We start from the raw sequence: 144,179 nt of genomic DNA on the forward strand, positions 1-144,179 counted from the left end.
GATGCCATGTGCACGTGTGCACTAAATGCAGTGTGGCATCATGGAGTACACTTCAGATCACTACAGCGTTTACAGCTGTGTGGAGGTTTCTCCTGGTTGTTGGATTTGGTTCAGTTTACCAATGAAAGAGTTGCCTCAGTAACAGTTTGTTGTATTTTTCTCTAACAGTGAACTGTGTTCTGTACCGTGTTTATTTTTAAGCGTCATTAAAATGACAAAAAAACGTGTTAGTTTTCTTTTCTTTTCTTTTTTGTGAGAAAGTTTCGCTTCCTGTGGGATCAGTTCCTGCATGGCTGCCAAACTCTCAGGGCCCACACAAAAGAAAGACATCCAAATGAGACCTCCGGTCAGCTCACGCTGAAAGGTTAATAGAGTCAAATGCTTCTCAAGTTGAAAGACTTCAGCTTATCTGCCTGGGAACAGTGTTGAATCACACTCAGTAAAACAGACAGACATTCACTGAACAGGTGGTTACGACATTTAATCTAAATTCAAGTGAACATTTCTGACAAATAATTTCTAGTGGTATAATAACTAAAACTCATTTCCTGTTACACCACCTTCAATTCCAAGAAGTGGTTATTCAGTGTTTTCACAGAAGAGATACACAGTGTTAGTAATGTTCTGTTGTTATATTCCTTAAAATGGTCCATGAGTGACTGGCCAGCCCGGCCCAAAGGCAATGCTAATGCTAAACATATTTAGCTTGTCATTGCAAATTCATTATGATAATAGTTTTCTTTATGGTTTTCTCTTTGTGGTAGTGTTTGTGTATGTCTGGTGGGTTTGAATGGAGCCCTGAGGACATGCTGCTTTCAAATCTTGTAAGCTCTCCAGAATTACCAACCCTGGCTTTAACTTCATGGACAGTTAAGCTACATTGACTGGACCAATGACAAAGTTAATGCACCTTTGCAAGACTTGAGGTAAATAATGGAAAGTTGTTGACATATCCGACAAGTCTTTGGCTTTGCTAGATCAGTTTCAATAAAGCTTGAACCTGGTGATTATTCAATGCAATTGCACCGTTGCACTCTTGAAGCTGATTGGTTACTAAGCAATTAGTAGCTGGTGTTACAGACAGGTTTCTATTTAAACGTGCATTCATGGGTGTTCTGTCACCTTTTAAGGTCTCTACAACCACTAACATTAGCTACAAAAGCTCAAGCTCAAAGGACTCTGAAATGTGACGGCTTTGTAACACCACTGTGTCATCTGGTGAATTGATACAGTTCTCATGTGTATTTGTTCAGTATGTGTTTGTTTTATTTTGCCTACTTTCAAGAAGTTGTAGTTTGGTTGATTTTCTCAGCCTTTAAAGATTCATTAAAGATCGATATGCATTTTTGCTATTTTATGGACAGTGGAGAATAATAGTCAGGGGAACAGAGATTGAGTGACACACTGACAAGAACAACACACTTTAAAAAGCAGCAGCTGTTTTTGTCCAAGCATCAGAAGTGATCTGCCACAGAGCTTCGCTGGCTGAAGGCCGATGACTGGCTGCACGTTATCTTAGTGAGAAGGTCACTTCCTCATTACACTGAAAACACCGAAGTGTGGAGAGACAACTGGTTCAACAGCCAGAGCCTAATGCACGTCACAACGATTCTGCAGGTGAGCACACAACAAAATTATTACATTTTTTGTTCAAACAGCATTACATTTCAAAGCTTCAAACATTCCTCTGTGATTTCAAGTAGTAGCCCTCACTGCAGCTGGGATATTTGGAGACAATACATCCCTTATTAGGACTGCAGTGTCATCTCTTGAGCTTTTCTTTGAAATGTAACATGAGATTATCCTATCATCTGTTCTGGCCTCCATGTGTGCAGACGTGCAGATACACACGGAGGTGTTGCTTCTTTGAAAATGTACAAAGCAAGACAAAAGCACATCTCTGCGGGTTTAAGAAAAGATAATATAAGATAAGATAAAACTTTATTAATCCCGAAGGAAATTCTTGTGCCAGAGGTATCAAGTTACATTAAATGCAGTTAAGTACAGAGTATCAGAGTATAAGTGTCACTATAATCCAAAATAAGAGTACAGTACGCAGTATGAGCACAATATATGATACATGGATACAAATATGGAGATGTAAGGTGCTGCGTAAACATAAATATAGACCAGTGGAGGGAATGACAGTGATGCCTGACATGATTATCTAGCGCTTCTCCCTACAGAAAGGGGAGGAGTTATGCAGTCTGATGGCCACTGGCAGGAAGGACCTCCTGTGGCATTCTGTGCTGCTCCTCGGTAGTCTCAGTCTACCGCTGAATGTGCTCCTGTAGGACAGCAGTGTGTCGTGCAGGGGGTAAGACGTGTTGTTACGAATACTGAGGAGTTTCCTCAGTATCCTCCTCTCTGTCACCTCCACCACAGACTCCAGCTCCACTCCCAGCACCAAGCCAGCCTTGCTAATGAGCTTGTTGAGTCTGTTGGTGTTGGCCGTCTTCATCCTGCTGCCCCAGCACACTACAGCGTAGAAGATGACGCTGGAGACCACCGAGTGGTAAAACATCTGCAGCATGGTCTGGCAGACGTTAAAGGACCTGAGTCTCCTCAGTAGATACAGGCGACTCTGTCCCTTCCTGTATATTGCCTCTGCGTTTGTGGACCATGTGGACACCCAGGTATTTGTAGCTGTCCACAATGTCCACGTTGGTACCCTTGATGCTGACCGGGTCTGGGAGTGTCTGGTGCTTCCTGAAGTCCACCACCAGCTCTTTTGTCTTTGTGACATTCAGCTGCAGGTGGTTCTGTCCGCACCACTCCACAAAGCTGTCCACCACACTCATATACACTGCCTCCCGACCTCTGCTGGTACAGCCCACAATGGCAGAGTCATCCGAGAACTTCTGCAGGTGGCAGGACTGTGAGCAGTGTCTGAAGTCCGATGTATAGAGTGTGAACAGGAATGGAGACAGTACTGTGCCCTGGGGTGCCCCCGTGCTGCTCACTATCATGTCCGAGACGGTGTTCCTCAGCCTCACAAATTGTGGTCGACCTGTAAGATAGTTAGTGATCCAGGTGACCAGTGGGGTCTCTACCTGCATGTCCAGGAGCTTCCCTTCAAAAGGGCAGGCTGCACGGTGTTAAACGCACTGGAAAAATCAAAGAACATGATTCTAACAGTGTTACCTGCCTCCTCCAAGTAGGTGTGTGCTCTGTGCAGCAGGTAGATGATGGCGTCCTCCACTCCAATACGGGGCTGGTAAGCAAACTGCAGGGGGTCCAGCGATGGTTCCACAACAGCACGCAGGTGTTTCAGGACCAGCCTCTCCAGAGACTTCATCACATGTGAAGTCAGAGCAACTGGTCTGTAGTCGCTGTGTGTGCTTGGATGTTTGGTCTTGGGCACAGGAACAAGGCATGTTGTCTTCCACAGGGCAGGGACAGTCATCAGGCTCAGACTCAGGGAGAAGATGTGCTGGAAGACCCCACACAGCTGTGTGGTGCAGTCCCTGAGTACTCTGGGGCTGAGTCCATCCGGATGCATCCATTCTGTGGTGATGGTAACTGTGGACACAGAAGAGCAGAGAGAGAGATCTGATGGGGGAGGGGGGCAGGGAGGCTGGGGGGTTGTTAATGGAAGGTGGGTGATGTTATTGATGGGGGGGTGAGACTGGTTAGTGTGGTTAGGGGGAGGAGGAGGAGGTACATTGTTGTTATAGACAGGTGTTAATGGTGCATCACAGGGAGGGGGAGGGGGGGTGGTCAGGGAGTGGACTATCAAACCTGTCAAACCTGTTGAAAAACAGGTTCAGCTGGTTGGCCTCCTGCAGATCTCCATCCATCAGCTGGTCAGAGATCCTATTGTGGCCGGTGATGGTTCGCATACCACTCCATACCTCCCTCAAGTTGTTCCGGGCAAGTTGGCTCTCCAGCTTCCTCCTGTAGCTCTCCTTGCCCTCTCCAATCTTCTCCTTCACCTCTGCCTGGGCCCTCCTCATCTCCTCTCTGTCTCCACTCAAGAAGGCTGTCTTCTTTCTGTTGAGTGATGCCTTGATGTCCTTTGTCACCCATGGTTTATTGTTTGGAAAGCAGCATATTGACCTGGTGGGGATTAGAGAATCTGTACAAAAATTAACATATTCTGTGATACAGTCTGTGAGTGTGTCTACATCCTCACCGTGGGTGTCACAGAACACATCCCAGTCAGTCACCTCAAAACATCCCTGCAGGGTCTCCAGGGCTTCCGGTGTCCACCTCCGTACAGTTTTGGTGGTCACCGGCTGCCGCTGTACTGCTGGTATATACTGGGGTTTGAGGTGGACTAGGCTATGGTCTGATCTGCCCAAGGGAGGGAGAGCTATGGAGCTGTATGCCTCTTTAACATTAGCAGTTTAATTCAACACTACCCAATGAACCTTTCAGGCTAACAGGACTGTCTTTGACACTGCCTGCATTATTATCTGCCTTCATTCCACTATCAGGGTCCAGACAACTGCAGGTCTTTGAGGCTTCCTGGAATGTTAACATGTGACTGCTGCACTGTTTCTGTTAGTCTGATAGGCGAAGTGCGCACGTGTCTGCTTGCATTGCGTGCAGTATGCATATAAAAAGATGCCTTCGGGATACATGAGGTGCTCAACTACAGCACGCACAAAATAAAAATGCAGCAGTCATGGTGTGCTCAAGTATAAGAATGTATTGCAAACTGCTGCATCAGTTTCCACTGTGTGAGGCACTTTCTAAACTTAAATACAATAGATTTATGCATAAAGTTTCATACCACCCTGTTGGAAACAGGCCTAAATGTGCTATCCTCACCTTTGAATCTAATCTGTGCTTTTTAAAGAAATACAACATATACAGTATTTATTTGGTCAACATATGTATGTCAGGTAACAACCCTGACAATCCTCACTCAATTTGTACACAACAGTAGATGTTTGCATTTTGGCTTCCTAGAGCATTAGATCAGAAAATTAATAGGTTGCGAAACAATGCTCATCCTTAGTGCATTGTGTCAGTACTGTCATTTTTAAAATGCTTGTCTATCTGGGAGGAGGCCCATGGACACACTGGAGGTTTTTATATCTCCATCTCATCAAAGGGACCCAGGTTTGACCCACAAACATCATTTTAGCAATTTATTTTGTCAGGTTTAGAAATAAAATGTACATACCCGGATGGGTTTAGAAAATAGATGATAGATTCTTTGATCTCCAGGGGAAAGGAGACGCCACATAGATAGATAGATAGATAGATAGATAGATAGTATAAAATTTAGCAACGGGCCACATTTCTACAACTAAATCCTATTGACATTATTAAGGCAAAGCGCCATTAGACCTGAAGGATAGGCCAAAGAGCACACGGTGTTTGTTGCCACATGATGATAGACACAGTCTGGCCAGTTTCCAGCCTCACCAGATGGACATTCCTCTCCCTCTTTGGCCGTTCAGGTCCACTGACCTTGATTAGGTCCTCCTCCACAGACACACAAGGCTGTGTTCAAGATAATACAGATAACAAAATCAAATTTCCTTTATTAGTAGCCATAACTGGTCTTTATTAGTAGTAGTAGAAGTGTTATTTATGCAATGACCTTGGATATTATCAGAAGCAATTGTAGTTTTCTTGGGAAAAAAAGTGATCCATTATCTTGTGTATTTGTTTGATCACGCACTGCCTGTTGCAACCTTCGCTCTAGAAAAAAAAAAAGCTGAATTTGACTTTGTCCTGGCTCGCCTTGGACCCAGACCAGGAACAAGGATGTGTAAAGGTAACATGCCACCCATAAATATCACACTGTCCATCAGAGGTTGTTTTACCGGATTGCAGCAGTTTCCTTCTCAGACTTTCCCTGTTCATTTCCAGACATGAGAACAAAACAAGTTAAATCAGAAATGTTGAAAAAAAAACTGCAAAAAAGTATTTTTTTTTTATTTTCCTTGTTCAACCACAGTAAAGTATGAGCAGACAGCCATTGTAACTTGTGGTATTTGTTTTCATCTATTGCACATTAGCTTTAAATAAGAAACTTTTGTTGTCTATGCTATATGCTCTTTGCGTGACACTGGAGGCTGATGGGCAGATAACAACCACAGCAGCAGACTCTTGCATGAAGTCATTCCTTTTCCTCCCTGTAGGCCAAGCAACACACCATACTTCCTATTTTGATAAATAGGCCTGCTGGGAAAAAGAGCAATTAAACAAGCCTGTCACGCAACTTAAGCCTTTAAAACCTGGTCAAACAACAGGAGAATGTTACGCTGTGTGAATTTAAGATCTATTTTCAAAAGCCCTTTCAGGAGTTTGTTACGTACTCTATAATCATAATCAGATTTTTTTAACACGTTCTGGTGAAGGAGTATCAGGTCTCATAAATAGGGCCAAAATTTTTTTATTTTACTGTTAGTTTAAGTTGGGTGTGTTCATTTAATGAGAGGAACAAAAACACAAATGTCAGCGGGGAGTTTATCTCCGTCATTTCTCCACACTGTCTGCCAAGTTCACATGCAAAAACCTAAAGGAAATACACACTGTTGCATAAGTACAACTTTAAGATTCCCTTTAATTCCTGATCTGAGAACTGTTATTACATAAGAATGAAAGGCAGGGCACTCGTGACAGAGGTGAATGCACAGGGCACAGTGGTTGAACCAACAAGACACCTTCACTCTGCCCTGAATAAACCTGCAGCTGCCATAAAGCAACACAGCACAGCTTAATGTAATTTACAAGTTAATAGACTATTTGTGCACATCCGTTAAACAAAGAAACTTGCATGTCTACAAGTGTACAGTATACTTCCTTTTTCGTTTTTGCACTGGACCATAAAGAGTGTTGTGACAGACAACACAACAGTGTATGCAATCACATGCAGTTCAGTGAATTCACATTTCCTCATTCATACACTGTGTTTCGGTTTGGCCTCTAAAAATAACCCACTCCTCTGAGCATTTTTGTGCTGGTGCCTTTAGGCTGTGGAACAATACAGGCAGAATTCCTTCTGGTGCTCCAAAAGTTAACAGACATTAAGGTGTGCCTTTGAGCAGCAGTGGCTCAGTGGTAGAGCAGGGTTGTGCAATAACCAGAAGGTTGGTGGTTCAATCCCAACGCAACCCTAGTCATTGTTGTGTGTCCTTGGGCAAGGCACTTTACCTGCATTGCCTCCAGTGCACTCACTGGTGTGTAGCACTATTTGTTGGCAGCCTTAAGCAGTTTCCCTTCTGGGATTACATAGAGAGAGAGACTTGTAGAGTTTTCTTGAAGAAGTTTCGCCGCTTATCCAAGCAGCTTCATCAGTTCTAACTATTTGGTGGTGAAACATGGTTTATATGTGGTAGCACTCCACCTCCGGCAGTTTCATAGTCGTTAGCCAGACCAGACGGGTGGGTCTGGTCATGGTCTGGTATGATGACCTGGATGACTGAGAATCTTCAAAAAAACTAGAATTAAAATAATCCAATCTCTGTTAATTCAATTTCCTCTTTATGGTTCTCAGGAATAGACAAATGTCAGTAAGCTGCCCGTATTACAACATCCCTGCATATGCTGAATATGCATCCTTATAAGGGCACAGCAACAGATCCATCATCTGAGTCTGCTCTTCTCTAACTCATAATAGATTTTCATGTAATGTGTGGAAAACAAAATCCACAATTATTTTTGTTCCTGGATTTTTGTTTCTTATACTTTAACCCATTAAAATATATAAAGTGTATTGAAAGATAGATTCAATCTTCATACAGCTTTATCTTCTAGTTTCTGTCTTACTGAGGAATAACGGGATAAATAAATACAGCAGCAATGCAGCTAGCTTGGAGCATGGATCATAGTTTTTAATAATCTTTTACATCATTAAATTTAAAACAAATTTGCAGATTGAAGACATTGGTCTACAGATGGATCTACAGGAACATTGCCTGAGTTAAACTATATTTCCTCATGCCTCCAGTGTTTGTTGTGTTAAGCTTCAGTGTGGCTTCCTCACTGATAAGCATCAATTGATAAGTTGGAAATGAGTATGTGGCAAAGGAAAGTTGAAGATACATAAAATCATGTGAATCCAGGGAAATTGGGGAGGACTGGGAGATGAATTATTGCACACTTAAATGATTAAGGATTACTTATTGAGAAAACGAACACGTCACTGTAAAGGAAGTTGTGTGTGAACAAAGCCCAAGTTATTTTTAGTATATATATACTCCCTGCTTCCATTGAAAAAAGTTGCACATTGATAGTTGTGTGTGTTTGTGTGTAAGTCTGAATATTTACAACTTTGTAAAAAGGAATATCTGTGTGTGTGTGTGTCCGGGTGTGCCCTTTTACAACTCCTGATTACAAGTCTTATGTGGTGGTTTAAAGCATTCCAGCTCATTCATGTGTTTCTCTTCCTCCTTCCTTCTACTGGAAACACAAGCAGCTTCTTATCTTATTAAACAAGTTTGTGACTCTTGTTATTTAAATTCTTTCAAGGACAATACGCATTAAAAATAATGTTAAAAATAACAGTTTGTTATTTGCAGGAAAAGTAATTTTATTCTAAAAACAGAAACATTTAGTGAAAACAGTAGAAAAACACAGTCCCCTCATTATGGTGAGTAAGGCTACACAACTATTGAGTGAAGAGGGTGAATTACAGCAGCATTTGTGGTATGAATTGTTAACTGTGTGACAAAGCGACCTTAGAGCTACAGCAGCCCACAGGGGATTTGGTTAATAAACGGGTTTGTGAACAATGTCAACACAGAGGGTAACACCTTGAATGAGTCGTATTCAGCATTTGTCTATGCAGACTATATTTAAACATTCTATCTGCTTAAAATGTATGTTGCCCTGTGCTACAATAATTCAATTTATGTCATTTTTGTATCCAGTCAGGCAGAAAACCTGTTATAAAACAAAGTGGTACACCTTAGGTGTGATCTGGCCTATATTCAGTGAGGTTACCCACTACGTGGTGACGACATGCTGTAGCCTACATATTGAATGCACAAGGCTGGATTACTAACCAGGCAACGTAGAAAAGTGGCCCATTGACACACAGATTCTAATCTGTACTAGTATGTATCAAGTATTAATTTACATGACGAAGGACCTTCAGAGGGCTCTCATACTTTATTATGTCCATTCCACAGGTTTTAACACTTGCAGTGAAATGTATTATGGAGACAAATGAATAAAACATTGTTATTGATAGCCTGAACACATGTGAATTTTATTATTGTTGTAGGTCAAAAGGACAGAAATGCATGTGAGGGCTCGTTTCTGTGGCTTATTTCTGCTGGACTTATGTTGCCCTTTTGTAGGTAGAAAATCGTGTCAGAATATAATTCATAGCACTGTATGTGTTACAATACAAAGTATTCATATCACTTACTCAATACCACACTTTATGAACGTAAGCTTTTGTCCAAGAGGGAACATAGCTGGGTCAGATTTTTTTAACTGCTTTAATCTTTACCGTGTTATACAAGATATATTTCATAAATGTTTACCAGTTGTGTGTAAAGATACAGGCTACAGCAAAAGGCTTTAAGGACTTGTTGCTGAAATTTAGTAAAGCTTTGGTGCATCCTTACTGACACCTAGTGGCAACAGTAGATCACTACATAGTGTGCCCTAAAAGCTTTTTACGTTCATTATTATCAATATGAATAATTGACTCCTGTCAAATCTATAACATTGTATCGGTTTAATTACATTTACAATATATGGCTGTCATTGTTTGATTTAATTCTGTGTATTTAATTATACACAAAATTAATTATCTTTTTATTATTTTAATTTTCTTCCTAAGTTAATGTTTAAAAATGTTGTTTTTATTCTGTGATTTTTGTATATGATATAAAGCACTCCGAATTGCCCTGTGTATGTATGGTGCTGTATAACTAAACGTTGCCTTTCTTTGCCTTTTTTGGATGCGTTATGCCGACAGAAACGTCCGTAACAGTGCTACTTCCCCTTTAAGAGCTCTGAGCAGACGCTCAGCGCCCAATCGCGGCGCGTAAACTGAACTTTGTTGTTGTCAGCAACTACCAGCTAGCTAGCGTTAGCCTACCTGTGAGCTAACAGGACCATCTCACGTATCTCACTCGTCTTTTACAATAGTACAGAGTGCGGTTAAATTATTACTGTAACGGTTACAACAGCAGCAAGTCGTTCCTGCCGGGCGTTTGTCTCTCAGCTCAGGAAAAATGACTTCTTCACTGGTGAGTTTAGCTGCAATTCTCTTGTTACGTTAGCCGCTCAGAGGAAGTACGTTTCTTAGTGGTAGTGTCACATTGCTTCAAGTGAAAGTTAATGTATCTATTTATTTGTAGTAGTATATGATTGGTTTAGATGTATAGGAAGTTATTCTTGTGTATAAGTTTTCCTTGGCCTCATTTAATTCAGTCATATGGTTAAATAGACCCTGCTGCCACAATGAAATGCACGTAAAGATGTTCGAGGCTGTGTGATGAGAGTAATCAGTCACTCATGTCCCATCCATGGATTACTGGGAAAAATGCCACAATGTCAAAAAATGTATTTCAGAAAAAGGTTGATACTGTAAATGCACTTCTTTTTTTTAACTTTACACAAAACTAAGCTCAAAAACTTGCTCATCCAAAAGATTTAAACCCCTGACAGGTGAGGGGGAAAAACATATTCATTCTGTTTTTACAGTATTAAGTTGTTAGGAGGTGGGATGTATCAGCAATTAAACAGTTAGTCCAAATAGTTGGTGTGTTAAATTAAAAGAAATGACCAAGCATCTGAGTGCCTTTGACAAGGTCTAAGTTAGAGAGCATCTCCAAAACAGCAGGTCTTCAGGGGTGTTACTGCAACACCTTAAAAAAGGGGTCCAATGTTTCAGGGTCATTAATGGCTCTGGAAAAAAACCTTGGGTTGTGGCCACATATATATTTATAGGTTCATAAATTTAAAGCAAATCCTGGATACACACAAGGTGGCTCTATAGGTTAACTTCCAGTGTGAATGAACAACTAACACTACATTATTATTTTTAACTAGCATTTGTTGAGAATTGTGCTAAAACAATGTAGTCAAACATGTTTAAATAATCTTTTGTAGCATAACTACTAGTTACCAAGGGTTGCATAAGTACAACAAGAGGAGCACAGTGTTTCTCCTCATTCATTTGTATATGGGTCTAAATTCAAACCGTTTTTTTTTAACTCATTTTGTGCCTCTTATTAAGTATAACTCTCAATCAATATAGGTAATAAAAAGAGGGAAGTAGAAATTATAACTTAACATTATTATAGTGATGAAAATATTGCATTAAATCAGGAATAAATGTGAATGTATATTCGCTGACACATCAATAAGAAACCAACTTCATTAAGACGATAGTTTATTTACATTACAGATATTATCTCTGTGTAAAAACATACGAAATGTATAAAACAATATACAAAGCGTTACTAAAAACAAGTGATCACAAGGCCGACGTCTGCAAAATAAACAGCCACCTTACAACTTTCTAAAGTTATCTCAGCTGTCGACGCCATATTTGTCAAAGTGCCTCATAATAACGCCCAGCTCCAGCTCCACACTCCCCATGGCTTCAGTACGCAGTCTGTATCTGTCCGCCCCGCTGTATATGAGATCTGGATTACGGAGCTGGGGACCTCCGCCGACAAACATTTGTGCTAGCTTCTCCTGCCAGGAGCCGAGCGGCCTCCATGTCACACAGTTTATCCTGTGATGCCCCGGGCTGGAGGGGACGTGGCAGTACCCGTATCCATACAGCTGGCAGCGTCCGAAAGAGTCCTGATGCCACACTTGGAGGTGAAGTTTCGGCCAACCTTGGAGTCCCTTGGTCGTGAAGTGCAGATCAATCGGGTGACTCCAGTACGCCATGTCTCCGGTTTGAGGAATATCCACCTGGGTCTGTCCCTCCTTGAGCCCGGACAGAAGACGCCATGCTCCTCCTGTATGAACCCCCCATTTGCAAAACAGGCTGTTTTCCGGGAAACCACTGGCCCCAACGATCTGTCCAATTAGGTGAAGCTCCGCCATAATACAGTTATTCTCTTCAACCAGAACATGCGGCACCGAAAGTCCTCGGCTAATCTAACCGTTAATGGCAGCTAGCGACACAGCCCACGTCTCCTTGGTAACTCTGTATAGTGGGCTCAGGTACCCTAAGTCTGGCCTTGCAGGCAGCACGTGGTTTCCTCCTCTGCTCTCCATTTGAGCTTAAATTAAGAGACACGACTTTTACTAATTTAATCTTAACGTCCAATTTATGCAGAAACCAGGATGACAGTTTTAAAGTAAGAGATCGTTAAATATATTTAAGGATTTACACCTGACAGGCCGAGCACAGGGAAAAACTTCCGCGCAAAAACGCATTTCCTTTTCCGGTGTTGTGCCAAAAAGGGATCGTCTGCCAAAAACTGATTTTAACAGTTTGTTATGATCGTAGGATTTTGTTTGTAGGATTTCTGAGGCTGCTTTAAAAAAATAGAAATGCCGTTAAAGGGCCAAGATTACTGCCCAAGTGTGCTCCTGAGGTTTGCTCTGTCTCTAAATGACTTGAATTCAATCTTGGTTATCACATATAATAAATTATAATTCAACTTTCAACTCTATACCCATGAAGACCCATTTAAAAGGCCAATAAACCTCAAAAAGTTGGTGTTTTACATCTGCCAAAAGTGATTCTGGCCCCCACAGTATGCCCAGTGGTTAATTCCTGCCTCAAAAGGACTCCATTCTTATAAAGGTTTCATTCTTGCCTGTGATATTTAACAGATTATCACCCAACCTGTACATGTTAACCTACATATAAAGAGTCAATACACCTCATACACTGTATTTTCCACCTGCCAAAATGGATTAAGACCTCTACAGAGTGTCTGAGTGTTTTTCAGCCTCAAAACTTCTTGATTTCATTCTTGTCTATTATATGACAGATTATAATCAAATGTCATTACGGGGTGTAATGTTACCTTTTCCGTTAGAATAGTGTTTGTGACAACTGTCTAGGAGTTGTTCTCCATTGGTTAGTTCAGTGTATTGTGGAAAGCTTTTCCAGCACAGTGGAAGCAGTTATGGTAACATGATAATATGATGGATGGATGCCATCATAATGACCCTGAAACTGCAACAGAGAATTTGTCATAGAGTTTATCCTTCAACATTTTATTAGAAAAAAATGTGTGTTTTACGAGTTTTTTCATGCACAATATGGATTAGAGTGAAACATGTTAGATATAAAACTCCTCACTCACAGAAAACTCCTCACTCACAGAAATTGCAGAAATTCATTTTTTTTTGTTCAGTAGCAACATAATATAATTATGGGCTTGTTTGCTCATGTTGTCAGAGTGCTGCCAGTCATATCACACACCCACACAGCTTTGATGAAGCTTATTAGCAATTTTCAGTGTTAAGCTCTTCATAAATGATACAAAAGGGTGCTTTGTTTTCACATATTAACTCTGATTGTTGCTTAGACAAGATTGAAAATGATTGTTCAATACCATGTCTGTCCACAGTCTGATCCAACGCTAGAGAGACATTTCAAGGGTCACAGGGACACTGTAACAAGTGTGGACTTCGGCTGCAACATGAAACAGATTGGTAACTGCATTTGCTTTTTTCTGTGTTTGTCCAACTCCCTTTTTTTTAAATCCTTGTAAATACTCAATATTGTTACCACTCTCTGCTGCGTGCTCTCTCAGCTACAGGCTCTATGGACTCCTGTGTTATGATCTGGAACATGAAACCTCAGATGCGAGCATATCGTTTTGATGGGCACAAAGACGCTGTCCTTTCTGTTCAGTTTTCACCCTCTGGTCACCTGGTCGCCTCAGCATCCAGGGACAAGACTGTACGTCTGTGGGTGCCCAGCATGTAGGTTTTGAAGTCACACTTTATTAACCGTATTCCACTTCAAATACACCACAGTGACTAAAAAAAGGCAGCGAAAGAAAGTCTACTGAATATATTTATCTCTTTCTCCTACGGGCACACGTTGCTGAGCATCTGTTGGGCCTGTTTGTTTTCTTTGAGCTGTTTTCTTGTGTGTGTATACAGGAAGGCTGAGTCAACAGTGTTCAGAGCTCACACTGCCACCGTGCGCAGTGTTAACTTTTCTGGTGATGGACAGACTCTGGTCACAGCCTCTGACGACAAGTCCATGAAACTGTGGACTGTCCACAGGCAAAAGTTCCTCTTCTCGTTCAACCAGCACGTCAACTGGGTCCGCTGTGCCAAGTATGAGACAAAGAGTACAATTTAATTACACAGTGTTTGTTTGTTGTTTTGTTTTTTGTTTTTTACAACATTTCTGATTTACAAGTTCCACTGTTTTTTTTTCTTTTTTTGCAGGTTTTCTCCAGACGATCGTTTGATTGTGTCCTCCAGTGATGATAAAACTATAAAGCTGTGGGACAAGAACAGCAGAGAGTGTATTCATTCCTTCTATGAACATGCAGGGTGAGCACATAGGATGAAGACAGAGATTGATGAATCATGGGGAAAATAGGAAATGATGAGTGTGGGAGGGACAAGCTGCATTTATATTGTCAGATTTCCTGTTTGTAATCTTCTAACGTCAGAAAAATGTCTTACATGTCAACCCAGTTATTACTTGTATGAGTCTTAAGAGTCAAAATAGATTTCTATGTATCACATCTCGTGTTTATTTTTCTTTCCAAGTTATGCAAACCATGTGGACTTTCATCCCAGTGGAACATGTATTGCTGCAGCCAGTACTGACAACTCTGTTAAGGTGTGGGACATCCGATCCCATAAGATGCTACAGCACTACCAAGGTAAACACAAATTAGAAACCTTTATCCTAATCCTGGTACTTTAGTAACAAGTAATGTGTTATTGTTACTAAACAAAAACCCTATGTGCATTCAAACAGTGTAAATTCTGAGCCACAAGTGTGAAGTTAAGCAGACGATCGTTTGTTGTGATTCACAGAGGCGGGTAGAGAATCCCTTACTTTTATATAAATTTAGAAATGTATTATTAAACATCACCGGAAGGCTTTTAAGCTTGTATTATTTTCTTAATCACCACCTAAAAATACACTAGCTAGTTGTGATCTTTTCCTGATTCCAGTATAAGGCTTCCATCCACAGAATGTGTTCAGAAAAAAGCTGAAAATAAATCACCTTTAAATATAGACGAGCTTTACGACAAATAACAGAAATAACACTAAAATAGAATAAAGCATCAAAGCACATGATTAGAGTGGTAATGAAAATGAATGATTTCTCGCATATTCAATAAAGCAAATGTTGAAGCCTTTTTGTCAGTCTGCCACTCACGCTGATTGTTCTAATCAGCCCTCCTAAATGGATTTCAGTTGTGAGATCTAATAATGGATAATCAGATCTGTCTGAAGAGATTGGACATGAAGATAAAAGCCTCTCCTCCTCCTCTTCTTGCTCCTCTTCTCTTGTACTCTGCTTCACTCTACATAGTGTAGATATTAAACCAGTTTTGCCAGACCTAAGTGTAAAATTGCAGTAAAATATGGATTGTATTGACTGTTATATACACTCACTGACAGGTCATGATAGAATGGTTTAGGCTGCCTAAATAGAAAACATGTCTTTGTGGTGCAGTTAGGAGCCATCTCTGCCTGTTTTTTAGATTCTCTTGTGCTGTTTGCAGCTTTTATTTACAGTTTTTTACATTTAGATGTGGTAACAGATCTTGGTGTCATAGCATCTGTAAGCCAGCAGAGGGACTCATCGCTTGTTAAATGTCCTCTGTCTTTTGTCTGGAGCTCACCTCAGGAAAAAAAAATCTAGTGAGGAGAAGTTGTGATTTGTAGCTACTGTGATGTAATCGTGTGTGATGAGATAATATAAATATCTTATGTATGATGTATTTTTCGCTACAAGGTAGCAGCAGCTTATTAAAATTCAGCAGCATTGCGTATTTGAGCAAGCATAATGCCCTGCTGAAACATCTTTGATCAAGACGCTGAACTCTAAACATTTCCTGAGTTGTTGTGAAATAACTGACTTGCTCCTTTGACATCCTGTAAAGAAACAGTTCCACAATGAAGTGTGAAACTAGTTAGCAGGTATATGCACGATATTACTTTACTTTACTGTTACTGATGATGGTGTGTTTGATTGAAAGAAAACTGCTTATTATTTTGAGAACACCTATTGACTCACCACCATCCTGTCAGTGAGAGCCTTCAGTAGGAATGATGGTGCACCTTTAGCATTGTCTATATGCAGGAAGTTTGGGTGCACAAAACTCTTTTTTTGTCTGCGTATGTGTCTGTGTCAAATGATGTGTAGAAATGTTTTTAAAGGTATTACCTTCTTCAAAGGTTTTCAGGTCTTTTATAGTACTACACAATGGTGGACCACAATGGACCACACAATAATAACAAGATAGGATTACTGAATTAAAGAAACAAAATGTATGTTTGTTTTGTAATTTTAACCCTCTGTGTTTGTGTGCTGTGTGTTTTCCAGTCCACAGTGGTGTGGTGAACAGTTTGTCTTTCCATCCAGCTGGTAATTTCCTAATCACTTCATCCAGTGATTCCACATTGAAAATCCTGGACCTTGTAGAGGGCAAGCTACTGTATACGCTACATGGACACCAGGTACACACACACATAAATACTGTTCAGATACCCTACAGGCCTAACTATTCGGCTTACCCAGTGATGATCATCATAGGGTCCTTCTGTTGTTTCCTTTGCCTTTCCTGTGTGTGTGGAGACCTTTGTGTGGACAGTAACAGTTTGTGTTAAAGTGTTTGACTTCTCCTTTGTGCATGTTTGATTCTCTGAGGTGTGTGCGTGTGTGAGTGTGTGTGTGTGTATGATGCCTTTTTTGTATGTGGTATATTTTAGTACTTGCTTGGTGCACGGGCAGCCCACTCATGATGACTCATCCCAGGATTGTTGGAAGGAAGCAGAACTGTGTCTCTGCCTCCGTTCCTACTCTTCTTTTCTTTCTTCTCAGATTTCAATCTGCTCTTTTTCTGAGACCTCAGAATACCCCTCTCTCTCTCTCTCTCTCTCTCTCTCTCTACCACCGTCATAATCGTCCCCATTTTTTTCTCCTTTTCTTCCTGTATTGGCTCCTCCTTCCTCAGTTCCTCCTACATCTGATGTACTCAGACCGGCTGGCTGGACGGATCACTGACTGTATCTGTTTGTTTGAACAGCTGATGGACTGGCTTGCTGGCTAGTTGTGGAAATCGGTGGCTTGCCAGTACCACATGTGGTCCATCTGTTTATCTATCCCCCTGCACACGTTGCCTGTCTCTCATTCTGTGTCTTTTGTCTGTCACCTGTGTTTCTCTCCAGCTGCTTGCCAAGACTCTTTCTTTGTTAGGATTAAGAAAAACACCCTTTTCCCTTCTCTCACCTCCAAATTTGTCATCTTCTATACTGTGTCTCACTTTCTGTTGTTCTTTTTGGCCTAGTGGTGACTCCACCAATCTGTTGGTGCTGGGAGCACTCGGAGTGCTAATTGCCTCTTCAGTCGCATAGCTAGAGATGGGAGAGACCCCCATCTGTTCTCAGTGGGTGTGCAGGTTTAAGTGTTTGCTTGCATTTGCTGTGATGTGTATATGTGCAGACCCATGTGCATAGATAAAAACATGTCAGTGTTTTGCTTTTGGATCAGACAAAGTGTTGTTTACCAAGCCTCAGGAGGACTTTATATCTGGCTGGATTGTGCTAATTTAGGTTAATTTGTCTCCACTGTCTGACAACTGACTTTTACAGTGCTCCAAAACTTTTTAAGAGCCAATCTTCAACTAAAACTCTGCTCTATATTATGTGAAAAACCAACAGAGGAATAAAAATGCTTACATATTATGCATAGAATTTGTGCCAATTTCCAATCAGACCATTGAAAACACAAATCAATTGTCTGTTCAACAGCAATGGCCACTAATGAACAATGATCTTTATTCCAAGTGAAAACTTGAAATCCACACTTTAAAAGAGGAAACTGCACCTTTAATTTCAGAGAAACTACATGTACTTCCTTTACTGTTGAGTTATCTTGACATGTGCTGTGCGTTTGTCAATATTTTGACTAACTAGTGCAATTAGACAAAAAGGAAGAACCTAGAACTAGTTCTTATTATTATGATTAAAGCATTTCTTCCACAACTAAACTAAAACAAACTTAAATGACAGACTGTCTATCAGTTGTATGTGTGTGTCTGTGATTTTATGTTATTCCACTAAAAAGCAGTTGGTTGGGGGTAACATGGTAACGTCTGAGTCATGATTTCAGATGTCAGGCATTATTCTGTATTAGAGCCAGCACTGTACAGATAATGTTAGTGATGCCTTGATGCAAGCTGACTACACTGTTGCTAATGCTAGTTAAACCCTGTGGGGTACATCATTTTTGTAAGCATCCTATGGAATCTTACCATGCTGCTGGATACACTACACGAGTATACTGTTTTGACAGGATGAGAAATTAAACATTTTGATGAAGAACCTCATAAAATAGTCAGATTACATAAGAGTGTGGCTATCACCCGTTTGTTTTTAACAATTTGACATGTAAACACTGAGCATTGGCTGATGCTGGTTTTTTGTTGTCATTTATTTAAATGTAGTTGTATCTCCAACCTTTATAAGTGCAGTTGAAGAAATTTGCACATGTTCAAAGCTAACATACACACATACAGTGAGATTTTAGAAAAGGGTTCCAAAACCTTAACCCTTAAATGTTATTAATCATTTCACCTGTACGGAGAGCACTATTTTCTGTGACTTCCATACAATTATCAAGACTTAAAATATGTCAGTTAGGTTCACTGCCAGATGAGACGTGTGCATGTGTGTGTGTCTGGCCATAGCAAGTGCCAGCCTGGCAGCAGGCATTAGTCAGAGCAGAGACAGAACATGCTGTCTGTCAGGCCGTCGCGTTGCCATAGTGACACTGTCTGCTTCTCTCAGGTGCTTCTGGGAAACCATTCCTCACCCAAACCAGCCTGTCTGGGTGCCAGCCACAGGACACAGCCCCTTTTTTTTTCTTCACAGCAGCCTCCCTGTCCGTTTCTTTTCCAGTCTATTGTTTGTTCTTTCCCTCGTCCTCTCTTTGAACACAGTCAGAGGGCTTAGGTTGTAATCATCAACCATTCCGCACTGTGAGGTGGAAACAAGAATAAACTAAGAGAGTGTGATCCCGGTTCACACCTACAGGCAGGCACACACACACACACAAACACAGACACGGAATGCCAAAGTCCTGACATCCTCAGGTGATGCATTTTGGCTCCACCATGTGTGACCTCACCCCACTTGAGCCTCTGCTTTTTTTTTGTTATCGATTGCTCTGCTGCATCCCCACACACCCACTCCCCTTCCTCCACATACGCCCACACACACACACCCACACATACACAAAATCAGGCACTCCTGATCTGAGCAGAGAGGGTTCTGTTTCCCTGAATCATTTAAAAACGTGTAATGATGTTTGGACACACATTAAAAAAAACTTCACTGTGTCTATCTGTTCTTGTATGTTATATATAACTTTAGCAATGTGTTTGTGAGATATATTTTCATTATTTTTTTTCTGTATTGTGGTAAATTAAATGTGTTTCCTCCCACCCCATGTTTATGTTAACACCTCCACTGTCAGTGCAGCTACATTTCTTGGCAGGAGAGAAATATTTAATTATTCATATCATTCAAAGGCACTATGTGTAAGGTTTGGAAGTGAATGAATGGGGGTGAATGCAACACTTCATTTTTCCATTGATTAAACTGCGGATGAGGAATAAACTCAATGAATCATTTAATCAGTTGCGGTTAGCAGTTTGTATGTATTTTAATTGCATGTATTTTTCTGAGCTTTATTGTCTGGGATAAACAGAAACTCAAGAAATGCTCACAATTAAAAACATGATCTAGCTAATGTTAGCTTGTCAAAATATGTCATTCTGAAATTCGATGCCGATTACAAATTGTTTGTCTGATTTTGTTTTTTGTTGTTTTCTTTGTTTCGACAGTTTGATGACTCTTTTGTTAAGAAAAAGATCAAGAAACAATGGGAATTTGATTTTATGGTGTTACTACCTCAATTTTTCATCCATCTTTCCCTTTCCCTCCTTCCAGGGTCCGGTCACCTGTGTGGCCTTCTCTCAGACAGGGGAGTACTTTGCCTCTGGAGGCTCTGATGAACAGGTGATTGTCTAACACTCAAACAGATATAATTTTGCTGATGGGCCTTGTAAGATGAAGGTCCATCATGTGCTGTTTTCACCTTGGTATATTATTTTTAAATCAATTTGCATTTGATCTACAGGTAATGGTGTGGAAAACCAACTTTGACAGTGCTGAATACAGCAGTGATGTCAGACTGCAACATAAAGCTGTGTCCAGCCAGCAGGCACCACCAGGCAGCTCCATGGCTCACTTCCCCGTTAACTCACATCCATCTGTGCTCCGCGGCCAGGTAAGTTCAGACCACAAGGGACACACAATTTAAATCTGGAATTAAGCGCATCCCATCAGTACAGTGGTGCTTGTTAGATTAATGGTTGTAGGTGGCTGTTTCCCTTATAATAAACTACCCACCTGTACACAGGCTGTACTTCACATCTCACTCAATATCAGGTGGGATATAGTATAGCTAATGTACAACACAACAGTGATTTTGATATTTTTAGCTACTTCTGCTCAAGCAAAGCTTTCATGATAAAAGGGTTATCTTATAGCTGTGTGCACGCTGCACAAACGTGCTGACATTAGTGCTATATAAAACTAGTGTATTGCGTGCCTGTGTGCTGACTGGCTAGAAAATAAACACAAGGAGAAGTATACATGTGTGCTGATGCCCCTCAGCGTATTTTCTTCATTCCTATCTTTTCCTTTGAAGTCTGCAGTGTGGCCCAGAGCTACATTCAGACCTCACAGGCAGGGCAAGAAATGCCTGCTCACTCACACATTTACACTGATATGGATGGATCTTACTCCTGACTGGTGTTTTTATGGTATTGTTATATATTCCTGTGTTTTATCAAATTTATATTTATTTTTATTTTATTTTATTAGTAATTTATTCTACATTTGATAGGCTGTGTACAGCACTTTGGCTGACCTTGTTGTTTTTAAAAGTGCTCTATAAATAAAGATGGATTGGAATGGATTGGAAGTGTTTTTCTCCATCTTTAAATATACTTGACGTAGAGAACAAAAAAAACAAATAAGGTTTTTTTTGTAATGATGTGTGTTTGTTTTGAATTAGTATATGAGACAATCTCTTAACTAAAAGGAAAGACATTAACTGGAAGTCAAAGTGCTTATTATGGTAAGAGTGGCTTTTAGTTATGTGTATTGTTTTTCTTGTTTATCCATCTTGTTCATGACATTTGTTATTTAATAATACATTATTATCTGTAATGTTGTTATAGTACATGAGACGCTCCAGTATCCTGGTTCCTTCTGATTTCATTTATTTTGACAACTAAGAGGTTTTGGACAATATCTTCAGAGTCAATCAATGTCAAAGCCAGTTATATTATTAAAAAAAATAGATGAAAGTCAAGCCTTCCATTTTGCCACAGCATCCTCTCCAGTTTCATGACAGTAATTTAATAGAACATTATCCTCTTTTTTGTCTCTACCACATCCTGTCTGAGAGATGTGTGTTCAAGAAGAAACTATAGTTAACACACAACCAGAATCTGTGGCGCAGCTTTAAAAGAAACTTAAACAATATATTGTAATCATAGTAATCATCCAGTGCTGCAATTAAAAAAGAAAAAAAAACCAGCTGCTCAGGCTGATGTCTTATGCGGAAACGGTGGCAACAAAGGTGTATTCATCATGAGCTTCCATTACTAGTACATGCACACAGCTGGCAGAGATTCCATTACTTATTTTGAAAGTGACTAATGTGCATGTCATAGGTTTTAATTACTAAATGCATAGGTCACATGTCTGAGGCAGTAATTAAACCGGTATCTGATCACAGGTCATAGTAAAAGATGGGTTTTCTTAGCACTGATTGTCATTGTTGTAACTCATTAGTACATTGATTGTGTGTTTTTACAGTATATACAGATTAATATAGAAATAATACTGAGATTACTTTCATTATCAACTAATGTTAAAAATGTGAAAATAATAAAAACTTTTAATACTTAATTAATAATACTGGTTAGACACGTTTAAGGCTTAATATTTAAACTCTAAACTCATGTTTTGTCACTTACGACACTATAGAAATTAGTCATTTATTTCACCTTGATCAGCTCAGAGCAAAATAAGTCAAAACTTAAATAAAAAAAGACTTTAACTAAAAAATAAATGAGTGAGAGAGTAGTGCTGCCATTAGTGATGTTTAAATATTAAAAGGTGTTGGTGTGTCACACATACCCAAAGAGGAGACAGGGTGTCACAGATTCGCTGAGTTAACCAGCGAACAGTGTAGATTTCAACCCCTTTGACTCCTACAGTGTTACTTACATCAACAAGGGCAAAGCCAAGGTCTTCTCTCCCTCACTCACACACTCAAACATCATAGTCTCTCCTTTCTCCTATTGATTAATCTGCTGGAAGTTTCCATCAGCACACAGTCATGCCCTTTTATACCCCTGGATAGGTTTTTTTTTCTTTCAGCATTTCTTTATAATGTAGTTAATGTTCGTCACAGGGTGATGATGGCTTGGGCCTTTTAAAACTATCTGCATCACTGCTGCACAGGTTGTGACAGGATCAATCATATCAATCATCAATCATAACCAGGAATGATTGCAAATCAGAGTTTGCCCTTGTTTGACAGTGAGGTTGCTGACAGTGGAATCTTTAAGGCGGGAACTTGCTGGCAGAATTTGCGACATCATAAAGAGCCAGTCGAGGTTCAACATTTCTGTGATGTTTTATATCCCTTATATAAAAATATGCATTGTGAAGTACGTTGTTTTAAAAATGTTTAACAGGCTAATTGAGCTTTATTGAAAACCTTATCAGTATTTTATACATCTACATGCATGGCTGAAGGGGATTTTGAAACGAAGATGTTCCATCAATCAGCTTATGCTCGATTAGGGTGAAAAGTATTTTAAAGCAGTGTTTAAGCATCAGCTATGTAAAGGTGATTATTTCTAACATTTCCCCAAATTGGCTTTTAATGTCCTGCCTGCCTTCTTAATGCCATCCATTGACCCTTCTGGGCTCTTTTTCTGGTTCTCTCGCTGACTCCGTCTGTTTCTCTCTGCGCTGTGAGAACAGGATTGTAAATGGATTTTAATAGCCCTTTCACTTGACAGCCGTTATTACAGATGTCCCTGAAAGGGTGATTAAAAATGGGCAGCTGGGCCGCATGGAGAGAGATGATTAGTGTGATGTATGAAACATATTCTCTTCTTCTGAGAACTCTGCTTCTTGTACAACCCCACTGAACCCTTTTTTGATGGGGAAAATGGCTTTTCAAATAAAGCTGTCTGCTTCAGCACCAATGGAAAAACAATCCTTCATCAGCTTGATTAGGAAACAACTGCAGTTAGACTCTAGTGTTAGTGTTGGATCTCAGTCTTCTAATGAAACTTGCATTCACAAGACTTGTTTAAATGATGGTAGATGTATTTATACGGTATTTTACTTTTTTTCTTTTCTTTAGCCAGTCAGCCAAACAGTTGCAGTCTATGTTTTGGCAGCTGCAGATTCTAAATCTAAAATTGTTAGAGCCACCCAGAGAGCTTTGGCTTCTATTTTATCAGCTCCTCACTACAGTACATTATCATTACCATACCTGAAAAAGGAAAACCAAGACAACACCTAATGTTAAGAAGGCTGCAGCAAATTAATGGAACATCAATCATGCATTTATGTAGACATAGTTTACATGTAATGATCAAGCATAATCATTATTTAAAGGTAGGGTAGGAGATTTTGAAAACTCAGTATGAGTCAGCCAGATTTCGAAAGTAAACACACGCCCCTTTCTCTCGGAGCTCACCCTGAAGCCACGCCTCCCAATCACATGGATGCGCATTACCTGAAGACGAGCTGCGGTCTGTGACTTCGGCCATTATGCACGTACCTCTCTGGTGCACGCAGAGCAGGAAGAGAGTGACAACCAGCCAATACTCCGTGCAGGGTCCACGAGGAGGATTGGCTGATGTTTTTAGCGTTTTATAGCTTCCACAGATGATTAATATTCTTCGTTTTAAAGCAGAACTGCCGAACTAATTGGTTGCTATCGGATTGTAAAGAGAAGTTACACTAATTTAGCAAAAAGTGCATCAGAATGAAATCTCCTACCCTACCTTTTAAAGCTTTATTCAGTACATGTGTCCTAGTTTATGGATAGAAATGGGTCATTTGCTAGCAACATTGGCTGTTTGTTGTGTGGTAATATACAATGAATGCAAACTCCAATTTACTATTACATAATCATGAGGTGAGAATGGCTTGGTAAAATTTGTGCTAACACCCGTGGTGATGATGATGATGATGATGATGATGGTGGTGATGGTGAATACATGGCTTAAGTTCATAAAAAAATCATTTTAAGCTTGTGTGTATTTAAAAGTCAATATAAAGTCTAATATCTCTTTCCAGTTGATATCCATCCAGTTTCTGCAATAGATGAGGTTGTAATGATTATATTGGCTACAACCAGAAGCACACAAATTGATGTTGACCATCTGGTTTCTAGCTTTTTTTGATGTTCCTTAAAGACTTATAGTGTATATTTAAATGAAGCATTAAGCCATTTAAAAAACAGTATGCTGGGTGTTGCTTTTCTTTCTAGAATGCACATTTTATTTGATTCCACACACCATTAATGTGCTGATTTCTAATAACATTTTTACTTCAGCGTTCTCCTCTACCCTCTCTCTCTTCCTCTCTCTCCCTCTCTCTGCCTCTCTCTCTCACACACACACACACCTCATTTTCCCATGTTAGTTCCTGGCAGTGACATTTCTTTCATCATGATTTATGGATTGTCATTTGCCAGTTGTTATAGTCAAAGTAATGCTGGGAGGTGTACCTGGAAGTGCTAGCTTCCTTGATTTTCCTTTTCATGTATAATTTATCCATTCACAATTTATTATTAATACAACCCCTTTTATCTCTCATACACGGCTGCAAGTCTCACATGTGTCGCCTGAGAGGAGCGAAAAAAAAAAAGTGTCACCTGCTCGTCTAAATGTGATCATTTGCCTCTCTCTCGGAGAGCCAGATTCAAAGGGAGAAGAGAAACAGATAGAGGTATACTCTAATATAAAAAGAGCATCTACTTTGCTTTTTTAAATTGGCTTCTTTTCAGAGGAGCTAGTTTATAGTAAACAGGATGTTCTTTGGCTGAAGGCAGCCATGACAGAAGTTGTGGAATAGTATACTGCCAGTCATGCCTCCAAATACCCGCCTGCAGTCTAATTAAAGAGACTAAATAAATAAATAAATGTATTAACAGCCTATTTGCATTCGATTTTAGAAAACTGGAGTGTTGCAATTACAAATCAGAAAGTTGTATTAGTAAAATGGATCTGAAATACATCTGTGGGGTACCAGCAAATGTAAAATCAGTATATCTGCACTAAATTCTGATTTAGATCGCACAGCTGACAGCAGTTAAAGGACCAGTACATATGATTTAGAATGCAACCTAATGAATTTCTCCCTCCCTTTCTTAAGCATGTAAACTACTTCAGTGTAAAACAGTACAAGCTCTGTTCTAACCCAGTGTTTGTACCTGTTTTGGGTTTTACTGTTGAAACACGATGGCACAAAACAGTGGATGAAGAACAATAACACGTGTGACATGTGATTTTTGCCTTAAATCCCACACAATGTTCCTTTAATGTTACTCTAACTAGCACTCGTGCTGCATTTTTATGCACATTTAATTTAGTACATGGTCAGAAAGCATCAGCTTTATGTCTTTGCGATTGGTGTTTTAAATTGTCCGATGTCATGTAGGTGTTAACACCATTGCTTCTTGTTCTTCTAATCATGCAGTATTACACAATACTGCCTTTGGCTATAATTCATTTCACCAGGAAGAAATTGACTAATGAGACAGTAATGCTGTGTCTATTCATACAGAGGCAAAGGCCATCCATGTTCGCTACCCTCTTTGAATCAAATCCACAGGGATTTCATAAGCAGCTAATTTGATATGCTTATCCTTTAATGTACTTGAATGGGAAGCTCCTTAATAATTTGCCAATGATGGGCAATGAAGGCTTGTTTGTTAATCAGCCAGTTTTAAAATGAGGTCTTCCCAGCTAAACACTGGGAGTGTGATGCTACTCTGCTCAACACAGCTGAGCAAATCTTAATTTGCTTCTGTTTTGTTTTGTGAGCATAGATGTTTGTGTGTGCGTGCGTGTGTTTGTGTGCAAGTGCCAACCATTGCTGACAGGCAGATCAGCTCTCTCTGATCACATCCACCCTAATCCTTCCATCCACCACCCCCCCCCGCCTCCCTCCTTTCTCTCTCTAGCTTCACATCTGGGTCTTTCTCCCACTCACGTGTGCATACAGACGAGCTGCACACTCACAGCAGGCTTTCCTTCACAGCTCAGCACACACACAAACTCCTGCACTGCTAGGCTTTAGGATGCAGAGTAGAAAGAGAGAGAGGGGAAGGGGAGGGGCAGTTCTAAGACTGCAGGAGCCGTGTGAACTTTTATCACCATTATTTTATTCTTAATAAACACTCAACAGCAGCGTGATCAGTAAACATCCACAAATCACACATGTTTTGGATACATGTGGTAATTGTTTGTGTGCATCTTCATACTGCTGGCGTGGTAAGGCAGGTGGCATTGTTCTGACAGCAGGAGTTGAATGCATTTGACAGCAGGGGATAGAGGAAGAGGCAGGGGATGTGACATAGCAGTGAAGTTAAAGAGACCCTAATGGTCTAGTGGAGCAAGAGAGCATCACTGAAGAGCAGGGAGAGTGAAAGGTAGGGAAAAGCAGGGTGAGCACATGAGCGAGCTAGACATCATGAGCACACAGGAGAAAAGAATAAGACAATATCAAAGCAAGGGAACATTTGAGTGTTATTAACAAACACCTGTTTGAGCTTCCTACATGAAATAGAAGGATGGGAAGAAAATGGCAGCAGACAAAAGGAAGAAAGAGTGAGAGAGAGAAAATGGAAAAATGAGTGAGAATCACCCTCCCCCGTTGAATCTGTAAACTATAGTGAAGTCCAGAAACATAAGTCAGAGCTGAGTCACGCCACAGACTTCATTCATCAAAAAGCGTCAGTAGCAGTTTGTAATAAAATGTTCGCTCCACTCTGGGGTGTCAGCAGCTGATGACAATGTTTGTCTCACTCTTTTATTATTGCACAAACACACACCTAACCTTAGATTAAAGGGTAAATGTTATCCAACAGAAAGAGTATGGAAACTAAGGCCCTGTTCACACTGGAGAAAGTCAATCCAGCTAGAGTAGGATTGAATCCGGATAGCCTTTAAGCTGGATACGTTCAGACCTATTTTCAAATATGGCTATCGCACACGCGTGTCCATGCTCAATCCAGCTTAATCCTGCTTGTGTGTTGTCCTCTAAACCACTAGGTGGCACCTCGTAATATACAGAGTCCGTTCAGGCCGCCGTAGGACCACGTGTGCGCATGCGTTTTTTTTATCCCACGTTGCTTGTTTTTTCGGTTCAAACAGCAGTTTATTACTTTGTAGCCCTGTCGAAAATTAACTCAGGGCAAAGCTGTCGTAGTTCGACGGTTGTTCACATATGGCTTTTGTACACGACCCGGACACCATGAACCGGAAGTATCACGTCGCTAGCGGGATTCGCTAGATGCATTTGCTTTCAGACCTGAGCCACAGGTCAGCCACCTCCGAGAGGTGGATCAAGGTCTATCCGGATATATCCGGATTCACGTTGTTCAGACAACGGCCCGAATTCCGCTCTAGCCGGATTGATTTCCCCAGTGTGAACGGGGCCTAACTTTAGTATTAGGTGAGATGTTTTGATTTTTAAAGGCACCAGTGTAATGTATAATATGAATTTCATTACGTGTACAGTGAGGCAGCATTCCAAGCAGCAGAGAGCGCCTTGGCACCGCTGCAGCTGCATGAAATACAGCCATCATTAAGGTTATTAGTTACACCTGTGTCCACCGTTAGAGAAGTCTGTAGTCCATTATCTACAGCTGAACACATATACATTGCGTAAATGGCATGACTCAAACTTTTTCTCTACTGGAAAATCTTACCATTTCAGCCTCCCTGAAACTCAGCTGTAAGTCATACTGGGCCAGACAACAATGAAAGTGTTCAGGGTAGTTTCAGGAAGTCTGGCAGGTGCTTGGTGATACTAAGCAGGTTTATTTATCTGTCTTTATCTTTTATCTTTCAATAATAAGCAGCAGACTGAAATATACTACAAAACAAACATCTGAATTTTTAGGTGATTTAGCTGAATTTTTTTTAATCAACTTTGCTATTTTTGACCCAGCTTTGTATCATTAGAAAATAGGTAGTATGTGTAATTGAAGTAAAAGTAAAAGGCCATCACTGTTGAAGCTGGTGGAAAGAGTGATGTAGAGATGCCTCATACCAGGCGTGGATAGTTGGAGTTGCTCTCTGCTGCGATAATGCATCTGATCACTTTTTCTTACTAGCGGTGAGCTAAAAATATAGTGAGCACTCTCAAAGCTTTTGCATAAGGGAGCCACAGAGTCTGTTTTCTCTGTTTTCACTGCTTCTTTATTCACATTTCTATACACACAAGTCCATCTTTTCAGCACCAAGAAACTTCTCATTGTTGCTATAACTTAACCTAACCTATAAACTCACAGTCTCCTTTTTGGATTGAACATGATTTCAAGAATCTTGATGTGGTTTTTAAATGAGAGCAGTTGTTGTGGTGAAAAGAGACCAGACAACTTGAACCATCAGTAAAGAAGTGATCATCCTGTTAGTCCTGTGCTGTAAGAACATAGCAGTCTTTTTTTTACATCAGTGTACCTAGTGGTTTGTTCAGCTTTTAGTTTTTTCCTGAGAGTTGACACCATTGAAGCCTTTTCTGTTGTAATACACAAAAACTACATTTGTGTTTCTTGTCGATCACTCACATATTCCTGTCTCTCAGGAGTCAAAGTCATTTTCTCTCACAGTTAGCACTTCTCAGTTCATCTTTTTAAGTTGATCATCTGTGACAGCTGGATGACAGATTTTCTTTTCTGGTTCATTTTCTGCAGTAGGAGACACTACTTGACTTTGAATCTTTTTTTCCCCATCTGTGGCTGCAAAGCACGTTACACAAGCTCTAAACTCTCCCAAGCTAATGAAACACTGTTAAGGCTGACTTACTCTGCTAAAAGTGCAGAGTGCTTTCTTGCACTGTCTACAAACAACAACCCACAATGCAACACAATCTGTACAAGACCGTGGTCGAGACTTTTGGGTATTTAAAGACAACTATTGACTTTTAAGCTATTTTTAATCAGGTTTTTATTATTTTTCTCTTTTAACTTATTAGGAGTAAAATGCATGACCGAACCAGCTACTGATGCAGAAGGAAGACATTTGAGTACACACCCACTTCAGGTGGGGAGAGATCCTGTGTGTGTGTGTGTGTGTATTTATGTGTGTATGCAAGTTAGTGCTTGTGTAATGTGATGAATGGTTTTGTATGCAGCTTGCAGGGTGTATTGATGGCCGGCTGTGTGAGCCTAAGAGTTTAATTTGGGCCTCGGGATATTTTCCACTGTTGGTTTTTCCACTCCAGGTGATTCATTAGAGGGGTAGCAGTTACGGTACTGAGTTTGTGTGTGCATGTGTGTGTACTCTTGGTGTGTAACAGGGTTTCCCCCAAACTACAGTGGTCATGTAAAGAACATGTTGAGTCTGCAAAACAATACATTGTTATCATAGCATGAGGATGGCTCCACTGTCAAAGATTTAATGTCAGACAAACAAACCTTATTGATCTAAAGTATAAAAGTGTAGATGATTTTTAAAGAAATAGCTGTTGTAGAACTAATATATAATTACACTTAATTATTCTGGTTAGAATATTGATGTTTCTTTTCCCCGCTCTGTGTGGTGAGATTATGTGTCTTTGAGACACATTGTTCTACATCAGTGTTTGCTTCTTTTATGAGCATGTGTGTGTGCTTATAATGACCACTGATGGTGTCAGTGTGTGTTTAAGCAGCTGCTCAATACAAAGCCATAAGTTGTACTCTCAACAAGAGTTAATCCAGTCTTGGTGAAGCTTATAGGATTAGCAGCTTCCTGTCTTTTCTATGTTACACCAGTTACTTGTCTTTTGAATGTGAGCAAAATATTTGCTAATCTGGTCTTTGGTATCATGCCTCTTTACACATTTGGGATCTTACTAGATTGCGTCACACTTAATTTATGTATTTTCACACATTTCTCCTCACATCGCAGTCGACTCGCCTAAAACCCGCCATTCTTGCAGTGTTTTATTCACTTTGGTGCAACACACAAAGCCTGCAAGTTTGCACACTTCATCTTTGGTTAGTCACATTTTTTTGTCCCTGACTGTATTTTTGCAGATTTATTTAGTTTAAACTTACCAAGGATGAACACATAAGACGTCTGTTGTTGAGGAACATGTCATAGCACCCCTATACCTGACTGCAGGGAACCACTGGCCATTTCACTGTGACAGTATGTATTACCGCCATCGGTGGGAAATGTGTGGAGGCAGGCGACGGCAGACAGCTTCCCTCATCTGCCTTCATTTATGAACAACACGGTTTGACGTTGCATTTAGCTGGATGTGATTAGGTTTCCTGTTGCGTGGTGATGAGTAAAACTGTTCATGCGTCCCTCGCTGAGATGGAGGAGACACATCATATACACACACACAGACACAGACACACAAACAACCAGTCACAGGTCTACACTGTGAGACATAAATACAGAAGAAGCCTATAGATGAGAGCTTTTTTAGTCACACAGACATGGTGATGGAAAGATGTGTTAACTGACTTTCATGTGTTTATGTCTCATTAAATTAAATCTACACAGACAGAACTGAATAACTGCCCCTTGTGTCACTGTGTGTAGGCTTGTTCCATGTAGATTCAAAGAAAATGTGTGTTTTTTCAGAATATTCTGGGATATTTTTAGATACACTGTTACATACACTGTTATTTATAATGATGTTCCCATCTTTTCATCACTGGTTGAGTCATAACCTTTTAAAACCAAATTAATAGCTTGCTCAAAGTAAGATGACATTTTTCTAAGTGAATCAGGCTTGACCTGAGTGGTTTCATTCCAGTCTGATCATATTGTATAATAAATAAAAAGTAAGACTTAATTAAAAAGTAATCTACACAAAGTTTGAACAGGGGTTGTTACTGTGACACAAAAATAAAAAACTTTGTGGTAACAACCTCACTTTCGGCTTGTAAAATGTTGCCCTCAAATCAATAATAAAAGAGTTTTAGTGATATATTTTTTGGAGTGAGTAAGTCTCAGCTTTGTTGGCGGTCAGAGTTTCAGAGTTTCTGACTCTTCACCTTCTGCTCTCTCTATTTTTAGACCTCGGAACCATCGGACCATTTTGACAGACAGGATTCGCACCCGGCTGCCCACACTCAGAGCCACAGTCGTAGCCACAGCAGAGCGACTCATTCCCACAGCTGCAGAAACCCCAGCACCAGCTCCTCCTCTACCCACCAGACGCACACCCAGGGCGTACAGCAGCAGCATCCACGCCAGGATCGAGCACAGTTAGATGGAGGGGTCCCCCCTGGTCTAGCCAGCACCCTGGAACACATAATAGGTCAACTGGATATTCTCACTCAGGTAAGCAGAAGATGTGCTAATCTTTCATGACAAACAGCATGTACTGTACTCTGGCTGCACCTCCCACCCACGCTGTTCAGAACAAAAGCTTCCTTCACTTTTATGACCTGTTAGCCAGAGATGGTTTCAGACACCAGAGTATAAATAAAAGCACAACCTCTTCCATGATGTAGTTTGGCACAGGTGTGTGTGTGTGTATGTGTGTCAGTGATACTAAGATTAGATTTATTCATCACATTTCTAATGACATTTCAGTCATGAACATTCCCTACAAAAGGTGGGACATGCAGAGAATGTCTTTAGCACCTGAGCTGTCTACATATGTGTCTGTTGTTGTGAAATTTAAATTAGATTAATTTCCCATTCATTTAATGATCTATTTAATGGTTTACATGCCAGCCATGAAAGCTGTTGTAAAAATGTACTTATATAATGAAAAAGAAATCAATTTCTTTTTTTTATTTTTACATTCACACATGCATGCTGGGTAAAGAGTAAACCCACCGTGTTGGTGTGTTCCTTCAGAAAACTCTCAGTGTGAGTGGTTGTTGAAGGCCAAACACAGTTTGAAGCCTGACTAAACCAGAGCCTGCATCCTAAAAATAGATTGAAAAAAAAAGAAACAAAACCAATTTAAACCTTAAAATCTCTGCTCTTTATCAATATACATCCATGTTTGTTGTGTAGTTTTTATTTAGCTTCATAAATGTGATTAGTGGTGCTTTCTGTGAGGCCTGTGTAATAAATGCTTTAAGACAAATTGAGGCTCCAGCTGCAGTAAACTTGAAAGCAGATTGCAATTACAGCTAAGGCCATTTGCAGACTGACCGATCCAGTAAGAAATTAAATGACTGCAGCTGTTTATGTTGCACAGAAGCTAATATTATTTGTTGCTGTAAGTTTAATTTAGTACGTTTAGTAAAAGTTGGAGCTAGCTAAACGGGATACGTCACTAATGGTAGACAGGAGAGGAGACCAGATGGTCTCTGCAAGAATTTTTAATTCATATTTGGTTATTTGTGCACTCTGATGCTATGCAGAACTGACCAATGCTGCGGCCGCTCCTGTGTGAATCACAGACCAACTCACTGAGGCCCTCCACCACATATAAACCATGTTTCCCCACCAAACAGTTAGAACTGATGAAGCTGCTTGGAGGAGCAGTAAAACGTCTTCAAGAAAACTCTACAAGTCCAGACGCCTCGCTTCAACCCTTTGAATGTGTTTAGTAAGTAGAATATAGGAAATATAATTATATATAATAATATGATGAAGATGTGCATCAGGGTTGAATTCATTATAATGTCCCATGCATCATCCCACCCTTATCTATAATATACTTTGCACATGAAGTCAGTTAAATTAATCACTTACAGCATTGCTAAGGTGTTTTCTTGTAAAAGAAATATGATGAGCTCATTCATGCCCTTATTTCACCCAGCAGCATCACAGCAAACTGTCTAGAGGCAAGAATTAATGCATAGAATCTATTATTATTATTGTATTTAATCATCAGCTCAAGGTATCTGAATTATAACAATTCAGTTTCTATATTTTATTGCTAATAACCAGTCAGCCACCAGTATTTTTCTCTGTGCTGTCTTATTAAAAGCAACAATCCCTTCACCTCTATGGAAGGATTTTATTGGGAGACATGCAGCTGTGTGTGCTTGATAGAAGGAATTGCCCATTAGTTTAAAGCTCACTGCATTCCCAGTGTAATCATATTAAATAGGAAAAAAAATCAGTTTTTCTTTATCAAAACAATCTATCTTCTGACTGGTTGAGTGTTTAATTAAAACATGTTTTCTATTAATCATATTCTATATGATTATTTTAGCTCTAGCTTGTTGAAAGAGTTCTTTAATGGCGATGACTGCCTTAACCCATCATAGGGCTGCATATGGTGTCTTGTGTGCTATATTTGATTGGGACCAAGGACATTTTTAATTTATAAATTTGTTTCTTTACAGTCATTGCTTCAGGTTGTATTCAGACAGGGATAACTTCCATCCAAGTATTTCTCTTTTTTCAGCCTTTTTCCTGTAACATATGATAGTAAAGAGCTTGGATTGAATGTAATGTACAAGTAGCTTTCAGCATAGACAGCAAATAATTTACAGCATTAGTAATGGTTGATAAGGAAAAGGGGTTAGGGGAAGAAGAGGCAGACGAGTAGGAGATGGAAGGAGGTGAATGAGACGGAGAGAACCTAGATGTTTGGTGTATGTGTGTGTGTGTGTGATACAGTGTTTTAGCTGCAGGTTTGTGCAGGAAAATACATCATTCATACAGGAGTGCTAGCAGCACTCAGTGCCTCACTCACTGATAGTAAGTGTAAATGCTTAATGGCCTTGCAGAGATACAGACACACTTCTTGTATGTGTGTGTTTCTCCTGTGTTGCTTCTCCTCTGTTTCAGTCCAGCATGTGGGAGCATTTAATATTTGGCTCCAGCTGCCCAGCAGCTAGTCCCCTCCACAAGTACTTAGACAGTGAGGTCAATACCTTTATTTCTGAAATAGACTAAAAACATTTGGGTTTGACATCAAAAGATAAATATGACACAAGAGATGAAGATGTCAATTTATATTCGGGGGTATTTACATCTGGATCTGATACACCACTTAGAAGATGGCACCTTTTGCTTGAACCCACCCAGTTTTCATGCGAGCAAAAGTACTGTCCAATTACATTGATTGTTTAAACAATAAATAGCACTGAATGTCTGCGCTCAGTTTCAGATTCAAAAACAGGCAATTGTGAAGTTAAGAGAAAATAAAAAATCAATCAGAACGATTGCACAATCATTGGCTACAGCCAGTACAACAATTTGGAATGTCCTGAGGGAGAAGTAACAGACCTCGAACAGGAAGACCACAGAAAAAAAGCAGCAGTTAAACAGAAACAATTTGCAAGTTGTGAAAAAAAGACACTAAACCAATGATTAGTGACATCAGCAACAACCTCCAGAGGGCGGGAGTGAAGGTGTCACAGTGTACTTTCTATAAAAGTGCAGAAAATGCAAACCACTCATTATCAAGACGAATAGGAAGGCCTGGCTGGAATGTTCCAAAAAGTACAGAGATGTACAAAGTTTTATGGACTGATGAGACATTCATCTTTACCAAAGTGACAAAATTGGCTAAAAACTGGAGAGAGAGTGGATCTGCTTATGATCCCAAACACACAAGCTCATCTGTGAAACACAGTGGAGGTAACGTCATGGCTTGGGCTTGCATGGCTTCTTCTGGGACAGGCTCATTAATCTTCACTGATGATGTAACAGCAAAAAAATGACCTCAGAATTTTGCCTGCCAATTAAAAGCAAGATTCAACCAAACTGAAGATTCAACCTTCATCATGCAGCAAGATAACGACCCAAAACACACTGCCAAAACAACAAAGGAGGAGGAAGTGGAAGGTTTTAGACTGGTCAGTGTCAATTTCTGTGCTATCCTCTAAGTGGTGCATCACATCCAGAAGTAAATAAAAGCTGAAATGTTGTCAAACCCAAATGTTTTCAGTCTATAGGAAAAAATTAATTACTGTTCCAATACTTTTGGGGGGGGACTGTAGCTAACCCCTCCCAGGAGGTGGTGCCAACCTTTTTTTTGTCACACCTACTGTACCCCAACCCTGATACCAGAGGCATCAGGTCTGCTTTTCAGCTCTTTTATTGATTCTTCAGTTTTAGTTTATACAGTCATACATTACTGCTGCCCATCCTCTGGAGTTTCATCTGACAGAGCAGCATTATTTATTCCTGCATTATCTTTTCCTCGGCAGTGTTTTTCAATATTACATCTCTTTATAACTGTAATAGTCGAGCAGACTTAGAGGGGAAAATGATGAATTATTCAACATTAAACTGAAGCTTCCAAAGCCTCGGTGTGCTGTGTTAGCTGATTTTCACATCTCAGCTTCCATTCTCCCTTTCTTAGTCTCCCCCTTTCCCTTAACTTTATTTTTAAGTTGTTGTTTTTTTAAATCAGGTCACACAGATAACGTGTCACGTTTTCTCTCCGTTTCCAAGCCTGAAAAAAAACAGATAACATAAAACTCACCACATATATCATATTTTTCAGCTTACGCTGTCAGTGAGAACGTATTTATCTTTTTTAGACATAGATGTATGTATACAAGCAGCTAAATAAAACTGGCAAGAGTGGAAGACAGATTTGGATTTAAGCAGACGAGCTCACAGTCAGATTACACCACAAAAGAAGCCTCTTCTTCAGCTAAAGTCATTCATTTGAACCTTAGTATGTGTTAATGTGTTTATCTCTCTCTTCTTCCACACTCTCTTTTTTAATTATTAAGAATCTTGAATGAATCTTTGACTCACCTTCATTTACTGATTCAAGTGCAGTAGGAGCTTCTCTTTCTCTGTAAACTCATTAACACAGGGAGTTACGAAATAACTGTAATTCCCCTAAATTACTAGATTTGTTTGTTATCGTTGTGTGTGTGTTTGTGTGTGTCAGAGTACATAAAATGAGATATGATTCAGTACACAGGAATCTTATTCTTAAAAAGGGGAACAAAAAGGGAATATACTTCTTCGTCCTCTGTTTCTCTGAATGTTTTCTGTAATGATTTTGTGTTGCAGGATGTTTAGAAACCACTCTTTACTCAGTAAATGTATCTTGAAGATTTCCAGATTTTCTTGACAGTACTCATCTCTGTGTAAAATGCCAGTATCTAGAACTTACACCACAACAGGCCACTACATGTTTAAAGTGGAGCAGGAAACATTTGGCAAAATGTAACAATTTTTATTTTAAAATGGTTTACCTTAGTGGCATCTTTTTTTTTAAACTCATCAGAAAAAAAGCAGAAAAAAGCAAACGTTGCCGCTGATCAGCAGCACCAGTTTTGCCTCCCTTTGACTTTCAGGCTGTTGTAGTGCAGGTCATACCAAAGCTGTGAGACTTTGAAACTGAGGCCAGTAATGCTTAGGGCAAGAGAGAGTATAATGTGTTCTGGAAAGAAAAGAAAAACAGCTCTCTCTATTTTTAGGAGCATAAAGATTTGGTTTCCACTCCAGATGAAAACTATAGGCCTGTATAATGTTGCTGCCGCCTGGGGACACGTGAAGAAGCACACACACAAAGACACCAATAGCTAGCCGGGCTCAGGAATGGGTTGCCGTATCAGGTTGGTGAGATAAACAGGGTAGTATTGATCTAGAAAAAAAAGAGACAGGAGGAGGGAGGGAAAGAGGAAACACAAGTGCTCATATGATGCACGGATAGCAGAGGATGTTATCTAGCTTGATGGTCCCAAAGAAAACACTACTCGCCCACACATAATTGAATCTGTGTGATGTGTGTGAGATAATGGAAGTTAATCTTTTTCAGTTCCTCATTATCACAAGTTTGTTTGTTCATGTTTAAAATGTGTATTTCTAATAAGCTCTAGATATTTGCAGGCAGCATCACAGTCTGTGGGCTACACAAATCAACACAGGGCAAGCCCAAATCCCTTTATCAGATATATCCTAAATGAATTTTAAAAAATTACTGTACAAGAGAGTATGGGTGAGCTGAAAGTACTGTGGGTAGCAACGAGTCTTAACATTAAGGGATGCTGCACTTCCTGCCTAAGGCTTTCCATGTATGCATGGGATGCATTATACCTGCCGATTACCATTTAATGCAGGTGCTACATTATTTCTGTGACTGAAGACACCCAGACTGAAATATTATTTTTGACTTCACATGTCATCTTATTGAAAGTTTGTGCCACAGCTCAAAAAATTGTCTGGGTGGTCCTGGATTGAGTTAATAGTACCAAGAAATTGATGGTTTTCATCTTATACTGGGAAAAAAAACCCACATATCTCTGGCTTTGTCTGGTATGTCATTGTTACAGCCAGTGTCCTGACTGTATCAAGTGACACTCAAATGATTATAAAGACAGATATTCCTGAAATAGACATAAAATAAGAGCAGGAGCATATTCATTCTGCAATTCAACCCCTTTTAAACATATTACACCAAGATTTAAATACTGTACTGAGTCTCTGTGTGTGTTGGATATATTTGTTTTGATACAACACTCTTCTGTGAAAGTCTTTTAATTGGCAACTATGAATTACCTTTTGATGTCTGTTCATCTTCCTCTCTGTTGCATCTCATCCACAGCTGGCTGTGGTTTGGTAAATGCTCGCAGAGTGACTCATCACTGCACTGCTTTCTAGCAATTTCAAAATTGCACTCACTGGCACAAGGAGAGGCATACTGTGCAATTGCAGGTCAAGACATGCTGACACACTTGCATGCTCTCACTAGTCCAAACCTGGGGAGCCTCATCTATTTATTGGGATTGTTTGTTGTGCTTGATTATTCAGACCTTAACCAATTTTTTCATTGCCAAGCACTACCATCCAAAACTGCTTTTATAGCTGGGACTGTGTTTGTCACCAGGCACCATAAGCTCAGAAGTGTCTGAGACAGAACTTTGACCACTTTAGTCTTCCTAGGAGAAGTCTGTGGATGCTCTCGTTCATCCAGGTCAGAGTCATGTCCAAGAGTTTAAATCGAGGCAACTAGACTCAAAGATTGTTTTTCTTTAAATATAAAAATTGCCTTGATTTAAACAGGAGAAGACTTGTTTAAAATATTTATGCCATGTCATGCCTTATGCATAAAATGTTGTACTCACTTTAGAAACCTTTTGAACCTCAGAGCCAGTATTCAAATTGAAAAATCTGTATGTTTCATTGTTTTTTTTATATAAATCCTCGTGACGTTCTTCAACTTTCTTAGTGAACCAGATAGTTCGGCAGCCTGGTTTATGGTGCAGAGGTGTCACTTACCTGCCTCAGCTATGGTTACAAACTTCCAGCGGCATTTAACCTACGCTGCCAGTTTTAGAAGGTTGTAGAGCAAGGCACAATGAGCAAAGTTCAACTACAGAAATGGAAGAAGCAGTCTACTTGTAGAATTGTGTTGTTATAAGGTTTTTCAGATCTTACACTGGCCTAACAATGGGAACAAATCAACTTTTTGTATTTAAAAAGCATCTCTTATGCATAGAATCCATGATTGCTCATGTTAGCCTTATTGTTGGGAAGCTGATGCTAATTGAAATAGTCTCAGGTTTCCTCCTATATTTAGTCTTTCTGGCTGTTGAAAGTGTAAATATGCTTTTTCTGTGGAGCAAAAGGCCTCCAGTTCTTGTTTTGTGATTTAATGATGTTTCGCCTTGACTGCAGAGCCTCTGATAAAAGAAAAGACAAGAGAGCCATTTGTATACTCAGTGATATGTTCCTGAAACTGGAATTTACACCTGGAAGCCCCTCTGATTTACAGGCTCGGATGACACAGTGCTCAAAATTTACGAGCAGAAATCCACAACAAACACTGTCAGTGTTAGAGGATGCTGAGAGGAAAAGTATGTCGCACTGTGATCTCACTACCCACACATGCCCGTCCTGTATCGGAAAGCGACTTTCTTGTGTTCGCTGCGTGCGTAAGTGTGTTTATGCAACTGTGTGAGGGAGAGAACAAGAGAGAGTGCGTGCCAGACACAGAGACTCTAGTGTTTGCAGCTCAAGCAGCAGATTTCTCCACGATAATCAGCTGGATTGTCTTGCATGCACAACATCTGTCTCAAGCACACACAAACACAGCCATTATATAGTCATTACTGTCAGGCTGATTCTGTACAGCCCTCTCTAACATGCTCGTTCTCTCTCATCCATCTCCTTCCTTCCCCGTTTTCTTTCTTTGTCTTGTTCCTCTCCTCCTCTGTCCTCACTCCTCCTGCCTCCAGACTGTTTCGATCTTGGAGCAGCGGCTGACGCTGACAGAGGACAAGCTCAAGGAGTGTTTGGAGAATCAAATGGAAATTGGTCTACACATCCAGAGAAGAGACGAAGCTTAAAGATGGCCACTTCAGAAGGAGGTTGAGTTGTGGTCACATCAGCAGAACCTCACACCGATGCTGTTAGATCACACGTATAGTAAGAACTGAACCTTAAATGCACACTGAGCCTTAATGTAGATGTACTGCGTCTGGTTATTTCACAAAGAGATATCAGAGGTGAAGGAGATAAATATGAGAGAAGTTTCTCTACAGCAGTGCTGAGAGCGCAGTCCCATTTCTGCTGACAAAGGACCTGCCGCTACTACTCATTGTGTGTGTGTGAGAACGATGGCGGCCTTTACAAAAGTGGCTGCACTTGCAAGGGACCGCCATGCTTGCCTTTGCACTGTGCATATATTCTTTTTTTTAAATCTCAGCAAAAAAAAGTCAAATAGTGGCACATTTAAAGTGGCTCATTGAAAAGGATTCGATGTTATTTCTCTCACAGTTCTTCACGCTTTTCTTTCTTCTTCTGTTATTAGTCATTGTATCAACTGCTGAGCCATTACAGTGCCTTGATCTTTGGCCTAACTTGAAGAAACTTTGCAACATCCAAATCTGAGCACATTTTTATTTTTTTGAAAGGAACACTTTGTTCAATGCAGTAGTTAATACTATCAATGAACCCTAGCAATGAATTGCTGTAAATGTGTTCAGCAGCAAAATGTATCTGAGACTCAAATTAATAAAAACATCTTAACTGGTTAAGTTTAGCCGGGGGCTGCTGGAGCCTATCCCAGCTGTCAATGGGCAGGAGGTGAACAGGTTGCCTTTCTATCACAGAGCACTGTCTGCTATATGTAGAATATTATCACCACTTTTCTAGTGGGATGATAAATGTTGTTTTTTTTCCACTTCCGTCACTGGTTATGTTACTTCTAAATTCAGAGATGCATATTTTCTTTGCTCATCTTCCTCACCAACAGCATTGGTGAAATCGAAAAACATAGAAAGACATTGATTTTTAAAGGTAGTTGTTAACACCAGCCTGTCTTGATTGCTACTTGAGTCAAATGTAGTGGTTTTTAGAGGGGTTTGAAGGGTAATTAGGTGAAGTTATCCCTTCGTATCCTTTGTGTGAAACTTTCACTGCAAATAAGTCCTGGTGTACATTCTTAATAAATGTTCTTCACTCTCAACTTTGACTTAAAAACCAGTCGACAAACTGATTCAGTCCTCCTTCATTGCTCTGTGTTCTGTTTATGTATCAGTCGAGTTTGTTTTCATACTTGCTGCCAAATCAGTGACGTAACCGGGTACTTTAAAGAGGTGGTTTTTACGCTCTGGTCCACTGAACTCAAGCAGTCACCAGAGGAATCATGACTTTCCTGTCTTTATTGTCCTCGGCAGTGATGTTGACATCATGAGCTGTGAGCTGTGTCATCCGTTGCTCACGGCGAGTATTTTTCAACCCTTTCTTTGCCGACTTTTGAGTGATTTATTACAAAGGCATGGAGGTGGCTGCAAAGTACACCTGCCCTACTTGTGTCCAAAATCCTTATGTTTCACCCCCCAAGTAATTCACGTAACCCGAGCACTGATGCTGGATCAGTACTTTTATTTTTAGACGCTTCAATGAAAATGAGCCAGAGGCTGCGCTTAAACACAGACTTTGATTTTTGAAAGAATCAGTTTCAGCAAAAGCCAATGCTATTCATTCATTTTTTTACTTATTTAACCAAGTGAATAATGTCTAAATAATATGTGTGATGAGTGATACTGAGGTTTTGTGTTGCTCTGAGAGAACAGCGGGGTGAACATTTAACGACTGTTTCTTTAAGACCCGGCTCAGGCTCTGCACTGATGGAAAAAGAAGAAAAACAAAACCGGAATTCTGGAGCTGCACTGCCGGGCCCACTCTCTTCCTTCCTGTCTGGGGCCCGTGGATACACACACACACACACATATATATATATATATATATATATACACACACACACACAGTCCAGCCAGAGAAAACAGTTCCCTTTACTATGGGCCTCAACCAGACGGTCTGCCAGGAGCCCTAGTGGAGGAGAGGAGGGGCTAAAAGAGTGGGTTCAATAACTGCTAAGCTTGGTGTGAGTGTGTGTGTGCGCGTGCATGCTGGAGTATGTCTTTATTTGTGAGGACCAAGTTTTGTTCTTTAACAAAGGCATTGTTGTAAAGTGAGCAACATTCTTGCCGGTCCTCTCTTTCAGTGTTGGGCTGCCACAAGCATGACCTGGTTTTAGAGCTAAAGTGATGTTCTGGTTTAAGATTGAGCCTTAAGGTGAACTCATCAGTTGAGAAATCCTGTATGAACAATACAATCCTGCTAATCTACTTGCAGCTTCACCCTTCAGAATTTACTCCTCTGTGAACTTTTCAGCTTGACAAAACAAGACATCAGAGAAATGACGTTAGTCTCTTGAGAGGATTGGATGGTCAGTTTTTGGCATTTTATTGGTCTAATTATTAATCAAAAAGAGAACAGATAGAAGTGAGTTCATGCAGGGACTGGCTCATAAGGACCTGGTTCACACAAAAGCTACATTTTAAATTTTAGGGAAGACAAAATAGTTATTCATGTGATAACTTTCTAAAGCTGTAAAGCATAATAACAGAAGTTTGGATGCATTTTTTGGCAGCACTCAAACTTTTCACTGAAAACTTCATTTTATAGTACCTGTTGTGGATGTAGCTGTAATAATGGATATAAGGAATGTCCTTACAAGTGTAGCTTAAAAAATATGTGTGTGTTTGTGTGCACAAGGAAGAAAGAAAGGGGAGGACAGAAGAGCAGGCTGCTGTAATATGCAGCCCATGTGTGGCCAGATGTGTGTGTGTGTAGGAGGGGGGTTGGTGATCCTATGAGGAGAACATCTGGTTATGTTTTTCCTGGTGTGCTGTGGTTGCCGCTGCCATTTGCCTGAGTGTGTGTGTGTGTGTGTGTGTTCTTTAGTGCTCTACTAGTTCAGTGTGTCAGGTCCTTGCACTCTTATGCTCATCTTGGCTTTTTGTTTGCTCAAACATGTTTGTTTTATGAAACAGAAATGATACCTGGACGCTCTGATGGCCTGTGCCATGTTGTAGCAGGTGGAGGCCGAGCAGCAGACGCATGGTTTCCCTAAAATATCCATACGCCAGTGTGTTTTCTTAGAACTAACCATTTGTGTTATAAATTGACTGTTCTGACCGTAAACACTGAAATAGTCATTTCATCAGTACAGCGGTCATTGCTTAATGAGCTACCAGGGAACTGGAGGTTTTGTAGTTCTAGGAAATAAATGAAAGGCGATGTGATGATACTAAAATACTCAGAACATTCATGAGGAAAAGGCAGAGAGTGACATTGTGAGTGTTTTGGCTGGGGTGTAACAAAAGTTTCCAGTGAGTCAGGTGCACTGTAAGTTTTTACAAGCTCAGTGAGATGTTCACAAACACAGACAGCACCCTATAGACAAAATAACGTAAACACTCTGTGTAAAAATACTCTGTGGAAAGTTTACTACAATTACAAACACTGTGAAACAATGAATTATGTCACAGTTTTGAAGAAATGATAGAATCAATTAGATAAGGTTTTTTTTATAAATGTCTTTTCTATGTCGTTTTATAGCTGAGACCATCTTAACCAACAAGATCAGTGTTTATACACATCAAGCTTTGGGATCAGACGCCCACTTTACTGTATTTAATGAGTATAGCAGCAGTTTGTTCTAAAGCTTTTCCAATGTTTCCACACCACTATGTTTATTTGCCCCCTTGTTGTTTCAGAGGTGATGATAGACTCATTACATGGCCGACATGTATGTAAAAAAAAAAAAAACCTGTGTGTCAGTTTTATGAGCGACTTTGTGAGAAACTTACTGAACGATGTTCACATTACCAGAATCAGAGGAGGAGGAGGTGCAGGTGTATAAGTTTTTCCTCAGTCCTGTCATGTCTTTTCTGACCACTTTTTCTGGATTTTGGCAAAAGGTCTCCCCTTTGCCTCATTTCCTGCTTCACTCCCTCCTCACCCCCTTGCTGCCTCCCACTTCTTCCCCCTCTGAGACTGAGCTTGATGGCTGAGGTTTTGGCGCTCTGCTCCTCCAGCCCACGCTTTGGCTTCTGCTCCAAAACCATCTTTTCCATTGAATCCCAAAGAGTTTTTTTTTTTTCGTTTTTTTCTTCTTCTTCTTCTTCTTCTTACAATGACAATACAACTAGAAAAGGGTTTTTAATTATGTTGACCAACTGGCCTGTTATGGCAATCTGAAAAAGGAGCAGGAGTTTATCTAAAAGGTAATTTCAGCTGCCCTCTTGTCTTTCATCCATATGTGGATTCATTTCGGTAAACTGAAACTATACTATATATAGTATATATTCACATCTGCTGCACATGAAGGATTATCTTTCTGTTATACAGATCTATAATTTGGATTCACTAGGTCTGTTCTAAGAGTTTGATTCCATGTAAGTCAAACTTCTAACTTCTTCTCTAAATCAGCACTGCTTCTGAGCAGGTAACACATAGGACACACATCGCACACGCTTCAAGTTGTGTAAAAGTGTGATGAGATTTTACAATTAGTGACCTACTTCACAGTGGACCAACCCATAAAACAAACCTGCCAATATATCGAAGAACACCTGCTCCCTGCACAAAGCCACTCCTCACCTGAACCTGTAAAGGTCCGACACGCCCAGCAGGTAAAACTGCCTTTTTACCAGGCAAGGAGCTGATTGCAGTATGTTGATTTACAGAGATGTTTAAAAGGTGCACATGCAGTGCACATATAACCTGAATGTCAAGATTACTTATTATTTATTAGTTATAACGAATTTTACTGTCGAGCAAGAGTTGATTTATTTAAACATCATTAAATGTGATCTAATGATTTCTGAGGTTTTAATTGTTACTCTCATAACGATATCAGCCGCAATGTTTACAGTGTGATTGATGTTAGGTGTGTCCCTTTCAATAGAGTTGACATTTACTAGATATTCTCATCAACTTGACATTAGCCAAGGGCACGCGGTTTGATATAAAGATAACATGGCAGGCCGCAGTTAAGGCTTAATGTGCTGCCAAATGCTTTGAATCATTCAATCATTTACAGTGGCTGTTACAATATGGACGATCAGGAACGAGCCGCGGTGTGTAACGAAGTCGTCAAATTCTGAAAGTTGGTGCACTGCACACTTAAAATAGCAATATTTCACCCACATTTGACATACATTATTGAAAAAATATAACTTTATACAGTTCTATATGAACGATTCTGGGAAAGTAGTACATTATTATCAGTTGATCTTTGATCCTAAGTGAACAGTGTTATCAGATTTGATGAGCTCTAAAGCGGTAAAACCTTCGCATTGACATGACCTTTTTAATCTATTGAAGCATAATGACATCAGCTATAAACACCTGTGAAGTCATATTGTCAGTTTTATCTAAGAACCTGTGCACTTGAAGGGGAAATCCAGGTTTGTTTGGAATACTACTCACACTCTTGTGTCTATTTCACTGTAAATGTCAAATCCAAACTTATGTTTCACATCCACAGTTTGAAAAGTTTTACTTTATGTAATAATCATGTAGTTATAGAGTCTTCAGATTGCTTTAATTAGTGCCATGTTGACGGTCTGCTCCTCTGGGAACGTGCTGAGCTGAACGAGGAGAAAGTGAAACTCTTGTGGAGATAGAACAGATTGTTACAGCGTTATTCGGCCACCTTTGACCATCGTTCTTTACGGCCCTGCCTCTGAGCTGTCACTGTAATATAACAGGGTGAGGCTAAAGGTGTGTGTATGTGTGTAAGAAAGAAAAAGAGGAGTTGAGCACCGTGTTAACATACAATGACTCACCACAGTGCTTTTACAATCTGGCTTGTGTAGGTACAGTGTGTTTGCCATGCAGGTTGATTAGATACAGTAGACAGGGTAACAGGCGATGTTAAAAAAGATTTAAATGTTTAAATAAAGAGGATCTTTGTTGCTTGTGTCATGTTTAGTTCAGTGATTTATTCAACCCTGGGAACAAGATCAGTCACATGTATGTTTTTTGGAGCTTTTCCAGGCTGAGAGAGCAGCAGAGCGTTTTTCAGGGCCGGTTAGGTGACTCAGGTTTAGGGTGGATTTCTTCCATTAACTCCTGCATGGATGTAACATCCGCCAGCTCCATCAGCCGGCTGTTCCACAGAGAAAGTAAAGTGAGAATGCTTCAGAAACTATTAAAAGTTTGTTATTTAATCAACACTTGATGAGCACAAACTTCAAAACTGTAGAAGTTCTTCTCCAGAATGCACACTTGTACACACACACACACACATTTCTCTTGGCAAGAATTGTTCTGAGCATCTTGGAGAGTTTTCTCTTCATGTGATCTCAGTGGACCCCGCGGTGTTGAGATCATCCATCTGCATGCAGGATTTGAGACTCAAAGTCTGGACTCCGTGGTTCAGATCCAGCTATTTGCCAGCCTTACTGCACTCACACACTGATGTGTGAAGCGAACCTCTCAAAATACATGGAATGATTGGCTTGTACAGTATAAACCAGTTTCTCACATCCTCATAGATCAATTGCCTGACATACAGTATGCAACACATTCTCACGAGCACGTGGCACCTTTAGTGGTTGCCATTGCTGGCTGCCGGTAGAACACGCACATGTTGTAGACAGGTGGGACATATGTCAGAAAATTGTTTGGGAAAGGTAATATTAAGATCTACTACAAATAGAGGACTGGGCTGGATGTCTGTGTGTCCTACGTTGGAATGTCTGTATGTTTAGATTTTAGCATCACAAGAACACGTCTGACAAAGCCAAATTCTGTCGAGTTTTGCTGGCTACCATGGTGACGGGTTTTGCCCTGACTGGGCTAATTTAAATCACCTCAAAAAGTTTTCTCCGTAAACCTGTAGAAAACTAAATTCATAAACCAAACATATGAAGTTATTGTTCTATTCCTCACATTGTCTGCGTTTCTTCTCAGTGTGTGTGTGTGTGTGCTGTGACAGCCTCACTGTGCCTATTTTTTTTCCTTTCTAGTTTGGCCATTAATAATAAATTCAACTGAGTGACTTCTGTGCAGCTTAGAGTTCACAGCATAGGCACGTGCTCCTAGCTCTCTGATTATTCCACACACACATACACACAGACAATATTCAGAATATTCACTTAAGAGACACACACACAGCCACACTACTTGGACACTCTCTCTCTTTCTCTCTCTCTCTCTCTCTCTCTGGTTTCTTAAAAAAATTATGACAGCCATTGCTGACAAACATCCACTAAAGACATGAGCAGCAAGGCTGGCTTTTCTTTTGCCTGTGTGGATACCAAACACTCCATCAAATACCCCATAAAAGACGCTTTGTACAAGTGTTATTAAGTTATTTGTAAGTGTGTAAAAATATGATCGTTTGAACATTCCTTTTTGCAAACCAGTGGTCTACAGTCTGAAATCCAGCTTTTACATTCTTGGTGTAATAAGAATGTGAAAACTTTACTTAAGTTAACCAGTAATCACTAACTATACCATACCTCAGTACTTGCATATGTCTGATTATTATCACCACCAAAGAGCAGCTGAGCACAGACAGATGCAGGTCCTTGATCCATTTTCCAGGCCTGTTTGTGTGTGTGTGTGTTGACAACCTGTGTGTTTGAAGGCACAGGAAGCAGCAGAGGAAATGCCAGCGTCAGCGTGGGAGAGGGGTGGCCACCTCACTCCATCACTGAGGTGAGTGGGTTTAAACCACAGTCTGCCTTAAAGAGACCTCAGACAGAAACAAAAGGCAGAGCCTGTTGTGCCGAGTTGGCGAGTTGTTAGATTTCTGTAGGTAGGACTCTTCATCAGGTCATCATCAGGGGCACGACCAGGACAAAGCGTGACAGATTCCACACGTTACGTTTACATCTGTAAATCTGTAGTAATGTAATTCAAACTGGAAAACATGAAGTCTAAATGTCTCTAGTTGTCCTGCTGACTTTTCTGAGTCCTGGAAACAACCCAGAGTAATTTTCCAGGGATATGAGCAGATTTTCTGCTTTAATAATCATCAGTGTAATACTCTTCATGGGTAGGAAAGACCTGAGGGCTCATTGGGATCCTCTTAGCTTTACATCCTATGTAAGAAGTGCATTTTTTTTATTGATGTTTATTGAAGTCAAACTAAGATTAAAGGCCTCCTCACAGCCACTCTTCACTTTTTTTTCTGAATCTTGAGGGGGGGGGGGCTTAATTCCCCCAGGTCACAATAACCATGAACTGAGCTACATGTCACACCCACATCCTCACAAAAAAAGCACCACATCAGGTTGATAACACATCCACTAGATACGACACATGGTTATATTTCTGCTATGCCAACGTACAAATATTATGTTACATTTACGTTAATGGAACATATTATTGTATTGCCCTGCTTGGCTGAACGTTGAAGAATTCGTGAAGCCTGAGGGAGAAAGTAGGTGCATGCAACACAGCGGAATTTCACTCAGGAGTCTGTGGTTCAAGTCCCCCTGACACCACAAGTAGTTTTGTTTTCACCTGCTGTCACTGAAGCTGCTGGTTGGACCCTAAACAATGTTTGGCATTCTCATCCAGAGAAACAATTCAATTCAATTCAGTTTTATTTATATAGCGCATATTACAATCAGACATTGTCTCAAAGCGCTTCACAGGAACCCCCCTAAGAGCACTGTGGCAAGGAAAAACTCCCTTTAAGAGGAAGAAACCTTGAGCAGGACCCGTCGACTTAAGGGGGAACCAGTCCTGCTGCTAGTCAGAGAGGATGAGGGAGAGAGAGAGAGAGAGAGAGAGAGAGAGAGAGAGAGGATGAAGGAGAGAGAGAGAGAGAGAGAGAGAGAGAGGATGAAGGAGAAAGAGAGAGAGGGAGAGAGGAGCAAACATGATACAAACATGATACAGTACAGAGCAAACATGACAGCAAGATGAAACAGTGATTATATTGCAATAGATATCTATATATATCGTCGGTCCATAAGTAGGAATAGTAATTTGATAGTAAAGATGAGCAGCAGGGGCTAGTGAAGTCGATGAGCACAGGAGAGACTGCAGGTCAGTATGCAGGTCTTGAGACCTGCAAAGAGAGAGAGCGAGAGCGAGGCACAGAACTACAAGGAAGAAACACTAATGTGAAGGACAGCAACAAAAGTTACAAAATGTTAAATGCGTTAGAGACTAATTCCTGATATTTCGATTTCAAATCCAAACCTTGATTTACGAGCCGTCTTCCCGCACAGATTTTCACCTCTTCTGCGGTTTGGATGTTAAATCGTCCAGACGTTTCTTCCTGAGGGACAGAAACTGTTCTTCGTCTGTTCTGTTCCTCTAAATCCCAGCTAAGACAACACCTCCCCTCAAAAGGTCATCACATAATAAGATTTATCTTCGTCCTTGTGTTTCTTTGTTCTGCGTGGATTCGAGTTATATTTTTGGTACGTGTCTTTTTCAGATTCAGAGGACAGCCCTTCACACAGACGACGACGTTCAGCTTCCAGATTTACAAGCGGGACTCCTCTCAGAACTGTGCTTCAGAAAATTACATTATCTTTCTGGAGTATAGATTTCTGATGGAATCAAGGACTCTTCAGTGTAGCAGAAGGAGAAATGGTTTTCAGCAGTGGAGGATGGCTTACATTGCATATATTGCTTTTTTTCATAAGTGTTCTGTGCTCTCATGTTATTTAGCTTCAGTACTTTTGAATATCAGAGCAGTGGTGCAGGGACGAGTGTGACACACTGACTAAAGCTGTTGTGAAACAGGAAACGTTAAGACATAAACACGCCGAAAGCCCCCGTGCTTTCCAAACTGGCAGATTAAAGACATGTACGAGCAAGCAGTTTCACAACGGTGGACGAAGAGTCCGATGAGATTACGACTTTTTGTGTTACAGATCCATATCAACCCTTAACCGTTTGAAGGAAATAAAAGCTCTGCAGTCTTTCTCAATCAGCTTCTTAGTATAAACACTGAGTCACTGGTGTGAAGCGGGACGGCTATCGCTACGTTAAAGGAACAGGTTACATATTTATGTGTTGTGACTTTGTTAATGATAATGAGAGTTTGTTTTAATTAAAGAATGATGATGTGTTGTTAGCAAATCTTGTTCCAGATATGATCTAACCACACACACACTGTCCACACCCACACTCTGTGGTGATGATGATGATGATTATGATGATACGTTTCTTTTTGGTTATTAGACAAGTTGTGAGCTTTTAGGTTTCACAAAATCTTGGCCTCAGGTTAATATAGATGGAAACAGCCTCAATATTTTTGTTTGTTTTCTGAGGGGGGTGTCATGGAACAACAAGAAGGTTCTTGGTTTGAATCTGTCTGACCTTTGACCTTGCATTCTCCTCTTGTCCAATGACAGCTGGGATAGGCTCCACACACCTGTGACCCTGTAGTACAGAGAAGTTAGCCAGCTAATTCATTTGGGGGCGTTGCCTGTCTGTGGTACCTTTTGATCCGGTTGTGGTGACTGTCTGAAACTACAGTGTGTAGTTTATGTGTGTGGAAACCTGGAGCGTCAGCAGGAATGGAAACAGTCTGATTGACTGTGAATTACAGTGTGGACTCATTCACAGGGGTTAAGTAATTTAGCTTGGTCATAGAAACACGGATTTCTGGAGGACACACTCGGCAACTCCATCTGTAATGTTGTCTCTTTGTCATCGCTGCCATCTCTGTTTAAAAAAACGTGTCGTAACTCTGAGACGATGTTGTTAATTAACTTAAAACAGCTGCAAAGTGAGTTATTTGTTTCTGTGCATACTTCTCAACTCCTCCAAAAAACAGTTTATTTCTGTTCTACCTGTAAACTCTGCTCAGAGCTTCATCAATGAGATTTTCAAAATAAATGATGCCAGTCGTGTTTACCACTAGAGAGTTATCTGAAGACAAACACACACACACACAACGTGGCTACACACTCCCCTCACAGAGCCTGTTGTTGTCCATGAAGGGAGCTCTAAAGTTTCAGTGTGTGTGTATGTTTGTGTTATGTTAGTGAGTGTGTGTGTTTGCGTGTAAGTCACAGAGGGGTGGGGGGATGCAGATAAAGAGACATTGTCTGCAGCTGGTGCATCCCCCACCCCTCCTCTCTGCAGCTGTGAGGAAATCAAACGCTCCTCTTTTCCCCCTCTCCGCCTCTGTCACAACCTGCTGATGTCTTATTAGGTCATTCATGGGGAGACGTAGTGATGGTTTGTTCAGTGTGGCAGGTACACCACTGAGCTGTCACAGCACCCTGACACCCGGCATTAATGTGAGGAAACAAGTGATCTGTACTGTCCGTCTGAAAACAGATGCAGTGACTGACCGCACACACACACACACACACACACACCGTGTGGACAAACTTTTTGCTGCGTGATGATCACTTTTTATCATTAAGAAGATGAACTTCTCATGTGATTAGTTCTGCACACGTTTTCTACATAACATATATTTCTCTATCTTTATTTTGTCAGATTTTTTCTTTTTCTTTTGAGAGACAAAAAAAGGGAAGATGTTGTGTGTCCTCATGTGTACGAGGCCCATAACTCCATCAGCTTACTAGTTTATTTTGACACACAGGGAATATAATAATAATAGAAAATAGAGACATAATTGCAGCTAAAATTCATTGAAATTCTCTCTGCCTGTTAAAATGTGCATCTCACAGCTGATGTTTAGATTTTCTTACTATGAATTATTGATTAATATCTGTTGATTCTGCCATAGAAGCACCAGCAGTGGAGGTCAGTAATGTTGATTTTTTTTTCATTGTACGGGTGGCCAGGCTTACTCCCTGACATTTGAAGAAGATGAGGAAAACACTGTAAAAATTTCTCCCCCATAATGTTTTTTTTCTAATGTCCATTTATTATCATGAAATATAGTGTCAAACTGCCGAACAGATACAGCCTGTATGTCTTCACAGATGGTACACCCAGGGACCACTTTACCTGAACACAGTTTAATACACTGTCAGCGTAAATATCTATAAGGGAACTATCAAGAACAGTTAAAGCAGCTCACATGTGACAGTAAACATCTCTGTAACTTTTAATCAGATTTTTAAAATATATTTTCATCACTAATATGTGAATCAAACTTTGACTTTAATGTGTACATTTCCCACACTGACTGTTTTTAAGGCTAAATCATTTCAATGAATGGATGGTGTGTGTGTGTGTGTGTGTGTGTGTGTGTGTGTGTGTGTCGTGCAGCCAGGCTGTGAATCCTCAGCAGCTCTGCACCTTTAAATCTCTGCGCTCCTCCCTCTCTTCAATGACAAGCCCGCAGAGCCCCTTTAACGCATCCAGTGCAAATGACAAACCAGAGGTGCTCCACGGGCCAGCATGTCAAATAATAACAATAATCATGGGCTTTTAGCATCAGCGGCTCGGTCGAACATCACGTCCTCCTGAGACAGTAAGGAGGCGTCTTCCGGGCCGTTTCGCGGGGGGCTGCGGACGCCTCAAAGTTGGAGCGCGCTCGCCAAATGGACGTCGATGGACTGGAGTGAAAGCTGCGCTCCTGTCAGGCTGAAGGAAAGAGGCAAAGAAACCGCTGCATGTTCAAGTTTCCTGCTCCGAGCAGAGGGGCATCGGTGCGGCGCGCGTATTGGATGTGTGTGCGTGTGTGTGGAAGTACGCGTCGGGTGCCTTGCGCCCGCAGGAAGAGCAGCAGGAGCGGCGGCGGCGGTGGTGGTGGTGTCGGTGGCCGCGGGAAGGGAAGTTTAGCGCCGTGATTTCTCTGTTGTTGTTGTTCTTTTTCCCCCTCCTCTATTCTGTTGTGCTGTTTCCATGTCACGGCCGGGGACAGGCGGATTAACGTTACCCTGATGAAAATTAATCATCTGTGGAGCGGCTCCGTGATCGTGACTATGATGATGATGTCGAGTAAGAGCGTGGAGTGGCTGCAGGAGGAGCTGGAGTCCGGGGCCAGCTCTCTGCTGCTGCTGGACTGCAGACCCCATGAGCTGTACGAGTCCTCGCACATCGAGTCGGCCATCAACCTGGCCATCCCGGGCCTCATGCTCCGCAGGCTGAAGAAGGGCAACCTCCCGATCCGCTCCATCATCCCCAACAACGAGGACAAGGAGAAATTTGTCAAGCGCTGCAAGACGGACGTGGTGGTTCTCTACGACGAGGCGACCACGGAGCGGCAGGAGTCCGGGCTTGGGAGCTCCGTGCTGGGGCTGCTCCTGCAGAAGCTGCGGGACGATGGGTGCAAGGCTTTCTATCTAGAGGGTAAGAGCGGACACATGGAGGGGCTGAGGGAGACTTTAACCCACAAACATACTAGAATCGCTCAGATAGAAGTCTTAATGTTGATGTCACCACATGGTTAAACAGCCGAATAAACCCTAACAGAGGTGCATTCCAACATTTAACCTGATAAAGAGTCTGATAAAGTCACATAATAATCATATAAATAAAGTGTCGGTGTGTGAGGGCCACATCCAGCTGCTGTCATCTGTGCACACTAATGACGTGTGTGAAGCCTAATTAGACACATTAATAATAATGTAATCAGATCCGCTGTCACTGTGAAGTTTGATCTTTACGGTAATAAATATTTATGTTTTTATTATTATCATTGCGGAAGTTATTTTCAAAATAAAGGCAGAATGTAGCCGTGTAGATACTTTGTCTCTGTGTGTGAAGCTGCTGGCTTGAATACAGTATGTTTTCAATTAAATGCTGCAGAAATGGCCCCGCCATGTTGTGTTCCTTCAGGAAAAGACGAGCGTTTTTTTTCATGAATGAACCGAGAAGCGAAGGCACGACGGCACACTCTGAATAACCCTTCAAATGAAAGCTCACATGCTTTAATAATATGGCGAGTGGAAGAGAAAGCAGCTCTAAAAGCAGCTATGAGTGTGTTTGTGCTTGTAGATAACAGGAAATGTTTGAGCGGTAGTCACACGCCGAGCTGCCATTCACAAAAAGTCCACCGAGCTGCGTGCTGTTGCAGCGGAGCTGACAGTCCTGCTCTGCAGGGCTCAGCTTTTCTCAATGGAGCACATCTGTCCGGCCTGTTTTCATGCTCGTTCTGACGTAAATACCACGGTTATTATTATTCTTTAACCCCTCACACTTCTTTCAGTGTGTGATTACAGATTAAAAATAATCTGTTTCTGTGTCTTAATCCACTAAATGCTGACACATTTTAAGATTATTTTGAGTGTTCAGTTTAAATTATCCTCCACCTCACCTCTTCTTCCTGGCTACACAATAGACTAATTTAGTTTAATTGCCATAAAATGTGTCAATTTTTAATTAAAATTTCACCAACTTTTTACTCAAACATATTATTTTACTACCTAAAACACTGTGTCATGCAGTGCTGACATTCAGCTGCCATATTGTGGGTGTTAAATTGCACTTTTTTTGCCACACTTCCTTTGCTTCACCCTCCAACTGCCTCTGAGTGTGTCTGAATGAGCTCTCTTGGTGACCAGGTCAGACCAGGTCAGACCTCATAACATCTTTGTGTCACCTGTAACCTGGCCACACCATGCTGTCACAATAATGGATAGACACACACAAGATTAGAACCAAGAGGGAGGCACATGTGCACAGGCTTTAGGCCAGCATGGACTGAAAGAGAACATGAAGACAAGGTGGCTTAAAGGAGGCCAGGAAATGTTGTGCACATGCTCTCCATCACTGTTGTAATGTGGTGTATCATTGCTTTTTTTGCTGTCTTCCTCATCCTCTAGGGGGCTTCAACAAGTTCCAGTCAGAGTACCCCGAGCACTGCGAGACCAATTTGGACTGCTCCTGTCCTAGCAGCTCCCCGCCGACCTCCGTCCTTGGCTTGGGAGGACTCCGCATCAGTTCGGACTGCTCGGATGGGGAGTCAGACCGCGAGCCGGGCAGCGCCACGGAATCAGAGGGCAGTCCGCTGCCCAACAACCAGCCAGCGTTCCCCGTCCAGATCCTGCCGTACCTTTACTTGGGCTGTGCCAAAGACTCCACCAACCTGGATGTGCTCAGCAAGTACAATATCAAGTACATCCTCAACGTGACGCCCAACCTGCCCAATATGTTTGAACACGAGGGCGACTTCAAGTACAAACAGATCCCCATCTCTGATCACTGGAGCCAGAACCTGTCACAGTTTTTCCCAGAGGCCATTTCATTCATCGGTGAGAGAGAGATCAGCTTTTTAAATGTCACAGTTATTATGTTATAGTGTCAGTATATTGTTTCATTGGGCCACCCCCTAACAGACTCAGAATCCTGCAGTCCACTGTGACTGATAAAACAGGAATTTGAAATGACAAAATATGAAGCAATGTTTTGAATAAAACATGGAAATGGATTCTTTGAGAATGGGGTCACAGTGAAGGATTACAGCCCTGGTGTTGTGTCCCATTTTCAGTATTTCCCGACCTCCATTCCCAGAAAACGAGTGAGTGAATTCCCTCTCTGATGAGTCAGAGTCTTTATGTTTCTCCAGACCGCTGATATTATTCTATTTTTTAGAAGTAATGATTCTGCTTAGGTGGGAGGAAGTGTGACATATGCCAGAGCCAGAGGTCGTGGCAGATTTGGGTCATGCTGATGTTGAATGGAGCCGGCTGTAATAATGCAGGTGTTAGATCCTCTCAGTAAACAGCAGGGTGATCACGAGTTAAAGGCGGCAGTGCTGTGTAAACTTGAAAGAAAAAATATTGTTTATATGTTTTTTGTATGCACAGAGGGAGAGGCAGCGTGATAAATGGGAGGTTATTACATTATTATGCATTTAAAGTGACGTAATGCTGCTCTGGCAGCAGATCAGCTCCAGCAGATTAACTGCTGGTTACTTATTTGACTCCTGAGCCGGGTAGTTTTAGCTTTGATTCCCCTGATGAGGATTTCTTTCTTTCTTTTTTTCTTCTTCTTTTTTTTTATTGTGGAACGTGAGCACACATCACATATAAATTTAATTTGGCATCGGCTCAGCAGCCTGAGCTCGTGAGCCGACTGACCCCAATCCTGCAACAACAAGAGATGCAGGGCAGAGAGGAAGAGAGGATGAAAGAGAGGGTGAGAAGAAGGGAAGAAAGACGAGCACTTAGCTCTCGCTCTAATGGCCTGTAGAGATGCAAGTGCAAGGGCTGGAAACTGATAGGTGGATGTCGGCCGTTAATAATGTAAGATGTTTTTTTTTTGTTATTCAGGTTTTTCTGCAGACAGAGTGCTAGAAAGCAGAATGAAATATGATGTTCCATTGAGAACAGTCACTCTGGATAGAAAGTAGAATCATATAAATGCACACAGCTGTACTCTCAGGTCAGGGAGCATCTAATGGTCATTAATATTATCCCGTCATCTGCTAAATATGTTATTAATACATCATTCTGTTGTATAAAATTGTCATAAACCACGTAGCATCAATAGGTATAAGACATGTGGCTTCCTGCAGAGCACCATGGGGATTATATCAGAAGGAAATATGAATGATGATCAATATAATAGATCAACTGGCTGTATAATAACAGAAAGAAGAGTCAGTCTGTTATACAAGTCTAGGAGAAGGACACACATTTGTCAGGTGTAGTGTATTTTTCAGAGTATTATTAGAAAATGATGTTTTAAATGGACAAATGTTTAATTCATGGCACAATTTAAACAGGATCATAGAAATGTGTCTCTGTTTAAAAGAACTAGGTGTACTAACTGTCACTGACGGATAATCATAGTGATTATTTCCTCTCATAAACAATAGATTCAACAATAGGAGGTAATTCACAGTGAAATGCATGCAGAGGATTTCTGAGTATCCATGTAGCTACAGGTTAAAGCTGACTAATGGAGTGAATGTGGACTCTCTAACCGTATGATGATCTGCTAATTTAGCAGTTTGAATTAAATCAAAGTAAGTTTAAATGATTATATTTCACAGAGTAACAGAAACAACCTGTGGAAACATGTTCACGTTTCACTCAGGGAGGTCAATGAGTCACCCTGGGTTCAATTTTACACCCTTAAAAATACGTTTTTATATGAATGTGGGTCAAAATGTCAGGAAGATAACTTTTTCTAATCTAATCATCTTTCATCTGCTCCTCCTCCTCAGACGAGGCACGCTCCAAAAAGTGCGGCATCCTGGTGCACTGCCTTGCCGGGATCAGCCGCTCGGTCACCGTCACAGTGGCCTATCTGATGCAGAAGCTCAATCTGTCACTCAATGACGCCTACGACTTTGTCAAGAGGAAGAAGTCGAACATTTCCCCGAACTTTAACTTCATGGGCCAGCTGCTGGACTTTGAGCGGACGCTGGGCCTAAACAGCCCCTGCGACAACCACTCGACATCCCCGACGCACGACCAGCTCTTCTTCACCACCCCGACCAATCACAATGTTTTTCAGCTGGACACGCTGGAGTCCACATGAAATTTTGACTGGAGACTGTCCCCCTTTTTTTGTTTATAATGAAGGGGAAAGAGGGGTCACGGTGGTGTTGTTACCATGGTAACAAATGGCTGCACTGGAGGAAAGCAGCCTGTTTCAATGAATGTTTTAGCCTCCTGAGGCTCGTTGTCTGAGAGCCTGGCCACGGAGCAGTGTTGAAGCGACAGTAGGTGGGGGGTGTCAGAGATGCCACGTCGTGTTTTTTTTTTTTTTCTCCGATGGTGTTCTCCTCAGTGTTGATTGATACTGAGGAAGCCCCAATCACTTGGGGGAGACTTGACTGACTGGCCACAGACAGCTTCACACAAAGATAGGAACATCTACAGCGCTCGCTTTACGAGACGACAACGTCCTCTCTGTCTTTCTGTCTTGGCTCTCGTACTGAGCTGACTGGTGCCAAGTGGAGAATCTGGGATTTACATCGTAGGATATCTCGCTCTACTGAATGTAGAGTTTTTAAAAACCAAGGAATTAACACACACACACACACACACACACATGAACAGATTATGTATGTTTGTACTGTATGTATGTTAACGTACATAGCAGAAAATGTATGGGCAGTCCTTAACAAATTCAGTATGTCTATATGCATTTTTGTATATTTTTATGTACATTTACGCACAGATCTATACCTTATATAAAAATATATACGCATAGAAATCTTATCTTTGTCCACAAACAAAGTAATCCAATCCAATAATGGCTTACGAGATTGTAAAACTAAAGAAGGGGAATGGGTGTTGAGGTATTCCTAGTCTCTTTTTTTGTTTTCTTTTAGAAACGTGTTTTTCTTTAGGTTTGTAATGACCTAATGCAGTTTGCACAGTGGTGTAGCCATTGACTTGTTGGCACTTGGAGCCGGCTGCTGGAAGCAGGCAGATAAAGAGACATTCAGGAGTGGAGAGAGAGAGAGAGAGAGAGAGGAGAGGAGAGGCCAGTCCCAGGCTGCGACGAGTCCTGACAGCTGCACAGTGCAGCAGGGAGGAGGAGGAGGAGGAGCGAGCAGAGGTCCGAGGGGGGTTAGTGGTTATGAATCAGTCGAATCCTCCTGTATTTGGTTCAACCTTTGGCCAACTGTTTTCATTTCAGTTCCTACTTCCTGTTCATCCAGTTGCCTAACAAGAAGTACCCATCCGTTCCACCAGCTGTTTTGATTATGTCAGTCTCATCGCACTTAGAAGTATAAACCAGTTTCAGTGTGGCGTCAAAGTAAAAGAGAACTCCTCGGGCAGCTCGTCTCAGTTGCCTCAGGCAAAGACGTACCTCAGTCTTTCTTATGTAACCCTACGGTTGCGAACGTCTCTCTGCCCAGGAAGGAAGTTGTTCGCTTTGTCTTAGGTTCCCTCTCAAGAGATTTGCCAAAAAGAAAAGGGACCAGGGTTGTAACCTGGTCTCCGTGCTGTGGCCTGGGACTGGCCCCTCAGACACCTTCAGACTGCACTTACTTAAGAGGAAGCTTCACGTCCTTTAACCGCACTGGAGGGGAAACGGAAACGTCTTTTTTAAAAGGGATCACCCATTTCATCAAAGAAAGTTTAGTCTGAGTTGACTCAGCCTTAAGCCTTGGGTATATTAAATGAAATATATATTAAACACAAATGAATATAAATATATATATATATATAATAGAGCTAATATTAAACAGATCTATATTATTTTGTATACCTGAGCATGCTGTGGTACTGTATGCTCTCTAACAGTAGACGTAACCACGGGTTGGATGTTGCTTTACTTGGGTGGGAAGGACAAAAACAACGAGGATGGTTTTTTTAACTGCTGTTGCTGCTTGACCGCGGCGGCACACAGCGTGTAGTCGAGGCCGTTTTCTGAGACAGCGTCCACATCAGAATGCTGCAGTCGTGTTTCTCCTAATTAGCTTTTCCACTCATGAGTGAAACAGCTCTACACTAATTGAACTAATGTTAGTAAGGTACATTGGGCCTCATGGAAGAACATTTTGTGTTACATCATCATCAGCTGATCCTGACGCCTGTTCGCGAGGAGATCTGATCCTTGACTGTTATTTAGAGCCAACTTGACCAAAAATGAGCAAAAACAGTGCCGTGCTGTGAAAAAAAAACACATACCAGACTAAAAAAAAGCGACAATATTTGCATCACGGCACTGTAATCACACAACTTCTAAAGAAGTAAACAACTTTCTGAAGAAGAGCAGCATGTGACAGTTTAGAGATTCCTGTTTCTGTACAGATGGTGTGAGGCAGGTGTTGGTAGGACACATGAGGAGATTAATGAATTTTAAAGGAAACACATTATGAATTCAGAACTAATCTTAAAAGTCAAGCTGAAAGATGAAGATGAAACCTACCTGTCCACTTTCCACCGACTACACGTCCTCCTCAGCAGGCCTCTTCCAGTGACAGTGAAGGATCTGCTAGTGTTTGTTGCATGAGGCCCAAAGCTTGGTGTGGACGAGGTCTTAACAGAAACTTAGAAGTGGATTTCAAGAGGGCACAGAAGCTGAAGCGAGGGTTTGGTTTTTAGCTGGCCTTATATAATCTCTCTAACTTGTTTCTAATGCTGACTGTTCAATACTCTTTGTATCTCACTTTAGACAAAAAAAAACAATGTGTGGGGAAAAAAAACAACAAATGTTTGTTATCTGTTGTTTGAACATGAACACGGTAATAACCAGAGCTGTCTTTTTACCGTAACGGGTCACACGAGGTCCTCTTTGTTACTCTGCAATATATCAAAACACCTTTTTTTGCAGTATTTTGTAGATCCAAGACCTCAACGTTTTTACATTTTTCTTCTTTTTGTACTATATCTATACTCTGTTATTATACAAGATCCAGCTTGATTATGGGGAATGGACTGAAGTAACATTTCACCTGGGGTGTCCCAAAAAATATAGGGGCATGTGTGCCCTGTTCTAACCTGACAGATGCCCTTCCCAAACACACACACACACACAAACATATACACACACACTGCTTCATACAGCCAGCGCTGTGGTTCAGCATGCCATTTTTGTTTCACAATAGACTCTTACACCACCTGGCTTTAATAATTACAAGGTATTTTTCCGTCTTGTTTTGATATAATGTGCTCTATGCTATTCCTGTGGCCTTTCAATATGAATATGTTATGAAGTTATATGCAAAAGTTCCTCTCCTGTTATAGATGAAAATAATACATCCAAGCTTGAATGAACTGGAGTCATATCCCATTCACAATAAGACAATAAGATAACATTGCAGACTTGATCACCTGCACCCTAGGATTGAAATATATTTCAGTACGGAGCTTTTCTATTTAAAGAAAAGAAAGGAAGATTTAAAAAAAAAAAAAAAAGGATACGGTTGATTTTAAGCTGCTTTCTTGTGTATTTTTTTCTGTCTTTGTAACAATGAAAGAGAAATCAAGTCTTTTTCTCTGTTTGTAAATTTGCCAGATCACAGGAACGACAGTTTCTGTGTCCTTAAACTTGTAGCTACATCTCTGTAAGAATGTGCTCGGGTGGCGGATAAGCGACAGGAGAGGAGAGGAGAGGAGAGGCAGAGTGAAAGAAGAAGTGAATGATTTAAAAATGTTACCTCAGTGAGGAATTTTTCAGGGATTTTTTTGACAATGCATCTTGCATCGTGTTACAGCTTCAAAGTCACGTTGAATAGCTGTTTTGTATTGTGCTGTAAACAGTTTTTAAAAAAAGAAAGATGCAATCTGTCTGTGTATGGAAAAAAAAACAAAAAAACAACAAGGGGCATGTTAACCGGGGCAGTTTCACTTTTCTGTCTACTGAAGGAAATATGATTGACCCTATGTATTGTACAGTATATATGGAAACAACACAAGACATGTTTATACCGCGAATAAATATTGAAATATTTTTTTCTTTAAACATGTTTCCTCCTTATTTCTAAAACCACAAACCTACGCTGGAAGAGTCACTTATTGAGAAAGAAGAAGCTGCGTTCTTATTTACAGGAAGTAAATGTTGAATTAGTCAACGTTTCCCAACATCGTGTCTGATGTTTGGGTTTGTTTGTTTTTTAATTCATGCCTTAATTCTCAAATTATTTAATCAATTCTTGAGCTGAAGGCTGAAGCAGGAGAATTTTATTCTGGTGTAGCCAGATGTCGACACAAAGGTGTGGTTTAAAGTTTATCTCCATTAATGTTAATGTAATTTGTATAACAGTACACTAACAACAATAATGATACAAAACCTGTAGCTACAGCCAGTTAGCTAACACAAATAAGCAAAGGTAAATAACTACAGACGAAGCTTGTGGAGTCAGCCCCTAGAGGCTGCAAGGTGAACTGCAATTCCATGTTGGTTTTATTTAACGCCTGAGCCCCGTCTTCTGCCTGTTTGCGTCTCAGCCTCTGTTTCTGAGCATCCACAGGTGAAGTTAAAGTTGTGGATGAATGTATTAATAACCAGTGATCTGCGGTGTTATCATTAAGCTTTTCAAAACAAGATTCCAATAGAAACTGTATAGTAACTGCTTGTTTTTGTCGGTTTTGCTATGCCTGAAACTTCCCGCCCTCATCGTCTTCCACACACACACACGCAGGGTTTTCTTGTTGTTTCTTTGCTGTGGTTTCTAGAAGCTGCATCTCTGATTGCTTAAACTGAAACTCTGCCACTTCCCTTCCCATCCACCGCTCTATTCGTTTTATGTGCGGTAAAAAGAGAGTCTGTGTTGAAAGACAAAAGAAACACTTCAACCACTGATCTCAATCTGACCTTGTGTCTAGAGCATGATAACCACACAATCAGTGTGGTATATATATATATATATATATATATATATATATATACTCTCTGACTGTCTGTACTGTCAGTAAGAATCTTTGCTGTGTTCCTGTGTGAATTTTCTTTCCTTCTTTTTCTTCAATTAGTGTTAAAAAAAGACAGTGAGGAAGTGAGGGTGAAAAAAGACAGCACTGTGAGCAGTGCTATAAATAATAACCCCCCCCCTCCTCTCCTGTAGATCTGTCCCTGCTTCTCCTTCTACAATGGCTCTCCTTCACTTTCCTTTTATTCTTTTTTTTTGAGGGGGGGGGGGGTGATTTCCTGTTACATCATCAAGTGAGCCATTCACCTCATAGTAATTCACACAGGATATTACAATGACAGCAGAGGTGAAATAACAGGAAATTAAGGCTCCGCCCTGTTTGAGGAGCAGGGGGTCCGGATGATGGGCAGCACTGAATGATTACTTGCTGGTTTCCTGGCAACACAATGACAGTGTTCCCCACATGCTGGTCATCATCATGATTACACATGTAACAGGGAAAAGTGTCCTGCTGCAATTTGAAGTAATTAAAGGCAGACAGTTTATCATGAAATAGTTAAAGGGATCAATCAACGGCTGTTTGAAGATTGTTTTTAACATAATCTTTTTAAAGATTATTTTGCATCTGTATGTGTGTTTCACAAGAATACATAGGAACAGCTGACAAAACACAACTTAGACAACAACAATATAAGTGGAAAGTGGCACCACTGCATCACCAAACTGCAGGAACCTAGCTGTTTTTGCACCAGGTGTTACAGACTTGATCTCTGGCTGAACGAAGGGTCACAGCAGGCAGAAATGTGATCTTGACGCTTCTTCTTTCAGAGAAAATGCAGGTGCCAACACGCCCTGCACCTAAACATGTTACCAAGCCTGAGATGCTTATGTGAATAAGTCAGCTGGAGACCTGTGACAGACAGACAGAGCTGAAACCTGTACACCTGTCAGCCATGACGGTGACAAAATGGAGAGCTCAGGTCTTGATACTTGTAAGAATCCTTCTCTGCTGCTGGCTCCTTTAATGGGCTCCAGTAATTACAGTAAATAGCTGCTGTGGCTGCTGCTGCTGCAGTACTTAGGAGAGCCTTGTCCTCCCACTGTGAGTGGTACTGTACTGATGCACTGTACACTCTCAGCTGTCTTTCACAGTTATATAAAGAACCAAAGCAGCACTCTCTCCAGCAACGCAGCGCTTCAAGAGCACAATGAGAGGGGGATCTGAGAGGGAGCGGAAGAGGAGGGAGGGAGGGAGGGAGGGAGAGAGAGAGAGATCTTCGTGTTTCATCATGTTCAGGGCTGCATACCTGAAAAACGGAAAAAAGATAGACATTTGTTATGCGTTCTCACAATCTACTCACCGGGTTGTGATCTCCATTTGTTGTTTTTGAAGAACTAATTACTGAGTTACCAGTTTGTTTTACTGCACATGTCGTAGGATGGTAATTTCTCTCTTTTTCTGCTATAATGTAACGTGATCCCGATGTCCCTGACCTTTTACCGTCTTTACAAGTGAAACTGATTAAGTCTAAAAAATCCTGGTGTGGATGGGCTGTAAAGCATGTGTGAACCTTCCTTGACATCACCCACAGGCTTTCTAAAGAGCCATTCTGAGTCCATGTGGGAGGGTCTCACCACCATCATGTTAGCAGTAAGTCCACCTAAACTCCTGGGTAATCTAAATACAAGCAAAGACATGGGGAAGTGTGTGTGCAAGCATGTGTGCGTGCGTGCGTGCATGTGTGTTGACTCCTTTTATCCCCCACAGGCTGCCATGGGAGCTGCCAGTTTTTGACACTTCTGTACAGGCTTCATTTTCAGTTCTTGAGGTTGCTGCTTGGTGAGAAGACACATCTCTTGTTGTGTACTAAACCTGTACGATGGCACGCCTGGGTAATGTCCAGGCCTGAGACCATTGCTGAACTTGTTGTCTGACCTCAGAGGTTCCTCAGAATGTGTCCTCATTTTTATTTGTAAGTATTAGGGAGACACCTCGTGCTGTAAAAAAAGACAAAAGAAAAAGCTGATATCAAATGTACCCTTGCAGGTCAGTGCCGCTTACCGCTGGAGAACACACACCTCGGCACGTCAGCTGTCATCTGCTGAAGCTCCTGTTGCTGATTAGGTACACACACACACACCTGGACACAGTCTGAATCACCTGAAACTCAGAGTGCTTCCACAGAACCACACAGGTGTCATTTTGTGTGTAAATCCCTGTGTTTGTTGTGCGAAGGTCAGATACAGTGAACACATGCATTCTTTTATCCACTTTCACAGTGTGTACGTGTGTGACTTTGGCCCTGTCCTCACTGAGCAAACACATCCGGTGTGTTCTTATCGGTGAGCCCCCTGTGGCGTTGCCCAAAAGGCCATTGTAATGTTTGTTTAATGCTTGTGAAGTGAAATGTATTTGTCATCATGGTCAGAACGGCTTTTAAATATCACCTCTTCACCTGAAGTAAATGAGGATAGCCGTGTCTCCTTTTACTCACAGAAATCAAATTAATTGGTTGATTCTGGTGAATTCAGGGATAAGATGAGTCACAATGTTGCTTTTATGCCTTTCTCTGTTTCTCTTACTTCATCCTGTATCCATTTCTCCTTCACCTCCTCCCTCCTCCCTCCTCCTCCTCCTCCTCCCTCCTCCTCCTCCTCCTCCTCACTCTGGGCCTGTGTAACGTGACTTCCACAGGGTGAAGGTCGGGTGCTCGCCAGACTAGCAAAGTACGCTGCACATCCGCTCTTAAGTTAAAGAGTAACAACAGCAGGTGATTACCACACTATGTGACCACAGTCCAGACTGCAGGAACACACAAGTGTTTAAGGTGTGTGTGTGTGTGTTATAATTCTAATGAACAGTTTATCAGAGTCTGATAAACAAGTTTGTATTTGTAGTTTTTTTTTAGCTTCTATGTTAAAGTGGACAAAATAATGAGAACAGCTGTACCATAAACAACCTATAAAATTTAAGAGCGATGAGGTCATTCTTAAGATGGTGTGTGTCATTGTAAACTGTGGTGTTGGGTTACTCTGGTGTTTTTTAAAAAACACAAAACAACCATGAACAGGGAGGAAAAAATGAGACTTTATGAAACAAACTATAGAAAAATCCCCACATGAAGCTCCAGTGTGAAACCACCATCTCCTCAGGCCTCCTATAATGTGGCCTTAGTGCCTGCTGGCTGACTGAGTATTTTGGTCCAATGAGAGGACGCATCACATTCAAAATCTGTCTCTTCCTATGTTTGACAACAAACACTTTTTTTTTTCTGACTGTATCTCTTTAAGGCTTATTTATTGTTCGCACACTTTCCTGACCTTGTAGCTGCTCTCCATGCAGACACACAACATGGTTACATGGACTTCTGTGTATATTCTTAAGCTCTAATGATATTTACATAAAGCTGATAATCATAATCATTCTTATTCATATGTGGCAGAATACAAAGACCCATCAGCCTCCAAACCAGGTCCATTCATGTAGGAAACATCCAGTTATTTTTCAGCACACAGGTAATAGACACCCATAAAATAATCAGTGATTAGACATGATCTCCTCTCTGGCATTAATAAATGATGAATGAAACTCTCCGGTGTGCTCCCTGGAGTCGGATTAGCAGGCCATTAGCACGTTGACTCCTCTAAATTGCCCCGATTGTCTCAGGAGCACCTGACCGGCCTAAGCGCTCCTCTTTCACCTCCACCCCCCCCCCCCCCCCCCCCCCCCGGTTGCTCCTCCGAGACAGGCAGTTAGATTAGAAATGACTGTCGCATGTGAGAGACGGGCAGCAGACGCTCTGGGAGACAGGGCTCGGCTTATCCTCAGGTTTTATTTCAGACCACAAGCTTTGACTGCCACTGTCTTAACGTTACAAATGCAAAGAATCCAGAAGAAATAAAGTATCTTATGTGGTAGAGATGAGATGAAATATGAAAAATATGATTCAAAGCACATACAATCAGCTCTACACCGCTGTCTTTTTTTGCCTTGTTTTGGTTCAACTTCCTGTTTTATTTTGAAATTCTTGCTTCTTTGTGAGTGTCTATAAGTTTTACTTCCCTTTTTCCAGCCTGTGTGATAACCTGCCACACCCTAATCATGTTCACTTGCCGTGTTTACGCTTCCAAGTGTATTTAAGCCACGTGCTTTGTTAGTTCGTTTACCTGATGCTCTTCCCTTGTGGTACTTGTTCTGGGGTTTTCCCAGCAGTTGTCTTCTGTTTGTTACTCTGTATCTTTTTGTTTCTTCTGGCCTTTGATAGTTTTGCTCTTTAGATTTTGGGATTTTCTTGATTTTTTTCTTAAATAGAACTCACCTTCTGTTGGTTCAGAACATTTGCCATGTCTTTGGGTCCCTACCACTGGTACTGCTTAAAGCTACCAGTGTCCAGGTTGATTTCTAATCATATGTAAGGTGTAGATTACCTTTATTGGCTTTATTGTTTTGATTGAACAGGCCATGTTAGAGATGGGGCTGAGAAATGAGAGAAAACCACCAGCGGATGCAGAAAGGGTGTGAATTTGCTGTGCCTGTCTGGACCATGAGAGACCGAAACAAATATAAAAGTGTGATGTAAGGGTGTGTAATTCTTACAGCTGATAAATCCCAGGAATCAAAATCAAGAATGCACTTCTGATCGACACACAAACAGGAGGACTCATTGTGTCTGCGGGACTTTTTCCACCCATGAATTTATGCACTGTCCAGAATGTGCAGATACACAAAACTCTGTGTACACAGTACTTTAGGAACATGCCAGTGTACCATGCTATTTTGTTAGAACAAAATAAAATAGAATATAACATATTATACATTATTTAAATCAGACAAACTTATCTTCTAAACAAAATCTTTATCACTTCTTAACCATGGAGCTTGAAACATATTTCTTTCTTATAACTTGACGTTCCTGTAATTTTCATATTTTTTTCTCTGTGTCTGTGAGTGTGTGTGTGTGTGTGTGTGTGTGTGTGTGTGTGTGTGTTATATCAGAAGCTTAAATAAATATTTATAACATTTGCAAGCTATGATCTTCAGATTTGTCTTATCTTGTTTTACCTCCTCTCACATTCTTGGAAAAGGCTGCACACTCCAGCTGTAGTGTGAAACCTGTGAGGACACTCAGTCCCCCGGCTGTATGAGACAGAGCGATGGGGAAGTGGAGATAAAAATATTTTCTTTCTTTTTTTTCTTTTTTTTTTTTTTGCAGCCTGATCCATCTGATGATAACAGAGTTCTCCTTGGCTGTTACCATGGTAACCATGAACAGGAAGGAAGTGGAATTGTTGCAGAGCTCAGCAGGACAGACGCTTACCACCCGCAGAAACTAGCACAAGTGATTACAGCTTGCAGAGGACAGTGTGTGTGTGTTTGTGTGTGTGTGTGTGTTTTTCATGTTTACGTGGACCAGTCCTACTCATTTGAAATTCCTGTGAGGACATTTCTGCATTGCGAGGACATTCAGATTGGTCCTGGCTTCAAAGGGGCTGCCTGGGACTGTGTGTGTGTTTATCTGTGTGTCTGCACTTTCCTGTTCAGACTTATTAGCATGGTAGCATGTTGTGGAAGTAGTGGTGAGCTCTTTGTGCTCATTGTGCTCTGGACTACAGCCAAGAGTCTATCTGACCCCATTAGATTATTTATCAGCTTGCATAATCAGCCTCTGCAAACTACCACTAACCTGATCTGCACTGCACTCAACCCAAATCAAATCAAATGAAATTAAATGAAATGAAGCACACCTGACTGTATCTTGACAATAACAGTGACCATCAGGGTGGCAGAGAAGGATCGTGCACCTTAAACAAAAAAAATAAACCTCACTGCAGATAAGCTATAGTAATAAACATCTACATATGTATGTTACTCTAAAACAAGAGAAAACATGAGATCTGGTCATTCATAGGTTGTGAGAGGCAGTCCTGATACAGAGTAATAATTCCTGTTATTTTGTGTGACCATGGCCAGTCCTTCTGGCCGGTTCGACCTCCATGAATTATAGTAAAAATCAGGATTGTACTTGAACTAAAAAAAGAAATGAGAGCATCAACACTGTATCTGTAAGAGAAAGAGAGCTTTCTGCTGGCTGTATAATCTCAACTGTTTGACCAGTCAGCTCAAGGGAGCTGTGAAATGTGAACAGGTGGATGTATAAAGATATATATTCTAAAGATTTTAACCATGTTGCCATATCCATGTGGTGTCTACAGCCTTTTTGTTCTAAGGTTTCTATTTTTATAGAGGCCGATAATTCTGATTTTTCTTGTGTTGTAGAGCGCAGCAGCATTGCTTTCTTCGAATTTTGTATTCCGGTGTTCCGGTTTACCATCGGAGTATTTTTACAGTGTTGTAGCAGAGTAGAACAGATAGAAGATGAGACTATTTTGCATATTCATAGATTTTTGCATTCTTATTAGGCAGAAGTGAAGAGTTATCTGAGCCATTTTTAGCATGAAGGCGCTTTTTTCATAAAAAAAAGAGTCGATGTCAAGAGATGTACTTTAACTGCTTGAAAATGGTTGTCTAACTGCTTCAAAAAAGGGTAATCTGTCCAGAGTTAAACTTTAGTTCATAGCATGGTGAATTGTTCGCTTTAGGACACTACAATCATGCTCTGTGTGAAAGCACTTCCCCTCTGGCCTAAATTTCAGACTCTGTGCTCTGTTCTTGAACTCCATCAGGTTATGTTACATAATGCTACAGGAGTCCCCACAGAGATGAAACTCAACATGTGCTTCAAGCTCAACTTCTGCTGATAATTCAGATTTTACACATCTGTTTGGTCTTCTCTTCCTGTCTTATTAAGAGAATTTGAATTCAGCTCCAGGAGTCTGAGCTTCATGCCTGCTAAATACGGTAAATGTATTTCCCTAAAACCTTGATAATGCCTCATCACAGAATACCTCAAAATCTCCTTTAATCTGAAGAGAGAACAGGTTCTGCCTGCTGCTGTAATTCAGACACCTCTAGCTTGAGATGGCATAACAAACCTGCAGGCAGAGAGGCCGACCCTGAGCCGTGTCCTTCAGAAAACCTCAGTGAAGGCTGTTTATTCATAGCGCTGTTTTAAAATAGCACCGCTGATGAAAAGAAAGAAACATAGCATTGTGTAATCACACACTCATACGTTATGCAGATTACCAGATTAAAGACATGTTCTGCTCCAGTAGACATATTCACAGGCTTGTTTATCAGAACTCTCAGCAATGATACAGCTGTTTGAAGAAATGAGAAACATCTGAAAGAGGCATCCACACTCTGTCCTGATCTGTGCTTCTGTGGTGGGATGAAGGGTTCTGATGGTGGTAGCATAAGGGTGAGTGGGGCAGGTATTGGAATCCACATTCCAGGATTGCAGCCATCACGTCTGTGGATGGAGTGTTGGTCAGCTTCTCACGGTGAAGCTGAATGACAGGTCACTCATTGCGATCATTTGTGCTATCTTGGCTGTGCTGTCCTGCACCTTCACACTGTCACAGGGCATTTTTTTCTCTCCTCTTCAAACCTATTAGGGTTTACGTGTGTGTGTGTGTGTGTGTGTGTGTATGTGTGTGTGTGTGTGTGTGTGTGTGTGTGATCGAGTCTGAAACCACGCAATGGCCCAATTTCCAATCACATAATCTGATCTGGACATTCCTATTAATAACAGCATGGATATGTTCTTCTGGTAGATGCACAATGGATGCCTGCTGTGGGCAGCAGTGGCACAGTGGTATAGCAGGGATGGCCCATAACCGGAAGGTAGGTGGTTCAATCCCAACTCCTCCCTAGTCACAGTTGTGTGTCCTTGGGCAAGACACTTTCCCTGCATAGCCTCCAGTGTACTCACTGGTATATGGTGCTCTTTGCTGGGCTGCCTTAAGCAATTTCCCCATTGTGGGACTAATAAAGGTTTCAATTAATTATGTAGTAACAGTGATGGTGACTGTTGAGTTCTGTAGGCCTTTTCTACACTATGCTGTAAGAGGGAGCACCCTGCACTAGTGCTTTCTGCACTATCATAGCTGGTGTAGCATCTGTCTGCACAAATGCTGTTTGATATTTTTTTAGACAGTGCTGAGTTTCAACTAGCTGCCGCTGAAATAAAAAATAATCTGTCATGATCAGATGAAGTTGCACTGTAAAAAAGTCAGCAAGTGTGCCGTCAAGGGTCTCAACCTTGACCTCCTGGATCACATTTCGTGAGGCGGCACATCAGCTTCGTAAATTCTGCCTCGCAAACATGCATCGACTGCATGTCAAGTGATTTATCACCGAGAAGCACACGCGTTTCCGTATAAGAGCTCTCTGGTGGATTCAAAATATTCATGAATGTTCTTTCCACATTGTAATCTCATTATGTGCTCACAGGGTGTTCTCATTTCATTCAAATGCTCCTAATTGTCTCCGTGGCTAATTCATCCAATGTCATTTTTTTCTTTCACAGTTAATGCTTTTCAAAGAGTCTCTCTCTCTCTTGCTCTTTTTTTCTCCCTTTTTCCTTCTGTCTCACCTCATTAGTGTCCATTATCAGTAGGAAGAGCTAAAGATGCAGTGTGCAGAATCAGGATGTCAACAAGTGCAGGAGATACAGGACACTGTGTGTATGTGTGTGTGTCACAGCTACTACTAATGAGCTACAAATCCCCTGGTCGTGTCGCGGCCCAGGCTCTGTGTTAGCGCTGCTTATTGGTGAACATGAATCTGAGCTTTGCAGGTCAGCAGCTGAGAGGTCTGCATCTGTGTGTGTGTGTGTGTTTATGTGTATACACTCATTCACTCACTCATGCACACACACTTACACAGAATAGTTTCAATCATGACACTCAAGTGGAATCCCTTTAAGTAGAAAAGGGATTCCTGCATTAAAAGTAATAGCTTAGTAAATCACACCTGCTAAATATAGCTCGCTGGAAAAAGGACACTTTCACGTCATGGTGATTAAACCGCAGACTCTTTTTGATAAGTGTGTGAAGAATTACATGAGGCAAAGAGCAGTTCGACGCTGACATATTATTGCAGTGTAATGGTGTCAGGGCGGCATCGTGGACAGACACAAATATTTGCTTTCACCTCAGTTAACCTGTCTTCAGTTTTTAAAGTCACAGTGACAGCTGGCATTTCCTTGCTATACCCAGACAGATTAAGTCCAAAAATAAACATCCCTCAGGGCCCACAGGTTAATCTCACAGGGGGACTTTTTCTCCTCTCTAATTTTATTTAGTTATTTATTTATTTATGTTTTACTTTTTGCTTCTATTGACTGAGAATTGTACATCTTAGTCCTCTAACTGAAGCTAAAGCAGACAGTTTGTTCATCAATGTGACATCTCAGGATGTCTAACGCCTTCGGGAAAGGAAATTCTTTCAGTTGTTCACTTGGACTCAAGGGCCTCACATCCATCCGATCATGAACATGATTGATAATTCAGGAATGGGTTAAAGAGGAATTGATTAGATTTTGTTTTCTTTTTCTTTTTTTTGCAATTATGCGCGCACTCACAGCCTGTGATAAGTGGTGGTGATGTTAAGGTCGTTCCTGAGAAAGACAAAGATGTGACCTTTGACCACCAAATTCTAATCAGTTTGTCCTTGAGGACAAAGGATCATTTATATTGTGAGAATTTTTGAGTTAGAAAAAGTTCTGTCTTTGCACCACTAAATTCTGATCTATTTGTTTGACTTTAAGTGAATATTTGTGAATACATTTGAAGAAATTCCCTTAACACATTCTTCAGATATCGATAAGCAGATTGGGGCTGGTGTAAGGTCATGGTGAATTTGACATCATTCAATAATGATCTAACTAGAGGAGCAGATGAATTAATCAAATGTTACATGTATCTGTAAACGATGACACCTACCAGCTTTTCCTAATGACACCCACACATTTCACACTATGTGCTGCATTGTCTCACAGCTTAGCTCTAAAAATGATTCAACGTGACACAGAACTGTGGCTCTCTGCTGTCTTGCAGCAGGTTGACGGCTGCGGTGTTGTTTCGAGTTTCCTTGGAGCATGTGACAGGGTCAGATCAAATCTGCCCTCTCTCAGCTAACAAGCCACATTTTGACAGGGACACACCATGTGCTCGTTGGATGGAGAAAGTGGTCATTATGAGAGGATTTTCTGATGAAAATCTGATTCTGCAGCATTTCAACATGTTACAGTCACAGTCATAGCCAGAGATACACTTGCTATTTTTAAATGTGTGTGGAGCATCAGTGCACTGATTAGAAGGAGCTTTCCTACAGATGGCTATAGTGCCGGTTCTCACCTTGGAACCACAGTTTGCTGGTTCTCCTTTAGGCCACATCCTTTTCTGCTTTTATTTACAGGTCAGTGTTTGATTCTGTGTCGGTCTGAGCCTGTGTCGCATTCTTCGGTATTTGAGTTCTATTTTAGTAAACAACTCTGTCTTTATGTCTTGAAGGGTGCTGTGGTGTATCAGGAAGTGTTGCACTGTTGGCTGAACTGACAGCGCTGACTGTGTCTGTCCATCTCACTCTGACTAATTCTGACTGTGGGAAAGTCTTGGCCTGTCCTTGGCCCGGCGCAACAGATTCCACCATGTGATCAGAGGCGACAGATTCTCTACATATCAGACGACTCGGGTGTCCACGTCTACTTCCTGATCTCTCAAACACACACACACACACATATATATATATCGCATGCACACAAACACGCGTACTGACACCTACACCGCAGTGTCCGATCTGCCTTCCTGTCTCAGGGTCTGGTCCGTGTCCACACAGCTGCCAGTCGTCTTAGGTTGCAGCACTCAGCCTGAAAATAGATGCTTTGACCATTAACAGCCAACATGCTAACCACAGAGCTTCCTGTTAAAGCAATGATGGGCGTATAGGGTTACAGACAGAAGGCACATATATACTGATGCTTCATGGCCAAAAGGAAAACAATACAATAGAATCTCAGTAATGCTTTAAATCGCTCTCCTGTTGTTTTACTTCTTTTTTTCACCTGACCTCCACACCTACCGGTGTACCTATTTCCAGTCATCTATTCATCATTCAGCACCCTGTCAGCCATCCTAGCTTTACTTCTTATTGTGACTTTTGGGTTCCACTTTAAGACCCTCACCTGCCAGCTGTGCCCTGTTACTTAAACCATGCTTCTATTGACTGAGGATTGAACATCTTAGTCATCTAACTGAAGCTAAAGCAGAGGGTTTGTTCATCAATGTGACGTCTCAGAAACTCTTCCCTTTGGGAAAGGAAATCCTTTCAGGTGTTCACTTGGACTCAAGGGTCAAAGGTCACATGGCCTCACATCCATCCGATCATGAACATGATCGATGTGTTGTGTTTGTGTTCCCTGTATCATCATGTGTTTCTGGCTGTGTGATGTTTCCTGTAGTTTAGTCTGTTTTCTGTTTTACTTTGAAAGTCCTGTCTGTCTTGTGTATTCAATTGTGTTTTACTTCCCCTGTGTTTCCCTACTTTTTGATTACCTGCCCCGCCCTAATTGTGTTCACCTGTTTTTGTTGTCTGTGTCTACTTAGGTTCTGTGTGTTCCCTGTGTCTGTGCCAGATTGTGTTCGTGAGATTCTTGTCTGCTATTTTGTCTGTGAGTTCCCTGAGTTTCTGGAGTTAGTTTGTTAGTTTGTTTTCTGGTTACTCTTTGTGTTTTTTATTTCCACCTACCTGGAAAAAAACTTTTCTGTCCCACCCTAGATAACCTATTTTAACATGTATCATACTCATACAACCGCCGGAGGGCGCCAGAAACATTAGCACTGACTGCTTTAATGGCCTAGAATGTCAAATCGTTATTATTACTCGTTACATTTCATGAATACAGATTTGCCAAATTGTTGCCTCGATCTACACCAACATATGAATTGTGTTGCCATCACCAAGTTTAAACTAATCCGGTGCCTGCATCAGCTCCAATGATAGCAGAGCTCACGATTGTCAGCTGCACAACAAGTGTCAGTGGCCTCCTGTCCTTTGCAGCTAACCTTACCATTGAACATGGATCCAGAGTCAGTCTCCACTGAACTCAGCCACCAGTGAGCATATGTAAGTAAGACTGTTGATGTAGAACACCACTTAACATCATCAGTACCAAGCCTCCTGACAAACCCCACTGGTTTTTGTCTGATGGCACTCAGGTATTCATCCATTTGAGCTCCATAAACATGATGTTTACATCCCACCTTTACAAGCACAAACAAATATCTATAATTTGCTGTACTTTTTTACTTAATTACAGCAATCTATCCTTAAAAAGGTAAATCTAAGCTAAAAAGATATAAGATTTGGGGTTTTTACAGTGTAAAAACATGTGCAGCTCCTTCACATGTTGCAATTAACTGTCTGCTTTTTCAAATCAAACTTACAATGTAGGATACAAATTGAAAATGTCAGCTCTTCGTTCAGGGGGAGACGATGAGTAGTTTTTGAGTCAGTGTGGTCAGAGTGATTTTCAGTCTGGGGCTCAGTGGAAAAGAGGCTCTTATCTGGTGAGTAGGTGTTCATCAGGCCTATTTCTGGTTGGAGTGCCGACAGACGAGCTCAAGTGTTTCCTCTGTTTTGTCATCCACACACACACACACACACACATACACATGTATAAACACGCGCAGTAACTCACGCTAACTAAAGACACATGTCTGAGATTGACCTGGACACACACACACATACAGACACACACCAGTGCTGAGCCAAAGCACTGATGAAATCCTCACAAATCAACACTCACTCAGGGTGAAGTGTGACAAAACACATACACACGCAAATATAGAGCTCAATATTCTGTCACCCCATCACTATGGCAACTAGGCCCCAGCAATTACCAATGTGACTGTGTTTATGTGTGAGTGCCTCATACACTACTTGTTTGTGTACATAAACATGTGCCTGTGTGTTGAGGTGTCTGCATACTCGTGATGTTGGGATTAACCTTTGCAGAGACAGACTGACATATCTCACCTCTCCTTTAGGAGATATTCAAGGAGGGTTTTTTACCTGATAAGATAAGATAAGATAAGATAAGATAAGATAAGATAAGATAAGATAAGATAAGATAAGATAAGATAAGATAAGATAATCCTTGACTTTTGACTAGTTTTTAGCAAGATGAGGTGGTCTAATGTATGAAAATGACAAGCTCCCATCTGTAATATTAAAACAACAGCTCAGAATACTGCAAATGTATGTTCTTGTCTGATCTCCTGTGATGTCAGAATAACAGCTGTATTAAGTGGCTGCTTCATGTCATTTGATCTCTTTCATTTACTGTCATACAAAATCTGCTATCAATGTGTTTTAAGCACATAATCATGGAGAAGTTAAACAAAACAACTTCCCAACCCATGCAACACAAGTGCTAAGGTGAACTCTTGTTGCTATGGTTACCTTGATGACAGTCTCATATCCTCGGTTGTACTTCTTTGTTTTGCTAAGTAGCAATGGCGAAAGTACGTTTACGTGTACAAACCTTTAACTGATCAGCTTGGTTTTTTATGCATGTTGTAGGATTGGTTCTGAACAACTTCTTTGTTGGTGCAAACATATAGCTTGAAGCCTGGCAAGATGCTTTGTGATGAAATATATCCTGAAAGAATTGAGTTACCTTGCATGTCAGCCTAATGGATAAACTATGTTTATACAGTCAAAAACACTTCTTCTACTTCTCTGTGCATATAGTTATACACAGGGAGCTATGGGAGGAGTATTTTTACATATTGTGTCCATGCTTCCTTGCTGACTTGAGCATTTAGCTCTAAGCAGTGTGCTGCTACAATGACTTGGACTCTAACTTCCCATTTAACTTCCATTAGCCAGACCTACATGGATCATTTACAAGTGGTTCAGAGGACAACTGCCAGGCTGATAAGGTCTGACATTAACCCTTCCTAAAATGCTCATAGTTACCATTAAAGAGAGCAGGATGAGGCTCTGCTGCCGAACAACAGAGAAAAAAATGTGTAAAAATGTTGACACCTGGAACAGCTAAGATAAATATTTTGTCTCATTTGCTGGACCAGCAGTTTTCAGCTAATTGTCTTTCTCCTGGCCTGCCTGTCCACTCTAACAGTAAGGATATACGGCAGTTCAGATGTGGCTGCATCGTTAAAGGTGAATCAAGTAGCAGTACTGGATTACAGAGGGCTCTCCCTGCTTCATTAATAGTCCATAGGAGACCGATTCACCTCCAGACAGCAGGAACACTAACTAACCTCACCCGCCTTCCTCTCCCCATTCACAGACTCTCCCTTTCCCTCCCTGTCTGGCTCACATATCTTTGGCGGTGTGTGTTGGGATGTGTGTTACATGTGTTTCTGTGTGTGTGTGTGTGTTTTTTTATAAATGACCTCTAGACATGATGGGATGTTTTGTCTGGAGGTCAGCTGTCTGAGGTAAGAGGATGTCTCCTCTTTGACATCTAATAGCATGTGGCTGTGGTTGTGTGGATTTCCTCCATCTTTAACATGCTTCATTTCTAAAGTAGGGCAGTAAATTAATTCATAAACATAATCCCTAAACATAAACATTCACAACCCCAAGCTCAGGACAAAGACAGCACAGGTTGAGATTTATGTTTTTGGTACAAAGTTTAGAGTCTGTCCTTACCAGAAAACATGACTTGAGGTTGAAATTTCAGTCTTTGAAAAGTGTATTTCTTCAGCTGTGGACCAGAGGGGACTTATCCTGATGGCAGCCGAAAACGGTGGCCACATGAGAGCAGTTTTCCTTATAAAATGTGTTGTGTGTTTTAAGATGATCTTTAACACAGTCATGTCGTAGTCTGTTGCAATTAAAACAGAAGTTAACCGCAGGTGAGAATGAAACTTAAAACAAGTGAAAACAGAACAGCTGGCGGTGTTAGCGAACTTGAACTTTGGACTCCTGAGTAAAAGTCCATCGCTTTGTAGACAAACTTTACTACAGATTGTAGACGTACTTTTGCGGCTTTTTTGGTTAAGAGGACGTCATCCAATATGATCATACATTCCTGTTAACACAGATGTAACATATTGTCGTATGTTGGTAAATAAATTTATATGTTCTGTTAGCAGAAATGTAGCCCTTATGTCTTATCTGGCATTATTGTCCAAATGTGGTATTTTTTGTGAGTATGTGCTGGTATGTGCGTAGACTTGCACCCTCCTGTGGCTGTTTATATAAAATATGATGATAAAAGTTGTGAAACATCTGTTTAATACAACAATATTTTCATGAATCTCATCTAGTAGCATAGATTGAAAACCTCTTACTTAAAGCAACTATGCTTTGGTTTTTATTAGTAATCTGTTATTTATGTAAGCAGACATGTGGCATCATGTATTTATGCTATAGTTTTTCACAGCTTCAATCAGAAAACAGACTTTAATGGTCTCATAAACTAAATTGTTTGAATTACTTTACATTTAAAGCATTTTTAATGTTGCAAAATAAATGTATTTTGAGTTTTTCCATGGCTGCTGTGCTTTTGTCTGAGCAAGTGAGCATCGACAGCCAACAGAACCAAAATCTAAAAGACTTAACCTATGATAATAATGAATGGAATGAAATACTACAAAACATTAAGCACAAAGGGAGGTTGACCTACAACTACCTTAGAAACTTTCAATAGTTAATCGTAGTTTTTAATGGCTGGTTTTACACAGCAGCCACATTTTAATTCAGCTGTTGTTGTTGTTGTTGTTGTTGACAAACAAGCTGCTTGGCTTGAAGGTGCCCCAGCCTGTAACATCAGACTGGACTGACCCAGCGTACAGGGACGGATGAGCGGATGACATCAATGATTCATGGGCCGGGTATGGTTGTTGTCGTTTACTGGCAGAGCGCCTGTTGTCCCTCCAGACCGGCTGAACGATGATGTCATGCTTTAGCATATCGATTAAACTCTCCCCTCTAACACATCGCTCTCTTTTCTTGTGCTTTCCTGTCCACGTCTGCCTCCCTCTCCGCTCCTCTCCTCTCCTCCCCCCTATGAAGCTGACTTCATCGAGTCCATCATCAGAAACCAGATGTGGCCACTAAAACAATGAAGCCTGCATCCACAAAGTCATAAAACACATCATAATCAGATGGTCCACATTAGGATCAATAATTTCCAGTTAGGCCCAGTAACCTAGAAGGCTGTTTTGGGTGCTGCAGAGAGGGGGGGCTGAGGTGATGGATGGGGGCCTGGAGTTGGGTTACAGCTAAAGTGCACCAGAGAATCGATATTTTGCGGAGACCTTGGCACGCAGTCAGAGTTATGGACTGATCTCTCGGGGGATCTGAAGCACACAGGCGTGCTCTGACAAAAACAACAGATTGTGTTTCACTTTCAAAAGGCATTACACTCCTCATCCATTTGGAAGACAGAAGTATTGTTAGACAAACTGCGTGCACCTGCAAAAAGCACAGACAATCAGAGGTGGGACAGGTGCTCGGATGAGGTCCTGCCTTTTTAGACAGTAGATAGTGTTCATATAGTATGTAGCATCAGTGAGCTAACAAGCTACCGCTGCCATTGACAGGTTTTAATGATTATTTCCACATTAACAGACAACAGTCTACTCTGATTCTGCTTTTACTTTTGTGTGTGTATGTGTGAAACTTTTTTTTTTTAAAAAAAGCCTCATCTTCTTCTTCACTCCATTTTAATATGAACACAGTCAGTGCTGGAGTAACTGTAGCAGAGCTAAACAGATCATGTGACTTTTCACAGATCACTGTGCTTCACTCAGGATGTTTGGACACAGCCAATGATTCTGCTAGACTGCATTTGTGTGTTTGGGCAGGCAATGGAAGCCATACCGAAGCACACACATGCACACACACACACACACACAGTCTCTGCCCTGCATTTGCCTTGCTGAACCACATTGCTGAGTTCCATTCATAGTTGATCAATGGAGATCCTTGATCCTGTTTCATTCTTCTCCCACCTCTCTTTCAAGTTTCTCCTTCCTGTCTCTGCTTCGCTCATATTTTTTTGTCTCTTCCAAATTTGTCTCATATCGTCTCACTTCCTCTCTGTCAGCTCCACTTTTCTGCCTTGTTCTCTGCCACCCCCCCTCTTCTTCCCCCTCCTCCTCTTCCTTCTCCTAGACCCGTTTGCAGTTGAATGATATATCAAGCAGTAGCTTGCTGCTGAATGAGAGGGATTAACTAACACCCCCTCTCTTCTGCACTCACACACACACACAGAAACACATCCATACAGCACTGCGTAATCTGCAAGAGGGGATCAAAGGGAGTATTAATTCCAGTGTACTCAAGACATACACATTTTGTGAGCACACACGCTCACTATACTGAGAACTGTTCATTCATTAATAGAGTCACATGCTGCACATCTCAGCTTCACACATCACTGGCCTTTAGTGGGTGAAAGAGAGGACGAGAGCAGGCGTGTGTGCATGCATGTGTGTCCACACTTTCAATAGGTTGTTGTTGTTTCCTCATACAAAAAATGTGTATATATATATATATATATATATGTGTGCTTGTGTGTGAGTGTGTAACACTACAGTATGTGCTAGTAGAGGATGTTTGCTCTCATACGTGGATAAATATATTAGCGAATGCATAAATGCATTGTGTGAGTGTGTGTGCACGCTCCTGTGCGTTGTTGTCTGTGCAGTCGCTCTCTCTGCTTATCACATGGCCTCTGCACAGGATTACACGAGGCAGCGGCTATGAAGAAGAAAATGATCACCTCTCACATCTTCAGGTTTTTTTTCCACCTCCCCACCTACAGCACATTCTGCAAGTGAGAAAGATTGTGGAGGTCATGTTAGTTTGCTCTGATTCGCTTTAGTAGTGTGTTAAGGGTGGTGGATTAAAAAAAAAAAAATTAAAAATCACCCGCTCCTGTGTCTGATCAGCTCGTGCAGATGCCTCAGACAGATGCAGCCCATATGTATTAAACTTGCTGCTGTGGGACCTCAAATTGGATAAAAATGTTTTGCATCTGGTCCCTGTTTGTAGTTTGTGTTGTTTCTCCTAGCAGCAGACACAAACCAGATGCTGGAATGTCCCACTTCCGAGAAACACTGATCATTTTTCTGTTTAATCATCAGACCTGGATGAGAGATAAGATTCTTGGTTGTAATTGGATATTACTATTACACATAGAGTGAAGTAACTGAGAGAGGAGTATAAATATTTTTTTTATTTACCAGAACTTGCATATGTGTGGGCACAGTGTATTGTTAAAACAGGGCCATGTTTGTGTAATAATGTACATCTAAGTTTACTAATAATGATTTCCACAGTTATGTTTAATTTGTGCTGATGTTCTGAGTGCCCACTCCCACACATAAAGAATAAATACAAAATATCTGTTAAAAAAGCATCTCAGGCACAAAACAGGAAGACAGTGAGGGGAAGGATGGATTTTGTGTTTCATAATAAAAGACTGTTGGTTATTATTATAGCTTTTGCCACATTTCCTGTATATTAAAGGATAAATAATGACTTTTCGGGTAACTTTGATGTTAGGTTTAGGTTCCGATTAAATTTGTTCAAAAAAAGAAATTGTCACTGTGTACTTCAGTAGGTTCAAAGTAGGTGTAACAGAAGGCGGATATATAACGGAAGCTGCAGTTCCACGGATGGCCACTTGAGGCTGTCTCTAAAAGTGACTCAATCATCCCCACAGCCAATTTCAATTATATTATGGCTAAAGTCGTGCATAATTAAGAATGTAAGCGCTCTGAGTCACAGGTAGTTCTTGTCACAGGTCACAAGCTCTCTGTTCAGGCATCAGCAGCTCCCCTTAGCTCCACTCATGCTCCATCTGTTTGCCAGTTTTAGGAATTGCAGTGTTTAGATGGCACTGCCAAAATGGTGACTGACTGGGCTTCATAACCTTTCTCTTTAAAAACCTATGGCTGACAGCACATTTGTCCATCATTATTTCAGGCAACCCCTCCGTGGACCGCCACCTTACTGTGGTGGAGGGGTTTGAGTGCCCAGATGATCCTAGGAGCTATGTTGTCGGGGGCTTAATGCCCCCAGCAGGGTCTCCCAAGGCAAACAGGTCCTGGGTGATGGGCCAGACTAAGAGCGGTCCAAATACCCCTTATGATGGAAAGAAGAACAAGGACCGTGACGTCGCCCGGTATGGCGCAGCCGGGGCCCCACCCTGGAGCCAGGCCCGGGGTTGGGGCTCGAATGCGAGCGCCTGGTGGCCGGGCCTTTCCCCACGGGGCCCGGCCGGGCTTAGCCCGAAGGAGCGACGTGGGGCCGACCTCCCATGGGCCCACCACCGGTGGGAGGAACCGTAAGGGGCCGGTGCAGAGTGGATTGGGTGGCAGTCGAAGGCGGGGGCCTCGGCGACCTGATCACTGGACACAGAAACTGGCTCTGGGGACATGGAATGTCACCTCGCTGGGGGGGAAGGAGCCTGAGCTTGTGCGGGAGGCTGAGCGGTACCGACTAGATATAGTCGGGCTCGCCTCCACGCACAGCTCGGGTTCTGGAACCCAACTCCTTGAGAGGGGTTGGACTCTCTTCTATTCTGGAGTTGCCCATGGTGAGAGGCGGCGGGCTGGTGTGGGCTTGCTTATAGCCCCACAGCTTAGCTGCCATGTGTTGGAGTTTTCCCCAGTATGTGAGAGGGTCGCCTCCCTGCGCCTTCGGGTTGGGGAGAGGTCTCTCACTGTGGTTTCGGCGTATGCGCCGAACAGCAGTGTAGAGTACTTGACCTTCTTACAGTCTCTGGGAGGGGTGCTGGATGGCACCCCAACCGGGGACTCTGTCATCTTGCTGGGAGACTTCAACGCCCACGTGGGCAGTGACAGTAACACCTGGAGAGGCGTGATTGGGAGGAACGGCCTCCCCGATCTGAACCCGAGTGGTGTTTTGTTATTGGACTTCTGTGCTGGGCATGGTTTGTCCATAACGAACACCATGTTCGAGCACAAGGTTGTCCATCGGTGCACTTGGCACCAGGACACCCTAGGCCGGAGGTCAATGATCGATTTTGTAATCGTGTCAGCTGACCTTCGGCCTTGTGTTTTGGACACTCGGGTGAAGAGAGGGGCTGAGCTGTCAACTGATCACTACCTGGTGGTGAGTTGGATCCGTTGGCGGGGGAAGAGGCTGGACAGGCCCGGCAGGCCCAAACGTACTGTGCGGGTCTGTTGGGAGCGTTTGGCCGAACCCGCCGCTAAGGAGATCTTCAACTCCCACCTCCGGGAGAGCTTCACCCAGATTCCGAGGGAGGCTGGAGACATTGAGTCGGAGTGGACCATGTTTTCCACCTCCATTGTCGATGCAGCTGTCCAAAGCTGCGGCCGCAAGGCCTCTGGTGCCTGTCGTGGCGGCAATCCCCGGACCCGGTGGTGGACACCGGAGGTCAGGGATGCCGTCAAGCTGAAGAAGGAGTCCTATCGGGCCTGGTTGGCTTGTGGGACTCCTGAGGCAGCTGATAGGTATCGGCAGGCCAAGCGTGCTGCAGCGAAGGCAGTTGTAGAGGCAAAAACTCGGGCCTGGGAGGAGTTTGGGGAGGCCATGGAGGAGGACTATCGGTCAGCCTCAAAGAGATTCTGGCAAACCGTCCGGCGCCTCAGGAGGGGGAAGCAGTACTCTGCCAACACTGTATTCAGTGGGGGTGGGGAGCTGTTGACCTCGACTGAGGGGGTGGTTGGACGGTGGAAAGAGTACTTTGAGGGTCTCCTCAATCCCACCAACACGCCTTCTATTATGGAAGCGGAGGCTGATGACTCAGTGGTGGACTCGTTCATCACCTGTGCTGAAGTTGCCGAGGTAGTCAAAAAGCTCCCCGGTGGCAAGGCACCGGGGGTGGATGAGATTCGCCCTGGGTACCTTAAGTCTCTGGATGTTGTGGGGCTGTCTTGGTTGACACGCCTCTGCAACATCGCGTGGCAATCGGGGGCAGTGCCGCTGGACTGGCAGACCGGGGTGGTGGTCCCTCTTTTTAAAAAGGGGGACCGGAGGGTGTGCTCCAACTACAGGGGGATCACACTCCTCAGCCTCCCTGGGAAAGTCTACGCCAGGGTACTGGAGAGGAGAATTAGACCCATAGTCGAACCTCGGATTAAGGAGGAGCAATGTGGTTTTCGTCCTGGCCGTGGAACGCTGGACCAGCTCTATACCCTCCGCAGGGTGCTGGAGGGTTCATGGGAGTTCGCCCAACCAGTCCACATGTGTTTTGTGGACTTGGAGAAGGCGTTCGACCGTGTCCCTCGCGGCATCTTGTGGGAGGTGCTCTGGGAGTATGGGGTCCGTGGCCCTCTGCTGAGGGCTGTTAGGTCCCTGTATGACCGGAGCAGGAGTCTGGTTCGCATTGCCGGCAGTAAGTCAGACCTGTTCCCAGTGCATGTTGGACTCCGGCAGGGCTGCCCTTTGTCACCGGTTCTGTTCATAATTTTTATGGACAGAATTTCTAGGCGCAGCGAGGGACCGGAGGGGATCTGGTTCGGGAACCATAGGATTTCATCTCTGCTTTTTGCGGATGATGTTGTCCTGTTGGCTTCATCGAGCCGGGACCTCCAGTGTGCACTGGGACGGTTTGCAGCCGAGTGTGAAGCGGCTGGGATGAGAATCAGCACCTCCAAGTCTGAGGCCATGGTTCTCGACCGGAAAAAGGTAGTTTGTCCTCTCTGGGTGGGAGGAGAGCTCCTGCCCCAAGTGGAGGAGTTTGTGTATCTCGGGGTCTCGTTCACGAGTGAGGGAAAAATGGAGCGGGAGATTGACAGACGGATCGGTGCAGCTTCCGCAGTAATGCGGTCGCTGTACCGGTCTGTTGTGGTGAAGAAGGAGCTGAGCCGGAAGGCGAAGCTCTCGATTTACCGGTCAATCTACGTTCCTACCCTCACCTATGGTCATGAGCTTTGGGTAGTGACCGAAAGAATGAGATCGCGAATACAGGCGGCCGAAATGAGTTTCCTTCGAAGGGTGGCTGGGCGCTCCCTTAGAGATAGGGTGAGAAGCTCAGTCACCCGAGAGGAGCTCGGAGTAGAGCCGCTGCTCCTCCACATCGAGAGGAGCCAGCTGAGGTGGCTCGGGCATCTGGTTCGGATGCCTCCTGGACGCCTCCCTGGGGAGGTGTTCCGGGCATGTCCCACTGGGAGGAGGCCCCGGGGAAGACCCAGGACGCGGTGGAGAGACTATGTCTCTCGGCTGGCCTGGGAACGCCTCGGGATTCCCCCAGAGGAGCTGGAGGAAGTGTCTGGTGGGAGGGAAGTCTGGGTGTCCCTGCTTAGACTGCTGCCCCCGCGACCCGGCCCCGGATAAGCGGTGGAAGATGGATGGATGGATGGATGGATATTTCAGGCAATCAAATCTTGGAGTATTTATGCGTCTCATTATCTTGTGCTTTCCAGTGTTCTGTTGCTCTTTCTTGTTTGTTTTGCTGCACTTCTCCTGACCTTAGCTTTTTTTGCCTCAGCCTTTTTCCCTTTTGTTATTTTGTGTTCTTTTCCAAAGTACAACCTGCTTCACTTTGGTTTAGTGCCTTTGGATCTTGCAGTTTGTGGACTTAAGATGTAGGAAACCAAGACAACAGTGAGGATTTGACAGGTTTATACGATGGGAGAAAAACAATTGCAGTAAGTGAGTGCATTAGTACAGCAGTGCAGATTTTTGAAACCCACCTCACCATTACAATGCTGGAGCAGGGCTGCAGCACTCTTTCTCTCCTCTTCCAATGTGTTTAATCAACACCTTCAACTCGCAGTGAACTGCATATGTGTGATTAACAAGATGAGAGACCTACTTTTTCCCCATCACACAGACAGCAGCGGGGTTCCAGCTGTAAGCACCGCTCTCTCGCTCTGCATCAAGTGTGTGTGGGTGTGTGTGTGTGTGTGCATCGGCATGTACAGCCCCAACTACTGAAGAGCTCCCACTGTAATTACACACACCCTGACAGCAGATTAATCCCTGCTATGAAAGAGAACAGGAAGAAAAATGAGGAAGAGAAAGAAGGAGTGCAGATTTAGGTTACGGTTGTGTGTTTTGTGAACTGATGTGTGTAATAAAATGTTGCCAAACCTTATTGAGTAGCTGTTTCTTACATCATGTGGAAACCATAGCAATGAGCAGCGAAGAGAGCTTGTGTTTTAGAGACCTTTTATTTTGACCACTAGAGGCATCATAGAGCAATGTTTGAACCTGTTCTGAATTTGTTTCGAAACAACATCTGCTATACGCACATTTCTCTCACTAATCTGTATAAAAGTATATAAAAACAACAGGCTACACACACAAGACGTCAGAGGAATGATAGCATACAGAGGTGGACGCTCATGGTTTGGTAGTTTTTTCTGACCGTTCACTTCCTGATTTATTTTGAAAATCGGCCGGTCCTCTTGCTATGTTGTTAGCTTCATCCTCCCTTTGTTTAGTGTCCCACCATTTTTGTGAGTCACCTGTGGTCAACCAGCCAATCACTGACAGTGTATATAACCCCTCTCTGCCCAATTGTCTTTGCACCCTGTTAGTCGATCAGTCCTCCAGTTTAGGCTACTTATGTATTACTTGAGCCTGTTTCTTGACCCTGAGCCTTTTCCCTGAGTTTGGACCTTTTTGAGGACTCTCTGACCCTTGGACTGTGTTTTTGGATTTTACCTTTCTTTGCTCCTCGTTGGTCATGGTGAGCATGGATAAAAAGTGCAAATAAAAGGTTTAAGTGAGATATTGTTGGCTTATTATCCTGCAGTAGGGTGACACAGAGGGGCAGTGAGCACAGTGTGTTCTCCCTGGATTTCTTGGGTTTTCCCTGGGTACTCCAGGTTTTCCCCATGACAAAGACAAACAGGTTAAATAAATTGGGGTTGGTATGGTTTGTCTCTCTGTGTTAGACTGAGGTCAGACTGTACCAAACAAACATTTTGATGATGGCGTCATAGCATTTAGCCAAAAGGCATTAGTATTTATTTTTTATTTTTTTGAGTTGGGTAAGTTGCTCTCTGTTTTATATATTTATATTTTTATTTGTTAGGTTATTTAGAATTGTAATAATGGGATATTTTGTTTGTTTGTGTGAAATTAATTGTCGCAATTAAAGTCCTTTACTTTGACTTTAGCAAACAAACGTGTACAAGGTAACACATAAATTATATAATATTCTTTTTGTGTATAACCGCTATAAACAAAAATCCTAATCATAAGAGTTTGTTGTTGTTTTAATTATGTGTTTGTGCAGAAATACAAACTGTGGGGATACACATTGATCTGCCGTTAAATCTCCAAATTTGACCAGATCTTCGGGTTCAGGGAGGGCTGCATACTGCGAATGACAAAAAACAACATAAACGCTGAGACAAAACTATTACATCTATTTATATTTAATTACCTTTCCAGAATATTATTTTCTCCCTGTTGTGTTTTTTTTTTTATTATTATTTATTCGTAAGATTTTACTGCCACTGAACTAATCAGGACAGAGTATAGAAGCTCTAAAAGCCAAAGTAATTGTGACTGGAACAAATTCATTATAAAATAGTCCAGTATGAAGCCCCCCCAGACAAAAACGTTTGAAAACCACAAACATATAGCAGAGCATGGAATAACACACACAAGAGCTGTTTTGTACAGCCCTGCAGAAAAGAAGCAGGGTAATAAAAAAAACCCAGAGCCTAACCAACCCCATCAATAGACATGACTCAGCTCTCTGAAGAGCCTGTCCTTGTTAGGGACGCCGTGTATTTTTTTTTTTATCCTTTCATAGAGATTCAGTATAGACTACGCAAGGTCAATAACGCCCAGCAAGACCATCACCGCACTGTTATTGTTAGGTTTGTGAAATGTAAGACTCGGTGTCCTGATAGTAGCGATGCTGTTATGACCCCGTGTGCTGTGGTTCTTGTTTTCCATGTGATCCTGGTTATTTTTGGTATATTTGTGTTATCATGGTTGGTTTGTTTCCTGTTTTATTTTGAAAGACGCTGTGTTCCCCTGTGTGTTTAGCTTCCTCTTGTTTTCCTTGTTTGTGTTTACCTGTGTCTTGTTCTCTTATGCTCCCCTTGTCTTGGTCAGTTCGTCTGTATGGTGATCATGGTTCCTATACCTGTGATGCTACCATGTTGTTGTCACTCACTGTTGTTCCAGCGTGTCACTTGTGTTCTCTGTGGATTATCCTGTGTCTTTTTGTCTGGCTTGTTTAAGTTCAGTTGGAAGTTTAGTGGGTTATTAAACCACTAATCTCTAATCCATAACAGTAGCTATTGATCCAAACATAAAATGTGTCTCTTTCTTAGAAATGTATCAAAGAAAAAATGGGGTCATCTTGTGTTCAGGGTCTAGACATTTACATGTTAATTATTCACCCACAAAACAACACCAAATACATGTAAAACAAGACTGAAATGACCCATACATGTAAACTAGTTTAAAGTGCCAGAGAACTGCATGATGGCGAGAGACCATCCTGACCAGAGCAGTTCAAAGGTCAGGCAAGAGGGGAGGTTATGATGCAAACTCAGTGTTCAATGCAAATAAACACATCGTGTCAGGGGTGTAATGTTAGAAGATGGTATATATCTGAAAAAAGATATGCCCATACCGACATAATCACCCAGCCGAAGCCTCTGGATGTTACCCAAGAGCTGAACATGCTCACCAGCAAGTTCAAAGCCAATATAATGGCTTATACTATAATATTTTCATGCAAAAAAATTTGGTCTTTTTCCAAAAGGTACATCTTGGAAAAAACAGAAGCTTTGTCAAAACAATACAGTCATCAAAAGTGCAGAATAATATGAGACAGACAGACTTTTGTGATTCCATTTGAACTGAGCCTGTACATTATTTCCATGCAGGCTTGAATTTCTTGTGGTCTGAGGTGTAGGCCTACCTGTCACCTGCCCAGACCATTTCCACTCACACTCCACCGGGTTCGACTGGGCAATGCTAAGATGGTTTTTTTCCCAATGCAAACCTCTTTGGGATAATATCGCATCACATTGTCTCTTAATCATAATTAACAGTACCATTACGCTAGCACACACACACACCCACTCACACACTTTGTTTAAAACTTCTCTCTAATTAAAAGAAAAAAAGTGAACCCGTGAACCTGCCACATCTGTGCTCTGACAGACTCATGCATGTTATAAGAAAGTTACACAGATGTAACACAGACGCTTAGTGACGTCACTGAGGGTTTGTTAGAGGAGTGGGTGTGAATTGGTGTCAAAGTGACTCCCATGCTTTGCTTCTGACACAATTCGCCTGCTAAAGATAGCTCAATAAATACGTTTATTTTGGTTCTGGCGTCACTCTGCATCTCGCTGCACATAAGCCAACGACCTCTCCTGTCACATGTTGGTATTCACACGTTATTTACAGTTTGAAAATGTGACTCATTCATTGTTCGTGTTATTTAATCACCGCTAAGTGTCTGGAGGCCGTGCATGAAATTAACTCTTACATCAAAAACTCCACAGCAGAAGTGACAAAGGTGTCTGTTACCTAAGAGGTGTGCTGTCACAGTGAAAGACGTCACAGAATCCGACAGAGATAATTAAGCAGACTGTAAACTTAGCTCAATGATTATACAACAAGACATTTCTTAAGTGATAATGTAGCAGACGACACAGAAGCGTGTCACTTCCTGTGTGAACTGCCTTGTTTATTTTAATAAACATGTAAACTAATGTAAGTTCAGTTAAACGTTATATAAAAAGAAGAAATGAAACTCTGACAGTAATAGGTAGGCATTATAAATGATGACAGGTTTAATAATGACATTTTATTGACATATTTCCAACATGCATAACACCATATTGTCCCAGCTGAGATAGCTCTACTACTGCATGTTAGGAAAAGTGTAAAGAAACATCTGATGTTTTAAAGGCTGGGACGAAATGATCTGATGAGTTTGGTTTGGAAGAAGTTGCTTGTTCTTGCAAACACATGTGGTGGTTGGGTGTCCACATACTTTTGTCCATATATGAGAGAAGTAGCTACTAAGCGGCTTCCAGGGTGAAGTGAATTTGGTAATTTAATATGATCTCCCCCACGTTAAGCTCTTTATATAATGCAAAGAATGGTTTGGTTGTCCAGCTCCCTCCCATTTTCTAAAGACGTGCTTGTTAGGGCAATTGGTGACTCTGCCCGTAGGTGTTGGTGTCTGTGTATGTTGCCCTGTGATTGACTGGTGACCTGTCCAGGGTGTACTCCACCTCTCACCCATAGATAACTGGGATAGGCTCCAACCCCCCTGTGACCCTGCACTGCAGGACAGAGCGGTTTCAGATGATCAGATGGATGGATGGATGGATGGATGGATGGATGGATGGATGGATGTGTTTGGTTGTACCTCAGTATAGAATACTGAGTGACACCAGTAGTATCTAAAGTTGTTCTAGGCTGTGAAAGGTCTCATCACAGCATGTCGTGTAACCTCATTGCCTCCATCATTTTCATATCAAATGCACAAAAAATCGTAACGCCCCCTCTGTGTTTCCATTCTACAGTGTGAGGCTCATTTGTTCTTCTATCTCCAGCAGAAATGCCCAGTGGCAGAGATGAAAACTTTCCATTCCTCCCTCTCTCTCTCTCTCTCTCTCTCTCTCTCTCTCTCTCTGGAAGGACAATAGTGAGTCGTGCCTGTTTGTGAGGCCGCTCTCTTCCCACTGAGACAGAAAACAGGTCAGAGTGAGACTGACTGTCCCTGAGACACATATTGTATAACAGGCTACCCAACAACACTGTGTTCAAAAATACCCAGTGCTGCAGTGGGTCCAAATGTGTGTATGTGTGTAGGTGTGCTGTGAAAACACATTATATATATGTGTGTGTGTGTGTGTGTGTGTGTGTGTGTGTGTGTGTGTGAGTGTGTGTGTGTGTGTGTGTGTGTGTGTGTGTGTGTGTGTGCAATAAAAAGTGTGCACACTGTGAAAATAAGTGTGGCAGTGATACAAGTGAGTCACCAGAATATGATTAATACAGCTTATTAGCCTCAGTGTTTGGCCTGTTATTCAAACATTGTGTTGCTTTACATTAATCTGGGTCGCCTGTGAATGTAAGGAGCCTGCTCTCCTGATACAGGTGTCAGTCAAGCAATGTTAAAGCCGAAACAAAGATGAAATCCATCAGTAGCTTTAGTAGCAGGTGACAAAGAGTGCTGCTTGTGGCTCGGCTGCGTGTCACAGTATGGCACTTCTTTATTTTGAAGCACTTTAGATCCACCGACAATCATAATTTGTGATTCAAGCTGATACGCCGTTATGTCTCTGTTAGGCATTTTTACCTTTATCGGCCAGTTTGGAGCTGAGGTGAATGCAGCAGCTTGGACTAGCAACAGATTTAACATTCTGCTGAACTCAGCAAAATCAGCACTGTATGTTGAGCTGTGCAAATCTATTTTCTGAATCCATTCTGTCCCGTACAACAGCTGTCACAGCTGTCAATGGGCTAGAGGCAGGGCCCTCTGTATATCCTGATGCGTTCTTCCTCTTGTGTGTTTGAGGGGTGAAAGGAAACACGACAGATCGTCTCTGTCGCCACATCACTCTGTGATGTCACAGTCAGAGGTCAATACACCAAATCTGACCTTTGAAAAATCATTATTATTTTTTTCCCTTGACATTTTTGTGGGTGGTGGTGTGGTGCACTGCTGCTTCACAGCAAGAAGGAACTGGATTCAAGTCCAGATTCAGCAACAGTTTCTGTATGGAGTTTAGCACATGCTCCCCAGGCCTGCGTGAGTTTTCTCCTGCCACTTACCAAAGATGTGTTTAATGGGTCAATTGGTGATTCTATATTGGCCTTAGGTGTAAAAGTATTAGTCCCTCAATAGAGTGGCGTCCACTCAGTGACCCCCGAGACCCTTTAGTACAGGACACAGCAGGTTCGGAAAGTGGAAATAGAAGGATCGATGGACAGTATTTACCTGAATTCTTGAGTCATGGTGAAAAGGTTCTGTTAAACTTTGACAAGCAGAAAGGTATGAAAACCTGTTTTCTGAGGTCTTACTATCCGTGACCTCTGATCTGTTGTCCACGTACCAAATTGAAGAAATTCTTGGAAGTCTCTGAGATAATGATTGTGTTTAGAAGATTGGAACAAACATGCACTCAGACTTTCCACATCAAGTACACAAAGGTTCATAGACCAAAAAAAGCATACCTTTCTTGGTTTATGCGTGTATTCTCACATCCCTTTGTGCACATTACTCCTGATGGCAAAAAGTAGCAGAAAGTCACGGTTAATGCTTAATGCAGGTACAAAAAGAAATGTTGCCTGGTGTCAGGAGGAGAGAGCTCAGGTAAGCTTAAGGCTCCCAAAAATAAATTGGTGTAGAGTCTCACCCAGGTTTCCAATAATGAGACAGAGTCTGATGCCCTGACATAATCAGGAAGCTTCAGCAGAAAAGGTTCAGGTCTTCACTGCAGAAATAACGATGCACATGCCTCCTGTGTGCAGAGCTATAGTGAGTGAATCTGTGCTGTGAGGCAGTGCAATGAGCTTTAAAATCAATATGTGCATTCACAATGAGCCGATGAGGAGAGACTGAAATAATCATATTTACTGGCTCGCATTCATTTTGTGGCTGCTGAGCGTTGTATTAGTTTGATTGAGACGAGTACATTACAGTGATTAATACTGGACGAAATAACAGCATGTCTCTGATTGTCCAGGTTATGTGAGTTAGAGAAAAGGTCGCTTTGTTTCTAACAAGTGTTGGATATCATGTTGCCATCAGGTGTTAATTAGTAATGTGACTTTTGAGGGTACGGTCTGTGGCTAGCTGGTTAGCATGCTCATCTCTGTTATTATCCATGTAACACATCATTATTGTTTCTGTCTTGCTTTTTACAGAACGTGTCCTTCTGATGTCCTGTCTGCCTGATGCTGCTGCCTGATGTTTGAATTTGATGTGCAAAGTTAAGGCAGACAACAACAGGAAACAAAACAACAGTCAAGGGTAATAAATGCTGTACAATGAAAATGATGCCAGCAGGTCTGTGATGCCTCGGTGCATTGAGCTAAATGTTCATCAAGAGAGAGGTAGTTAGAGCAGAGAGGGAGTGACTCATATTTCTACCCCCTGCATCCATCTCTGCTCCCTTCCCTCCTGTCATTCCAGTAGTGCTTCATGCACTGATGCTTTCTGACATCTGGCCTTCATTGAAATCTACATACTTTCATTCATCTCCTGTTGTTAGCCAATAGAAAAAGCCTGATCTTAGCGATGACCGCCCACCTCCCTCCTTTTTCTGTCTCTCTCAGCACCAACACACACACACGCATAAAGTTTCCCTCCTCTGCTTTCCCGTTCATTTATTGTGCCTCTCGTTCTCATACGATCGTCTCTGTCCTTCAAACACAATGAATGAAGTCAGCGTTGCAAAGCAAACTTGGAGAGAAGAGAAGAAGAAGAAGAAGAAGAAGACTGTTGATATGTTGGTATGAATGTGCCAGTGATTTGCTCTTACTGTAAAAGAAGGCATTACTATGGGCAGTTTTTTGTCATATTTACAGGAAGACATTCATCATGAACACTGTCACCCTCCTTCTACACTATCTGTAGAAGGAGGTTTACACAGACACACACCGCCACTGCAGCAGATCCCAGCAGCCTGGTGATTCATTCATGTTGTTCAAGGAGGGGCACAGCTGACATTCACCTTTCTGTAATGGACAAATATAAATGTATTGGGTGGGTGGATGGATGGATGGATGGATGGATCCTGTTAACATAGGTTGTGATGTCCTTCTGTCCTGGTAGCATGTAATCCCAGTGTCACTGGTAACCATTCTAATTTAACTGCAAACATATTCAGAACCTGCATCGTTCCTCCTTTTCTACTTCTATTTTCACTTTTGTATGTGGCACTATGTTTGGATTATCTTGTCTATGATACCTCCAAACTCCAGAGACATAATAAGCAGCCCCTCTTTCATGTGCTGAGGTGAAGTGAGCCCCCGGAGGATTGACTAAAAGAAGAGATTTCCTCTTATAGATGAAAAGGAAATGAAAGTGGGTGGGGAGCATTGTGAAAAGTAACAAAAAGTGGGTGTTCAGGGGTTAAAACTGAGAACAAACTGAGGAAATAAGAATAAAATGAGGAGGATATATGGCAAGTTTGAATAAGGAAGTATAAGGGAAATCTCTGGGAATCTCAAACATCCCCTTTTGTAAATTATGAACAGAAGCCAAAATGATGGCTGTAAGTATGTTTATTACTGCTCTGAAGATTGACATTTAAACATGTGGGTCTTTGGGACTTGCCGTGCTTTTGGAGGCAGCCTCAAGTGGCCACTACAGGAACTGCAGTTTATCCTTGCCCTACAGGTTGTTGCTTGTTCAGCATGCTGATAGCATTTAGCATTTGGCTAAAATCAGCACCGAGCCAGCTTCAAATTAATAGCCTGGTTGTGGACTCATGCTTACAACCCCAAATTTGTCTCTATAGGGGGCCTATGAATCTTCACAAAGGCACGAATTATGATTTAATAGATTAATATTGAGCATAAAAGGTGCAAATATCACATTACCAAAGTATTGGTAGTGTCTCGAAAGAAGCTGCTTTCCTGTAAAACCATCATTAGAGGCCTTCATACTGTGAGACAACAAACCAATTACAACCCGAAGTGAAGCTGCAAAAGTTTTTTTATGTAATATAATAAAATAGGCAATGCAATATCAGGGAAGCAATATGTTTAATAAACATACACCAGTACAAATGTGCATGTTTTTCCCTTATGGAAAACTGTGTACAATCAGAATCTTAGTTAAAGTCTAATGTCTGTGATGAGGTTATAATACCTTCATATTTTCTGATCAAATTGGTGTTGGGAGCACCGTGCGTGTGTTTATGTGTGTGTTTGTAGAGAAGCAGTACACAGTCTGCATGATAAATATTTAGATCAGCACAATATAAACCCATTGAAAGCTTTGCAGCCAGTGCATTTTCATCCACTTTATTTCTTATTTCAGACATCTTTTAGGAGAACTCCTCGCTTTCAACATTAAACACATTTTATGAGGCACATCTTTTGTGTTCAGTTTTTTGGACTATCATGCAGTTCTGCACTGAACAATAACAGTTTACATGCACAATATATTGTATGCATTTACACCCAGATATTCAAATGTTCACAAATGTAGCTCTCAGCATAAGATCAGTCATGAAGACTCTATTTCACATCATCCACCTCTTATCTCTTTCGGCTTCCCTCTCCCTCTTCACTCTCTCTCTTTCACCACACTGCACTCCCTCTAGTGACCTCCCACATAGTCAGGTGTTTAATAGATGGCACCTCCCTCACCAATCAGCTGTTGATCTGTCCCTCTCCTGCCCAATCATAGCGTAGCAAGAAATTTAAAAGCCTCACATTTACACAATTATTGTATTAATACATTCTTTCTCATTCAGTTCACTCAGAGTCTCTCATGATTGAAATATAGTTAGTTAGTTAGTTAGTTGTAAATGTCTGGGTTGTTATTTAAAGCTATTGTTACCTAACATATTCAAAAACAGCAAACTTGATTGAAAATAAATAAAACAAGGAGTTTAAGAGAGCCAATTAGCTTTCAGAAATATGATTCTAGTTAATATTTCTATATATTAAATCTAAATATTGTGTGCTTTTTGCAGCAGTCGTGCCTCTCATGCACACTTTTCCACCTTTGTGTTTGCAGCTAGGTACTGATAGCAGCTGGTTTTACATGTGAAAAGGCAGAAATGTAGAGTCACACAGAAAACAAGCCACCATCCACAAACCTGGACCTGCAGACACACACCAGCAGGCAGAAAGACCTTTGCAGAGCACACACACAATAAAACAATCAAAAAATCTGTTTATCATTTGTCACTGGGTTTGTTTGTTCTTCCTAACAATAGAGGCAACTGGAGCTCAGCTCATTAACACAGACTTGTCAGACAATACAAACATGAATTGTCACAGAAACGTGATCAAAAACCCCAACGGAAACAAGCTAGACTTGTGACCACTAACAGAAAAATATGAATAATAACATGTGTACTCAAATCTGTAATTGGCTGAGCAGAGCTGAGTGCTGCAGAGTGCAGCAGAGAGACTCTTATGATCAAACAGGGGTCTAAATATAGGATGCTGCTACTACTGCCGCTGCTGCTGCATGATTTCTTCTGCTTGAGCAGGAATTCACCCAACCTCAGCTGAGAGAGGAGAGGAGAGGAGAGGAGAGGAGAGGATGGTATGATCAAATGAATGTGTGTCTTGAGAGGGAGCTCAGTCACATGGCTCTGCATCCATTCCCATCCATCACAACACACGGGGAGGGCCAGCAGTGCAGTAATCTGTGTGGATCTGTCTATAATGCTGTCTGCTTTACAATCTGTCCATCATCTCACCATGCTGTAAAACCCAGCAGGGGTGGCACCTAATCTGTATCTGTCAGAAGGAAATCATATGCTTTTCTCCCAGCTTCATTCACATCTTCACACCGTTTTGTGGTAATCCACTGATAGATTATAGATCATTTTATTAAACATATTTTTTTTAAATATTTTATTTTTTTAAAAATATTTAATGGATAAAAGGCCCCACATATGCATCTTTTTCATTATCTATTGTCATAAATCATCATAAAGTACAAAAACACCACCAAAACACAGGTGTTTTGGAGGGAAAAAAGAACTACATTCCACCTGTTAAAAGAAAACAAAGAAGCAAAAGATCAAGGATCCCCTCACCTGTGTGCCACACTTTACTGACAAAAACAGAGTAGTAGTAGTAGTAGAGTAGTAGAGTGACACCCTGTGGCTCTACAGTGGACTTTTAATCCCTGCAATACCATAACTCTCCAGTAGATGGCGCTGCCTTTTAAACAAATGAGTCCTTCCACACTGACTTCCTCTCTTTACTGGACTCTTTCATTTCTGCCCGGCCGGTTAGCCTTTCTTTCTCTTCCGGTTGTCGTCTGTTCGTGTGGCAGGTATCTATTTTTCCCACCATGGTGGGCTGTTTTAATCTTCATCAATCTGCGTGTATATTTCATGTCCACACAGAAACAACTATCGATCCTGATAAAGCTGATTACTAATCATTGATCCATCGCTGTATGTTTTAGATGGGACCCTTATTAAAAGCTACGGATGTCATTAAAAAAGTGCTAACGCTCTGTGTATCAAAAGCGACCTGCCAGCGCTGCTTGATAAAGCTGCACAGCAACTTCCATTCATATAAATGCATATTAATAATTTTATGTGACGGTGTACATCTTCTTTAAGATTCTACATCTGTCTTTCAACAACAAACGCATGTGTTTATGTGTAGCGCGAACGCGGGCTAGCTGTGCAACCAGAGCTAACGATAGTTAGCATGTAGCACAGGAGTATACGAATGAGTGATGCAACTACTTTGAGTGATTTATTTTTCTTTCTTTCTCTAGATTAACCAGTGACAAAATGGCAAAGTCTAAGAACCACACGACCCACAACCAGTGTAAGTAAAGTTAAGAGGCTAATATGAAGTAGGAGAACTGTACTAGACGATTAGCTATGAGCTAATTCTTCATCTTCGTCTGAAATATCTACGTTTACATTGCGGGTAAAGCATTGTAATAACTCTTGTGCTAACCCTTGTTTTTGTTGAACAGCTCGTAAAGCCCACAGGAATGGAATCAAGAAGCCCAGATCTCATCGCTATGAGTCTTTGAAAGGGGTATGTTCCAGCTGCACTCTTGTCTGTGTTGTGTTTATCTAATGAATGCTGCTTGTCAGACTTGAGGAACTCATGGTTTGGGTGCTTTTGTGTGTGGAAGTATTCCAACAGGGGAGACTAGACTTTTAAGTCCTTATAGCTGAAGGATCTTCATATGCAGCTGTTTGTGTTAAGTATTTCTCTGGTCCTGAGCCCCTCTGTGGGCTGTCTTTAAAGCAGTAGAAAAAGTCTTTGTCATTACTAGTTTAACTTAAGGAAGGTGGTTTTTAATATATTTAACATTTAGACCCTGAGTGTGAATCTAAGTGACAAATGGCTGATTTTGTTGAAAAGTTTTGTAAAATGCTGTAAATCTTCATTTGCTTCTACATTGTGATGTACGTAAATGCCATGAAGCTCGTAGATAAAACACTGGAAGCAACAGTGGACTTCTGCTGTTGGCTGCAGTTCCCTTGTGGTGTAGATAATTTGTCTGAGTTGATCAAGGATCTCAAAGTATCTTACAAACCCTTAAGTTCAGTCACCCCTGGATTTACCTGGTCATGCTACCATGATCACTCTTCAAACACAGTACTACTGTTATGCTTTTTGGTGTTTAGAGTAAATTTATGTGTTGCAGCATTTACTGTCTTCCTCACTACCCGTAATGATTTGTTAGAGCTCGACTTTCTTTTCCCTAAAATATATACACCCGTACTGCTGTTTCAGATTTTTAGTGTCCATTGAAGTGTATTAGTTTACTTACAGTACATCGTTTTATCAATAAAACTTGAACCCCTGACATGTTACCACCTAAACACATGATTAGCTGGTTGCTTTGTATAGAATGTGGTATTTTGGCCCGATCTTTCTTGTTCACTGCTTTTATGCCTGCCACCCTGTTCACTTGACATGCTGCTGACATGCTGTTTTTCTTCTGTGTTACAGGTGGATCCTAAATTTCTGAGGAATATGCGCTTTGCTAAGAAACACAACAAGAAGGGCTTGAAGGCAGCTCGCAAGGCAGCCACGGAAAAATAAGCAGTTTTCCAGTCACCTCTGTGTCTGTTGATGTTCCAGACTGTGTTAGTACCATCACAATAAAGCTATGCTTTGTTAACAAACCAACATGATATTGTGCTTCTGTTTAATTGAAATTTTATTGTTCTTCTGTTTTTTGGCACTTTTCAAACCCCTGCATACTTTGTGCTATGAAAGCTGTTCAACGACCAAATTATTAAGCTTTTTAGGAGATGAGATTTTTCTCTTTTCAACCATTTTTAAACTATTAAGCTTTTTCTAAAATTTCATTAAAGTAAATGGAGGAGCCCTTTAAACCCATTCAACCTGGAAAAGCAAAAACTCTTGATAGTTTAACTGACAGACACCATTCAGCTTTTAAACTACTCAAATGTTCAACTAAATTTGGTTTCAGATGTTGGCTGTCCTGATTGGTTTATCAAGTAATTTTTGGGCTGCCTCAGATTTTAACATTAGTGTGTATTGAGTGGAATGATCAGAGTGCAGAGAGGCTGATGAGATGCCTAAATAAATTCTCTCTAACCTGCTGCCACGCCTGCACCTTTTATCCAACAGCAACACTCGTTGGCTTTCTGACAGTGTGACTCAAAACTGAGGATCAAACCGTTTGGCCTCCTGAGCCAGCTGTTTGCGGCAATACCTGGTCGTTTCTCTATTAAGCCCTAATGTAAAAAGAAAAACAGGAGCAGAGCAAATTTATTTTCTAACTCGCCACCATCTCCACATCTTTTTCATGATGAACATGAAATTGCACAACTTTGTAGAAGAAACACTTATGATTCTCATGGTTTTTATTTTTTTTGTCTCAGGGCTTCTGTTTAGGTGCAAAAAGCAGTTGTGTTTTTACACTGGAACTGCATTAAGAGGGGGAGAAAGGAGCTGTAGATAGGGGCAACTGATAAACATGCTGCCATGGATACAGGCACATAGAGAGGAGCTATATTCTGCCTATCGATCAGACTGTAAACATTTTTTCTGTCATATTGATGATCATTCAGCTGTTTATTGCTTTTCCACAGCCTGCAGCCTGTTTTTCTTTGAAGCTTCAGGGATTATTACAGCCTCACAGTGAATTCAGTGGAAGGTCAGGAAGAGGCCTGTGCTGTCAACGTGTTGTGTCTTCTTCTCCTTTAGGCTGTTATCTTTGGGGGTCTCCACAGTGAATCATCTGTTTCCACTGAACTCTATACTGTGCATCCTCTTCTCTCACACAAGCCCACCACCAACCCACACAAATCCATATATCGCCTCTTTGGCCTCTTTGTCCCCAAGACAGCTGACCTGAGCTGATGTGCTTGTTCCTGATCTTGTTCTTTTCAGCTCCAGATACAATTCCAACCTTCTATTAAACATCAATTTCGCCAATTTCTTTAACCTTTTAAATAAATTCAGCTCACTGAATTTTATAATTTTGATTAATAATCAATCTTGTATTAACAATTCATAGCAAATCCTTCAGCATGCAGCAATCAAGTGCACTTGCTGTTTTTTTTTTAGCTCATTAAAACAGTAAATAAATAATGGCAGTTAAATGACATTGTGTGATTTGTGGTTATGGCCATGTTAAATACTCCTTAATTCTGTTTTTTTCAGCCTCTCATTGTGCAGGAATTTTGGCCCATTCTTCGCAACATTCAACAGTCAATCAATCAAACTTTGTTTATATACCACCCAAAGATTATTATTCTTTAATGATCATGATGAAAAAGCTTACATTTTAGACAAGGCAGTGTAGGCTGCAAGAAAGCTTAGTATTTTCATTAGCATTCTCAGTAAATTCAGGATTAATAAAATCTAAAGAGGTATTTTTAAAATAATTTAGGGACCATTTGAATTAAACATTCGATTGATTGAAAGTGAAATGCAAACTTATTAAAAATGATTAAAAATGACAAGAGGACGCTCAGATTGTTCAGGGTTAGCAGCGATTTAATTTACGTGGCATCGTCACTTCCGGCGACGTTCTGACTTCAGCTTGCATCATTTCTCGTTTCTTGCTGCCGGTGGCGGTGCAGACAGCATGTGAGTACCTCCATTCAAACTTTGTTACAATAACGTGAATGCTTCATTACAGCGACAACCCACCGCACGTTATTGTATATGTGAGTGTGCTTGAACAACGCCTTTTATAAGCTTTACAGTCCGCTTCACTATAAGCTCACTAACGAAAGCATTGGCCGGCTAGCTTAGCCTGCTAGCTAACAACAAGGAGGCGTCATTCTTGTGAAGCAACTGCTGGGGAAAAGTGATTTTCTGTGTTTAATGAATGTTTTTGGACAAAGTTTCTGTGAGTGAATGGTAAGGGAAGAAGTAATTTGTAAGCCAAGTTTGACTTAAGATCATTAAATGAAAGGACAGCATGCTTGCTGGCAAACTATTGTCAGATTTTGACAGGTCGACTTTTAATAATGTGTCAGAGTATCTTTTGGAGTCTGGGGCACTTATACAAAGAGAGGACCTAAGACATTTTAATGTTTATGGCCATTTTATATAATGTGACTCGACCAGAACGTTAGATTGACAGAATTTCTAAATGTGTACCTGAAAAGCCTTAATCATCCACTTATATACTTGTACATAAGCATAAAACTGGAAAGTTTGGTTGACAGTGCTTTATTATTTTTGGTAGCTCAAAAATAGCTTAAAAAGTATGCATGACATGCACACTGTGATTTAGTTTCTCTTCCTTGTCCATCCTTCCTTGTCCACATACTGTGTTCATACAGACAGCATGGTGGAGCCAGTCCCCGAGTCCATTAACTTTCCCTCTGAGGAGGAGAAGATCCTCCAGCTGTGGCAAGAAAAGAACTGCTTCCAGGAATGCCTCAAACAGTCCAGGAACAGACCCAGGTAAATTCTGATGCATCTTTCAAAATACAATATATCAAGCTCTCAGAACACAGAAATGTATCGAATAACTGAGGGGTTGAGTGGGTGTGTTTTCTTGGAATGCATTTGTGGTTTAGAAGAGCACTTTATCCTGTATCATTTCATTGTCGGGAGTAGTTAAGGATTGTGTTTCGAGAATGCTGTTGATTTTTATTTCCTGGCCAGCTGGTTTTTCTTTGTCTGTTTTGCATCCTTTTTGGATCTCACTGGTTGCTTGTTGATCATATGAAAAAAAAAATCTAACAATAGATTATTGTCATCTGTGCCATTGTTTTGAAAAACACTAACTATATATTTAAGGAAAAAACAAATCAATTAAATAAATCTAATCAAATATATTTCAATCTAATAAATGAACTCCTATAAACCTAAAAGCCTCTTTTTATAACCTGTAAAAAAAGAGACAAACCCAAATTATAGTATTTTTGAGGAACTTTGGCCACAAATGGATGTGACACTGACTGATACATTTAAAGGACCAGTGTGCAGGATCCAGGGACAGATACCAGCTAGTACGCCTCCTCTACTTCTATCTTTTCAAACATGTAGAACAAACTGTTTTGACCTGTTCAGGTGCCAGAGTAGGTTCACATAGCAACACCAAATTATTATTGTCATTAGCATCAATGTCATACAGAAAATCTGCTCCACTACTAAAATAATAAGAATAATCCAGCTTCATCATCCTGCCCAACAAAACATGTTGATTTATGTGTAAGGAAATACTGATTTATTTTTGCTGCCCTTCCAAATTAGGTACACCTTCTATGATGGCCCTCCATTTGCTACGGGTCTGCCCCACTATGGTCACATCCTGGCTGGCACCATCAAGGACATTGTTACTCGCTTTGCCCACCAGAGTGGCTTCCATGTGGACCGGCGGTTTGGCTGGGACTGTCATGGCTTGCCAGTGGTAAGAATTTATCTCAAATGTGTTTGTTTGAACAAATCTGTCCGTGGTTTACTTATGTCCCTGATCATGTGTTGTGCTGTCTTTTTGTAGGAGTATGAGATTGATAAGACTTTGGGCATCAAAGGGCCTGAAGACGTGGCCAAGATGGGCATTGCTGAATACAACAAGCATTGCCGAAACATTGTCATGAGATACTCCAACGAGTGGGAGGTGAGCATAGGAGAAGACGACTACATACAAAAGTTTAAAATAATCATTTATATTGACTTTAGCTTTATTAGATGTATGTGTGTGTTTTTTTTGTAGATTTCAGTAAAGCGGATGGGCAGGTGGATTGACTTCAAAAATGACTACAAGACCCTCTACCCCTGGTTCATGGAAACTGTCTGGTATGGATATCAGAGACTCAGATATTTTGTATTCAGACTCTTTTGGCTAAAGATCCTTTCATGTCAATTCCTTCAATATGGAATTTTTTTTTCTTTTGTTATACTATACCAGGGCTGCCCACACTTTGTTGGCTCTTGAGCTACTTTTTACAGTGACCAAGTCAAACTGATCTACCTACACTAATCAAAATAGGGGCATTAGGTGAAGAGAGAGGCTGGTAAATGGATGATAATAAGTGACTTATGTTAGCAAACAGTAGCTAACAAGTTAGCTAACTAACAAACCAGTGCACCGTCGTCATTATTGAGGGACATTATTAAAAACAATGCGTGCAGCATGACACCTTCACTCTTCATCCACACGCAGAGTCTGAACTAGTCCTGTCGCAATAAACAATAAATCAATTAATTGCACGATAACTTTAAATGGGCTCAATAAGTTTTTTTGGCCGTGATAAATTACATTTGCACGCTCGTTTGTTTTCTTCTCTCTGTTTCTCTCCCTCTCCCTGTCAAAGAGACTGGATGTCAAAAGGCGTCACTCCGGTGCGTTGTAGCGTATAAAGTGTGCAAAGTCCGGCCGTCGGATTTAATATGGCCCACGGCTTCTGTCTTAAAATGTGTCAAATCCACAGGTAGTTCTTAATTTTTAACTCATTGTGTGATGTTTATGGGATGTTCTGAGCAGACCACTGTCAGCTCGCTGTCTGCGTCGCCACGGTGCGTCACAGTCCTGGTTACAGCAACGAAAGCTGCACAACACCGGTTCAACACTTCACCACAAGACTACACATGCTTATGAATACAACGTGCTATCAGAGAGAGTCCGTGTTATATGAGTGAAGTTCTCTGCCTTCTTACTGGCGGCACTCGCGGCAGCGCCACCCATTAGTTCTCTTGCCCAGTCCTCTTTTGCCATCTCTGCTATCAGTTTATTTTATGTGTTTCTGTCTACATGGTGGCGTTTTTAAAATTCACTGCAGCTGTCTGCGCACAGTGGCCCGATGCGCATACACACACGCAAACACACATGCAGACACATGTGCACACATACAGGTGAGCCCACTCCCACCAGCAGAGTGGTGTTTGGCTCTCTGTTGCTCATGACATGATAGTTGGATTGACTTAACTTCATTGACTATGCTCAGATAAGCCATGGTAATAGGCCTACCACTACTCATATTAACAATATTAATCAACATTATCAACATTAATATTATTATTCATATTATTAATATGGATAATAATAATAATAATGTTGATGATTGGGAACCTTTCCAGTGTTAAATGTTCTTTAGAAATTAAAGTTTATTGATCTTTGTAAGGGTGTACTTGCATTATATGTCGTTATCATTATTTTAGTTGAACATGGTCTCAAAACGACAATATTATCGCTTATCGCAATAATTTCTCTTGGCAATTTATCGCCCAGCAAAATTTGTTATCGTGACAGGCCTAGTCTGAACTCCCATCAGTCCAGCAGTATGATCACATGATTCAATGAACAGCTGCAATGCAAAGCCATTTTCAGACATGATCACTCGGGGTGGAACGGTTCACTAAATCCACGGTTCGGTTCGTATCACGGTTCTGAGGTCACGGTTCTGAGGTCACGGTTTTCGGTTCGTTTCGGTTCACATTGTTGAGGATTTTTCTACTTTTAACACTCTGGAAATACCAGATGAGCATAAAATACATAGCCTATTTATCCAACATTAAACATATTTAAGAATCAGTTCAGTGTTTCCCCTATCATTATATCAGGTCAAGTCAATTTCATTTCTTTTTAATTTCTATATAGCACCAGATCATAACAGAAGCCATTTAAGATCATTTCCTATACAACAGGTCTACACCTTGCTCCTTTATTAAACAAAGTAAACAGCTCATGTTATTTATCTTATTTGCACGGCAGCACGTCATTTCTGTCTGCATGGTCGTGTGTTTACAATTCACCGCTGCTGTCTGTGCACAGAGGCACGATGCACCTACACACACAGACACATGCGCAGATAAACACACACACAGAGACACACGTGCGCACATACTCCCACCGTCGGACAGAGAATGACATGCTAGTTGGATAGACTGAACTCTAAGACTACGCTAAGCTATGCAATGCTAACGGTGCTGATGTCCGTGGTTTTCTTTTTATTTTTGCCAATGAAATATGCTATTTACAGCCCGCTCTGTAAGTATTGACGGGACCAGCGGCAGCTTTGCGCACGATTGGACGCAGAGTGGTGTGGGTCTCCTCTCTGCTCTGCCTGCAGCTGAAGCTACAGTGAGAGTGACCGGCTGTGAGTGTTTAGAGGCGGGGGAGGAGCTCACGGTCGCTGCTTGTCGAGGACAGTAGTCTGACTGCAGAATGATACGTGCTTTCACGTCAGTCTCCAAAAGTCACCAGAGAGTCACTAGTTGCTTTTGATTAAAAAAAAGTTTGGAAATGTAGTGAGAGAGACGCCAAGTTGCCAACACTCGTCTCAATGCTGTGGTAAAAATGCCTCTCTGCATAACTTGATGCGCATGTCCAGAACCGAACGGAACACACACCCCGGACCGAAACACGTGTACCGAACTGTTCTGATTTTTTTCATGAACCATCCCACCCCTAATGATCAACTTCCAGTTAACCTGGTGGCATTTAATCATGTCTGTCTGAATTAACATGTTGCTCATATTTTACATAAAGATCAACTTTGCAAAGTTGCCTTAAGTAATATTTGACTTTCAGCAAAGCACAGACTGAATTAAATGCTGACAGGTCTCACATTGTAGGTTCCATATAAGTGATAAAACGCAGTGAAAGAGTGGATTTTAGACTTTATCATTAGACCTGGTCCAATTTAGTTTCAAAGTAGTGTGCTATCAATTTTTTTTTTAGTCAAAACACTTGAAACTTCAAACTTTCTATTTCCATTAATACTCTTTCACCAGACACTCAGTCTGAGAGGCACAAATCTTTCTCCTAATCATGTATGGAAAAGTGATTCATAACACATAAACCAAAATGCAGTACTATCTGTGATGGGACTGTCTTTTCTTGATTTAATGTTGATGTTTTCTTTCTTTCTTTCAGGTGGGTGTTCAAACAGCTGTATGACAAGGGGCTGGTGTACCGAGGTGTCAAAGTTATGCCTTTCTCTACTGCCTGCAACACCCCCCTCTCCAATTTTGAGTCTCATCAGAACTACAAGGTTTGTGCACAACACCACTCACATCATAGTTGCTGTCGTGCAGCACTGCAGTGGTCATGATTATTTTATTCTGAAAAGTTGATAAGACAGTGCGGATAGTCGGCTTGTTAAAAACAAAACTGACCCAGTTTCTATACTCATTTCTTTCTCCAGGATGTTCAGGATCCCTCTGTGATTGTCAACTTCCCTTTGGTTGGGAATGAAGATGTGTCTTTGATCGCCTGGACAACCACTCCCTGGACACTGCCAAGTAACCTTGCCCTCTGTGTCAACCCAGAGTTCTTGTATGTCAAAGTCAAAGGTAAGAAACCAAAAATGGTCATTAATGTGAATGTATACAACCGCTGATGTGCTGACTTGAAATGGACACTCCTCTGCAAAAGATAAGTGTCCTAGTACGACCACGTCCTGATGTTGTGTTCATGGTTATCAACAAAAACACCATTATGTTGTTGCTGTTGTCCGTACCTTTTTCAAGTCATTGAAGGGAAAATGGAAACAACTGCTCACAAATCCTGCTGACAAACATGTTTGTGTTGTGGATTACTTGAATTACCAGGGCCAGTAGTTTTGTTGAACATTGATGCTGAAATCCTGATGCCTCAGGCAAAAGTTTCTGAAAATCTTGTTTCCCCTTTGAGTTTAATGCTTTGGACAAAGTATCAGCTGATGGGTGTTTGTTTTTTAATCCAGAAGGAACAAACAAGAGCAAATTATCAGAGGAGGGAGTGCTGCCTTGGCAAATTGCACCCTGAGGGAAAGATGTTTGTACCATAATGTGCTGGTGGACTTTGTAGCCTTTGACTTTAAAGTATTAGCTTAGAAATGGACAAGGGACTGGAATTTTGATTTTTATCTACAATCAACTAGAAGCTCAACATTCATGATGCTAAGATGTTGATGTAGGATCATTAAACATACAATGTAGGCCCATCCACATTAAATAGTTCTTTCAGATTTAAAGGTGACCTCTTGAGCTTTTACAGATAAATGAATGCCTGATCACATTTAAGTCGATGCCAAACAAGCGCATGTTTGTCTGTGCCAAGTAGGTCTCGCTATATTTTGCACTATTCCAGAGTTTTAATGTGGCAGTGACACCACATTAGCAAGCACTTAGCAAGACTGGTTCTCTAGATCCAACAAGGGGAGCAACCATGGCTATAAATATCCACAGAGGTAGGCTTTTGCAACTTATTCTGCATCTCTGATTGTTCCTCCTTGACATTTTATGAGCTCATTTGCCCTGACAAGTATGGCGTGCCCAGATAGCATAATCATAATGGCTGCAAAGTTGTGTACACTTCTCACCATCTTGGCTAAGTAACGGAGGCAGAGGGGCCAAAATCCAGTTTCAAACGTGTAAAAATGGTGGCAAGTGATGATGCAAGAGGTTCCTTACATGCAACTATAATCTATCTATCTATGAAAGTGTTTTTTTAATTTAATTTTATATTATTTTTAATTATGATGATTGACATTGGGACCTTTTCAGGTTATATACCTGTTAAAGCAGTTGAATTAGGTTCTAACTTAATTAGTCATACTTTTGCTTTTTCTACTTTAACATGTCAAATATCTGCTCTTGCTATGTGTGTGTATACAACTGTGCAGTACATCATTACTGTGTGCCTCAAACCTGGAAATGTGGCTGAACTTCAAATCAGGCCACTTAAAAAAAGCGTTGTCCTTGTTCAAATAGTAAAAAAAAATACTCCAGAGAGGTGGCTACTGTTTTTCTGTTACCCTCCTGCTGTAGTTTTTGGTTCCCTGTGAGAGAAACTGGTGTTTTTTTTAAAAGGATGACCTAGATTCTTATTGGCTTGTCATAGCACAGCTGATACTGCAGGGGGCACTGTTGAAGCGCAGTCTGTCACCCTAACTGCGCCGCCTGTGCTGTGCTGCATGGGAGACCGCCTTGGAATACCAATGAATGTGTGTTTTTTTTTTTTATCAGCTCAGTCGCTCTCTTTTTCTTTTATCTTCCTTCTTCCCTTGCTCCGTCTTCATCCAAATTTTCCTTCTCATTTACCTATCTCCTTCTTTGCCTTCACATCCACCTGTTTTTGTCCTTCATTGTTATTTCCTGTCTCTTTTTATGCCTGTCTCTCCCTCCTTCACTGCCGCTCTAGCTGTTTTAGTTGAGGGCTGTCAGCAGTGGCAGCTCTGAGCTGTGCAGTCATTTGTCACACCACTGAGGGGGAAGAAACATCTTTTATTGATGCTGCCCCCCCTCCTCTCTCTTTTCATGTCTCTGTCTCAGGCCATTTGGTTTTTGCCCTCTTCACAACTGTTGTCCCTGCTGTTCTCAGTGTCTCTACCCTCTTCTTCTTCGTCTTCTCATTTTTGTTTTCCTAAAATCTCCCCTTTAGCCATTTTCCCAAGATGTTTCGGTTTCCCAAAATGTCAGGCAGCCATTCCATACAAGTGCTGTATTTATTTAGCTCAGCTGCTGCTTAAAAGGCTGTAGCTACTTGACATAGTCTGATAGTGTGTTGATAGTATTATGAAGCAGGATTCGAATTTTATATAAAGGGGGGCATGGATTCGAACCATGTTTAATGAGTTGCAGTTTATCAATCATAAATTCATGTCAATAAAAAAAATCATTGTGCTGCAGTTAAGATGACTCAACCTTTGTACCTCTCATTTGACAAAAGCAAAACCTTTTAAAAAAAAAAAAAAGCATAAACGTGAAAAAAAAATACAGACGGGAATAAATGCTGTATATACAACTACTGCTACTCATGCCACAATGAAGAGATAAAGACTTTAATTCCTTGGCCTATAATTAGTTTTTAATCTCTGTTATTTGATTTGTAAATGTAAAAATGTCACATCTTTTTCTGTGTCCTGGAGAATTCAATGATAACATATCACATGTTTTTCTTTTTGACCCTCAGACAACACCACAGAAAAGACCTACATAATGATGGAGGCCAGGCTGGGAGCTTTGTTTAAGTCAGAAAGCGAATACACTGTGCTGGACAAGTGAGTACAAAAAGACAAGCTTAAAAAAAGACATGAGAAGTACAAATGACTAAAACTCTAAATGTAGGTCTACATATTCAGCCTGTAGGCATCAAAGTAAGCCACTCCTAACTACTGGGGAAGTCATTTCCCTAGAAGAAATATACTCTACCTATACAGTGGAGAAGCTGACACATGTGGGGATCAGCCTTACCAAAAGATAGACAGAACATGTCATGTCATGTTTAAATTCACAAATTCACAATTTTACTACTGAAATAACAATTTACAAACACTACAAAACACGTACAAGGAGAAAAACTATAAATCCGACATAGTCACTGCTACTTACTGGCTTTCTATGCTCCTCAGGGCTTGGTGTGTCTCCTCTGTGGAGGTTTGAAATTGTGACCAAATAGCAGTGAAGCTTATCTGTAGTTGTCCATTTTGGAAGACTAGAACTTTTTACTGGAAAATTCAAACCCAACATGTCTTCCAAAGTTAAAAATCATAGATAGTTGTTACTAACAGCATATTTAGCAGAAGGAGAATATTAGCAGACGAATGTTATTCTATGCAGCACAACAGGAAATAAGATTTTCCCAGCTCACTGGATGATTCAAGAGGAAAGGCACAGGGCACACTGTATACTTTAGAAAGCCGGATGAGTGAATAATGGATACACATTGTACTGAAACCTGATGGGCCACATGTCTAGCCATGATTTATCTTTACTCAGCCTGTCTATTAGACAAATTAGCTGGCAATAAAGATGCTGAAAATGTTTCACCCTGCACAGAACCTCATCTTCTTCCACAAGGACAAAGTCCTTATACACAGGCGCACAGACATCTTTATTTGAACAATGGGTACAAAAACACTGTATCATGACTAATTCAGCTGCCAATACAAACATTTGGTACAAATAGAGATTTCAGAAAATCCTGAGTCAGTTTCTGCCCTCAGCCATAGTTTAAATTATTCATGAGATCTCATGTCTGTCCTGTTATAAAATAAATGTTCTTTTATGTGTTAAAGGTCTTCTGGTTACTTTTGCTGCACTGGTGTAGGTACGGTGGAAAAGATTATTTCCTAATAGAAAAAGTGAATGTGTATTTTGATGTAACCCACATAAAAAAAACACATTTAGTTTACTCAAAACTTTTAGATTATATAATCTTTTTTATTATAAATATTTATGTGCATCGTCACCCAAAGATGCACTGTTCTGTATCTTTTTATCTAACATTTGATATTTTATTTAACTCCAACTGGAAACTAACTCTAAAGAATAAAAAAAATCATTTTTTTATTAAATTATTTTTTTTTGCCAGATTCTGAGCGGTGCAACTCATGACAAAGAGCATCCTCAACTCACTCTGCTGCTCCTAAAGCAGTGAGTGCATCAACACTGTTCAGCTACTTTCTTTCAAATTCTGTTTTTAAAGGACAGTATTTTGTTTGCACATGCCAGGTCCATGACATCCTTTTATCACCACTTTAAGGCAGCTCTTGCATTTCCTTTATTGAAATCCTGTGTTCTCTTCAGAAGACGTTGTGTGTTTTTTCTGAGGCAGCTAATCACAGAATCTGAAAGAAGGTTTTAAAATGTGTTTTATGTATTTAGATTTCCTGGCAAGACGCTGAAAGGGAAGAAATACAAGCCTCTTTTCCAGTATTTCATGAAGGTTTGTAGACATTGTGTGTGTTCCTAACTGTCTCTCAGGTTTACATAAAGAACAGCTAGGCCTCTGTCTCTCACTTTATTTACATGTCTTAACTGCAGGCATCCCTCTTTACATTTAATTCTATCTCTGAATCTGTCCCTTAATTTCTCTCCTTCTGTCTTTGGCCTCATATATCTTGTGCTTCCTCACCACTTCCTCTACTGTTTATCTAATTCTCCTTTGTCCTCCTTTAAACTTCAGTGTGGGGAGAAAGGAGCGTTCCAGGTAGTGATGGATAACTACGTCAAGGAGGAAGAGGGCACAGGAGTGGTCCATCAGGCGCCTTACTTTGGAGCTGTGAGTCTAATCTTTCCTCTCTATGGAGAGTTATTTGCAGCATAGTGGTTGCGTGTCATGGCTTCTCTACAATACAGAAATGTATAGTAACTTAAAAAAAAGATGCACAAATAATAAATATCCGTTCCACTTCCGAAGCTCCACTTCAGACCAAAAAGTTTGGGTGGTGATTGTGTTTACTAGATGAATGCATGATTAGAGGGTTGCAAATATGGTTCTTTAGATTTTGTACTGTGACCACTAGGAGTATGATAGGGCACTCATTTGTTTGCTATTTTGTCAACATAATGTGAATCCACCTGCCACCATCGGACTCAGTACACCCACTCTCTATAAATTATGAAATTTCACCTTAAAAATAGTGACCAAAATGTACCTGATAAGCATTTTGATGACAAACAAGCATTTTAAGTTTCTCATTTAAAATGATTGGATTAAAGATGACCTGCTAAATTCTTTTAATAATTTAACAGTACTTTTAAACTTGATGGCTTTTGCAAAATATTTTACATAGGGAGTCCATTGCAGTAGTGCTATCAGACATATTGGGTCATTGCTAATAGGTTAGATGTCCTTGCCAAGGGCAGATGGATACCCCTGTGGCAGTAACCAGCTGTGAATACCCACAGTCTCTCTCTCTATCTTAGCTCTGTCTACAGCACTCTGCTTATTTCACTGCAGCTCAGGCTTTACAGGGCTGGTCATTAAACCCTTCATGACAGCTTCTTACCTAAATTTGCAAATACATTTTTTTTTAAATTGGTAACATAGCTTTTATTTAGTGGCCCTATTCACAGTTATTGATTTAATAATAAAATCTGAAACACAAATGTCTTTGCTCTGAGGTTATACAGTCACTGCCAAAAAGCATTTTTCAAATTATGACTAGATGTGAAATGACCCTGTGAGTCATCCATCCTGGCTTTTGACAGGGTGTTTGAATACAAATTACAGCTGGACAGTACACAGATCTTTCATGCTTAGCTGTCACATACCAGTAGTGTTTGTATCATCACTGCAAACAAAATATCCAGCCCAACAAGGAATTTCATATGGAATCATAACATATTGTTAAGCCGGGTTTCAGTATTCACACTTGAAATAAAATGCGTCACTTTATTAGCACAGTGCCTTTTAGGAAAGATTTTAACATAAATATGTAAATTGGATCATAAAATTGATGGAAAATAGTCTCTAAACTGTATTATTCTCTCTGCAGGATGATTACAGGGTGTGCACTGAATACAGCATCATCCAGAGGGACCAGACTCCTATCTGCCCTGTGGATGCCTCGGGCTGCTTCACTTCAGAGGTCACTGACTTTGCGGGACAGTATGTCAAAGTGAGTGACACATCATATATTTACATGTAGATTATATTGCTTTCATTCTGCCCCTGGTAAGAGTCACTGGTATCGTGAACAGGATAAGGGCCTCAACATCATTGATAGCTAGTTTAATTCACTATTTCATCTTCCACCTTCTGGGTACCCTTTTCTCATACTGCTCGGTTTGCTTTGTATTAGGAAAAGGTATAATTTCAGAATGGTGTTTTTCCTTTCATTCTCACACTTGCTACAACTTCTAATCGGAGATATCAATATTAATCTGAATGCAGTTGTAATTTATTCTTTAGCTGCATGACTTGATGATGTGGATGAGGAAATCCACGTCAGGGCAGTTTCACAATGTCCTGTTTTGCTAGAGCAGCACATTGATTGTTTACCAATGCACTACATACCCTCTTCCAGTCTGTCACACCCAAATTCATTAGCATCATGAGTGGATAGTGAGTTAAGAAAAGCAGTCATACATGATCTGATCACTATTTCACATCATGGTGCAGAGGCCAGGGAGTGGACCCGACCTGCCTGCCCACTACTGTAACAGTACAGCGATAGGTAATAAAGCACACGCAGCCACAGTCCTCTGAAAGTCTGTCATAATCCACTTTTGAATAGTGTTAAGGCCTAGCGCGAGTTTCAAGGCTGTCTGAGACATTCTTTATTGCCACATAAAAACTCAGAGGTGATCTGAGGGAGCATCAGTTGCGACTTGGGCTATAAGAGAAGTTGAGAGAGCAGCTGTTTTTCAAACCCCACATTTAGCAAAACATGAGAGCTGCATCCTATACCCAGAAGAGCCTGCAAGTCAGCAGCTCTGGCGGTAGAGTAAGGGTTCAGAGCCCTTCACCTTCCCGGTGCCGTGGTTCCTCATATGACAGCAGAGGACGCTCAGGTTATCGTGGAACTGCCATCGAATTGGGCACAGAGATACACCAGCACCATGCCAACGAGAAAGAAGAAATGCAGGAACTCAATGTCAAGTTTGCAGGATACATTGAGAAGGTTCAGGCACTGGAGCAGAGAAATGCTTCTCTGCAAGCTGAGCTGGCAGCGCTGCAGGGCCGCTACAAGGGAGGCCCCACAGGTGTCGGAGAAGAATACGAACTCAAGTTTAAGGAGGTGCGGGAGCTGATTGAGACCCTAACTAATGAGAAAGGAGAAGCTGATATTGAGCGTGGGTACATCGAAGAAGAGATTGAAGTGTGGAAACTAAAGTTGGAGGAGGAGCTGGCACTCAAAGAAGAAGCAGAGATGATTCTGCGGGAGTTTCGCCAGGATGTTGACAATGCCACACTGCAGAAGGCTGAACTGGAGAAGCGCATAGAGCAACTGGTGGCCGAGATAGAGTTTCTTAAGAAGCTGCACGATGAAGAGGTGGCTGACATCATGAAGCAGATTGAGGACTCAAAGGTTACTGCTGAGCTGGACGGTGATCGCCCTGACCTGGCCGCTTATCTCCGCAACATGCGTGCAGAAATAGAGTCTGTTGCTGCCCGCAATGTCCAGGAAGCTGAGAAGTGGTACAAGAGCAAGTTTGACACCCTGAAGGAACATGCAGGCAAAAATGAAGAACAGATGAAAACCATGAAAGAGGAGATTACAACCTTCCATAACCAGGTGACAGACCTGCAAAACCAGATTGATAGTCTGCGGGCTCGCAATGCTGCCCTGGAGCAGCAGCTGGAGGACATGGAGATGTCCCACATGGATAAGGTGGGCAGCCTAGAGAGCATCATAGCTCAGTTGGAGGCCCAGCTCTGTGAAACCAAACTTGAGATGACCAAGTACCTCCAAGACTACCAGGAGCTCCTGCACATTAAGCTCAAGCTGGATGCAGAGATCGCAACCTACAGGAAGCTGCTGGAAGGGGAGGAGCAGAGGCTTGGAATCAGCAAAGATGCCTAAATATCCAGGATGAGCAGCATTCAGCAGCAACACTGCTGCAATGAAGACCTGCAGAGCATCATGGAAGGGAAGATCTGCATATCCTTGTGACTAAATTTCTCCCTGATGTCACCCTTCTCCAAGGGCTGGGTATCGTTACAAAAATATTTCAATAGCATAGTCAAAACGATAGTTTGAGTGCAGATACTAAAACCATGTTCCTTCTTATGTTTTTCCTATAAAATGTCTATCAATAAATGAAGGCAATAAGAGTTCAACTGACGAGGTGCTACTTTACAAACATTTGATGCCAGCTTTTTCTGCTTCTGTGTAGTTTGTGTCCTCTGTGCTGCAGAGATTTTTAAAAAAAAAAAGATTTATTGAACTTTGAAGCCCAGCCCCTTGTACCCCCATCATTTATCTTGCCACATCTGACCCCATTATCCTTAAGCATTTCACCTCCGTCCTTTCCAGTCCTTCTCACTGAAAACATCTCTTCCTAAAACAACTTTCTTTCCTTTTCATTGCCTTTGTCTTACCCCCACGTCTGTTTGTTTGTCTGTTTTTTTTTTTCTGGCAGCCATTATTTCTCCTCATTGCTTCCTTTTTCTTTACTCCTGCAGTAACGTTACTAAATTTACCTCTCCCATTTTCCTGCCAAGTCAGCCTCACTGCTTTCCCCCTGTCATTTCTCTCTGCTACTTACTTTTCACCATCACTGCCTTGATCTATGTTTTGGATCCCACCGGCTTCATAATGGAACAAAACCAACAAAGCAGGAAAAAGTAGCCTTAGTGTTTAAACTGGTCTCAGTTACCCCACTTTATTTTAAATGTTTTGACAACTGTTGACCATTTACACTAATGTTGACCAACTGTTAATAAAGATTTAAGTGAGTGCATACAAAATAATGCAGTGATGACTTTTCTTTACTCCAGAGAATGTCTTTTTTTAATGATGTCTACCTCTGCTCTCTGTTTGCCTCTTTACCCTCTCATACATTCAGTTTAGACTGAAATAAAAGGGCCATGTGAATCTGTTGCTCAGATCTCTATATCTGTTCATTATTTTACACAGCGTGCAGGCAGGGTTTGACATTTAACTGAGGTAGTTCTCATGATTAAACAAAATAGTAAAAGGCTTTGGAACCCTAACTCTACAAAATAATTATGCATTGTTGCAAAGAGAATCATGTATGTGTGAGTAATGCAGTTGGCTTATCAAGTAACTCTTGTTGTATACTCAATTGGCCAGGTGGCGAAATGGTTTCATTTTCTCAGTGGGTAGCAGGCACATTTCCAGCAAGTCTTCACACATGTACAACCATGTTGTAATGAGTCTCTGTGAGAGCATAACCAAATATAGTGCTGCCTGTGAAGCCAAGCATCTTGTTGAAAAGTCATCTTTATGAGCTTCCTGCAAAGTGCACTGTGAGCATGCTTAGCGGCAGATGAACCAAATGATGGTATTGATTAGATTGTTTGCCATAAAAAATGGCCTGCATGACAAAATGCACAGGTTTTCTAGTGATATTTATCAATGCTGTGTGAGCACACTGTTGCAGGTAATTGTTTTTTAAGAAAAGAAGAAAAACAGCTGCTGGGTGATTATTAAAATATCTTAAATAATATTAGCCATGTTACACTAAACACACACTACCGTTACTTAGGGACTGTAATATGTTAGTAGAGTAAAATATAACAGAATAAGAAATTACTAGTATTAAGCTGATGTGTGACATTTTCAAAATTATGTTTTTCTCTGAGGTGCAAAAGAGAAAAAAGCCTGGATACAGCAATAAATTACTGCGGAAATATGAAAAAAAATTGCTGCATATTGTTTAATAACACATGCAAACCAGAGCCATAAACGCTTCAGTTAAAACTGCATTAAATGTTTGCCTCTTCTTTTAAATTAAGTGGTAAAAGAACATGTTTTTACAATAATAAAAAGGATTGTCTAATTCTCAAAAAGCTTATTAAGGTTACCTGAAAACAGTTACTGACCATCAGTACCTTGTTGTCTCTGATGTACTGTCATTACAGATGCAGCACTCCACATGTCTGACCAGATCTTATCCTTTGTAAACATAAAGCCTGTTTTTTTTAACCTGGTATTAAAGTTTCTATATTTTTATCTCATTCTTTTCATGTTGCTTTTTAGGATGCTGATAAGAATATCATCAAGTGGCTGAAGGAGAAGGGTCGTCTCGTCAATTCCAGCACTTTCAAGCACAGTTACCCATTCTGCTGGAGGTGAGACGTGTATAGAATTCAAATTTCAAAACTAATATTACCCATGTGGCATGTAAATGTCTCCCTCTGACTCAATTAAACTAACAGCTGCACTTTAAGTCTTCCGCTGTGGCTCTTGTGGCACTTAAAGAATAACTGCACCTGCTGGAGATGAGGGTCAGAGGTCACATATGTGGAGCCTGGCTTTTCAGTTTCAGGCAGCACAGATGTTCGTTGGTGCGGCCACCCCATTCAAGAGCATCAGTGCAATCAATTGACGTTTTGTGGTCTGCACAGAATTAATTCAGAAAGCCAATGTCAGTTTGTTGAGGTTGGATATAACCTCAACATGCAGAAACAGACATTTTTGGAATAGACTAAATCTCTCTCTCTTGCAGCAGCAGTTGCCAACCAACCTAAGCAGGATTAATTAACCTCAGTCAATAAGCAGAGATGTCCCCTCTGAGCCAGCAGAAGACCTGTAGACATAAACTGTTTTTGTGTGTTACTAAGGACTTATCACATATAAAGTAGAACAGTATTAAAGGGAGTAACATTTGAATGAATGAAATTGGAATAAAGGGTAGCTATCAGCCAGATATAAAATACCACATTTCTTTTTAATGACCAGTAAGTGTGGTTTGCTTCTGCTTCTCTGTGGCTAAGAAAGACTTGCATGTCGTATGCACATTTTCAATATTGAATATTTTTACATTCATTACATCTGTTGGTGACAAATTTAATAAGCATATAAGGTGGCTAACACCTAACTGCTAATCAAAATAATAATAATTTATAATATTTTTTCTACAGGTCTGATACGCCTCTGATATACAAAGCTGTCCCCAGCTGGTTTATCCGAGTCGAAGACATGGTGGACAAACTTTTGGACAACAATGGGAAATGTTACTGGTAAGCTGTTCTCTGAATCGGTGATAACTGGCTTGCAGCTAAGCTAAAGTAAAGTGGCAGCTAAGAGCCTCTTCACAAACAAGTGATCTTAACCGCTTGGAGCTTAGACAGACAGCAGATTTTTTCCCCCTAAACAATTACAGCTGTGACTCTGTGCCACTATATCAAGTTGTTGACCTGTCTCTGTAGAACAGCTATCAATGGGAATAACAATGTTAAAAAGATTAGATTTTTGGTTTTTATTTTCACATACATGAGGTTAAAATCTTTCAACAAGGCATTTTAGCATGGCACACACAGGGCCAGTGTTTTATAGGAAACATTAGCATGATGCTAATTGTAATGGCAGAACATGGGGAAAAAGGAAGCGTCAGCGTGATGGCTTTGCTAAGTGGTATTACCCCTGGTGCTCCCAGTGCTCTTTTCTGAGCCACAGTAGCTGCCTCTGGTAATGGGACTGTCAAACTGAGATGAATGACTAGCCGCTAGGAAGGTGAAGACGCTCAGACGCACACAGACACACACTCGTACGTTACGTAGAAGCCGACACAAACACACACACTACTTTAAAGGCTACATTCCTTATCTAAAGTGTACTAGTGTTACATACACTCAGTGGCCAGTTCATGAGGTACACCTATCTAAACATATTCAGTAAGTTGAATAGGGGTTTCTCGACACAATACAATTTGACCACAACACAATATTCAGTTTAAACACATATGGAAAAAATGTGTTGCTCTTTACACCCATGTTTGTTTTTAAGCAACTTTTGGCAATCTTCTATGTAATATAAAATTCTCAACTTTTATTATTTATTTTATTTTATTGACTAGTCAGCAGATTTATTTACCTGCATGGTCATAAAATAATAAAATAATTCCGACACACATCTCAGAACCAATAGTAGTTTTTTTTAATTGCATGGTTTGTTTTAACAGCCAATGATTAAATTATAATTACAGAAAATAGACCAAGAAAACCAAATTCAACATGAAATCAAAGCAAATGTTCATGCTTAAAAGCTTAGTAAAGATTTATTGTAAACATCTTTGAATTATATTTTATACATGAATATTTATGATGGTAAATGTAGCTGACGCTGCCATACCTTAGACAGTGTTTCCCATTACAGATCATCGGGTGTGCCTTGGGAAATGATCCATTTCACTTAATTGATCTGAAATTTATTATTCATTTACTGTGCTGTGGGATTTAAATTTAAATGTAAAATATGTGCCATTGTTCAATAAAGGTTGGGAAACACTGACCTAAGATACCTTTAAAGCAGATGTGTTCTCTCTCTCTGTGTTTGTGTGGCTGGACGTTGTGGTTGTTACTTTCATGCCACTCTCTAATGAGGCTTATCCTCTAACCCTAATTATTTTATTTTGTTGAAAGATTTTTCCTCTTTAATTAGACTCACAGCTGACTTATAGTCTCAAGAAAGACTGTCTGTCTGTCAGTCAGTAAAGGTTGCCAGCTTGTCAGCTTTATAATAAAAGTTAAAAACCTTGTGGAGTTCACTACATTGCTATAAAGTTTATAAGAGCTGCTGAGAGAAAGCAAAGTGCCAGTTACTATATTCTCAAAGGGATTTGTTCTTATAATCTGTCTGTACTGAAATGGTGCAGTGCAGACTCAGACTGAGTATCTGTTGAGAGAGTTCAGACTGATTTCACCAGATGCTTGTCTGTCAGAATAAATTAATGACTGAATTAATGAGTGCTCAAAGAGGACGTGTCTTCTGAGGCTCAAGGGTGAAGGATGCTCGGCCCTGTCGTGTGATTGTAACCATTTATTTAACCATGCTATTTGCCTTGTTCTGTCCACATAGATGCTGACATAAAATCAAATTTCTAATCAATGACTTAGACTTGAACTATCTAATGTTAGCTACATTAATTGTATTATATTGGTTTAGTGAGGTGTTGAAACCACCAGTCATCCATCTGCTCCCATTAAACTTGTTGATAAGTCGGAGCTCAACACCCCTGCCTAGTTACAGTTGCTAAGCTATGATGGGTCAGCTGCTGTTTAGGCCTGTATTCAGTGTCCCACCTTGTGCTTCAACACATCTTTTTATTCCTCTGTTTTTACCATCATGCACACTCTGAATCAGTCACCTTCTCTGACCATAACCTCTGCCCTTCTGTCTATGGTGAATTCATCAGCTGTGACTTATAATAGAAGGCTGAACATGTTAAATAAGTCTTCTGTGTCTCAAATACAGGATAGCACACTTAAAATTCTACATTTAGCACAAAACCGAGAGAAGAGGAGGGTAAGGAGTGGGGAGGGTAGGTGGTGAGCAGCAGCAGAAGGAAAAAAAATCATTAAATTGATATATTAGGGGCCTAAATAGAAATGCCTCCTACAAATGGGAATTGATGAACTCTTTGCTCAGCGCATGGATCCTGACAGCGATTTATACCCCCACCACACTGTTCTCCTGAGCCACATGGCCAGGCACGGGGGGGTTGGAGGGTGGGGTGCGATGAGAAAGAAATAAGAGAAAGAGGAAGAGATTGTGAGATAGTGGATTAAAGTTAGAAATCAGCCAAGGCAAGAGGAAAAACTAGAAGAGTGCAAGAAACGGGTACAAAGGAGGACGATGCCTTGGAGGAGATTTTAACCTTTTGCAGTTGAGCTTCATAAAGAGAGCGTTGGCAGTTTATTTTTCAGGCTAAAAATAAAAGAGTTGTGTAAAAGAAGCCCAGCTTAATAAAGGAATCACATTTTCTAGTGAGTAAATGTACTTTATCTTAACATACATGCCATTGTGTGCCTTGAACAGGAATTGATCTATGTATGGTATATAAAAGGTCTTTGAAGAGGTCTTACAGTTTAAATTTACCTGTGAACTGTGTGATGAGTTTTCTGTGAAATCACACAACTTTTTCCTGAAAGGTGATTTTGAAGCTTAGTGTAACTTCAGCCATCATCTTCTCGGCAGCCTGAATAATTAAAATAAGGCCCAAAAGGTGGAGCCGTGCTGCTGAAGTGGTAAAGCGTAAGCAGGCAGATTACAATTTGATATTGTTCCCACCTGTCACCATGGACTTGATCTCTCCATTTTGAGATGTTCCATTACCCATTTACCCCCCTAATACCAATTCTGATATTGATCTTTCAGTCAAAATAGTGTCATAGTCAAAACCACCTTATGAAACTACAGCCAACTTAGTTTTAGTGGTGCAAAATGTTAACACATTCTTGAAGATATACTGTTCTAAAGCTGCTGTTTTAGAACAGAAGTATTGATTTCTGGTTGTAAAAGTCAGAATGAGCAAATATGACTTATAACATGTTCTTATGTGTCTTGTGTCTGCAGGGTTCCTGAGTTTGTGCGTGAGAAACGTTTTGGGAACTGGCTAAGAGATGCACGTGACTGGGCAGTTTCAAGGAACCGTTACTGGGGCACACCGATCCCCCTCTGGGTCAGCGATGACTTTGAAGAGGTCAGCAAAACACACACTTATTATGCTTTCATTGGGTACTTAATGCTGCTAATGTGTCTTTGTTCTCTGTTGTAATCACGCAATTTGTCTGTGTCATGGCCAAATACCAAGATAGTTACTCCTCTTCTAATAGCGGGCTGGCTGTAATGTTGGCAGCTCTCACTACTCAATCTGGGCTAAGCATGAGAGGGCATAATTGAAAAGTTGAACTCTATGTAAGTCTCACTTTTATTTACCATAGAAATGAGTTTGGGAGGGGGTGGTTTGTCTTATGCCTTTTCAAAGGAAGATTGGTTTGCAGCAAGGCTCTCATAAATTGGCTGTGTGAAAATTTCTTCCCGCTGACCTCTTTTTGACACTCACATAATTTAGCATATCTGGCGCTTTTCTGTGTGTATGTGGAGGCTTGTGTAGGAGAGACTTTCTGGCATGGCAGAGTGAGGTGTACATGGTGTCAAACCAACGAGTGTAGCGTGACTTCTAACTGCAGTCAGTCAGCTCCCCTCAGGCACCATTATAGAGTGCCTCCGTAAACTCAGCACATGAATGATTCATTAATGTAAACGGCAAATAAACATGGACCAAAATGTGTTTGGTTTCCCCGCATGCTGGTTAAGACGACTTCAAAGGTCTTAAAGACAAACAGCTATTGGGGTTAAAGGAAAGAAGTCACACAAAATAAGGGAAGGAGAGGGGGAATAAATTAGCCTGTAAAGAGAATAATGAAAAGAAAGGGAGGAACTTGTGAAGAAAAAGAGGCCGACAGTGGAGGATGGGGCCAAACTGTAAATGTTTTGTCATTGGATTGGATGTTTTTTGCCGAAACAGTATGACAGTGTGAAGTAGACTGAACTGAATAGAGATGTCAGAATTAGGTTGTTTGAGCATTTGAAAAATGAAGTGTTGGTCCCCTGGCTGAAAGAGGGACAGCCAGCGACCTGCTTGCTGGAAATAGCATTGTGAGTGTTTCCAGAACACTTGCGCTCCCTGGTGCCTCCCTCACACACCCTTCAGCGTCAAATCGCGCACCCATATCTAAAGCTGTAAGAGTGCATGTGTCTGTGTTCCTCTGTATGATTTCTGTCTCTCAGTATCTTTTCTTATTGTTTCATCTTTTTCTGTCCCCAGCTTTCTGGGTATGTTTTTTTTTCCTCCACTGTCGGCTTCTTTTTTATCTCATGATGGTGTAACAGGCTGAATCTGGGCCATGTTACCTGGTGCTGTGGTGAAACTAGAGCAGAGCCTACAGGTTAACTCTCTGAGGAGACCTGATAACACACTTTACCATACTTTCTAATGTAAAGTTACTCAGGAGGTGTGATAAAGTAGGACTACTTATAAGTTCTGTTTCTAATGCAACAGTCCAAATGTCTTCAGTTATAAAATAGTACAGATACACAAATAAAAGTAAAGTCCTTTGGTCAATTGAGTAAAACTTACTTATTATTTATTTCCTATTTGAGTAATATTTTATTCAGTAAAAGTACATGAAGTATAGCTGTGAGTGTTGTGCTTTTGCCTCTTTCAGGTGGTGTGTGTAGGGTCCATGGGTGAACTGGAGGAGCTGACTGGAGTCAAAGTAACTGATCTGCATCGGGAAAGGTGAGTCACTGATGGGCCACCAAGATTAGCAGCCACCCAGTTCAACATGTCTTCCAGTGAGTGTTGCAGCAGTGACAGCCAGATACAGATTCACAGGCTATGTGAGAGCGGGGGCTGACATGTGATGATGCATAGTTGATGCCGTGTCTGTGCCTGTGTATGTGTCGGTGCATGGATTTCATTTTAAATCTGCGCCGGTTTCCTCTAATGTGACCTGTCTGCCTGAACCAGACGGGTGTTGTGGTACACAGATCGTTTTACTCTTCCGCCCTTCATCTGCTAATTACGTTTAATCACTTCCTTGGGGCTGGCCATCTTTAATTGATGGGCAAGGAAGAGTTTACTTTTGTGAGACTCATGAGTTTGGGTTTGTAGGAGGTTCTGGGAGATTAAAAAAAATTGAAATGACAGTCTTTAAGATTAAGAAATACATCTCTAATCTGAATAATTAATTAGCCATGTAGCCGTCAGTCTGATGTTTAAAACATTTCTTTAAAAGCCTGCGTTACTAAAACATGGGAGCAAAGCATGAATGTTGTGCATCATACCTCTGAAACTGTAAATCAAGTGACATTTCAGTTTACCCCTGTAGTTGTCTGACATGCAGATGAATTGAGAGGATATTACATAACGGGATTAGTTCAAATTGCATAAGCAGCTGATCAGAGACCTCGAGCATCTAGACTCCTTCAGCTTAAGTAATAATTATGCCATTGTCCTAAATATACCTGTTTACCTAAATATAAGTGCTTTCCCGAGACTTTAATGCCTTGTGCCTTTAAAGATGCAAAATTCTTGTGGATCCATACTGCATCTCAATATTTATTTGTTATTAAATCCTCCATGGTTGATAAACACCTGCCTAGTTTGAAGGGTTTTTTTTGTCACACCAGGCAGTTGATAATCTCGACACCATCAAATTCATCTAAAAAGAATTATCTAGGAAAGATAAAAAGATACAAAAGAATGTGTGGACCACTTAAACTAAGTACTAAAGACTACATTATTAGATGTGAATTGGCCAGCTAATAGGGGTCTGTCATGGCTTTGCCTGCCTTACAGAACATTTTAGAAAAATCTTACATAACAGCTTGCAGAAATTACACATGAAACTTCTCACAATGTACTCAGCAGTTCACTTGTTTTTTTGGAAAATTCCTGCTCAACACTCCCCTTTGATTTAATTGGCCCAAAAGCAGGACTCCATAAGTAGCTGAGTGCTGCTACAGAGTTTGAAAGGTTCTTGGGTAAAGAAGGTTAATCTGCTAAATAGACTTTTTTTGTTGTTAGGAATAAAATCACATCAACCCTAAGCGGTTGCAATTTAAGCAGTATTCATTCATATTTGTTTTAAACTCAGTTTGAGTGAATCAGTAACTTAATCTGTATCCTTCTCTCTGAAATGGATGACCCAATGCAGTAACCTAACCTTTTTGTAGTCGGTGTCAGCACAGCATAAGACAATGTTATTCTCTTAAACCTCTGTACAGTGAAAGTAGCCTAAATACCTATAGACCTGTGATTTTATCTGGTGTACAGATGTTTAACAGTTTCCCCCCATGTCATTAATAAAACAGAAGTCAAACTGCTATTGTTTCCATCTGTCTCAAACAATAAAACTTTTTTTTATTTTTGTCCCTCCTTCTGCCCACACTTTCTCTGCCCAGCATTGACAGTCTGACCATCCCATCACGGTGTGGTAAAGGCACGCTGCGGAGGGTCACGGAGGTCTTTGACTGCTGGTTTGAGAGCGGCAGCATGCCTTACGCTCAGGTTCACTACCCCTTCGAAAACAGGAAGGATTTTGAGGACTCTTTCCCGGCGGACTTCATCGCTGAAGGCATTGACCAGACCAGAGGATGGTAAACTATGGATGAATGCATAGACGGATAAGATGTGGGCGACTGATTTCATTAGGGGAAGCATGAGAGGAGCATGAATAGATGAAAAGGAGGCAGAGGATTGTGTTAGCTAATAGCTCATAGTTATCAAATGATGCCAGTTGGGAGAATTGTGTTACGAGTTATCTGAGTTACTCTGACCTTGTCTCTTGTTTCCTACTGAAGGTTCTACACTCTGTTGGTGCTCTCCACAGCGCTGTTCGGCAAACCACCCTTCAAGAACGTCATTGTTAATGGACTGGTCCTCGCTAGGTCAGTCCATTGTCTTATCAAACTATCTTGTCATTGTTTCTCAGTTTGATATGGCTTGACTATTTTTTAACTTTTAACCAAGCCTGTGGCTCTTAACCCCAGTTGTTCCATTGGGAAAAACAGACATTTTCAGGTCACAAATGTGTCATTTCTTGACTAAATGAAACATTTGTTGGAACACTTGGGGCATTTGCAGCTGCAGAAATGTGGACTGAGGAGTATATATGGCTCCATGATGGTATATGTGTGTTGACGTATAAACTTCAGTGCTCATGTTTAAATTTGTACGTTTGCCAGAGACACAGAAAAGAATGGAGGTCTATGGCACCGAAGAATATGCTGCTGTTTATCAGATTGCACAGGCAAAGCTCCATAGTACAATCATTTTTAATTTTTATTGGTGATTTGTTGACTGAATTCACAATATTGCCTGCCATTTAATTTCACTCAGTTTCAAGCACAGTTTAATGCAGAGTTGAGCAGATTTGATCTTTTCTAACCCCAACTGAGTTCTGTTGTCGGTCTTCCCTCTCTTTTGTTTCTCTTCACCTGCCCATTCATACCCCTCCTGATCATGCTTCTGTTTCTCATAATCACTATTGTATGTGTGCTGCAACATTCGGCCCTCAGAGCTGGTCTACAGCAGGCCTGCTTGCCCTCAGCCCTGGGGTCTAAATGCAGCTCTGTGCTCACAGGCCTGCTGACCTGGAAGGACTCGACTAATCTGAATACCAAGTGCATGGTTTCCAACATGCACTTTAGTGCATGCATGCATGCATGTGTTTGTGCATTAATGCCTTTGCTCCTCACTCCTGCAGCGATGGACAGAAGATGAGCAAGCGCAAGAAGAACTACCCGGATCCCGGATTGATAGTGCAGAACTATGGAGCCGATGCCCTCAGGTCAGCTTTGTGCTTGAATGGGCGCGAGAGTGTGTGTCTCTGATGTGTCGGTGCTTGTGTGCCGGTGGCAGAGTTGTGTCCGAACCTACCTTATGTTATTAGCAAGCATGGTTCTGAAAGGTTTCAATCTACACTGAACCAGGACTCAGCTCAGTCCTGCACACAGCGTGCACATACTCATGCATACTGTACAATACACATGTCCCTCTTCATACATACTCTGCTTTGCCCTGAGCTGTAAGAGTGCCACAGCCATATGGCGTAATGAATAAAGCACTATGCAGTGGGACCATATGCTCACATATACACTAATGAAGAGTGAGTCGCTAGGATGAAGAGAAAAGGGTGACAGTGTTTGTGTTCAGCTCCCCAATCTTTGCTGAATAAAAACGTTTATGAGAATTGTTTGGGCAAACACTGTTGAATGGAAAGTGAACAGGTGGCAAACGGAGGTACAGACTGGAAGGACTTTTTTGTTATAATCTTTAAACTTTGGAAAGTGACAGACACATATCTATGATCTTTTTGAGCAGTTAATGGTTATTTCTATCCTCTGTTTTATTTCAGATGTGTTTCAGAGTTGCAGCTATAAAAATCAGTCATGGGTATTGCATTACATTGCATCACATCAGCCTGTTTCTAGAATCAGGACGCCCTTTCTTTCAATCGGTGTGTTGATGCCTGCCAAAGACCATTATATTGATAGACAAGCATTATTTTGATGATTTCTCAGCAGTGTTTGAATTCAGAAGAGGGGAAAGATTAATTTGCACTGTGTGGCTTGCTGGTAGTAAAAAAATAGAATATTCTAGGTGGACATTTAGCCTAAAGCTAATCTAGGCTGGACAGGCGATTAGCTTTACATGATGAAAATGCAACCTGCCACTCAGTGTTTTTTTGTTATTTTTATTTAATAGTTTCCTACAGTGTGTGTATATAGAGAGAGGAGACTGAAAGTCTTGGACTAAATCTCTACAGTGAAGCTTAAATGTAGTTTTCAGTTGACATTGGCTCACGACACTCTCAGCAGTTTGTTTGTTATAGAATGTTTTCAGTAGAACTCAGTGTAACATATCTGGCAGCTCACATACCCATGTAACAATGGTTGAAACAATTAAATAGCAGATTCTAATCTAGTGAAATATACATTTTTGACCCACATACTGAAAAAAAAACATAAATAAACAATGCTTAGGGTATATTTCCCTGTAATTAACCACTGCATGATGCAGCCTAATGCACACACATACTAATAGATTTTGTATCATAATGCATCATATACCAAGTAATAGTGTTTAGACCGGTTTGTTTCACTGATTAATCTGTGAAAGGAAACGGCACATTTATGTTGAGTAGCTTGGCATTTTACATTAGCTGCTTTCACTTAATGTTGGTGCTGTATACTTTTATTGGATATTTACTGTAATCAGCTGTTTAGATGACAAACTTTGTTGGCAAAATGCTGCTCTGATATATAGCAGGCATTACACAGAACTTTAAAAGTAACTGTGGAGACGTGGATAACTGGGACACCACCAAGTCTTTTAGGTCCACTCACTCATAAACCATGCAGACTTTGGTGCTTAAGAAGCACACCACCCTTGCTTCCACCCACACATTTAAGTTCTAATTTGTGCACTGTATGCTCTTACCACCACATTTACTGTCTCTCTCTATAGGTTGTACCTCATCAACTCTCCTGTTGTGAGAGCAGAGAACCTGCGTTTTAAAGAAGAGGGTGTGCGGGACGTTTTGAAGGATGTCTTCCTACCATGGTATAATGCCTACCGCTTCTTGGTGCAGAACGTACAGAGGTTACAAAAGGTACATTTGTAATGAAGTCAAACTTATTATTCTTACAGTCCCTGCTGTTTTATTTGGCAGTTTCTGCTCTAAAACCCAGCTCAGCTTGATACTACAGCCATTTTCTGTGATTATTAAAATGTTCAAATTTTTATCATATTTTGTTTTGCTTGTTTGTGTTCATGTGTAGGAGGATGGCATTCAGTTTCTGTACAATGAAAACACGGCCAAGCAGAGCGACAACATCATGGACAAATGGATTCAGTCCTTCACGCAGTCCCTCATCCAGTTCTTCAAGGCTGAGATGGATGGTCAGAAACATCATTTAAAACACACACATGCACCACATACACACACAGACAGACAGCTTGTTCCCACAAGAAAGTTGACACAGGCTAGTATTTTCATAGAAATGAAGAAATCACATCCTAAAATACTGTATATCTTTATAACCCGTTAATTGTGTTTTTGCTGCTTGGGTATAACTAAACTGACTGTTGTTCCTGGTTGCAGCTTACCGCCTGTACACTGTTGTGCCTCGTCTGGTCAAGTTTGTGGACATGCTCACCAACTGGTACGTGAGGACCAACAGGCGCCGCCTGAAGGTGAGATCACAGCATTTGTGCTTATCAATTTTGTTAATTAAAAACAATGATTTTTTTAATATCTATAATCATCCTACATTTGTGGAAATGTTATAGCAATAAGGCTCTTTGTTGTGAACATTTGGCTGACTTTGACTCAGGGTACATGCGCTGATTTCTGCTAGGGCATTTTTATCTTTTTACTGTTCCAAGGGGAAAGAACTTATTGATGTGTATGTGAACTTTGCAGGGAGAGAGTGGCACTGAGGACTGCCTGTGGGCGCTGGAAACCCTCTTCAGTGTTCTGTTCTCCATGTGCAGGCTGATGGTGAGTCATTCGGGTTTTGTGTGTAAGTGTGTGTGTGTGTGAGAGAAAAGAGATTGTATGGGGGAAATTTCTTGTGGTAAGGTTTTGCTTTTGTGTATGTGTGAAACAAAGACATAACGCTGTATGGACGAGGTGTGTTTGTGTGCTTGCATAGCTATGAATAATGCATGAGTAGTAGGAGTATTTATTTATACCACATCAAAATGTTTGCATGTGAGGCGTGAGGCACGCTACGAGGCAGTTAGCCTAACCCAGATCAATACAGATCAGCTCAGGGCTATACAAATTAATTAGCTGTGGGTGAAATGGAATAGAATAACATTAGAAGTAATCTCACAATGGTGAGATTCTGTTTGAACTTTTGCTCCATTTGAGATGAAAAATGTACTTCTGACTTTTCAGACGTTTATGTCGACAGTACAGAGCATTTAATAATCTTCCTCTCTTTTCTTTTTCTCTCTAATGTCTCCTTGCCTTCTTCCCTCTTTTCCCTCAGGCTCCCTTCACACCCTTCATTACAGAGATGATGTACCAAAATCTGCACCACCTCATTGACCCTGCCTCTGTTGAAGAGAAAGACAACAGCAGCATTCACTATCTCATGCTGCCTCAAGTCAGGTTGGAAAACATCCATCCAATAAGCAGTTTGTTAGAGGATTAAATGTTTTTGTTTGTGTAAATCATCGGTATTAGATGTGATTGAAAAGTTCATGGCTTGCAGGAGAGTGTACTGTTGTGGAGCATACAGATCCCATATCATTGTATTTCTTCAGATGATCCTAATAGTTACCCCCTCTTGCAACTCTGCATCATCTGCAGAGTCACCCTTTAGATTCATCAAGGTGCCTTCCCCAAGGAGTCTTTAGCAGGTCTGATTCTTACAAAAACTGTTAGATTTTACACAGGTCATGTGGTTTAAATGGCCCTTCTTACAACATAGCACCTGGTAGCTAGTACAGCAACCTCCCTCCATTTCTTACAGGATATCCACTGCTTATCTAAACCCTAATCTAGTTCAGCCAGAGGGCATAGCCTTACTTACAATCTGAACTCCTTGGAGTTGGAGCTTTTGAAGCTCTGGCGTCCACAGTAGTTTCTAAATAAGTGTAAAGCTTCACAGCAGTTTTTCCTCCTTGTCTTGTATCCATTCTGTCTGTTTATCCCTGCCACAGCTTTCATTATGCTGTCTTCATTCTTCATTTTTTTGCTACATTGATCCACATTTATTACCCAGCCTTCTTGTAATCTACAAAATGATCACTCTTTGCCTTTTAATCATTATTGGAAGCATTACTCAACAAATTATTGCTTCGATATAGCTGAGTTTTAGTGTCTGCTCATGCTGTCAAATGCAATTCATGGCTCTTTGTTCCTGTATGATGAAAGTAAATCACAGATTTTCATCTCTGGAACAAAGTCAGTCACAACCACAACCTTCCCTTAATTGCTTGTTTGTGTTTTGGGGGAAAAACAAAACAAAAGAAACTATTTTTGTGGGTTATAAGAATGTGTGCAGTTTTATCAGCGACTGTGGAATACTCATGCAGACACCGTCTTAGTGATTATTTCATTTCCTTCACTTTAATTACTCCACTAAATGTGTGACTTGGTGGCTGATCAGTTTTGTAGTGCCTTGGAGGAATGTCTAATTGTCCAAGCTTAATTGCATCATCTGGAACTGTAAAAAAAAAAAGAGAGAGAGAGAGAGAAAAAAAAGACATGATTAAATGTCTATTTGATTTAGCATAAGGAAAATAGTTTGTGTAATGGTTCATATAATCTTTTCTGTCACTCAGTGCTGCTGTTTTATTAGCTACTCATCCTTCCTACTTTCAAATGGGACTACTTCACCCTCCCCCAGAGGTCAGGCACCAATCAGGCAGTGGAAGCAGCTGCTCTTCAATCACCTCATTAAATGATTGGCTGTCCCTGACGTCTCTGCCTCTGCTTTTACTCCTGCATTGTGTGTGCACACAGAGAAGCAGACTGCAACATGCATAAATTAACAAGCATTGTGTGCGTGCACACAAAGTATGTAGGGTTGCAGAGAGTTAACGCTAATATCACTATTAGGCATGATTATCAGTGGCTGTGCAGCTTTAATTTAAATGCAGAGGTGTAAGTCTCAGTGCACCTTATTACTGAATGTTCCTGTGCTAAACTAATGACTCTGAACTGTCTTTATTTATGTGTGGTGGCGACCCTGCCATGCTCTGTTATTCATTTTCCCCAAAAGATGACCCAGTTTAATTTCTAAACCACTGCTGCTGTCTGAGTTACACTGAAAAAGCACCCACCTCATTTAACTGTGCCCTGAAGTTTCACAGAATACACATTATCCCAAGAGGAGGTGTTGTTCCTATTATAGGAAGGGACCTGGGTCACATGACACTCTCACTATTAGCTTCAAAGCTCCTGCCAGTTCCAGGTTTGGTTGAAACTCAGACTATAAATTTGGATATTCAAAGTTTGATTTACTGACTCCTTATCAGGGCCCCAATGCAGTGGATATAATAACATAATATTTAAGTACTTATAATTTATTGTCTCCTCTTTCTGTTTTACAGAGAGAGTTTGATTGACAAGCGCATCGAAAGTGCTGTCTCTCAGATGCAGTCTGTGATTGAGCTGGGCAGAGTCATCCGAGACAGGAAGACCCTGCCAGTCAAGGTATATAAAAATATCCCCTTCCACTTATGCTCTTATTATGATGTGCTGCATTGCTTTAGCTTTTTGCTGTGTGTTTCAGTACCCATTGAAGGAGGTGGTAGTTATTCACCAGGACCCAGAGGCTCTGAAAGACATCCAGTCCCTGCAGAAATACATTCTGGAAGTAAGTAAACTCTTATTTAGTTTTGTGTTTATTCCTTTTGTTTCATAATTGTTAGCTTTAAAGTTGTCTTGTAAACTTTTTATTGTTACCTGTACTGCCATTATCACTGCATGCTTACACAGTGGAACATGCAGATTGATGACAAAAGTCTGTTGGATTCATACAAGCAGTGTTCAGAAGGCTTATCATCGTATCTCTTAAGTGCTGGAAGTCATTAGGTGGCAAACACAACTTTGAGGGTATTTTGTAATATTTTTATACCTTGAAATACAGCTGTCTTCCTAGCTGAGGAGTTACTGATGTGTCTTAGATAGAAAACAGATCCCCTTGACCTCATACTATAGTTTGGGGGAGCTTTGACACAACTTACGGATTAGTGGCAAAGGGGCTTCTCTGTTGCCATCCTGCAAGTTTTATCTTAGTTCTAGCTACTTCTTATCTCGCACTCAGTTTCATTTTTGGTGGAAAAAGCATTCCAGTTTGCCATCTTCTAACTTCCATCCAGTAAACCAATTTTATTTGAAAAGTGAGAGCAGTTAAGGTCTTGTAGCCCATCGAGGGAGGGACCTGAAACTGAAAAAAATGTTTTATTAGATACAAAATTAATGTGCACCCTCAGATGCAGAACAAGTCATTAATATTTCATTTTCTATAGAATTACAGACTAGTATAGGTATAGAGTGTGAGAAAAATGTAAAAAGTGTTATTAACTATTGAAATCAGATTTTCATAGGATGTCTAAGGCAATTACAACTTTTAGTTAGACTTCCACTTGATGTAAAAAGCCAGACTTGCCTGTTATGAATGTCAAAATGTGTTTAATTGCTATGACATTTTTGTGATGATGCTGATGTTTCTGATGTGAGGCTGAAGAGAAACAATAGGAGTATTGCGGCCATTGTAAAGTACGTTTGTCTCTTTCTGAAGGCAAAATGTTTCATTAATCAATTCTTCCAGTGTTCAGAAGGAAGCGGTTAGTAACAGAATAGGACTGTCCATTCTGTCCATCTAAATATTAGCTGTGGTCAGCTTTGCTTTGTTGACAACCTTGTCGATGACCCCACTGTCTGCTGAGTTTCTACTGAGATCAAGACACCCTGCTGAATATCAAATGAGTTGTTGTTTGAGCTGACAGAAGCCTTAGTGTGTTGTTATGCACAAACATACTGTATATTGCCGCTTTCACAGTCATCACACACAAATACACACAGGGCCATATTTACCCTCAAGATAAAACGGATTCTTTTTGTGGATTCAGTGCATTGATTGAATCCAGTTTTTAAATAACCAAGTTCAGGTTGAAGCAGCCCTCTACAGTAGCTTTTCTGTGCTCTCTGTCAGTAAGTCAACTCTGCTGGAACTCACTCAGAACCCGCAACAGTATGATTGACTGAAAGAAGCCATGGATGGCAGGGCAGGGTGGGTGTCAGCACAGCTAAATTTAGTATTTCTATTGCTTCACCAGATATGAGTGGATCACAGATTTTTCAGTCCATTTAGAATGAAGAACGAACGTTTTTGTATTGAAAAGCTGCGATGCTGACTGAATAAGAGGAATGGCTTATTGGAGATTTAAAGATCCACCGACTTACTGACTGGTTGATTTCATGGCTGACTTACTCTTTGAGTAAATGACTCTGTGATCAATTTTGATTTGCCCTCAACAATACATGCCTGGAGTAATTAAAGTTGAACTTTTTATAGTTAGTTTGATTGCCGTTGCTAGGCACACACACACACTCACACACACACACACACACACACGCACACTCTGACTGCACTGAGTTAAGGTGGTGCTCGCGCTGCCGGACCAACACAATGACCAAACTGAGAAAAATTATTTTCCGTAAATAAATAATAATTATCGGACCAAGTAAGTGAAATTGGATAATTTCCCATGGCACACCTGGTGATCTCTCACGGCACACCGGTTGAAAAACACTGTTTTAGACAATAGTTCCCACATGAAGTTCTCATGCCAACATCGTCTTGAGTAACTTGCTCAGTATTTCTGGAAAGAGATGTTGCTATTGACTTTTTAAATTGTATTTCTTTTGGCACATTGATCGCCACAAGCGATTGTCATCTAGTTCCATTATATTGGAGAGAAAGCAGAAATCTCTGGCTGATATCTCTTTCACTAGATGGAATAGAATGGCTGGGCAGGCCAGGCAAAAAATTGTGTTTTATTTTGGGGTTAAGGGAACAACAAAACACTGACTGTACTTTTTCTCAGACATAGTGTCTTTTTTTTACCCCCAGGAGCTTAATGTGCGAGAATTGACACTTTCGACAGACAAGGACAAGTACGGTATCCGCCTGAGAGCCGAGCCCGACCACATGGTGCTAGGCAAGAGACTAAAGGGAGCCTTCAAATCCGTCACTGCTTCAATCAAGGAGCTCACCAGCGAACAGCTAGAGGCCTTCAAAAAGACAGGTATTAACTATGGAATAAATAAATTGCAATCATAAAGCTAATTCTGCAATGTAAACATAAATCAACAGCTTAATGTTGTAATTTAATTCTCTATTCCTATTAGGAATTAATCATCAGGCTGTAATGTTGCTTAACAGATATTGAACACCAATCAGTGTAAATGGTCAGTTCCTGCAATAAAGCCGGCTGCTGACAGACAGACAGTTTATCTTCAGAATGCAAACCCTAACCCCTCTGAAACTATAATCAGAGCTTGAGCAGGGATCAAAGCAGTGCAAGGTATCTTGTCTCTCCAATTATAGAAAGACAAGGAGAGCCCCCAGAGTCTCAGGGGAAGGAAGCAGCAGAGGTCAGCTGGGCTGTGGGAACTTAAGATTTCCAATCACTTGGATGTTTGAAGTCTAGCCAATTGGAAGGGGAAAAGGAGGATGAGCGATAGAGGGAAAGTGATAGATGTGGTAGAGCATGGTGGAAAAAATGTCAGAGAGAGGGAAGCACACAGATTAAATTGTGAATAGCACCACCAAGTTCTGAATGTAATCTTTGTAAGGGGCGATAATGAATAATGCAATATGAGCTATTAAAAGATGAAAGCGGACAAAAGGTATTTGATACCTGACTACTGATCAGTCAATTAGTGGAATATCTCTGATGCAGAGAAAGATGACAAGATGACAATGTGTGTTCAGCAGCAAACCCACTTTTAACCTTTTGAACAATTTCTGTGTTTAAACCAGAACTCAGACGGTGTTTCTGTTCAGACAAGGAGGCCGGCAGTTTGTCCTGAACCTGATCAGTTCATAGCTATTAATCCTCACCTATCCCTTTGATCCCATTATTTTGGTGAAGTAGAAGCAAAGAGGTTAGGAGAGGAAATGGAAAACAGCAAAAAAGCAGGGAGGGGCGCAGGAAATCAAAGTGAGAAAATCTCAGATTACAGAGAAACAGAGTGACTGTTTCACCCAGCCGCTGGGTGTGGAGAAGTGAAGAGGACAGGGGATACACTGTCATGGTTTTTTTTTTTGTCAGGATACAGACATGGATAATTGCTGCCACAGGCAAAATAGAGATATGAGCCCACATAGATTGAGTTTGCTGTATTGTTTTAAAGCTCAGATCTACTGTGTGTATGTGGATTAAAAGACACAAGTTTAAAGGGTCTTAAAACAGAAGCACATAACCTCATTCTGCAGCTTCTGTAGAAGCATCTCAAGAGATCAACCTGCCATATAAAGACTAATTTCACAGAATCACTTGGCAATTTATTCATATTTAATTAGCAGGATAATTGGGAACTAAATTGTTTATCGTCACATTTTCCTCTGTGGTCCACAGCCAGCATTGATTCAATCTTAATGGGCATCAGTACGCATAATGCCATGCCGTTTAATCGTCTTTTTAATGATTAATTTTCTCTTATCAGTGTTGTGGATTTTGAAAGTCTTATAAGCAACAAAATGTACAAATTCCGTTTGACACATGCATTGTTAGAAGTTTTAGTAATACTTTAGTAATTACTATCCAGTGAATAAGTGAACTCTGTGGTAGCAAACAGTAAAAAAAAAAGCCACTGTCTAACCTAAGCAATACTCCATTGTTCAGGTTGAATAAGCACAATATCCATTTCAAATATTAGGATGTCTGAGTCTGCCTGTTGTCACTTTTCTTTTTTGTTTTGTTTTTTACTTTTGCTGTGGTCTAATGGGAAAAAGACACAGTAATAGTGCCCATATTAGCAAGTCAGCAAACATTGTTCATCATTTTGAGTAGATGAGTAACTGTTGGGTCTGATTACTCAAATAAGCCCAGAAAACCAATGACACATTCCTCTTTGTCACGCTTACATCTTGGGTTAGCTAGCTCATTCCATGGGCTAAATTTATGGACGGTCTCTGTGACAAAATATTTTGTGACCCATCAGTGTAGAATGCACAAGTAGGTGTCATTTACATTTGTAATTGCTCTAACTGCCTAAGAGGGACAACTCGGGGTCGATTTATTGTATCAGTTAGCTCTGTGTTCCCTGGGTGAAGACAAGGCTGTAGCTGATGTTATTTTATGTTGTCTGGTTTAATTTAAGGGACCATTGTGGTGGATGGCCATGAGCTTCATGAAGAGGACCTGAGGATGATGTACACCTTTGATCAGAGCTCAGGCTCTGCAGCACAGTATGAGGCACACTCTGATGCACAGGTAATGCTCGGAATTTTCATCCATCCATCCATCTTCTTCCATTTATGTGGGTGTGGTCACAGGAGCAGCCAAAGCTCTCTCCTCAGTCACCTTTTCAGACTCCGAATTCCACAGTAATTTTGGTATTCACCTTGCATAGGGAAATTTAGATTGTTCTCAGCTTGTTAACAGCAAAGAGAAAGGTCTGGAGGCACAGACTCACACCACCTCCACCGTCCACTTTTCTCCCTCTCTTAATGCTTGATTACTTCTGTTGTTAGGTGAATTGAGCTACAACGTGTAATGTAACCGGATCTAAAAACATAAACGGTACTTTGCTGCCATATACTGTAAATGCATTTATGCGTCTCCACCGTGAGTGTGATATATGAAATAATTTCACAGCTAAGTGGAAAGCAACGTGAATTCTTTTCCCACAGGCCCTCTCCAATCAGTGCTCCTCCAACCGTATACACACCACACGGCTGCACCTTAATACCAGTTTACTGAGCTGGCTTTTTAATTCTTTCTCTTACTCACTCACATGCACTGACTCTCCAGCTCCCATCTGTCCATCTCTCTGTTCTTTCTCTTATATTTTGTTTCTCTGTTGCTTTTGTGTACTTTCTGTCACCCTGTTATCTCTTTCCCTCCTCCTTCCTTTCCTAGAGTGCTAGTCCTCCACAATACTTTTACCTTAGCGACACATAGAAACAACAGTGCCACCTGCTATGTTGGTTGTTTTGTAATGGTTGGTCCTTACATGAACAGTTTGTCCCATTGAGTCACAGTGATGACGATCTTCATGTTGTGTGAAATTCTTTTTCTCTCTGCTACTATTCTGTCAAACGCATGTAACTGTGGGCTGTACGTTATTAGAGTAACTCATACTGTCCTGACAACCCTACACCAACTTATTGTTTACAGTAGCAGCAAAATATTTAATTGGAGTCTTCAAGATACAGTGTGTAAGACTTAGGGGAGTTGTAGCAGGAGGCCAACACCATCTCCCCTTGCTGCTTTGTTTTTTTTTATTGATATTTGTGCTGTGTTAAGCTCTTTCTATCTTTACTGGGAGCCCATACCCTTCTATGGAGCCCACCCTGTTACATTGCTATGTTTCTTTTAGTAGCCTAGCAGGGACAAATAAAACACTGAGTGGGCCACATATTTCATTAAGTACAATGTCAATTTGTAGGTTAGGTTAATGTAGTATAAATGTTTCTTGCACTCCAGTCACTGCAGTCTTAAACTGTGTCAAATTTTTTGAGAAGTAAATTATTAGGTGTTCTGGTGTGCAAACATTTATCTGACCTAGTAGTTAAAGTATGCCTTAGACATGCCTTAGACAAGAACATATAGATGAATGGAGGGAGCCTTCAAAAGTCACAACAATTCTGTCATAACCTTTGTGATTAGTTAAATCTTAACACTTTCCTTTACTCCCCTGTTCATCTGATATCATTTAGGTCCTGGTGCTGTTGGATGTCACCCCAGACCAGTCCATGGTGGACGAAGGAGTTGCCAGAGAAGTCATCAACCGCATTCAGAAACTACGCAAGAAGGTGGGGCAATTATTCCAGGCATACAACGAGCTCTGGAGTCATGAGTGACACATAACACACTACCACTGAATTTTACAATCCAGTGTTTAATAAGTGGAATCTGACATAGGTGAAGCAGTCGTTGCCTGTAATGATTCATGCTGAGCAATGTGCTGCTGACTTTTTGACTTAAACATTTTGAGGTGTTATCCCCTGTGTGTCTGATCTTTAAACAATGTTGTTTACACTGGTAAACGGTGGAACCCCCAATTTCCTCCTGCTATAGACACAGCACTGGAAACTTGTATGTATTTTTCATTATATTTCCTTCCCTTTGATCACCCTTGTCCTCCCCCCTTCCTCTTTATGTCCCATGCTATTGTCAGGGCAGTTTTGAAATCTTTCCACTGTAGCGTCACAGTTAGAGGTTTCTCCATCATAAGGCAGGCTTAATGGAAGCTTAATTACAGTCTGGCCCCTTTCAGATTCTAATGTTGGAGCTTTGAAGTGGTCTGGGGAGTAAAGACGGATTAGCCAACAGCCCCTTGTTTTCACAAGCAACAAACAGTTTTTTCCATCCCCCTATAGCAGTGGTGTGCACTGGCTCCCAGCCAGGCTAAATTCCTCCAGTTATTTCAAACTGAGATCTGTTAGGAATTTTCCACCCTGTGGATGGGAATTAATTTTTTAACAATTCCTGTACATGTTTGGTAGTAGTTTGTGGGTGTGCATGTGTTATCACTGTTCGCATGGGATGCAGGATTGAGAAGCAGGGGTCAGCATTTCCTCTGTTTTTAATGGGCTGTTCACCTACTGGAAATCTCTGTGGTTTTATCTACACACTCACATACAGTGTACTAGCCTCATCAGGTTAGGGTCAGTACCTTGACTCGGAAAAAGCTTATAAACCTTCCCTCATTGATTGACTGTTCATGTATCTAGCTAATGCTATTCCTCTGCCCTTGAGCCATATACTGCAAACAGGGTGCATTCTGCAAGTGTGTGTACAACAACGTCAGTGTGTGTGTGTATACGGCCCTGCACAGCTCCACACTGCAGATTAAGATGAGATCAATGTGTTTGAATGTGTCAAGGTTAGTCGACGCTGGCAGCACAGCATGCCAAAAAATATGGGCTTTCATCCAGTAAAAATGTCCCCTTGTTCTCTGCCGCCTTTTATTTGTTCCTACACTGTCTTGTTTTTCTGCCTTTTAATCCCTACCCTATTCTATTCTTATGTTCGTCCTTCCGTGCCCCTCCCACTCCGTTCAGTATAATTGTTTCTTGCAAACTTTGTAGAACACAAATTGGGATTCTTTGCATCCTTGGCAGTCTTTTATTTCTTTACTGATTTGTATTTACTCACATATAACTAACTAATCCTCTCAGACCAATGATACCATAAGATTTTGTTTTTGTTACAGAAACATCCATTACATCTGTACTGTCAAAGGCGGCTGCCATAAATCATCTCACAGTTTTGCTCCCAATTTCTTGTTTTAGGGGCATTTGGTGCCATCAGATGAGATAACAGTGTACTACCGCTGCCAGCCACAGGGGGAGTACTTGGACTCTGTTATCCAGGCTCACAATGACTTTATCCTCGCTACCACCAAGGCTCCACTTCTGCCCTATCCTGTCCCAAAGACTGCGAGCATCATCATAGAGGAGAAGACACAGGTATGAAGGTTTATCTTTAGAACATGCAGCTGTTTGCTGTGATGCAGCCTCAGTTTAACAGGCAGCTGGTAGTTTACTGCAGCTTCCTTTCTCATACATGCTGGTATGTATTATTTAAGGATGCTTAAGTCTATATGCCCTGTTTGTTGTTGCAGCTAAAGGCCTCAGACTTGGAGTTAATCATAGTGAAGGGATCATCAGCCCCTCGGGTTCCTCTAAATGGACCAGCTTGCACATATGTCAACCTCAGAGTGAAGGTCAATAACAAAGAACAAGGTAGAACATGGTCGAGAGGCTACCACAGCACTGTACCTGTTTATCCGCCCTGCTTTTGCATGAGATAATGACACATACACATAATTTTTCCACAAAATTTGACTTCAGATGTTTTGTGACGTTGCATTTATCTTGTGCTACTTGTGATACTTGTGATTCACTTAATATTTGACTATGTTAACCATGTTTGACTGGTTTCTTATTCAGAGGGTGTAGTGCTGTTGGAGAATCCCAGAGGGGATAACAGACTAGACTTGGACAAACTGAAGAAAGTGTGCAGCAGCATCTTTGGAACCAACAACACCCAGCTCAGATTCTTCAACAGTGGGACTGGTAAGATCAATTTTGGCTTATTTTAGCAAGTACTACATGCACATCTAGTCATCTAGCGTATGGCACTAAATAAATGTGTTAACTTTTCATTAGCACCATTTTTATAGGTACATATTTTTGTGTGTATTAAATCTTTTTTTTTTTCAAGCATTTTCTAACCACGTTTTATAAATTTTTGTTCTTGTTCCAAAGGCTAGTCCAATGTAAACTCTTGTAATAAAGGTTCTTGTTAGCCTTTTTACATCATGTCTTAACTCATAGCCTAGCTGTCTAATGGGTTCATCTTTACCTCAGAGTTGACGAGCAAAGCAGACCTACAGGCTCTGAGTGGTAAAACTCTGTCAGTGACTTCAGCCTCATCCTCGCCCAGCTCCATCCCGTCCACTGACACAGTCTTGTGTCCCTACGTAAACCTGCAGCTCTGCGATGCCCAGCCAGCTGGTGAGAAACACACACATGTAGTCAAAAACACTGAAAGTCATTCTCAGTGGTAAAGGAAGGGGTGCTGTTTTTTAGTTTGTCATTACAATCAACAACTCAGTGGGATTATTGTCAAATGGGTTATTATAATCAACTATTCAGCCACAACCCTTTTCTTATAATGGCTGCAATGGATCGGACTAATCACTGCGACATACTTCCCTAGGAGGAAAAAGTACTGAGATTGTTCTACATTCATAGTTAGGATTCAGCAAATGTACAAGGAATAGTTAAAGATTTTTTCTGATTTATACTGTGGACAAACTGTTCTTTGCTAAGGGAATTTTTCTCTAATCTATCTTGATCACTTTCACTTCCTTCTATTCACCATTTAATCAGCCAGGATCTGTTTCCCTACTCTTTGTCTCCTCGCCAACCTTAGACCTGATTATACATCTTCTTAGGACAAAGCTAGTGCTGCTAACAAGTCTCTGAATTCTTTGCTGGTGAAGAACGTATTTCTCGTATGTCTTGTTTTTAACACTGTTTTCCCCAGAGTGCCAGGCAGGAGAGGTGGGCACCCTGCTGCTGCTGAACCCAGTGGGCCAGAATGGGCTTGATTATTCAGGCCTGGTCTCTGAGACTGCCAAGGTTTTCGGCCTCCGTAGCAGACGACTCAAACTCTACCTGGACCAGGATCTCACCCAGGGTAAGAAGAAAAGACGATTGGTCCCATGATTGAACCTGCCCAGATCTGATGATTGAAAAAAATCAGATAATTTTTGGTTAGGAATTTAATGCAGTATAATTTTATATTTCCTTTGAGAAAGTGGCAGCTGTAGAGGAGGTCCTTATAATCTACGATGAAGAGTCACATCTTGATGTGAATTGCTTAATATAAGTAAATATTTTGCTTTAAACATATTAATATTAAAAGCATGTTTCAGTACACGGAGGACAAATCAGGAACACTTTAATGAGCAACTTGTAATGAAGGAATGATTATATTTAAGTGTGCTGTGAGGCAATGTATAATTCCTTTTCCTTATTTAAGCAAACATGCATTACAGTGTATGACATGTTCCTGTTAGTAATAAGACTGTGATGTACGTAATTCAAATACAGTAAGAAGAAAAACATTGACACCGCTTTTTCATCCTTTAAAAATTTACTCTGCTCAAAAGTAGTTTAGCCACTTAACGAGCATACTATCATTCTGTGTCTTTCAGAGCTTCCTGCTGATTTGTCAGTGAAATCTCTCGACACCAAAACTCTGTTTGTGAGAGTCCTTCCTACCACTGCTGAAGCATAAATCCATAGACGCCATCTTAGGAACTTTTTGTCTCTGACACATCGCCAGAATGAAGGTTTCCATCCCCCCACATCACCCATTGATGTTCAGTGAATTTTATAGCTACATGAAGTGGTGTCATGTATTTAGCTGCTTTTTTAAATCCTGATGCAAGCTGTTCTGTCAAGTTCTAAACTGTTATCCATGTAGGAGGACTACTACTCACTAGCTTGTGTCAAGATGTGTTGAAATTTAATCATATTCAGGCAAAACCTTATTTCTCTTTCTCCCCTGTTTTCATCACCAGACAGCTTCTTTCTATCATATTTTGGTTTATCAGCAATTCTAAGTGACAAGTTTTGGAAATTGTCTCTGGGAGAGATTTGTCAGGGGGACGTTTTACAGATGCACTTCAAGTACAGACAGCTTGTTCATACTTAACCAGTGAATAGACCCAGAGGATACATGTGTGAATCTAAAAAGACTGTTGGCGGGACCTGGGAATTATCTGACAGAGAGACAAACGGGCATAAAACTGCTCAAATGAGGTTCATTCACCCCAAATTAATTTTTTCAGTAATTCTTGGAAATAAAGTTTCCAGGAGCCAGTCTAAACAGATTAACTGTCAATATTATCAATGGATAGTTTTCTTTATTATGATAATGATGCAAGCTACTTCACTTCAAAGCTAATTTGAGGTGAGCTTAGTCCAGAGTAATTATTTCTGTGGCTCATAATTGGAAAAGCTATTTGGGCTATTGTGCTTGCACACCATTTTGAATTTAACAGATAAACCCATTGTGTTCATTGCATTGGGAATCCTTTGACAAAAGAAAAGGCATTTAAAAGGTGAAATGGATTTGTGGGCTGCTGTACCTTAGGGGAAAAAAGGGTTCTGTTATAAAAAGAGCACCAAATGGATAATGTACTATTTTAAGAGACAAGCAGAATAAATCAAAGGTGTCTAAGAATCAGCATGTTTTTTTTTCTTTATGTTCATTTAAACCTCTGTACAGCAGAGAGAGAGAGAGAGAGACGACACGTCTGAGGGTGTCTGTAGCTGATAAGATGTTAAAATGTGCTTCACTTGGTTTGTATTGTTAACAGAGACATGTTACTTTCTTTAGCATCAATAAATACAGCAACATTCACAACAAATGTCAGGTAAAGAAACTGAAATGTGTAGTTTAGCCTTTTAGGAAATACTGGAATGGGAAGCTTGATTCCACTCTCATATTTTCATTAATTATGAAGATGCACTCAGAAAGAAACAGGTAGACTTTCCAAAGTAACAAAATCTGTCAACACTGCACCAACTGCCTTTTTCTCGGCATGTCGGTTTGTAGCTCTGGAATCAACTGAAACTCAATGAAGTCACAACGGCTTTGTATTTGTTTTCTATGTTAGCTCACTGTCATGAACTGGCACAGAGCTCTTTCTAGTCTCCGGTTGAAGCCATAAGAAGCTCCCGTCTTCCCAGCAACAGCTGACCTAGTAACGGTCTGTCCACAGAAAGAGGTATTAATCTCCTCTGAGTCATTCTGTTGGCTCTATATGTTACTGTAAGGGTGCCTCAGTGCTAATTTATAACTCTAGCTGGCAGTCTGACAGACAGGCACACTGAGCTGTAGATTTAAATGGTGTTACACTTTAACTCAAAATGGCTTTGATCGTATATACAAAGATCCAGAGGCATGGTGGCTGTACTGCAGCCTTTAAAGAGAAAGCTAATAAGGCCGCTGGAGTATCAGAGTTGAACGTTACATTGTTCTCTAATAAGAGGTGTGACCTTGAGGTTTTTGTCTGACTGTTGAAAGATTAAACAATTTTAGGCATGTGTGGTTTTCCAGCATATGCTTTTAAGAGGTACTAACATCCACAAGCATGGTGTTAATTTGTGCATGTTGAACCAGTTCTACTGGTTTTAAGCCAATATAGTGAGAAGTCATGTGTTTTTGTGGGTTACATTTGTGAACAGGCCAGAAGGGAGAATGTTTTGTTTTGGCTCTTGAGATAACTCAGCTGGGGTTGCTGCTGCAGAAAATTACAACTCTATGCAGTCATTTAACTACTGATTTCCAGCCAAATTAAACATGAATACACGGTTAGTTTTCTATTAAACCACTAATGCTCTTAACTGTCTGTTCACCGCTGGCTGCTACACCATCAGCATTATATGCTGCGCTGAATTTGTTTTTAGTGTTTATATACAGTGCTGCTTGCAAGTTTGTGATCCCTGTAGAGTTTTCAACGTTTAAGTATGACCCACAACATCAGCCAATTTTCCCACAAGTCCTGACAGTGGGAAAAAAGAAAAGCCAAACCAAACAAATGAAACAGAGATATTACACTTTGTCATATATTTATTCAGGAAAATGATCCAACAGTTACATTCAAGAGTGTAAAAACTAAACGGCAGAATTGATAAAGCCACTCAGAGGAATGATCAAACAGCTTCAGGGAAACTATACTTCGACTCCAGTTGGCTCATTTTGAAAGTCCTGGATATGACCTAGATAAATGAGAGCCTTCACAGGCAAATCCACTATTGTGTACTTTGGAGTGCCAAAAAAAAGTATGTGCACGGACAAGGGAGATTTATGAGGACGTTGGGAAAAGGTGTTGCTGCCTATCAACGCGAGGAGGGTTACAAAACCCAATAACAGTCAGTCGGTACAAGAGGACTTCAAGTCTGTTTTTACTGTCGCCGGGAGTGGCTGACCAGCAATGATCACCTCATAAACAAACCATGTAATCATCCACGAAGGAACCAACACTGAGATCACTGAACAGCCACGGTCTGCATGGAAGATTTGCAAGGAGAAAGTCACTGCTGCACATCTGCAGTTTCTTAAGTGGACAAACCAGAGGGCTGCTGGGAGAATTAATGAGACTTGAATCAAATTCTTTTGTTTAAATGAGAAGCCATATACATTTGGAGAAAGAATGACACCGCCTTCAGTACATGAACTTATCCTGTCTGTGAAGCATGGTGGTGGAAGTATCATGTTTTAAGTCTTTTTTGCTGCATCTAGGCCAACAATAATGGAACAATTCTAAATTATACCAGCAAGTAAAATGTTGGGTCATGCAGCAAGACGGTGGCCCCAACCACACAGGTCACAAAGTTCATTTGTTTAATGGCCAAGTCAAAGTTTTGTTATGAAAGGACCTACAGCCAGACAAAAAAACACCCAACAGCTCAGAACTAAAGCTGTTCTGTACTGAGGAATGGGCTAAAATTCCTCCAATATGGATGACTGATCAGTTACCTAAAACCTTTAGTTGTTATTTCTGCACAAGAGGATGTCAAAGTGACACACGTTTTCTGTAATTCTGTTTGTATAGCACTGTATTCTTTTTGTGGACCCTATTTCCACGTACAGCAGCACTCCCTTTACAATCAAGATTACAGACTTCATCCATCACCTTTCCTGGAATTGTCACCAATCTGCCTTTCTCGGGAGCCACCAACTCTTTGGATGTTTCCACAGTAGTGGGTGTTCTTTTCTCATTGGTTGGAAGGGCTCCTCAGCATCAGCACTTTAAGTATAGTACTAATGCACCTGTGACACTACAGCATCTCTAATCGCCGTCACTTCAGTGTGGTGACTCTAACCACCCCCTCCTGGGTGGAGCAGCATGCAGCTTTTCTGGTTAAATATTAAGTACACAGCTCTGTCTCATCCTCCTCTCATCCATCTAGCACCCATCTGCTCCTGCTGCTCCCTTTGTGCCTCCACACACCTCCACCAAGGCAAGAGAGCAGGTCGGCAACCCATCGGCAATACAGAAATACAGTATGCAGCGTAGGTGAAGCAAACACGACCCCGGTCATCTAACGCCGAAGATGGACAACTAAACTCATTATAGTGTTGTGCAGTTACAGCAAAGACCAAAAGTTATTTTTAGGTGTTTTCAATAATATATAGGCCACTGAGGGCCGTTTCCAACCAATCCATCCTGGCAACATGTGCACTGCGTAGTGGAAAAATCTAAATCTCTGCCAGTAAATCAGTGCCCTGCATGTTGCCTGCTTCAGAGTGACAGCAGCAAATACAACCTCAAACAAGTAAGGTAAGTAGGTAAGAGCATGAAAAAGTAGTTATATTGGATGGAGGTGTGTGAACTAGTAGGCCAAATAAGGGAAATGACCAGCCACCTATAGGTCCCTGCAAATGCATTGAAGCATATTACATGTACAAACATGACAGAATAAATAATAAACCAATAATTTATCCTGTTTTAGG

At 41.1% G+C, this 144,179-nt stretch overlaps 6 protein-coding genes across 7 annotated transcripts; 5 read left to right on the forward strand and 1 right to left on the reverse strand.

Moving 5' to 3' along the window:
• The first annotated feature begins 9,993 nt into the window (after positions 1–9,993).
• Positions 9,994–40,753, forward strand: poc1a (POC1 centriolar protein A). 2 transcript variants are annotated; one of them, XM_028405998.1, is made up of 11 exons: positions 9,994–10,169; positions 13,470–13,554; positions 13,656–13,827; positions 14,011–14,190; positions 14,305–14,412; positions 14,635–14,750; positions 16,431–16,564; positions 20,060–20,128; positions 20,250–20,399; positions 31,462–31,728; positions 39,510–40,753. In XM_028405998.1, exons 1-11 carry the CDS (start codon positions 10,155–10,157, stop codon positions 39,618–39,620), a joined length of 1,407 nt encoding a protein of 468 aa, XP_028261799.1. In that variant the 5' UTR covers positions 9,994–10,154; the 3' UTR covers positions 39,621–40,753. The 2 variants fall into 2 exon arrangements, with proteins under 2 accessions (XP_028261799.1, XP_028261798.1); XM_028405997.1 differs by lacking the exon at positions 9,994–10,169 and having other exon boundaries at positions 13,378–13,554.
• Positions 11,419–12,073, reverse strand: b9d2 (B9 domain containing 2). Its single transcript, XM_028405999.1, has one exon. The coding sequence runs from the start codon at positions 11,983–11,985 to the stop codon at positions 11,458–11,460; it is 528 nt and encodes a 175-aa protein (XP_028261800.1). The 5' UTR covers positions 11,986–12,073; the 3' UTR covers positions 11,419–11,457.
• Positions 40,754–51,879: 11,126 nt separating the features above from the next.
• dusp7 (dual specificity phosphatase 7) lies at positions 51,880–60,849 on the forward strand. The gene is made up of 3 exons (XM_028405899.1): positions 51,880–52,824; positions 54,300–54,728; positions 56,648–60,849. The coding sequence occupies exons 1-3, from the start codon at positions 52,416–52,418 to the stop codon at positions 56,962–56,964; spliced, it is 1,155 nt and encodes a 384-aa protein (XP_028261700.1). The 5' UTR covers positions 51,880–52,415; the 3' UTR covers positions 56,965–60,849.
• A 34,657-nt stretch (positions 60,850–95,506) lies between these two features.
• On the forward strand, positions 95,507–97,439 carry rpl29 (ribosomal protein L29). Its single transcript, XM_028406428.1, has 4 exons — positions 95,507–95,604; positions 96,061–96,113; positions 96,268–96,332; positions 97,260–97,439. The coding sequence occupies exons 2-4, from the start codon at positions 96,077–96,079 to the stop codon at positions 97,350–97,352; spliced, it is 195 nt and encodes a 64-aa protein (XP_028262229.1). The 5' UTR covers positions 95,507–95,604; positions 96,061–96,076; the 3' UTR covers positions 97,353–97,439.
• A 1,879-nt stretch (positions 97,440–99,318) lies between these two features.
• iars1 (isoleucyl-tRNA synthetase 1) lies at positions 99,319–140,903 on the forward strand. Its single transcript, XM_028405773.1, has 34 exons — positions 99,319–99,374; positions 100,079–100,202; positions 100,998–101,154; positions 101,245–101,364; positions 101,461–101,543; positions 104,623–104,740; positions 104,894–105,041; positions 107,644–107,731; positions 109,338–109,398; positions 109,639–109,734; positions 110,954–111,076; positions 115,127–115,218; positions 116,011–116,109; positions 119,444–119,570; positions 121,099–121,172; positions 122,840–123,034; positions 123,239–123,325; positions 124,144–124,227; positions 125,907–126,051; positions 126,221–126,341; positions 126,544–126,635; positions 126,865–126,942; positions 127,439–127,560; positions 129,510–129,612; positions 129,692–129,775; positions 132,038–132,212; positions 134,293–134,405; positions 135,854–135,949; positions 137,432–137,608; positions 137,764–137,884; positions 138,092–138,217; positions 138,512–138,658; positions 139,194–139,346; positions 139,867–140,903. The coding sequence occupies exons 2-34, from the start codon at positions 100,084–100,086 to the stop codon at positions 139,947–139,949; spliced, it is 3,807 nt and encodes a 1,268-aa protein (XP_028261574.1). The 5' UTR covers positions 99,319–99,374; positions 100,079–100,083; the 3' UTR covers positions 139,950–140,903.
• On the forward strand, positions 111,781–113,871 carry LOC114435848 (vimentin). Its single transcript, XM_075353407.1, has one exon. It carries the CDS (start codon positions 111,848–111,850, stop codon positions 112,982–112,984), a length of 1,137 nt encoding a protein of 378 aa, XP_075209522.1. The 5' UTR covers positions 111,781–111,847; the 3' UTR covers positions 112,985–113,871.
• Positions 140,904–144,179: the final 3,276 nt, after the last annotated feature.

This window comes from Parambassis ranga, chromosome 5 (genome assembly GCF_900634625.1).
Source record: "Parambassis ranga chromosome 5, fParRan2.1, whole genome shotgun sequence".
Classification (NCBI taxonomy): domain Eukaryota; kingdom Metazoa; phylum Chordata; class Actinopteri; family Ambassidae; genus Parambassis; species Parambassis ranga.

Excerpts from the sequence above, each read along its gene's own strand:
- dusp7 (XM_028405899.1), top strand. The coding sequence starts at position 52,416 with ATGAAAATTAATCATCTGTGGAGCGGCTCCGTGATCGTGACTATGATG. Across the intron at positions 52,825-54,299 it reads CAAGGCTTTCTATCTAGAGG|GGGGCTTCAACAAGTTCCAG; the intron begins GTAAGAGCGGAC and ends CTCATCCTCTAG. Across the intron at positions 54,729-56,647 it reads AGAGGCCATTTCATTCATCG|ACGAGGCACGCTCCAAAAAG; the intron begins GTGAGAGAGAGA and ends CCTCCTCCTCAG.
- b9d2 (XM_028405999.1), bottom strand. The coding sequence starts at position 11,985 with ATGGCGGAGCTTCACCTAATTGGACAGATCGTTGGGGCCAGTGGTTTC.
- rpl29 (XM_028406428.1), top strand. The coding sequence starts at position 96,077 with ATGGCAAAGTCTAAGAACCACACGACCCACAACCAGT. Across the intron at positions 96,114-96,267 it reads CCACACGACCCACAACCAGT|CTCGTAAAGCCCACAGGAAT; the intron begins GTAAGTAAAGTT and ends TTTGTTGAACAG. Across the intron at positions 96,333-97,259 it reads GCTATGAGTCTTTGAAAGGG|GTGGATCCTAAATTTCTGAG; the intron begins GTATGTTCCAGC and ends TCTGTGTTACAG.
- iars1 (XM_028405773.1), top strand. The coding sequence starts at position 100,084 with ATGGTGGAGCCAGTCCCCGAGTCCATTAACTTTCCCTCTGAGGAGGAG. Across the intron at positions 107,732-109,337 it reads GAATACACTGTGCTGGACAA|ATTTCCTGGCAAGACGCTGA; the intron begins GTGAGTACAAAA and ends TTATGTATTTAG. Across the intron at positions 132,213-134,292 it reads AGAGGCCTTCAAAAAGACAG|GGACCATTGTGGTGGATGGC; the intron begins GTATTAACTATG and ends GTTTAATTTAAG.
- poc1a (XM_028405997.1), top strand. The coding sequence starts at position 13,440 with ATGATTGTTCAATACCATGTCTGTCCACAGTCTGATCCAACGCTAGAG. Across the intron at positions 13,828-14,010 it reads CGTCTGTGGGTGCCCAGCAT|GAAGGCTGAGTCAACAGTGT; the intron begins GTAGGTTTTGAA and ends GTGTGTATACAG. Across the intron at positions 14,191-14,304 it reads AACTGGGTCCGCTGTGCCAA|GTTTTCTCCAGACGATCGTT; the intron begins GTATGAGACAAA and ends CTTTTTTTGCAG.
- LOC114435848 (XM_075353407.1), top strand. The coding sequence starts at position 111,848 with ATGAGAGCTGCATCCTATACCCAGAAGAGCCTGCAAGTCAGCAGCTCT.